Source organism: Canis lupus, chromosome 36, assembly GCF_011100685.1.
Source record: "Canis lupus familiaris isolate Mischka breed German Shepherd chromosome 36, alternate assembly UU_Cfam_GSD_1.0, whole genome shotgun sequence".
Classification (NCBI taxonomy): domain Eukaryota; kingdom Metazoa; phylum Chordata; class Mammalia; order Carnivora; family Canidae; genus Canis; species Canis lupus.
Window position 1 is genome coordinate 26,444,572 of NC_049257.1, and position 144,179 is coordinate 26,588,750.

General features: G+C 41.1%; 2 protein-coding genes and 2 long non-coding RNA genes across 6 annotated transcripts; 3 read left to right on the forward strand and 1 right to left on the reverse strand.

The window, feature by feature from the left end:
• Nucleotides 1-3,989: 3,989 nt before the first annotated feature.
• DUSP19 (dual specificity phosphatase 19) lies at nucleotides 3,990-19,782 on the forward strand. The gene is made up of 4 exons (XM_038585049.1): nucleotides 3,990-4,274; nucleotides 8,762-8,808; nucleotides 13,580-13,732; nucleotides 19,365-19,782. Exons 1-4 carry the CDS (start codon nucleotides 4,049-4,051, stop codon nucleotides 19,635-19,637), a joined length of 699 nt encoding a protein of 232 aa, XP_038440977.1. The 5' UTR covers nucleotides 3,990-4,048; the 3' UTR covers nucleotides 19,638-19,782.
• Nucleotides 19,783-21,713: 1,931 nt separating this feature from the next.
• Nucleotides 21,714-25,575, forward strand: LOC106558298. Its single transcript, XR_005384853.1, has 2 exons — nucleotides 21,714-23,482; nucleotides 23,573-25,575. It is a non-coding gene; the product is annotated as an uncharacterized LOC106558298 (long non-coding RNA).
• Nucleotides 25,576-37,424: 11,849 nt separating this feature from the next.
• On the forward strand, nucleotides 37,425-77,239 carry NUP35 (nucleoporin 35). 3 transcript variants are annotated; one of them, XM_038585051.1, is made up of 9 exons: nucleotides 37,425-37,529; nucleotides 46,323-46,493; nucleotides 49,876-50,003; nucleotides 52,691-52,757; nucleotides 69,290-69,431; nucleotides 72,546-72,615; nucleotides 73,853-73,981; nucleotides 75,014-75,178; nucleotides 76,591-77,239. In XM_038585051.1, exons 2-9 carry the CDS (start codon nucleotides 46,334-46,336, stop codon nucleotides 76,666-76,668), a joined length of 939 nt encoding a protein of 312 aa, XP_038440979.1. In that variant the 5' UTR covers nucleotides 37,425-37,529; nucleotides 46,323-46,333; the 3' UTR covers nucleotides 76,669-77,239. The 3 variants fall into 3 exon arrangements, with proteins under 3 accessions (XP_038440979.1, XP_038440978.1, XP_038440980.1); XM_038585050.1 differs by lacking the exon at nucleotides 37,425-37,529 and adding an exon at nucleotides 42,979-43,111; XM_038585052.1 differs by lacking the exon at nucleotides 37,425-37,529 and adding an exon at nucleotides 45,410-45,621.
• Nucleotides 77,240-78,548: 1,309 nt separating this feature from the next.
• LOC119867855 lies at nucleotides 78,549-89,942 on the reverse strand. Its single transcript, XR_005384854.1, has 3 exons — nucleotides 89,256-89,942; nucleotides 87,906-88,047; nucleotides 78,549-79,068 (listed from the first exon to the last, which is right to left on the reverse strand). It is a non-coding gene; the product is annotated as an uncharacterized LOC119867855 (long non-coding RNA).
• Nucleotides 89,943-144,179: the final 54,237 nt, after the last annotated feature.

Genomic DNA, 144,179 nt, shown 5'->3' on the forward strand with positions numbered 1-144,179 from the left:
CCAAAAATCCTCGTAATTATCCTAATCTCCACATTAATCTGCTAACAAATCCCCTTGGCTTGGTTCCCATATATATGCATCTAGGATCTGCCTACCTGTTACCTCTGCCTCTGCTGCCGTTCTAGCCCAAGCCACTGTCTTCTCCCACGTGGACCACTGCAGGAGCCTCCTAACAAATCTCCCTGCCTCCATTCTGCAACCCCCCCCCCACACACACACACACACAGCAGCCGGAAAGATCCTTCAGCAGAAGGATGATGCCACATCACTTGTCACGGATTGCGTTTCCCCAGAAGCAGACGAAGGTTGAGTTCGGACATGCAGGACTTTTTTTAAGGATTGGCCTTGGTATCAGCAATTGTGGAAGTGAAGGGAAGGATCAGGCCTGGGCAGACCGAGGAGCCAAGAGGTTTTCATGCCCAGTGACAGACTCGGCCAACCACATGCTGGACTTTAAACCCACGGTGCCCTGCAGAGTCATTCAAATTGGGCTAAGATGGCCAGGCCTTTGTGCTTCCTCATCCATCAGTTGTGGATGTGGTCTGTCTTGTGAGGGGCACAACCGAAGGCACACCTGCTCTCTGCAGGTGAGGTGGTCCCTAAGGGGAGTGTCAAAAGCACCCCCGGGCAATAGGCATTCACTGAAGGGGGATCCACCACCTGGCTTCCCATCTCCCTCCAGTGGCTCAGTGTAAAACCCGAAGTCTTTACCATTTTCCTCTTGACCTCCTCTCTTACCACTCTTCCCTTCACTCTCCCAAACTCCATGTTAGCCACCCGTTAAGTTTCCTGAATGTCTCCATCTCTTTCCTCCCACCAGTACACTTCTGTGTCACTTGCTATTTCTTCCATCTGCAAAGCTCTTCTCCCAGATGGCGAGGAGGGTCTGGCTCTTGAACTTTATTCAAAATTCTGCTCAAAATTCACTTTTTCAGAGGGCCTTTCTCTCACTGACCCATGACAAATAGCACATTGTGCCTTCACTCTGTTCCCTTATCTCACTTAATTTTTCTTTTTAGCACTTAAATCATGACCTAACGTGGTTATATATTGATTGTCTATCCATCTGCTCCCTCCACTTAGATACAAGCTCCACGAAAGAGGGGACTTTGTTTTTTATTCAGTGCTACATCCCCAGTGACTGTGATAGTGCCTGGCACATAGCAGATACTGGATAAGTATTTGTTAGCTGTAATTTTGGGGGGAGTGAGGCACTATTTCAAAGAAAATAAGAGCTAAGGCATTGGATTAAAACAAACGTAGGTTTTTTTTTTTAATTTTTATTTATTTATGAAAGTCACAGAGAGAGAAAGAGAGGCAGAGACACAGGCAGAGAGAAGCAGGCTCCATGCACCGGGAGCCCGACGTGGGAATCGATCCTGGGTCTCCAGGATCGTGCCCTAGGCCAAAGGCAGGCGCCAAACCGCTGCGCCACCCAGGGATCCCCAAACGTAGGTTTTATTTGTAGTTATAAACTTAGGAGCTGTGAAGTGTAGGATATGTTATTTGCTTTCTCCGTGTCTGAGTTCACTCAGTTGTAAAATGCAGATGATTATACTACTATGTCCCTAATAGGCTTGTGGTGAGATCAGATGGGATGATGTGTATAAACCACCATTAAGCACCTGATGGATAGCCCTGAGAATCTAAAAACTGCTTGCTTGCAAGCACCCTTCCTAGCAAGTAGGGAATGCTCAATATTTAATAGGGCTCCCCCCCCTTTTTTTTTATCATTGTATGATAAACATATAGAATAATGTGTGCTTAGAGTTGATTTTGATGAACCTGTGATCGTGGAGATGGTGCAAAGCATTTTTTCCAGCTCTTTATGTTGGAGGGCCCTGTGGATAGCCGGGTGTTGGAGCTCGTTCTTCAACAGGGAGAAACTTGGTTTATTTCAGTTCCACATCAGAAAACTTCAAAACGAGGAAAAGCTGGGTATGTCGTGTGGGGGAGTTTTCGTTAGGTGAAACTTCTTCACTGTATGCAAGTGCAAATACACGCCTTAGTAAGAGCATTTAATAAGCGGGGTAAGGAACATTTGTATTTAATCTTGTGATTTCTTTTTTAAAGATTTTATTTATTCACTCATATGAGAGAGAGAGCGAGAGCGAGAGAGGCAGGCCCCACGCAGGGAGCCCGACGCGGGCCTCGATCCGGGGTCTCCAGGGTCACGCCCTGGGCCGAAGGCGGCGCTAACCGCTGCGCCACCCGGCTGCGCTAACCTCGTGATTTCGTTTGCAAAACGCGGCGTCCCTTTGTCAGCAGAACCCTGTCCCGGAGTCGAGGCGCTGGGTACCGAGTGCTCGCGTCCCCGCGTCCCCGCAACCGTGTAAGGGAGCCTTAAAGCGCGCATTCGCTGCCAAGAAGGGCTCCAACGGTGGCGGTCAATGTGGGGGGGCGGGGGCGGGGGGCGAGACCCGAGCTCCTCTCAACCGCACGGAGAACGGCGTGATTTCTGCGGCTTTGCCTCCCCAATCTACCCCCGGTGTTCCGGCAGCAAACGCCCGGGAGCGCGGCGCCGGCGGAGGGGGCTCCGCGGGGGGGGGTCCGAGGACGGGGGGGGGAGCTCCGTGGGGGAAGGGGGCTCCGCGGGGGGGGTGCTCCACGGGGGGGAGAGGGGGCTCCGTGGGGGGGCTCCGTGGACGGAGGGGGCTCCGAGGACGAGGGGGTTGCTCCATGCTGGGGAGACGGCTACGCGGGGGGGGGCTCCGTGGAGGGAGGGGGCTCCCAGGATGAGGGGAGGGGGCTCCGCGGACTGGGGGGGAGGGGGCTCCGCGCACGGGCCCCTGGAGGGAGGGGGGAGGGGGCTGGGGGGGCTCCGAGGACGGGGGGGTTGCTCCATGCTGGGGAGACGGCTACGCGGGGGGGCTCCGTGGAGGGAGGGGGCTCCCAGGATGAGGGGAGGGGGCTCCGCGGACTGGGGGGTAGGGGGCTCCGCGCACGGGCCCCTGGAGGGAGGGGGGAGGGGGCTGGGGGGGCTCCGAGGACGGGGGGGTTGCTCCATGCTGGGGAGACGGCTACGCGGGGGGGGCTCCGTGGAGGGAGGGGGCTCCCAGGATGAGGGGAGGGGGCTCCGAGGACTGGGGGGTAGGGGGCTCCGAGCACGGGCCCCTGGAGGGAGGGGGGAGGGGGCTGGGGGGGCTCCGAGGACGGGGGGGTTGCTCCATGCTGGGGAGACGGCTACGCGGGGGGGCTCCGTGGAGGGAGGGGGCTCCCAGGATGAGGGGAGGGGGCTCCGCGGACTAGGGGGGTAGGGGGCTCCGAGGACGGGCCCCTGGAGGGAGGGGGGAGGGGGCTGGGGGGGGCTCCGAGGACGGGGGAGGAGGGATCTCCGTGGAGGGAGGGGTCCCCGCGGCCAGGGGTGTGCTCCGCGGGGGGAGGCGCTCCGCGGAGGGGCGGATCCGCGCCCGGGTGGGGGCTCCGAGGACGGGGGCGTCTCCGCGGGGGGAGGGGCTCCGCAGACAGGGTGTCCCGCGGGGGTCTCCGCGGAGGAGCCCGGGCGCCCTGGCCCCGTCCCGCGCCTGCCGCCGTGGCCCCTGCGCGGGGTCCGAGCGACGCGGAGCGGCTCCGCCGGCAGTGCCCGCCCGGAGGGCCCGGAGCTCCCGCGGGGGTCACCGACCGACCTGGGGGCGCCTGGGGCTCGGCGGGGGGGGGGGGCTCCGCCTTCGGCCCAGGGCGTGCCCCGGGGTCCCGCACCGAGCCCCGCATCACATCACCGGCCCGCAGGGCGCCTGCGCTCCCTCTGCCCGCGCCCCGGCGTCCCTCACGAACCAATAAGTAGAATCTTACAAAAAAAGTAAAAAGAGAGCCAGAGCCAACAGCAGCCGGAAGGAGCCCGGCGGCCGGCCCAGCGCGGACAGCGGGGCAGGGGCGGGCGCCGGAAGTAGCCAGCCCCGAGGCGCGGCGGCGGCCAATCAGGTGCCGCCTTACTGCGACGGCGACGCCCCCGCCCCTGCGCAGGCGCACTCCGCGCTCCTCCCCCGGCCGTTTCCGGTTCCGCCCGGGCTGGCCGGCAGCGGGTGGCGGGGCGCCGGGGGCGCGGGGGATGCACGCCCTCAGCCAGGAAATTCGCGCCTTCTCCCGGAAGGGCCTGCGGAAGCAATGCACCAGGGTGACCTCGCTGACCGGGAGGACCACCGTAGAAACATGGGACGGCGCGCGGCGTGTCGTGGTGGAGGCCGGGCCGCCGGGCCGCGGGGGCAGCTGCGGATTCGTGCCGGACCTCAGCCTCGACCTGCGGGTCGCCGTCCTGAAGCCCTGGTTGCTGCTGGGTGAGTCCGCGCACCTGCCGCTGCCTCCGCCCCCCCCTGCGGGCCCTGAATCTTCCTCGGGTCCCCCCCAACCCCCGGATGCGCGGTGCTCTAGTCTCATCACGCATCTTCCCGAAAAGCCGAAATGTCTCGTTATTTCTCAGATTCGGGACTTGGCGAGGGCCGGCCGGTGGTGTCTGCCCCACAGCATAACCCGCAGGCAGCCCAGGTGCTGGGAGCGCACCGCACCTGCTGCTTGGATCTTGGATTCGAGAACAGCTTACGGCCTGGTGCTTTTTTTTTTTCTCTGCAGGATAGCATGTCCACGTTGCATTTTCTCGGATTATACACGGGTATAGGCTCCCAAATCATCAAGTTAAAGGGAATGCTTTCATTAGGTAGGACTGTGAAGAGGCAAGGGTTGAGGTCACAGAAACGAACCAGCCAAGTGCCTGTTGCCTCCTGGGCTGCTGGGAACCCGGTGGAAGGCCAGCCTCCCGCGGCCCATCCAAGGGCCTGCTTTCGGAGTCTTACGGAGGGATGCAAGACTTGAAGGAATAGGAGACTTTACTTTGTAGCTGTGGATTTGATAGTTTTATGATTTCCTTTTTTTTAAAGGATATTTTATTTTTTTATTTATTCATAGAGACAAGAGAGAGAGAGGGGCAGAGACACAGGCAGAGGGAGAAGCAGGCTCCCTGCAGGGAGCCAGATGCGGGACTCGATCCTGGGACCCCAGGGTCACACCCTGGGCTGCAGGTGGTGCTAAACCGCTGAGCCACCGGGGCTGCCCATGATTTCCCTTTTTTAAAAAAATATTTTATTTATTTATTCATGAGACACAGAGAAAGGCAGAGACACAGAGGGAGAAACAGGCTCCATGCAGGGACCCCGATGTGGGACTGGATTCCAGGACCCCCAGGGTCATGCCCTGGGGCCCAAGGCAGACGCTCAACCCCTGAGCCATCCAGGCATCCCAGCTTTATGATTTCTTGTATGGTGGAGAATATTGTTTCCCTATACAGTGCGTGGTCCACAGATAGTAAATGAAGCACAGGTATGAAAAGCACACACACCTGTTGGCTTGGCAAGAGTTTGTTACGGTAGTCTTTTTTTTTTTTTTTAAGATTATTTATTAACTTATTTATTCATAAGAGACAGAGAGAGGGAGATAGAGAGAGAGGCAGAGAAGCAGGTCCCATGCAGGGAGCCCGACGTGAGACTCGATCCTGGGTCTCCAGGGTCAGACCCTGGGCTGAAAACAGGTGCTAAACTGCCGGGCCACCCAGGGATCCCCTACACTAGTCCTTTTAAAAAAAAAAAAAAAAAAAGACAGCAATGTGTTAAGTCGATTTGGATTCTTTTTCATTTGTGAATAGAGAAATTATGACTTGGAAAGACCAGTGATTTGTCCATATATATGCATTCTTGAGTAGAACAAACCCTGAGCTGGTGGGCGTCAGAAATAGCCACATCCTGTTGTGCAGCACACACAGCATCTCCTTTAAAAACAAAACAAAAAACACCACCTTTCTTTATAGAGTAGGGATGATCGGGGCAGCCGGGGTGGCTCAGTGGTTTGGCACCGCCTTCAGCTCAGGGCCTGATCCTGGAGTCCCAGGATCGAGTCCCGTGTCAAGCTCCCGGCATGGAGCCTGCTTCTCCCTCCGCCTGTGTCTATGCCTCTTTCTCTGTCTCTCATGAATAAATAAATAAATATTAAAAAAAAAAGTAGGGATGATCAGCTCCGTTTCACAGATGGGAACTGGATTTAACAAGGGTTAGGTAGTTTGCACAAGCTAACACGCATAGTACATGACAGAGCTGGGCATCTAGCCCGAGTCTGATCCACTCCTGGTCTACACTGTGGTTTAGGATGCCCCAGGGAGTCAGGTTTTCAGTCTTCCTCGGCCTCTTGGTAGATGAACTAGCACAAGTCCTTCATTCTCTGTGGTTCCCCAAGAAACCTGCCTGTAAAACTAAGGCCAAGGTATCTGTTTCTCTCACAGGGTTATCCTGAGGTGGTGAAAAGTCTTTGAAACAAATTAATCACAGCTCACACCGGATTTGTTACTGTGTTATGCAGTGCACTAATCGCTCCATGAGCTATCTTGCATTTCAGATAAATGTCCCCAGCTAGTTTCTGAAGCCCAGTGAAAAATTAAGGGGTCATTTAGCTAGTCTGAAAGGTTTACCCAGGACTTGCACACCACTCTTCCTAGGAAGGAAAACACGCCCAGGCACCTTTTTTGGTTATTCAGCTTCCATTGTAGCAATAATGGTTTAAAATACTATGGTAGAATTTTATTTTATTTTATTTTTTAAGATTTTATTTATTTATTCATGAGAGACCCAGAGAGAGAGCCAGAGACACAGGCAGAGGGAGAGGCAGGCTCCATGCAGGGAGCCCAACATGGAACTCGATCCCGGGGCTCTGGGATCACACCCCAGGCCGAAGGCGGCACGAAACCGCTGAGCCACCCTGGGCTGCCCCAGTATGGTATAATGTTTTTTTTTTTTTTTTAAGATTTTATTTATTCAAGAAACAGATAAAGAGGCAGAGACACAGGCAGAGGGAGCAGCAGGCTCCATGCAGGGAGCCCGATGTGAGACTCGATCCCGCGTCTCCAGGATCACAACCTGGGCTGAAGGCGGCGCTAAACCGCTGAGCCACCAAGGCTGCCCAATGAGGTATCTTCCCAATAAAAATTTAACACAGGACTGTAACACAAAGCAACCACTTAAAAAAGGAGAAAAGCTGATGTTTATATCTAGAATTTAGAGAAAATTAACTTGAACTCTAATGCTACCAAATATTAGATGACACATACAAGCCAATTACCTGAAATCCATTTATGCTGACTAAATTGTTGCCCCACCTATTAACACACTCATATGATTTTCTTATTGCTTGAAAAGGCAGAGCATACAAGTTGCATTTTTTTGGTCTCAAGAATAATAGCATTGAATTTATTGGAAGCCATTTTTTTCCCCCAGAGATGATTTAGAACTTCCTGCAGGAAACTAAAATTATTTTTTAATTGCGAAGTATCTCAAATGTATAGAAAATTACAAGCCGTAATAGTACAGAAAGCTACGTATCCACCATCCAGCTTTAACAGATGTTGATATTTTGATAGACTAATTTTTAGGAATAGAGTTAAGTGTAGGCTCGGTAAGAAACCAGTGTGTTTCAGATTACTAGGAGAATATCGGCCCACCAGTGTACTTGCTGGCTTCTCAGCTATCTAAAAATCACATAATAGAAGCTGGCAGGTTCCCCAGGTAGGTATGGTGAGAAAAACATTGTGCATAGAAATGGATCCTAATTTAGGAAAGTAAAATATTTGAAATCTTTAAATAATAAATGCCCTGTGTTTTCAAATGTTTTAACTCACTTTGTTTTAACCAGTTATCTCCTGTTTGATCTTGCTTATTAGCCAGAGTCATTTTCCAAGTTTGGTAGATCTGGAGAGCCAGCTCTGACAGGAAGAACTGGTACAAGGGGATGGCCCTGTTGGTACACGGAATGTGGGTGGAATTCAGGGACCAGCAGTGTTTGCTCTAAGCTATTGGGTATTCCATAGCCAAATGGCACCAAGTCATTCTATGGGTGGTTTTTTAATACCCTTTTTCAAGTTACAAAAGAAATAGGTATGTATTGTAAAAAACACAAACGAGCATGACAAAGAAAAATCACCGATAAACCCACTGTAAATATTTTGTTCAAAGTACTTCCTTTTCATTTTTAGGCATATACATTTTTTTTTATATATAAAAATGGATGATGGTGTTTTGTAACCTAATGGTATCATCACCTAATATATCGAGAATATATTTCCTTGCCTTCTGTATTCTCGTTGGGTTGTTTTTTGTTTGTTTGTTTTTAAGTAAATTATCCCGAACGTGGGACCTCAAATTCATGACTCTGAGATCAAGGGTCACATACTCTATGCACTGGGCCAGCCAGGTGCCTGTGCAGTCTCATTTTAATGGTTGTATATATATATTTCACTACATCAGTGTACCCTATCTTATTTAACCCAACCCTTATTATTAGGCTTTTGGTTGAAAATTTTTATTTGTTTTGGAGTTTTTGTTTGTTTTTTGTATTATAAACAATACTATAATGAACATCCTGATAGCTAATCTTTGCAATACCAGGGACTTTTAAGACAAATTGCTGGAAGTGGGATTTTAGAAGACAAGATATATACAAAATGAATATTTTTTAATCAATGTTTCTATTTATTTGGTTGACAGCGCACAAGCAGGGGGAGTGGGAGCAGGAGAAGCAGGTTCCCTGAGCCAAAGGCATGTGCTTAACCAACTGAGCCACCCAGGCACCCCTTAATGAATATTTCTAAATTGTCTTTTAGAGTGCTGCGTTGAAGTCCTCCCAAGTTGTATTTTTAAAATAAATGAATAACTAATAGGATTATTGTAAAAATTAGATTAAAAAGGATGATTGTTTTTATGATCATGGTGATATGATTTATTTCTTATAGGGTCACAAGATGCTGCTCATGATCTGGATACTCTGAAAAAGCACAAGGTAAAAAAATGCTTCAGGTCTGGCACCGTGTATAGGAAGTATTTTAATTATTACAGTTATTTAGGAAGTTATTAGTCCATTTCAGAGTTTTTGGTGGTGGGGTTTTTTAAATTTATTTTTAGAGAGAGAGAATGAGCAAGCACTGGGAGGGACAGAGGAAGAGGGAGAGAAAATTTTAGCAAATTTCTTGCTGAGCTTGGAGCCCGATGCAGGGCTTGATCTCAAGGTCAAGACCTGAGCTGAAACCAAGAGTCGGACACTTAGCTGACTGCACCACCAAGGGGCCCCTCCCCATTTCAGAGTTTAATTTTTTAGTTGTCATTTTAATAAAGTTGCAAAAATTATTGTACCTAATTAGAATGTGTGGATTTGTAACCCAACTTTCCAGTTTTATATTGTCTCCCTTCATGTATTCTCATGAACCTGACTTTGAATTGCTTTTTCTTGCCTCTGCTTACGTAGTTCCTATGTGTGGGATAGACTTTCCTCTCTTCTTGTCCAAGATCTACCCATGTCCAAGTCCCCACCTCACATACCACTTCTTCCCCAGTGCCATCTCTCACCCTCAACGGATGTGATTTATTACTTATTTCAGTATTTCCTAAAAGAATTTCAGCCATCTGCTTTGTCAAGCAATATTTCAGCATCATGGAATTGCTATGGTTTGAGGAATGCAAGAGGTTTTTATTCACGTGATGCTTATAATCCAAGGGACATGGAGGGGAGAAAGACAGATAAGCACCTTCAGGACAGAGTACTATGTACTTTGATGGGAAAATGCAGGTGCGATTGGAGAGTGTATGAGATGATGCCCTTCAGCCATGTTTGTTTGGATTGGGTTGGGTTAGGGATTGTAAGGTCAGGGAAATCTTCCTGGAGGCAATGATACTGAAGTGTGCTCTGAATGGGATGAGGAGGGAACAGGCAGAAATGATTTGTGTAGAGGCCTAGAAGTAAGAGAAAGGCTAATGCTTTCAGAGAGAGAGGAAAAAAAAAAAAGTTCAGTAGCCCAGGAATAGAGAGTGAGAAAGAGGATACCAAGAAATAGGGCCAGAGATATAAGCAAGAGTCAGATCCCAAAAGTCCATGTAAGCCAGAGTAAACGCTTTGGACTTGACGCCAAAGTCTTTGAAGGTCTTTACCCAGAGAAAAGACCAGATTTCTAAATTGGCAGTTTAGGAAAATTGTTTGTCAGAGGAAGTATAGAAAATAAATTGGAGTGTTGCACAAACTAAAGGTGGGGAGACTAGTTGGCAGGTAGTTGCAGTAACAGTTATAATAATAACTGCATGACAATAAGAGATCATGGCCTGGAATCACATAAGGATATGAGAGTTACTGTTATTTCCTAATAGGATCCATCTTAGGTCAATTTTTTTTTTAAAAAGATTGTATTTATTTGACACAAAGTCAGATAAATAAGAGGCTGAGCAGGGAGCCTGACTTGGGGCTCAATCCCAGGACCGTGGGATCATGACCCAAGCTGAAGGTAGACATTTAACTGACTGAGCCACCCAGGCGCTTCTTAGATTAATATTTTAACATAAGTAGAACAAGTTTCAAAGTCTTGCTTACATTAATAAGTTAGTTTTTCTTGGGGAAATAATGCAAAATAGAAAAACTGATAAGTTCATTCATTGGCAAGTGTTTCATTATCTAGCCCCCCTTACAATACGCTAGTTCAAATTCACGTTCATCCTGGCTATGTGAACCCAGCAAGTTTAAAAGGTCCCTCTGTCTCTGTACATGTGACCCTGTTAGATGCCTAAAAGAAGCAAAGGTAAACTAGGCAGCTGAATAAGAGGGTTTAGTGAAAAGTTTCACAATTTGGCAAAATTTAGATTATTCATTTAAATGCATGGCATGTTTCAAAGGGCTATTCTAGGACTTAAATGCTATAATGAATAGAAATTCTCTTGTGGAGGATCATTTCAGAAATTTCAATAGGAATTTCATTTTAATGTTTAGGTACAGTAATAATAGTTGCTTTATATTAATAAGATATCTGAGTGCCTGGTGTGTGCCCTATAAAGCTCTATGGAAAATAGAAAACAGACTATAACATAAAATGTTCCAAGTTACTTACTGCCATATTGTTCATAATAGCAAATCATTGAAAACAACCCACATGTTCATTGATAGGGAGGGAACTGGCTAAATAAATAATAGTACATTCACACCATAGAATACTGTATAGCTATAAAAAAAAAAAAAAAAAAAAAAACACCAAGAAAAGGGTCTGTAAATACTGATGTGAGAAAATCTCCAGGACATATTTAAGTGAGAGAGGAACCCAAGGTGTTCCCTTTGTGTAAGAAAGGGGATAAATGATTTGCCTAAAGATGCTCTAGAAGAATGTACAGGAAACCAACAAAAGTAGTTACCATGTAGGTGGGAGATAATGGAGTGGATAGGGACAGGGTGAGAGCAAGGCTTCTTACTGCTTCTTTTTTATAATGTTACGATTTTTGAACCAGTTTCAAAATATGAAAGTTTATTAAAATTGGAAATCATAATACCTAAACGTGAGGATTAAGTGAGATAACTTATATGCCTGGCACGTACTAAGTTCTCAGTAAAGGGGCTATTATTATCCCTGTTACAAAGGGCATCCCAAGGGCAACCACTCTAGTCAGGACCTCCATAACTACATTTTGGAAGTAGGTTTAATTACTGGAAAGGGTTTTAGACTGGGTCCCCATCCCCAACACCACCTGTAACTCAGTACAATTTTTTTTTTTTTTTATCAGAACCAATCAGTACACACGTAAATTGTATTTCCCAACAACTAAATTCCCCAGGCATTGGTAACCCACCATATTCATAAAGCACTTTTACCTTTCAGCAGGTTTTCCCAAGATTCGCATTTGGTGTTCTCCATAATGCTGTGAAGATATATAGATAGTGAGATATATATACATGCATGAGTACATCTGTATATAAGAGACCTCTTTCCTGGTCTTTTGGGAATGTAGAATATAGTCGTAAAGACAAGGGAGACACATCAATAATGTGAAACATTGGATGATGTTATATAATTAAGGGCAAAATCATAATCCCAGTCACGAGTATACTGGTGTTGAGTGACTTGACATAGATAAGACTTCACTGGGGAAAGCAGGAGGACACTTCAGACTTTATCTTCTAAAAAATGTTCTTATCTTTCTTTCTAGTTCTCCCATCTCCTCTGTATTCGAGAGTCTTTCTTAGGGCCCAGGGTGTGATCAGTAGTTGAGCATCTACCTTTGGCCAGGTTGTGATCTCAGGGTCCTGGGATGGAGTCCCACGTTGGGCTCCTTGCAGGGAGCCTCCTTCTCCCTCTGCCTGTGTCTCTGCCTCTCTCTCTCTGTCTCTCATGAATAAATTAAAAAAATATTTTTTTAAAAGTCTTTTTTTAGTAGACATTTGAGGGTTTTTCTGTTGTCTTCTACAAGGCAGTTAGGTAATGGCCTGTGGCTTTCTCTTCATAAGGCCTAACTCCTGTAGTGTCTTAACCAGTGTTCTTTGTGTTGGGAAGCACAAACACCAGAGGAAGGAAGGAGAATGTGTATAATGATTCAGGGGGATCTCTGGGGGCAGAGAGTGGCTGTGCTAGAGAATCGATTGCCATCCAAGAGGGTCCCTCTCTCCCACTGGTGTCACGGCCTCTCTCTACACATCTACTCTATTCTTAGGAGCAGAATTTTTTTCAACTTATTTGAGCACTAATAGAAAGTGGCTGTCTTAAAGCTCTGAAGTTTGTGGACCACTCTAGCTGTCTTATACACCTGTTTTTTAAATTTCTAAAAATAATTTGATCAGTCTTGTTTAAGTCCAGTGTCTGCCTGAATCTAGTCAGCTGTGCTAGGAGGAGTAGGGCACTGCTGGAGTTGCAACTATGAGGGCAGTGGGGCAAGAGAGGCACAGCTGGACAGATATTCTAAGATATGCGTGAAATACGTGAAAATACAGAAATAGGCAAAACCTAACACCCATGTGAAGAAAAAGAAGAGTACAGAGAGGCATGTCACGACAAGAAACAGGGCCTTATTTTTCTGATCCATTTAGCTTTCAGATTCTTCTAATTGACTTTCCACTTGGCTCCTTCCATATGCTTGGTAGACTGTAGGAAAGGAATTCAAATGCATAGATGGAGTAGAAAGTTGCTTCTGTGTACCATTTGAAAGAAAATCTTTTGTGACTGTCCTTTCAACACGACTAATTCATGGGAATCTCTGGGTTTGAGGCCTGGTGGCTTTGACATATTTTACAAACTCATCGAGTGATTCTAATGTGCAGCACACTTAAGAACCATCATATGTATAAAGAATATGAAGGAAAACTGGGAAATAATTATTGAAAGGGAAGGTTGTGTTACTGATGCACTTTCCTTATTCCTGTTTTTTATGTGGATAATCATTGATTTTTTTGTTCCCCGACAAGTATTTTAAGTACTTTCTGTGCCAAAGTCACTGCTTACTCAACAGTACTTACTTATAATAATAATAAACCAAACATGGTTTGTACCCTCATGGAGTTTCTAGTACCACAAGGGAGACAAATAATCTCTAAATGCCTAATTAAGGCAAGTAGAGGGTGCCATGGGAATGTAGAATTAGCACTTCTGGCGAGGGATGGGCAGTCGGAGAAGGCTTCCTGCAAGAATTATTCAAGTGAGTGATGCCTAAATTGTTTATTCTTGTTACAGATCTCAACATGCCATTCTCTTTTTGATCAACCTAGTATTAATTCATTAAAGAATGTTAAAAACCATCCTCTTTTTTTCTTTAAGGTGACCCACATTCTCAATGTTGCATATGGAGTTGAAAATGCTTTCCTCGGTGACTTTATATATAAGAGCATTTCTATATTGGATCTTCCTGAAACCAATATCCTGTCTTATTTTCCAGAATGTTTTGAATTTATTGAACAAGCAAAAGCAAAGGTAAGTTTTATTGTGATCCACAGGTTCTTCAAAGGCAGAAATTTTAAGAGACCATCTGTTATCCAATCTTAATTCTTTTTGAAATGAATACAGAGAGAACCACTATGAAATTTCCCCTCCAACAATCTTTCATGAACATCTACAACTATTTAGTTCTCCAAATTTTTTTTCTTAGTGAGATTTTTTTTTTTTTAAAGTAATCTCTCTGCCCAGCGTGGGGCTCGCACTCATGACCCTGAGATCACAAGTTGCATGTGGTATTGGCTGGGCCAGCCAGGCGCCCTTCAATGAGATATTTACTCTTAACATTAATTTCTCATCTTCCTGGGCTTCCTGAGAAGTGTTAGGAGATAAAATTCTCCACTTACTGAACTTCCCTGTGTTTATATATGCTTAGATTTCTTTTGATGATTTATTTTTTTATTTTATTTTATTGATTTATTTTTTAAATTTTTTATTTATTTATGATAGTCACAGAGAGAGAGAGGCGCAGAGACACAGGCAGAGGGAGAAGCAGGCTCCATGCACCGGGAGCCCGATGTGGGATTCGATCCCGGGTCTCCAGGATCGCGCCCTGGGCCAAAGGCAGGCGCCAAACCGCTGTGCCACCCAGGGATCCCTCTTTTGATGATTTATAACCACCTGCCCTCTGACCAATTTACAAGATAAGGTGGAGTAAGGGATAGATGCTGCTGTAGGCCTCTTAATGTATTTACAAAGGTTAATATGCATTTTTGTGGCTGTGGTAAGGCTAGTAGTGAATTTATGCATTGTCAACAGTAGAAAATTATAGGCCGCTCTAAGGACTATATGTGTATTGCTTTACTGATATTGTATGAAAACGTTGTTCAGAAGCTGTCCATTGGTTTTCTGACCTCAAAAGACCAACAGATAATATAATGCTTCAACTTTGGTAATAGAGTCAAGTCAACATTGGGCTTCTAGGTTGGCTGTTACCAGTAATTGTACCTTGAAATGACATCATTTTTAGTTAGTATATAATTTCTTACAAAATTCATGTGAGATAAATAGATAGAAGCACTTAAAGAGGAAAGTTAACTCCCCTGGGGCACCTCTAACAATCAGAATCCAGCTTAGCTGAGTTCTGGCTAATGATTTCCTTTCTACCTTTTCTCCTTCCCTTTTTTACTCCCTCTCCCTTCCTTCCTTTTATTTAGTAATATTTATTGAATGCCTTACATCCCCAGCACTGTTCTAGGTGCTTTCCATTAGGTCATCTGCAAAATGACTGCCATTCAGCTTTATTTAATAGCAGATATTTAGATAAAAGAAGAGGAAGAGAGTTTCTGATTCAAGGCCTAATACTGCCCAGTGTTTTCTCTCATGAAAAATTTTATAGGGTCTAGATCATACCATTCCAATGTGCCGGCTGATAGTGCGAAAATAAGCAAGATAACGTTTCCGTGTTAGCTGCTTCTCTAGGGAGATGTGAGGTAGACCTTACATGGGAAGAGAAAAATGTAGGCATCATCCAAATGATATTCATGTTAGAAGATGTGTCCATGTTGCAAGTGGAAAGGGTAACAGTTAAGTAGAAGTTTCCTTTGCTTGGGTTTCCTAAAACACAGACCCTGAAACCAAGATTAAGAGCTGGTGCTTCAGGTGAGAGGTGGAATCCACGGGCAGTGAGAGTGGGTAGAAAGGGAGGTGACTCAGGACAGGATGCGCAGCCACGTGAGCTGGTGCATTTACTTTGCCAAGCACAGTGCACCGTGAGCTGCGTGTGACACAGTCAGGTGCTCAGCAGGTGTATCTGCTCTGCCACATAAGGCACCTCCCCACAGGGAGCCCAAAGAAATCACTCCTCCACACCGACTTTGGGAGGGAGAGGGGAGAGCACGTATCTGTCTGGCTCTCTGTCAGCTCCTGCGCTAGGCTGGTCAAAGTTTATCCACGGGGAGGGGCAGGGGGTGGTGACTGGTCGCCCAACGCCTGGTGACAGCACTCCACTCCTTCTGCAGCTGCCTTGGAGCCAAGCTCAGTGGCCTGTGGTCTGACTTTTCATCCACGTTCAGAAGTTCAGGGTGTACTTGTTTATGCAGAGACCAGCACAGGGCAAGAGCCAGGCCTTCTTAGGCAAGCAATGCTCATCAGGCCTAAGGGGAGCAGTTGGCCACAGGGGTGGAGGCTGAGGTGCAGCAAGCCCATGAGATGATGGCAGCAAGAGAATCTGAGGAGGTACCTAAGATGTTTCTGCTACAAGATGTGCTGGAATTCCATAATCTATTCTGATTTCTCAAGCAGTTTTATGATGCATTCCTAACCTCAGCCAGTATTTCCTTGCCCTGAAAACTCTTTACTCTTCAGATTAATACATACTTAGTTTGAGCGATGGAATTCTTGAATTTTCTTTTTTTTTTTTCTAGAAGAGATCTTTTTGTAACTTTCTCTGTTGCATATGCAGAGTTTTAATAAATGTGATTACTCAGTGAATTGAGTATTTCAAAACTACCTTTCTAGACCCTACTTGCTTGTTTTATCTTTCTACCTGCAGCTGCCAAATGGGATCTCTTCTGGTTTCCCATGTGTTTTCTCATTGTCCTCTGAACTTGTGAAAACCCTGTTGTTTGGTTTCTCTGCCTTTCCACTATCTCTGTGTCATGCATTATTTGTTAGGTTTATACCTGAAGGGATAGAAATACACATGAGGGTATATATAGTAGGGTAACCTGTATGGTCATAAGAGTTCTTTCATGAAAATTTATTTGACTCCCTTTTTTTTTTTATGTACAAAAGGTTTTGTTAATATCAAAATACGTATTTGATATTCCATGTTTACTTTATTACTCATTTTATGAGATGTGATTTTAAAAACATGATGTAAGTAAATTATGTCATTGTAGAAAAATTGACAAATACAAAGATAAGTAAAAATTCACCCTTCTTACACCATGTGGACATAACTACTGGTAGCGTTTTGATATTTTTTTATTTATCAAAAGATTCATTTAAAAACCTAAACTTGGGCAGCCCAGGTGGCTCAGCGGTTTAGCGCCGCCTTCAGCCCAGGGTGTGATCCCGGAGACCTGGAGTCGAGTCCCGCGTTGGGCTCCCTGCATGGAGCCTGCTTCTCCCTCTGCCTGTGTCTCTGCCTCTCTCTCTCTCTCTCTCTCTCTCTCTCTCTGTGTCTCTCATGAATAAATAAATAAAAAAAAAACTTTAAAAAGAAAAAAAAATAAAAACCTAAACTTGGTTCATTAATCTGTCAATAAATATTAATTACTTATTCTGAGAAGATATGAGGGATACGTACATACTGCTGCCCTCAAAGAGCTTAAGGTCTAGTTGAAAATTTATTCACAACAGCATGAAAACAGGATGCTTGATAAACTGGAAATACTATAACATGATTCCTGTCTGCCCATAGCAAAACAGTGATTCAAATTTGTAGGAGAACACTTTCTTCTTGGAAATGGAGAACAAAATTAATTTACTTGCTTGGCAAACATTTTGGAATATCTACTATGTGCCTCAAATTGCACTAAGGACACAGTACCCAAAGATGGCTGAGCTATTCCCCCGACCCCATCTCACTCAGAGAGAGACAGACTTCTTAGAACAGAAGCCAGTGTTAGCTGGACCAAGAAGAGGAACAAAGGCTTTCCAGGGAGAGGACAACAGCAAGTGCAAAGAAAAAATTATAAGTTTTTATCTATCTATCTATCTATCTATCTATCTATCTATCTATCTATTTTAAAGATTTTATTTATTTATTCATGAGAGACATGGAAAGAGAGAGAGAAAGAGGCAGAGACACAGGCAGAGGGAGAAGCAGGCTCCATGCAGGGAGCCCGACGTGGGACTCGATCCTGGGTCTCCAGGATCATGTGCTGGGCTGAAGGCAGGCACTAAACCGCTGAGCCACCCGGGTGCCCCACTTTATAAGTTTTTAAATTATTACTATTTTGAGTTCTGGAAAGGGGCTATAAAGCCAATAACTTTTCTGAGAATACTTTTTTTTTTTTTCTGTTAAGATTTATTTATTAAGAGAACGAGGTGGGGAGGGGTAGAAGGAGAGCGAGAGAGAATCTCAGGCAGATTCCTCAATGAGTACAGAGTCTGTATGGGGCTCGATCTCCCCATCCTGAGATCATGACCTGAGCGGAAACCAAGAGCCAGACACTTAACAGACTGAGCCACCCAGAAGCCCCTGTGGGAATACTTGCGAGGACATTTTGATACCAGAGTAATAAAAGGTAAATAAGTCATTTCAAAGGCTGTAGAAAAGCAACAGAAAGGTGGCTGTTACATACAAGATATAAGAAAGAAGAAAATACTAACATTAAACATGAGCTGGCACTGAATGTATAGTGTAAAAGACTGAAAATAAAGCTGGTTTCATTTTCAAAGGCATATTATGGCTCAAAACAGATGACTAGTGTGTAGTCAGGAAATACTAAAAATGACATTGACTGTTATCTTTCATTTCGCTTACCACTCTGGGTCTGTTTGGAACATTTGGTTTGTTTTGAGAGAAGTTCCTTACTAGTTTTCATCACTTACTGAAACATGATTTTTTAAATGTCTTTAATCTCATAAAAACGAGCTATTATACACAGAAAAGTTCCATGTATGTAGAGTGAGTATTGGCGTTAGCCCGTCTTGTACAGAAGCAGTTAAAATTTGGAAATAGTCATATATATAAGAAAACAGGGGCGCCTGGGTGGCTCAGTTAGTTGGGTGTCTGTCTTTGGCTCAGGTAATGATCCTGGGGTCCTGGGATCGAGCCCCACGTTGCATCAGGCTCACTGCTCAGCGGGGACCCTGCATCTCTCTCTGCCTCCTCCCACTTGTGCTTGCTCTCTCACACGAGGTCTCTCTCTCTCTCTCAAATAAAGTCTTCAAACTTTTTTTGAAAAAAAAAGTTTCGGGATCCCTGGGTGGCGCAGCGGTTCGGCGCCTGCCTTTGGCCCAGGGCGCGATCCTGGAGACCCGGGATCGAATCCCACGTCGGGCTCCCGGTGCATGGAGCCTGCTTCTCCCTCTGCCTATGTCTCTGCCTCTCTCTCTCTCTGTGTGACTATCATAAATAAATAAAAAAATTTAAAAAAAAAAAAAGAAAAAAGAAAAAAAAAGTTTCCACATACATGACCTGTGACTTTTCTCTTAGTTATAGATATGTATCTACTAAGCTTATTAGGCTCTTACATGTACTTTAGTAGATTATTTCAGTTTGATAAAAAATACTTTTTCAAAATTCCAAATACATTGTCAAAGCATTTCATTTCCGGGGGGAGGAGGGGTAGGAAGAGAAGTTGGTTGGTTGATTGGCGGATTTAAGATTTTATTTATTCATGACAGACACAGAGAGAGAGAGAGAGAGAGAGAGAGAGGCAGAGACATAGGCTGAGGGAGAAGCAGGCTCCATGCAGGGAGCCTGACGTGTGAGTCTCGATCCCGGGTCTTCAGGATCAGGCCCTGGGCTGAAGGCGGCACTAAACCGCTGAGCCACCCGGGCTGCCCAGTGAATTAAATTTTGTTAATTGAATACATTGAATCAAATTAATAAAATGAACCTCCTTTTATAATTTCAAGTAGTGTAAGAGTGTACAAGTGATTTAGTAACCTTTCCAAGTGAATAATGGAGGTTTTTTCATTGATTTTGTTACAGGATGGAGTGGTTCTGGTTCATTGTAATGCAGGAGTTTCCAGGGCTGCTGCAATTGTAATAGGATTCCTGATGAATTCTGAAGAACTCTCATTTACCAGTGCTTTTTCTTTGGTGAAGAATGCAAGGCCTTCCATATGTCCAAATGCTGGCTTCATGGAGCAGCTTCGTACATATCAACAGGGCAAAGAAAGCACTAAGTGTGACAACATACAGGAGTCAGAAAGGGGTGACCAGTCTGTGAGTCACATTCCAGCAGATAAAGGACAACTGTAATTTCTGCATTGGCCCCTACAGCTACCCGTCCTTGTTTTTGAAAAGTAGACCAGTAAAAACTTACTTCTGTCTTGGCGTTTTTCAAGTAGAAATGGAGGTGAATGGATTGTCTTGAGCTAGAGTATAAATACATTTTTAAGTTATATGATGTTTTCTTTGGTATTATAATGTGTGATCGAATGCTGCTTTGATTTGCTAAGAAAAAATAATGTATTACCAATGCTTGATTTCTGTAGAAGAAAAAGAATTACATTCAAAATCTTTATTCGAGCATGGAAAGGTTAAATCAGTTGATTAAGACTTTTGGTATTTTTCTATTCCAGCAATATTTTCATGAAGGAAAAAACTTGAAGTGCTACTTCACTTACTATTTCAGAGGGTGGTCAATTTCTGTGTAAAGAATTTGAGATGAAAAACTAATACTTTAAACCTCCCAAAAAGATATAACCAAAATCTGAAGGTTGACACAATGCAGGCGCACTTTACTTGATTGTGCTTTGCAGATGTTATATGTGCTACAGATTGAAAGTGGCAGCCCTGCATTGAGGAAGTGTATTGGCACCATTTTTTCCAAAAGCATTTGCTCACTTTGTGTCTTGGTGTCACATTTTGGTAATTCTCACAGTCTTTCAAACTTGTTCATTGAAATTGTATTTGTTCTGGTGGTCTGTGATCGGTGATCTTTGATGTTGCTACTGTAATCGTTTTGGGGTGCCACGAACCAGACCCATGTAATATGGTGAACTTAACTGATAAATACTGCTTATGTGGTGACTATTCAGTTGGCCCTTTCCCCATCTCTCCTTCCTTGTCGGGCCTCCCTACTCCCTGAGACACAACAATACTGAAATTAGGCCAGTTATTTACCCTACGATGGCCTCTAAGTGTTCAACTGAACGGAAGAGTCGCATGTCTCTCACTTTAAATCAAAAGCTAGAAATGATTAAGCTTAGTGAGGAAGGCATGTCGAAAGCAGAGATAGGTCGGAAGCTAGGCCTCTTGCGCCAAACAGTTAGCCAAGTTGTGAATGCAAAGGATAAGTTCTTGAAGGAAATTAAAAGTGGTACTCCAGTGAACACACGAATGATAAGAAAGCGAAACAGCCTTATTGCTGATATGGAGAAAGTCTTAGTGGTCTGGATAGAAGATCAAACCAGCCACAACATTCCCTTGAGCCAAAGCCTAATCCAGAGCAAGGCCCTGACTCTCTTCAATTCTATGAAGGCTGAGAGAGGTGAGGAGGCTGCAGAAGAGAAGTTTGAAGCTAGCAGAGGTTGGTTCATGAGGTTTAAGGAAAGAAGCCGTCTCTGTAACATCAAAGTGCAAGGTGAAGCAGCAAGTGCTGATGTAGAAGCTGCAGCAAGTTATCCAGATGATCTAGCTAGGATCATTAATGAAGGTGGCTACACTAAACAGCAGATTTTTAATGTAGATGAAACAGCCTTATATTGGAAGAAGATGCCATCTAGGACTTTCATAGCTAGAGAGGAGAAGTCAATGCCTGGCTTCAAAGCTTCAAAGGACAGGCTGACACTCTTGCTAGGAGCTAATGCAGCTGGTGACTTTAAGTTGAAGCCAATGCTCATATACCATTCTGAAAATCCTAGGGCCCTTAAGAATTATGCTAAATCTACTCTGCCCGTGCTCTACAAATGGAACAACAAAGCCTGCATGACAGCACATCTGTTTACAACGTGGTTTACTGAATATTTTAAGCCCACGGTTGAGACCTACTGCTCAGAAAAAAAGATTCCTTTCAAAATACTACTGCTCGTTGACAATGCACCTGGTCACCCACGAGCTCTGATGGAGATGTACAGTGAGATTAATGTTGTTTTCATGCCTGCTAACTCAACATCCGTTCTACAGCCCATGGACCAAGGAGTCATTTCCGCTTTCAAGTCTTATTATTTAAGAAATACATTTCGTAAGGCTATAGCTGCCACAGACAGTGATTCCTCTGATGGATCTGGGCAAAGTAAATTGAAAACCTTCTGGAGAGGATTCACCATTCTAGATGCCATTAAGAACATTCGTGATTCATGGGAAGAGGTCAAAATGTCAACACTAACAGGAGTTTGGAAGACATTCATTCCAGGCCTCATGGATGACTTTGACGGGTTCAAGACTTCAGTGGAGGAAGTAACTGCAGATGTGGTAAAAATAGCAAAAGAATTAGAACTAGAAGTAGAGCCTGAAGATGTGACTGAATTGCTTCAATCTCATGATAAAACTGTAATGGATGAGGAGTTGCTTCCTATGGATGAGCAAAGGAAGTGGTTTCTTGAGATGGAATCTACTCCTGGTGAGGATGATGTAAAGATTGTCGAAATGACAACAAAGGATTTAGAATACTACATAAGCTTAGTTGATAAAGCAGCAGCGGGGTTTGAGAGGATTGACTCCAATTTTGAAAGAAGTTCCACTGTGGGTAAAATGCTATCAAACAGTATCTCGTGCTACAGAGAAATTGTTCGTGAAAGGAAGAGTCCATCAATGCGGCAGATTTCATTATTGTCTTATTTTAAGAAATTGCCACAGTCCCCCCAACCTTCAGCAACCACCACCCTGATCACTCAGCAACCATCAACATCACGGCATGACCCTCCATCAGCAAAAAAATTACGGATTGCTGAAAGCTCAGATGATGGTTAGCATTTTTTAGCAATAAAGTATTTTTAAATTAAGATATGTACATTGTTTCTTTAGATATAATGCTATTGCACACTTAGTAGACTATAGTGTAAACATAATTTTTATATGCACTGGGAAGCCACACAGTTCATTTGACTCACAATATTTACTTTGTTGTAGTCTGGAACTGAACCCGCAATATCTCTGGGGTATGCCTGTATTTATATAGTGGTTACAGTATTCACAAAGTTTTTTACGTCCTTTTGTGAAAATGAACTTTCTTTTTATTTTTAACTTAATTCTATTGCCTGTATTTATTTATTTTTTAATTTTTAAAACTTTTGTACAGATGTTGTCATGTGATTGTGAGCTTATGGTTCTTTTGGTGATCTGGTCTCATGCTGTTTTTCATATCCTAGGTCCCTAGCTTTCTGTTTTTGGGTTACATGTCATAATTTTTTATCTCCTTGGATCTGTGGGAATATATTTTATGGTGAAGGATCATGCTTTGGGTGTGATTTGTTCAAGTCTGTCTTCTAATTTGGTATTCTACTAGAGAATGTATTTTTCAAGAAAGAAGAGCTATGGTTTTGTGAGAAATTTTAAGTCCTTTGTTAGAAAGCCTAAAATCATTTGCAATTTTATCTCTGGCAAGAGGCTTTGAATAGTTTTCTTTCTTTTTCTTTTTTTTTTTTTAAATTAAGTCTCCATATTGGCAAGGCTGAACTCTGTACATTATAAATTTGTTTAAAGATACTACTTGAATCATTCAGAATAAAGTGTATTTAAAATTAATCACAGTAATTGGGATAGAATTTATTTAATAGCTTTCGAATAGCCTTTCATGACTTAGAAAATTTCATTCGCCATCTAGATTTTATTAAGAAAGTCTCGAGCCCTTCTTAAATACACATTATAGAGAACAAGCGTATTCCTATGTGTAAGTTGGAAAGTGCACATTGAGTACCTCCGTGTATTTGAGAACGCATATTCCTTACGCTGTCAAGATCGAAAAGTGGAACTGATAAATGCAACTGATGTTTTGAGATTGCTTATACCCTGACAGGATGCCATCACATGCACAGCTATGAACTCTGCTTCTGTTGAGAAGTAACAAATGTGGGTGACCTACCTACAGTGAACTCTTGGAAGCAGACCAAGGAGGCGGAATCTTCTCAAGCATGAGACTGATATATAATGTTGTCTTTATGGTCAGTATTGCTGAGGGTTTGCTAAGTGAACCTATTCGATTTGCACGAAAGCATTTATTTAAATATCTTTTTTTTTTTTTTTTTTACTAGGTGCTCTTTAGTCTTCAGCCACTAGATGTTGTGACATGGAGCCTTGACTAGAACTTGTTCATAGCAGATAGTATATTATTTGTCTCTGGTTTGTGTGCTTAGTTGTCAGTTATCTGGTTATGGTGCAAACACATACCTTCTGTATCAGCTACAGAAGTGCTTTGAACATCAATATTGTTTTATCTAAATGATAGTAGTTTGCTATATCTAACATAGGTAAATAAATCAGTGAATGTAATTCAGTTTTTTAAGTTAGGGATACTGTATAAGGCAATGGTGTATCTCCTATATATGTTACGCACAGCATGTTTCTTGTGTGCCCCATGGATATGTCACTGTGTCAGACCTAGTTATTTATAAAAAGAAAATTGTTTATAATGATCATCTGTCTCCCATATTAAAAAGTCTTAAAAATGCATACCAAGTATAGGTTTGTTTCGAGGAGAGGAAAAGTGTTTCAAGGACTTTTTGCCTCTATTTTAAAATGGATTTTTTCTACCATTTTTAGAGAGAGGAGGAAATTAAAATATCATTTGCTTTTAAACATTTAAAAGAAATATACAGCCTTCCTATCAAGCTGAAAAAGATAAGTAGAACAAAGATACTGGAACATATGATAAAAATTATATTTATTTGAGGTTAATGTTTTTTAAATCTTTTGCTAACTTTGTGCTTTAATATACGTTAGTGATCATATATAATTTGAATGGAAAATACAGGAACTATTTAAATTTTTGGAAAACTGAAGAAATATTTTTCTTGGTTCTGGGTAAAATTTAGACCATTAGACTAAGAGAAAGATTTCAGGGAAAATGGAGTACAATATTTAAAATTGTTACTGCAGCTTTACTTCTGTATCCCTTCTTCCCTTTGGACCCTGATTGAAATGTATGGACATAGAATTAGAAATTTTTTTTGCGTTTGACACAGGGAACCTGCTTTGATTCTGGTGGATAATTTCAGTGGTGGTGGGGAACTTTCCTGAATTTGTCAGTGTGATTATTAGTAACTCAAATGAGGTTCAAATGCACAAAGCCCCCCTCAAAAGTAATTCCTCCAGGGGCGCCTGGGTGGCTCAGTTGGTTGTCCCTGACTTTGGCTCAGGTAATGATCTCAAGTCCTGGGATCAAGCCCCGTATCAGGCCCTCTGCTCAGCGGGGAGTCTGCTTGTCCCTCTCCCTCTCCACTTGCCCGTACTCATGCTCTCTCTCACACTCTGTCTCTCAAATAAAATCTTAAAAAAAAAAAAAAATTTCTTCAAATACTCAAAGTGTAGCAAGTATATAAGTCAGCATTGTTTTAACAATATTACTCAGTTAATGAATTAACACCTTTATAAACAAAACTGCAGTACATTTTAAAACAAAAATACAGCACAATAAATTACAGTTGATCCTTGAACAATGTGGGTTGGGGCATCAACCCCCCACATAGTAAAAAATCCATGTGTAACTTCTGACTCCCCTGAAACAAATACCAACAGCCTACCGTGGACCGGAGGCCTTACTGATAATGTAAAGAGGTGACCAGCACATTTTGTATGTTATATGCATTATATACTATATTCTAACAATTAGAGAAAAAAATTAAAATCACATAATGAAAACACATTTACAGTATTGTACTGCAGAAAAATCTGCACTAAGAGGCCCTGTGTAGTTTCAACACATTTTGTTCAGAGGTCAGCTGTATTTGGTTTGCTAGGTGTCTCTAAGTAATAATTTTTATGCCTAAAGGATCCTTAACATATCTAGTCATGCTGTAGTTATTTAAAAATCTAAACAAGATTTTAAAGGTTTATATTCTTACATACAGTGGCATTTACAGTTAACAAATTATGATTTGTTTCCATTGATATCCTTTTAAAAGTTAACTTATGGTTAAACTTTTCTATTTCAAGTGATCTACTTATTTTGTATTCATATTTATAATGTACCCTTTATTGTTTCTAGGTATTGATACACTTTAATAAAAATAATACATTTACTGTTTTCCCCTATTAATATCTTTGTTTCTCTGAGGCTGTTTGTTCCAAAATATGTACTACTTATTTGTTATCAAATTCTGGGTTAAACCTTCTGTCGGCAAAACACGAAAGTACACGTTTTAGAATATAAGTTAGTTAAAGGTCTATGTGGAGGTTTGTTGCGCCAACCGTTTGAGGATATGAAATGCTAAAGTGAGATCTTATAATTGTCATTGCGGTGGATAAACTGGCAGTGAAATTCCAATAGAACACTCGTATTTTAAACCAAGAGAATATGCTGAATTACTCTTGAACTCCTGAGTGTTCCAACCGTGACAGCACCAAGATGATTTGGGCACAGTCTGGCTCCGGCCTCCCTGATGACTGCTTTCTCCCTCCCTCCTGCAGCCACCCCGGCATCTGCTTGAAAATGCATAATCAAGACTCCACCACGAAACAGCCTTTCTCTCTACCTGTCATACCCCACCCCCGCAACATCAGACCCGAGCCCAAGGGTTAGCCCCTCGTAAAGCCTCCTCTGACCACCCTATTCAAAGTTGCCCCTGTCCCTAACACTTCTATCTCCCTTTCCTCCCTGATTTGCTGCATGCCCGAATCATCACCAACATTCTCTATATTTTACTTTTCTACTTTGTTGGTTTTTTCCGTTAAAGCTTGGGCTCCCAAAGAGGACAGAGACTTTGTTTTTTTTTTTTTTTACCATGTTGTTTACGTACATCAGTGTGTATCTCTTTGTAAGTCTTTTCAAAAATCGCTTGTTAGAAGGAAGGGAGGGAGGAAGGAAGGGGCAAAAGTTGACGCAGGTCGTCGTGGCGGTTTAATACCAGCCACTGCAGAGGACAGTTCAGCCCTGGCAGAGTCCACAGTGTCCTTCGGCAGCCTGTCTGATGGGGCCTGAAGGTGACAGTGGGAATGACAGGTCTGGAACAGGACCCACATAGGGACTCTAAGCAGCAGCAAATACAAGTGCCTTTTACCTCAGGTAAAGTCTTCTACCAAAATTACTTAGAAATCAGATCATTAGCGAGAGTGTTCTGTGTGATATTTTGCATCACTCATAATAGGAAGGAACAGGGGTGATGTGGCTGTTTTAGTGTCCCTCAGCTCCAACCCCACCCTCACTGCTTCCGCAAGGAGGAGGCCAGGGCTGGAGAACTTCCCTGTGACAACTGGCAAGATGTAGTGTTCTGGAGAGACCTGGAGGGGGGGGCTTTCTGTGGGGTTCTGGTACCCCAAGGTGGCCCGGCTCCTGTGGAGCTGCAGCTTCTCCACCACCTGGCTCAGATCCCGAGGCCCACCAGCCGGCAGGTTCCCCAGGTAGGCCTTCGGGTGGTTGGTTGTGTGGTAGCATCCTGGGGGGGCTTCCAGCAAGTTCCATCACTCAGCGTCGCAGTGCTACCTCGGCCATCCAGTGGGCCATGGCTCCACTGCAACAGCAATCAGGTGCCAACCTGGGAATGCTCTTCCTTGAATTCTCAGCCCCTGGGGGGGGGGGGGGGCTGCCCTTTACATCACTTATTCCCATGTTGTTTAAACTTCTTTCTTTCTTTTATTTAAGATTTTATTTATTCATGAGAGACACAGAGAGAGGCAGAGGGAGAAGCAGGCTCTCTGTGGGGAGCTCAGTGTGGGACTCGATCCCAGGACCCCTGGGATCATGCCCTGAACCAAAGGCAGATGATGCTCAACTGCTGAGCCACCCAGGTGCCCCTTACCAGCATCTTCTTACAATGGTAATATTAATTAACAACAGCAAAAAGTTTAAAGAAAGCAATTACCTGTTTATCATCACCAGGAAAAAATGTGTCTACAGATACCAATGGTGTATTCTTTTCATTGTAAGAAAATATGCCTAAAAATCATAGTTTTCATTTGTTTCAAGTTTTAATTGAAATTCTAGTTAGTTAACATAGAGTGTAATATTAATTGGAGTAGAATTTAGTGATTCATCACTTACATGTAACACCCAGTGATGATCACAAATGCCCTCCTTGATCCCCATCACCCCCACCCACCTCCCTCCATCAACCCTGTTTGTTCTCTACGAAGTGTGTCTCATAGTTTCTCTCTCTCTTTTCCCCTATATTCATCTGGTTTGTTTCTTAAATTCCATATGAGTGAAATCGTATGGTATTTGTCTTTCTCCGACTTATATTGCTTAGCATAATACTTTCTAGTCCCATCCATGTCATTGCAAATGGCAAGATTTCATTCCTTTTCATGGCTGAGTAGTATTTCAGAGTGTGTGTGTACACTACCTCTTCTTTATCCATTCATCAGTCGATGGACATTTGGGCTCCTTCCGTAGTTTGACTGTTGTTGATAATGCTGCTATGAACATCAGGGTGCACGTGTCCCTTTGAGTCAGTATTTTTGTATCCTTTGCGTAAATACCTAGTAGTGCAATTGCTGGATCATAGGGTGGCTCTATTTTTAACTTTTTGAGGAGCCTCTAATACTGTTTCCCAGAGTGCCTGCACCAGTTTGCTTTGCATTGCCTGCCTACCAACAGTCCAAGAGGGTTCCCCTTTCTCCACAGCCTTGCCAACACCTGTTGTTAGTTTTAGCCATTCTGACAGGTGTAATGTGATAGCTTATTGTAGTTTTGTTTTCCCCTAATGATGAGTGATGTTGTCTTGTCATGTGTCGGCTGGCCATCTATACATCTATCTTCTTTGGAAAAATATCTACTCATGTCTTCTGCCCATTTCTTACTGGGTATTTGTTTTTGGGGTGTGGAGTTTGATAAATTCTTTACAGATTTTGGATGCTGACCCTTTTTCACACATGTCATTTGCAAATACCTTCTCCCATTTTGAAGGTTGCTTTTTAGTTTTGTTGATTGTTTCCTTCACTGTGTAGAAGCTTTTTATCTTGAAGAAGTCCCAATAGTTCATTTTTGCTTTTGTTTCCCTTGCCTCCAGAGACATGTCTCAGAAGTTGCTATGGCTGATATCAAAGAGGTTGCTGCAAAAAAATCACAATTTTAAAATTTCCTTCCTCAATGTGCAGTTAAAAAATTTTTTTTTTTTTAAGATTTTCATTTATTCACGAAAAACACAGAGAGAGGCAGAGACATAAGCAGAGGAAAACCAGGCTCCCTGTTCTACCTTTTGCAATACTTTGGTCAGAGGAACTTGGAACAAATTAGGCATCAAGCCATTCTCTTTTGTTATATGTTAACTTGATAATTGTCTATCCTAATCAATGTCTATCCTTAAATAATGTGAAAAATATTTTTTAAACTATAAAGCACTATACTGATGTTATTTTCTTACTCTGAATTGGTCAGGAAAAATCTATTAGTCATTTTGGACTTTTTTTTTTTTTTTCAGAAACTTCACTTGTTTTCTGCTTTTGTAAAATGTTTGTTCACATCACAGGATAACACAATCTGATACGCTTCTAACACAGAGTGTACCAGCCTTCCTTTATTCTGTAGCACCGAGTATACTAGTCTTCCCCAAGTTCCTAGCACAGAGGATGCCAGTCCTCTCCCAGCCAATAGCATGGGGTATGCCAGTCGTCCCCAGTCTGAAGATAGTCCCTTCAATTATTTTTACTTTAAATAATAAAACGTCAGCTGCACAATATAATTCATTAGTTAATGAGTGCACAGATATTCTAAACAAGAAAGTTTCTTGTTATTAGTGTTAGAACTTTATTTTCTCTTGTAATTTATAAAATCTCATTGGGGCACCTGGGTGGCTCAGTTGGTTAAGCATCCAACTCTTGATTTTGGCTCAGGTCATGATCTCAGGGTTGTGAGACTGAGTCCTGCGTAGGGCTCCGCACTTAGTGCAGAGTTGGCTTGGAATTCTCTCTCTTCCTCTCTCTCTGCCCCTGCCCTGTGCTTGCTCTATTGCTCTCCCTCTCTCCCTAAGTAAATAAAATCATAGGGGCACTTGGGTGGCTTAGTCGGCTGAGCGTCTGGCTTCAGCTCAGGTCATGATCCTGACCTGAGGATCTGGGATTGAGCCCCGATTGGGCTCCCTGCTCAGCAAGGAGTCTGCTTCTCCCTCCCCCTCTGCCTCTCTCCCTACTCCTTTTCTCTCTCTTGCTCACACTCTCACTCAAATAAATAAGTAAAATCTTAAAAAAATAAGTAAAATCTTTTTAAAAATGAATCATATATTGTAACCTATGTAGACATAAAACTAATGCTCTCAACAAACACTCTTTTTTTAAAAAATATTATTTATTTATTTATTCATGAGAGACACAGAGAGAGAGGCAGAGACACAGGCAGAGGGAGAAGCAGGCTCCATGCAGGGAGCCCAAAGTGGGACACAATCCCGGGTCTCCAGGATCACACCCTGGGCTGAAGGTGGCACTAAACCTCTGAGCCACCTGGGCTGCCCTCAACAAATACTCTTAATAAATATTGGGTTTCTGAGTACTACTGGGTTATGCTTAGAACTACATATATAAATACTGTTCAAAGCTCAGAACACATCTAAAGACATTTCTCATGTTTGTAAGTGAATTTTGTGGAGAAAGAGGTCAATATAACTGTAGGCAATATATTAAAAATAATGAAAAGACTTAGAAGCTGTTGGGAAGTTGTTGCATAAGAGACAGGTTTAGGAATGAAGTCAGAATGACAGATGACAGACAATAGAAGCCACTGAGGAAGAGCAAAGTTACCACATGTTCCAGTGATGGTGCAGGTTGCAAGAAACTGAAAAACTGTTTGTATCAAGGAAAGTCTATGTAATGGGAGAAATGTTAATATTCTCTTCTAAAATCTATCAATAATTATGATCCTGAAGATAATATTAACTATGGAACATGTGACATAGGTTTTATTTATTTATTTTTTTTCTATTTTTTTTTTTTTTTTTTGTGACATAGGTTTTAAAGCAGTCATGATAAAAATGTTTCAGTGAGCCATTATAAACAGAGTTGAAACAAATGAAAAAAGAAAGCCTCAGGAAAAAAAAAAAAAGGAAGTGTCATCAGAGAAATAGAAGCTATAAATCATAACTAAATGGAAATTTTAGAACCAAAAGGTATGCAGGTATGCACAATAAAAATCTCAGGAGATGGGCTTAACAGTAGGATGGAAGGAACAGAAGAAAGACTCAGTGAGCTGGAAGACAGAAGAAAAGAAATCACTCAGTCTGAGCACAGAAGTAATAAAAAAAAAAAAAGAAAAAAAAAAAGGAGAGCCTCAAGTAGCTATACAATAACAAAAGATGTGATACTGTTATTAGAGTCCTAGAAGACAGGTGGAAAAGCAAGGCTGAACAAAGTACTTGAAAAAAGAATGGCTGAACATGCTGCAAATCTGGATAAAGAAATAAAGTGATGGAATAATCAGACCAACAAGACACAGCACTCCTACACGTGTCCATACCAACCAATACGGATGCAAACGTGCAAACCAAAAACCTACAGAATTGAAAGAATAGACAAATCTACAATCATACTTGGACACTTCACTCCTTTCTTACCAATTACTTGATAGGATAAATGTTCAAAAAATCAGCAGGGATATAGAAGAACTCCATGCCATCAACCAGCAGGATCCAGCTGACATTTATTGAATACTCCACCCAACCACAGCAGAATTGTTCATTTTTTTCAAGTGCCCGTGGAACATGTATCAAGAAAGAACATACCCTGGGCTAGAAACCAAACTCTAACAAATGTAAAGGAATTTGAATCATATAAAATGTATTTCTTGGCCACGCTGGAATTATTTTATAAACCAGTAATATGAGACACCAAGAAAATCTTCAAACACTTGGAAATTAAGCAGTGCACTACAAAATAATCCATAGGGCAAATAAGGCAAGTGTTTCAGAGTAACAAAAAATACGCTGAACTGAATGAATATAAAAATAATAGAAAAATGTGTGGGACACACCTAGCTAAAACAGCTCTGAAAGGGAAACTTATAGGAGAAATGAAATGCATACCTTAGAAAAAAGGGAAAGCCTCAAGTCATTAATCTAAGTCTTACTTCAAGAACCTCAAAAAGAAAAGCAAAATAAGTGCAAAGAAAACAGAAGGATGAAAGAAAAGAAATCAATGAAATTGAACACAGAAAAGTAACAGGAAAATCAATGATACAAGAGCTGGTTCTTTGAAAACACCAATAAAATTAACAAACCTCTTGTAAGATTGACAAAGGAAAAAGAGAAGAAACAGATTACCAATATCAGGAATTAAATGGACTATGAGACTGCAGACATCAAAAGGACAATAAAGAGATAGATACTATGAATAACTCTACATATAACCTTGGCAATTTAGACAAAATAATGGATCACTTCCTTGGAAAGCACAAACTAACATAACTCCCTCAACATGATTAGATAATTTGAATAGTTCTATAAACTATTAGGTAAATTGAATTAGCAATTTAAAAGCTGCTAAAAAGAGACATCTCCAATATCATTTTTTAAAAAAGATTTTATTTATTTATTCATGAGAGACACAGAGAGAGAGAGGCAGAGACCCAGGCAAAGGGAGAAGCAGGCTCCATCCAGGGAGCCCGATGCGGAACTCGATCCCGGGACCCCGGGGTCATGCCCTAAGGTAAAGGCAGACGCCCAACCACTGAGCCACCCAGGCCCCAAGATCAGATTTTCTTATAAAATTTCATTAGAGAATTCTAACTCTAATTCTCTAATTTCATTAGAGAAGTGTTTAAAAGAGATTAACAATAACTTCACAATTTCTTACTGAAAATACAAGAGAGAATATTTCCCAATTCATTTTATGGAGGTAGTATTAGTTTCATACCAAAACCTGACAAGGACAGTGGGAGAAAAGAAAAGAAAGAAGAAAAGAAAAATGAAACTACAGCCAATATCACTCCTGAAGTACAGATGGAAAAATCTTTGACAAAATATTAGAAATAGAATTCAGCTATATAAAAAATGAATTACATACCATGACAGAATGGGGTTTTCAAGTATACAAAGCCGGTTCAACATTTGAGAGTCGATTTGTATAATCCACCAGATTACCAGGCAAAGAAGAAAGATCACATGCTCATGTCAATCAGTGCAGAAAAAGCATTTGACAAACTTCAACACTTGTTCAGCATCCTCCCAGAAAAATAAGAAAAACAGAGAATTCTGCCAACTTGATAAAGAGGAGCTACAAAAAACAAAAAACAAAAAACAAAAAACAAAACCCTATAGCTGACATATGTAAGAGTGAAAGACTGCATGCTGCTGTTCTTTATTTTTTAAATTGGGAGCAAGGCAAGGATGTGCATTCTCACCACTCTTTTTCAATATATTGCTTCAATTTCTAGCCAGTGCAATAAATCATGAGAAGGAAATAAAAGGTATACAGATCAGAGAAAAAGAAACAAGTCTTCGTTTTGCAGACGGCACTGTTGTCTGCATAAAAAATTCCAAAGAATCTACAAAAAGACTAGAACAAGTTAAAGTTCAGCAAGGTTGTAGTGTACCAGATAAATATCTAAAATTAATTGTTTTTCTATATACTAGCAATGAACGCTAGGTCACCGAAATTTAAAAGGCAATACCATTCATAATCACTCAGAGAGAGAGACAGAGACAGAAATACTTAGACATAAATCTAACAAAATATGAATAGGACTTCTATGCTCCAAATCTCAGAATGCTGATGAAAGAAATTGAAGATGTAAATAAATGGACTGGAAGTTCATGGACTGGAAGATTCACCATAGTAAAGATGTCAATTTTCCCCAGGTTGATATACAGGTTTAATGCAATTCTTATCAGAATCTCAGCAAGCGGGATCCCTGGGTGGTTGCAGCGGTTTGGTGCCTGCCTTTGGCCCAGGGCGCGATCCTGGAGACCCGGGATCGAATCCCACGTCGGGCTCCCGGTGCATGGAGCCTGCTTCTCCCTCTGCCTGTGTCTGCCTCTCTCTCTCTCTCTCTCTCTGTGACTATCATAAATAAATAAAAATTTAAAAAAAAGAATCTCAGCAAGGATTTTTATAGCTATAAATAAGATTATTCTAAAATCTATATGGAAAGGCAAGGAACAAGAATAGCTACAACAATTCAGAAAAAAGAAAAAGAAAGTGTACTTATTATTTTTTTTAAATTTTTATTTATTTATGATAGTCACAGAGAGAGAGAGAGAGAGAGGCAGAGACACAGGCAGAGGGAGAAGCAGGCTCCATGCACCGGGAGCCCGACGTGGGATTCGATCCCGGGTTCTCCAGGATCGCGCCCTGGGCCAAAGGCAGGCGCCAAACCTGCTGCGCCACCCAGGGATCCCTAGTGTACTTATTATATAGCCATGGCAGTACTTCTCATACAGCTGTAAGACTTACTATACAGCTACGGTAATCAAGATTGTGTGGCACACCCAAGACAGATAGTCACTTCGATCAATGGAACCAAAAAGAACAGAGAACCCTGAAAATAGACCCACACAAACACTCAACTGACTTTTGACAAAAGCCATTCAAAGAATGAAAGAGGAAAAAAAAAAAAAAGAATGAAAGAGAGCCTTTCAACAAATGATGTTGGAGCAATTGGATATCTGGTTTTTCATAGTTAAAAAGATGAGTTTTGACGTAGTCTAATACCTTCTACAAAAATCAATTCAAAATGGAGCAGAAACTTAATTGTTAAACTATGAAAAATTCTAGAAAAGAATAGAAGAGAATCTTTGAGATCTAGAGCTAGGCAAAAAGTTCTTTTACTTGACGCCAAACTTATGATCCATAAGAGGCAAAATTTATAAGCTGGACTTAATCAGTATTCAAGATTTTACTCTGTTGAAAGACCTTATGACGAGGTTGAAAACAGAAGCTACAGAATGGAAGAAAATATTTGCAAACCATGTATCCAACAAAAGGCTGGCGTATAGAATATATAAAGAACCCTCAAAACTTGATGTAAAAAAAAAATCCATCAAATTAGAAGTCGGACAAAGGCATGAAGAGACGTTTGACTGAAGAGGACACACACGTGGTGAGTAAGCACACGAGGAGATGCCCAGCACCACTGGCCACCAGGCAGGTGCAGGTCAGAGCCGCGAGGAGCCATCCCTGCGTCCCCATCAGGACGTTACAGTGAGACCCGGGGGCAACAGGAATTCCGGCAGGGACGAGGAGAAACTGGCTCACCTGGGACGAGGAGAAACTGGGGATCACCTGGGACGAGGAGAAACCTGATCACTTGCAGGTCATGCTGCTGGTGGAACCCTAGTGCAGAGCTGCTGTCTGGAAACCAGTTTGGCAGGTTCTCAAAAAGCTAAACATGCAACCACCCTAAGCCCTGGCAACTGTGAACCTGGTCGTTGTCTTCAGAGAAAAGACGATGTACAGTAATACAAAAGCCTGCACCTGAGCATGGAGAGCAGCTTCCTTTACAGCCCAAAGCACCTGGGGGTCCTTGGGTGACACACGGTTAGCCGCACTCACTGAGCCGAAGGCAGGTGCTCAACCTCTGAGCCACCCAGGCGTCCAGGATTTTGGTCTTTTAAACCAGTGGGAACAACTCAAAGATTTTAAGCAGGAGAGCAATATGCTCAGAATGTTATTTTTCTTTTTCTTTTTCTTTTTTTTAAAAAATTATTTATTAGAGAGAGAGAGATAGCAAGAGAGAGCACAAGTGGGAGGAGAGGGAGAAGCAGGCTCCACGCTGAGCAGGGAGCTCGATCCCAGGACCCTGGGATCATGATCTGAGCCCTGAACCAAAGGCAGTCACTTAACCAACTGAGCCACCCAGGCGCCCCCAGAATGTTATTTCTTAAAAGATCACTCGCACTGCATTGTGGAGAATGGGTTAGGGAGAAAAAGTAAGAGCATTCAGGAAGCTAAGTCCAGGTATCAGACGAGAAAGCTGGGATTTGGTTACAGCAGTAAAAACAGGAAGAAGTGGATATTTTTGAAAGGTATTTAAAAGCAGAATTCCTAGGGCCTGACACTGGACTGGTATTGGGAAGAAATTTTCAAGGCCATCCCACGGTTTAAGGCTTTTCCACCTAGATGGCCTAGATGGCTGGTGGTTCCTTTCTCTGCGATAAATATTCATGTTTTACAGAAAAGAGCTTAAGTTTGGGTTTTTATATTTGGTTTTGGGGGCACCTTTGAAATATCTAAGTGGAGATGTCATAGGATACAATTGGATACATAAGTTTGGAGCTCAGAGAATGATCTGGGCTGGAGGCATGAATTGAGACGCACTGAGGGCAACGGACACGAATGACATCACAGGGAAAGAGCTTTGAGTGAGACCAGACCGTAAGACTGAGCCTTGGGGAGTATTGTTTAAAGGCTGGCGGGGAAGGATGAGTCAAGAAAAGAAACCTGACCATGTGATCAGAGAGGTGGGAGGAAAACCAAGAGGGTATAATGTCAAAGAAACTAAGGAGAATTTCAAAGAGCATTTAGTGTGAACTAATGCTGTTGAGATTTATTTAGGATAAGGACTGACAATGTCTTGGATTTAGTTTCGTGGAGGTCTTTGGTGACCCTGGCAAGAACTGCTTGGTGGGTTAATGGGGAAAGAAGTTTGTTAAAAACTATGTGATATGCCGAATACAGATAAGAACATTAGGATAAATTTCAGTCATTGAATATATATTTCATATATTTATCACTAGGTGAATAAGTCAATGTATTATATATGACGTAGTTACTATTATTTCCAGTACTCAGATGAAAGAGCTAACTTCTAGAGATTTTAATGTCAAACAACTATTATTTAAAATCAAGTTTTGCTCCTGTCCTCAAGAAAATGCTGCTTCTCTAAATGAAGACATTGTCAAGTAGGAAAAGATTTATTTTTCCATTAAATTTTTTTTTTTTGGTCACAATTTAGTTTAGTTTTTTTTTTTTTTTTTTACATAAACTGGGCAAAATGTATGACCTTTGAACACCTTAGAATTTAGTCTTATTAAATAAAAAAAAGAATTTAGTTAGGAAAAATGTCATACACAAAGTTATAATAATTAATGCCTCCTCAGTAATTATCACCCCACGGCTTTTCTTCTTTAAAGAATACCTTTAACCATTATGCTCCTTCCCTGCTCCTGCCCTCCTCACCACAACAGATTATTTCAAAGCAAATCCCAGACAAAGCTCTTTCTAAAATCAATCCTATTTTTTATTCTCAAAGCAGTCTATTTTGCCTGCTTAAACTTCCACAGGGTTTTCAAATATCTGATTAAATCTATACGATAGTTCCAATATAAAAGCAGGAAATAAAATTAAGCCTGAAAGTCATATGAGTTTTTAAAAAATATACCTTATTTTTTAGAGCAGTTTTAAATTCACAGCAGATGTCCCGTGTGCCTTGTGCCCATGCCCCTCCTCCCTCATCTCCTACCGGGATGGTACACTTGTTACGCTGACACATCATTCTCATCCAAAATCCATCACTTATATCAGGGTTCACTCTTCCTGTTGTACATTCTGTGGTTTGAACAAATTTGTAATGACACGTATCCACTATTATGTATCATGCAGAGTAGTTTTACTGCCCTAAAGGTCCTCTGTGTTGCACCTATTCATCCCTCACTCTCAAAGTTTGTAAATTTTGATGTTACCTTTTCACTTCCAACAGACGCAAAGAACCATTTAATTTTTTAACAACAACAGGTGAATCAGCTAAACTGATGTTTCCTGATATTTGGCTGCCCCTTTCTGCCAGTTGTTTCCTGTAATAAGATGATGAGACAAAACTCACACATTTCCAAATGTAATAGTTCATTTTTGATTTATAAGACATGGCTTTGGTGATTATTTATGGAAGTCAGATGATGCGAATAGGAACTAATGGATTTGTATTTTTCTGGACATGTTCCCTACATCTTAAACATCACAAAACTCTCTTGGAGATCACTTGTCCTTGGGGCCTACAGAGTCATGGTTCCTCTGTGTGCTGTATGTGACATCACAGTCTCAATGTCTGGCAGCCCCTCTACACCAACTGCCAGAGGCTGCGATGCTGAGAACCTGAATGATCTGAGGCTTCCTCTCCTTGCTTTCTTTCTGAAGGTGACAAACTGTTCGGATATCTTTTTTCTTCAATTTAATTAAAAAAAACTATTTGTTTTTATTTTTAGAATGGGCTAGGAGTGGGCTTTTAGGAGAATGAATTTATGCTTATATACAAATACTGCATATTAATAAACATAAATAGGTACCGAGTATCGAGTATATATGATATATACACAAGCAGCTCGGCTCTGTGAATATATCAAATATGTTGAACATAAGTAAATCTTGAGATTTCACACATTTCTGACTTTTAAGAAATTTGTTTTGACTTTAGAAGAAAGTTGAAATATACATAAAGCCCAGATCTAATTTTCAAGTTGGGCTCTGTGTAGCCCCAGGTACTCCACCCAAAGGTTTCCGGGGTCACCTGGAGGTGTGATATCAATCTACAGTTTAGGGCACAAGAACCTGAGTTAGTGGGCCTCAGAGTCTTCCCATTTTTTCCCCCAACCAGAGCAGTTCTCTTGTATGTAGTAAGTATCTGCACAATACTTTGTTAAAGAAAGGGTTCCTCATCTAAATTTGAATATCCGTAGTCTACAAAAATGGTGCCTTGATGAAATCTTATGTCATCAGAGGGCAGACTTCAGGGAACCATGAATCCAGAATAGAAATAGGGAATAGATGTTCCATTTAAAAATTTTTTTAATTTTTAATTTATTTATTTTTTAGATGTTCCATTTTATGTGAAATTTTACTTAATATGTTCAGAGGGGAAAGTACAAAAACAAGTATATTGTAATTAAGATATTAATATTCATGTGCAGAGGAATATGGTAAACATGCAATATTGTTAAAGATTCTAGTTTAATAAATATAAAAAAGTAAAATCATGCCACGAGTTTTTCATTCAAGATAATCCAAGTTATGATAATTTCACTTTATCAAAGAAGGATAATTAGAACTATAAACTTCATTTTATAAATAATAAGCACTTACAATAGAGTTAGTATACAAAATTATGATCTTAAAAAATCTGAAAACATACAAAATTGATTCAAAATGTCAGACAATTAACCTTTATTTAATGTTTACTTATTTGGAGCTCATTCACTCATTTACTTTTTCAATATATTACTTACTTTTCTAATATGTATTTACTGAAGATTGATGGAAATATAGAAAAGTTTACAGTCCCTGTCCTTGAGAAAACCCATCTAGTGAGAAAAAACTTAAGAAACAAATGTCTTATAGCAAATGAGTTGCAGAAATAACGTGTTGGACATTCTGAAATGGAATGATGACTGAGGGCTGGCACAGGGGGAGCAAGCTTCATGGTAGCAGAGAGGCTTGAGCTGCCACCCGTAGGAAGCGCAGGGCTTAGTCATTGGGGTGGAAAGCAAAGAGGGATCTTTGTGACCAAGGCGAAGAGTGTGAATACCTTTCACAAGAGGTTGAAGGTTTGCCCAGGGAAATGATGGGGAGAATTGATTGAAGAAGGTTGGGGTAAAGGGACCTGATGTTTGAGGCCAGAGTTCTCAACCACATTACGGTGATATTAGGACGACAATGCGTATTCCCATTAAGGGGGCCTCTTGCAATCTCTGAAAGAGATGCTCCCCTCCTGTCTCAGTATGTTTGGCCTGTTAGAACAGAATACTATGGGCTGGGTGAGTTATAAAAGAGACATTTATTTCTCACAGTTCTGGGAGCTGAGAAGTCTGAGATCAAGGCACTAGCAGATTTGGTGTCTGGTGAGAGGCTGTTTCATGGTTCACACATGGCATATCCTCACACAGCAGAGGTTGGGAGGCATGGAGAGTTCAGTGGGGTCTCTTTTATAAGACTAGAAGTCTCATGCATGAGGGCTCCGCCCCATGACCTAATCACTTCCCAATGGCTCATTTCTGAAAACCATCAGATTGAGGGTTAGGATATCAACATTTGGATCTGGGGGACCCACACATATAGTACCTTACACCCTGAGCTTCTGGTTTTCCCTTTCCCTGTTTGCCCAGGTGAGAATATATGTACCGGCTGGTAAGTGTTACACACGTGAATCTTAGGGGTTTGAGGATAAGGGGGATGCTCTAGGGAACAGGAAGTCCATGAGGGCTTTTGAACAGCTGGGTAATAGGAGCAAAGAAGAGAGAACTGGCTGGTGGAATGTTAGATTTTATGGGAGAGGCTGGAGGCCAGGAAATGTCAAGTGTTGACTGCAATTGTCTAAGAATTGAGGAGGCAGAAAAAAATAAGACTTGGTACCTGAATGCTTGATGGCAGGGAAGGTGGAAGCCAGAAAAAAGTAGAGTGGACCGGGCGCCTGTATTAAGCGTTACTCCGTTTTTAAGGTATTGTTTCTATTTTACAGAAAGTAAAATCTGGAGATATTTAATACAAATCCAAGTAATATAGGATTTAGGTGGGCAGGTTAGGCTCTGAATTCAAGTCTGTTTGACCTTAAATTCTGTTTTAACATGTTGCGATTTTAATTTTGGGTTTCCAAGAGACTAAAAGAGAAAGGTATGAATGGAATGGGGCTAGTTTTAGGGATAATATTAGTTTGTTTTTGAGGTTTCCTATGCTAGGTTGTTCAGGAACCATCTAGAAAAGTAGCATTTGGCCTTAGAGAGTGGTGGGGCATACACTGGACAGAAGAGAGAGAGGACCAAGTTTTTACTAACAACAATATTTCCAGGTTAGAATGAAATGGATCAGGAACGGAAAAAGTTAGGGAAAGAGGAGAAAGTTGTAAGGAGAAACAGGAAGTGTAGTGTCACCAAAACGGGAAAAACAAACAAACAAACAAACAAACAAACAAACAAAAAACACTTGTATGGAGGAAAAGACTGTCAAAGCAGTCGAGTACTGCAGATGTCAGAGAGGCAGGCCTGGACTTGGCAATTAGGAGAAAGGGTTGGGGTCAGCGGTTTCAGAAGAGGATTTACACAGGGGCCAGTGTGCAATGAATTAGAAAACAAGAAGGAAACGTTAGGGAAAGAGATCACCTACTAAAGTCTGTAGAGCCTCCATTTGAGGTCTTGAGTGAAATTAGTGCATGGTATCTAGAAGAAGGAGCAAGGTCTAGAGAAGGTTTTTTTATAGGGCAAACTGGGGGCATCTTTATAACTTGATAAGGAAAGGAAGAAAGGGTCGAAAGGGTAGAAGAATTGAAATGCAAGTGAAGGAAGGAAAATGACTTTCTTTAAAAAAAATCAAGTTTTTAATTGGAAGATTCTCAGCCTTTTGGCTAAGATCAAGTGAAGTTTTTAATGTGAAGAACAATTACAATAGTAAATGACATGTATAATCAACCACTAAAAAGTTATATAGAATAAGTTAAAGGTCCTGCTGAAACCCTCAAATCTACAAACCTGTCTCCTACTCTACCTTCCTGTTAATAGTTTGGCACAAATGTTTTCCAACTTTTTAATTAATTAATTAATTCATAGAAACACACACACACACACACACACACACACAGAGGCAGAGACACAGGCAGAGGGAGAAGCAGGCTCCACGCAGGGAGCCTGATGTGGGACTTGATCCAGGGTCTCCAGAATCACACCCTGGGCTGCAGACGGCATTAAACCGCTGCGCCACCGGGGCTGCCCTTTTTCTTTTATTTAAATAAGCATTCTTTCCACTCCTTTGCACATGGATCCAATTTCTTTAAAAAATAAGATAAAATGATGTCATATATATTTTTTCAAATTGCTTCTTTTTAACAAAGATTTTATTTATTTATTTGAGATAGAATGAGAGAGTGAGCACGAGCAGGGGGCAGAGGGAGACCGAGAAGCAGGCTCCCTGATGAGCAAGCAGCCCGACATGGGGCTTGATCCCAGGACCCCAGGACCCCAGGACCCCAGGACCCCAGGACCCCAGGGATCATGACCTGATCCAAAGGCAGACACTTAACCACCAAGCCACCTAGTCGCCCCTAAATTGCTTCTTTCAGTATATGGATCATGAAGATTTTCCTAAGTCAATTCACACACATCAAATATATCTCATGATTTTTAACAGGTGCATAGTGTTCTTTGGTTTGGCCAGATCAAAATTTACATAGAAATTCCTTCATTTATGCATCCTACTTGGTACCTTCATTCTAAAAAGGAGAATGGTGGGTGTGTTGGGCAGAATGATAGCCCCTGAAGGTCTCTTCACTCTCACCTCTGGAACCTAAGAATGTTACCGGACATGGCACAAGGTGCTTTGCAGATATGACTATTGACTTAGTATAACTGGATATTGAAGTGAGAAGATTATCCTGGATTATCTCAGGGGGCGCTAAATATAATCACAAATGTCCTTATAAAGAGGAAGGGACAGGGAGAGTTTACGACAGAAGAAGGGCGTGTGATGACAGAAGCAGAGAGATAGAGGATGCTATGCCGCTGGCTTTGAAGGGCCAAGAAGGAGCTATGAGCCCAAGAAAACAGATTTTCCCCTGAAGCCTGCAGAAGAAACCAGTCTTGCTGAAACCTTAATTTTGGCCCCATAAGACTAATTTCAAATTTCTGGCCTCGGAACTATAAAAGATAAATTTTTTGTTGGTTTAAGCTGCCAAATCTGTCCTGATGTAGTATGACCTCCTCTGACCTTGGTGACATCTGCAAAGACCTTATTTCCAAATGAGGTCACATAAATAAATATGTACTGGAGGTCAGACCTTGAACATGACCTCTTTGAGGTCATGACCTCTTTGAGGGACACCATTCAACCCAGACACCCGGTTTTTTGTTTTTTTTTTTAAGTCAACCGGTTTTAGGTTTGGTTTCTGGGAACTTGCCAGAAATTAGGCAATGCTGGAATTGTCATTGCCTCACTCAGAACATTCTTGCTGGACTTGGGATTTCAGGAAAGTCCAGAGGCAGGTGGGAGGGAGCATGGGTGGGTGTTTCAGAGGGTAAGGAATATGCACATGCAATGTGTCACTTTTATAGTCATGAGCAGCAGGAAACACGTTTTTTGCACATGCAGATATACACGATGAGTGCTGCCTATCATCCTGGAAGACCCTGTCAAGGAAAGTAGCAAAGCAGGGGGGAGGCCGGCGGGGGGGGGGGGGGGCGGCTACTGCAAAGCTCTTGTAGGTATTCAGGTGTAATAAGCCGTCACATGCATGATGCCTGGCGTACACCTGTGGCCCTGCAGCGGCAGGGAGACGGTGGGCGCTAGGCCTCGGGATGGGGCTCCTCCCCCGAGCCCACAGCGCTGCAGAGCCGCAGCAACGGCTTCAGGAAGGTCCTTTGTCCCAGGTGTCACTTGCAAAAGCTGGCCGACGGCAGGTCCTGGGTAAACTCAACGCTAATTAGAAAACAGTGGGTGAAAGGGCTCGTGCATCCGTGAGATCCCAGCAGCAGCAACATCAGTCCCGGGACCTCGTTCCCGCCGCACCCCTGCCGGAAAGGCGGAGCCTGCGCAAACACGTTTGCCCGATTCCAAAATGGCGGCCGCGGCGCCCACAGCGCGCGTACGGCGCAGGTCCGGAAGTGACGCAACCTCGCGCGGCAGCGCGCCCTTACCCGTGGGGAGAGTTTCCGCCATTTTTGAAAATCGGGAAGGCCAGGGGCCCGGCGGAGTGGCCGCTGCTATGGCGGCCTTTGCGGTGGAAGCCCAGGCGCCCGCGCCGGGTGAGTGTGGGCGGCTGCTCTTCGCCGGCGGCCCCGCGGCCCGCGCCCGAGCCCCCGGAGCCGTCAGGCCCTGCGCTAGTTCGCGTGGCGGCGACGAGCCCCTGTCGGCCCCCAAGCTCCCAGCTGTCCCCGAGCTCCGCGCCGGGTAGGGCGGCCCCGGGCCGGGGATGGGCGCTGGCGGCGGGGCGGCGGGGCGGCGGGACGGCTGGCGGCGGCGGACCCGCGCTCCGGCCGCGCCTCCCTGAGCCTCCCCCGGGGCCGGCGGGGGCGCGGGGAGGCTCGGGGGTGCAGGGGCGCGGGGGGCAGGGGCGCGGGGAGTGCGGGGGGCGAGGGGCGCGTCCACGTGGGTGGGCGGTGCCTGGAGCGTCTGACTGTCTCCCCCTCCCCTCCCCCTGGCTCCTCCTCTCCCGCTTTCCCCCTTCCCGCTCCCCCCTCCCGGCTCCCCCCCTCCGCGCTTCCCCCTCCCCGCTTCCCCCTCCCGGCTCACCCCCCCTCGCGGCTCCCCCCCTTCCCGACTCCCCCCCCTTCCCCCTCCCCTCTCCAGGCTCTCCCCTCTCCCTGTCCCCCCTCCCCCCACCCCTCCAGGCTCCCTCCTCCCCGCTCCCCTCTCCAGAGGGCTCCAGGCTCCCCCCCCACCCCCCACTTGGCTTTTAGTTCCTGCAGGATGGGAGGTCTGCCTTCTCCCCAGGCTTTTTCGCAAAAGGAAGCTGTTATTGATGGGAACTGGAGCTGCGCGACCTTTGACCTTTAACCCATTGTTGGTAGCCACGGAGATGCTGGCTTTTGCATTTTGTCCCTGTCCAGCCCCGTTTTCCCGCCTTCATCTTAGGGAAGTGACTTACTTTTCGTCGGAGGTCTCTATCTCGCATCAGCCACAGCCCTGGTGAAAGTGTTTTGTCGTTGGGAAAAACAGAAAAACAAAACAAAAAAGTAAACAAACAACAACAAAAATACGGACTTATCAAGTGACCAGGATGTCCACTTCCTTGACATCCTTTTTCGTTGGTGCCTTTTGGCGCTTGGGAGAACCGTGCGTGCGTTTAGAGCAGAGGGCTGTCTGCTGTCCTAGAGAGCCTTGGAAAACGAGGCTAGACATTCTGAAAGAGCAAGCACCATGTGTGTTTGTACAGTGTTTTGTTTTTTAGAACTTAAAAAGTGTTTAGTGCTTGCCATGCTTTGTGCAAAATGCTTCTTTCAAGGAATAACTTGCAGTGTATTCGTCCGTGCATGACGTTGGGCCGCTGCTCTGCTGCCTGTACACTTACTACACAGACGTTGGTCTAGGGACTTCTGTATGTTTTCGAGAACGGAAGACCGTCCCTTTCCAGTTCCAAAGTTTTCGACTTAGCAGAACATTTTGGAGTCCATGCCTCTTGGGCCTGCGAATGTGAATGAACTTGTTCCTGTTTATCGCCTGCTTAGCAATCTGACATTGGCTGATACTGATTGCTCAGGTCCACCTAGTGCAGGGATCCCAGGTGAAGAGTAAATGACTTTCCCAGCACCAATACAGGCCTTAAAACTTAAGGGTTTCTTCGGCAAATGGTGCCAGCTGAGTAGGACGGAGGACTCAGCATCTTAGGTGTACAGACCACGAAATGGAGTTTTAGACCCGCAGGAACCGTTGTTCCAGCTCCCCGAGTGGAATGTAGGCTGAAGGGTGGTTGGTAGCAGGCGCATTAAGACCCTTTGTGCCCTCCACTCCTGGTGCTTTCTGTGTGTCACAATGTAGATCAGAACTTTTATGGACTTGATTCTTACAATTGCCATATGGTCTTTGGTTTGGTTTGTGTTTTGTGGGGACGAGAGAATGAGGTAGTTGGTCAGTCGTACCTAAAACTTTGTGTTTACTGCCACAGGTCTCTCAGGGTCTGTTCAGAATATTCTTTTTAGACTTTTGGTGCCTGTGATCTTTGGAAATATGTAATAGTAACATAGTAAGTAATATGGCACTTTAAAATAACCACAATGTAGTTATAGTTTTTCACACATTATTTCAGCATTTGCTTTATTTTTTTCCTGGATTGCTTTGCCTTTTTCCTCTTTTATACACTTGCATTGGCAACGCTAATATCTGTGTCTCCGTTAATGAGGAAGGATAAATAATAGCATTTGGATAGCAAGAAACAGATTTTTGAGGCTGCGTAGAGGTCAAGGATAGTTAACCATTATAGATGATGCCCTTTCTGAGTGCCCTGAGTTACATTCAGCCTTCTCACAAAGTTGAAAATTTAAATTATCTTAAGCAGAAATTGCAAGCTCTACATTTACATTTTAGTGACTCAGTTTTTGCTATTCTAGGATACCCTTAGAATAATGATAATAACTAATGTTTGTTGAGCACTTACTGTCTATTAGGTACTGGGTCAGTGCTTTCTTGGCTGCAATCCTAAGCAAAGCTCTGTGACTGGGCGCTTTGATTGTGCCCATTTTGCCGAGAGACTTGAACCCAGGTCTCTAACTCCAGGACCCATGTTTTCCTTACTGTGCTGTTGTGCTGTGAAATTAGGGTACGTTATAGCCTCCTTATCTTCATAATGGGAATAATGCCCTGTAAATTGTGAAAATTAATTTTGAATTCATGATTGTGAAGTATGTTGGGGAGACTTTTGTTGAGTAGTCCTAACTTTAAAATGATTTTAAAAAATGATACAAAAAATAAACTTTCCAAATTTTTCAATATATTTCTTAGTTTCGGATGCTAATCATTACTGTTATTTCATATACATGCAATGATGAGTGTGCATGATTTTACTCTTATTACAAAAATTTTTACGGTTTTTGTTTATGGGAAAGAAAAAAATGGTACATATGGCAAGCTGAACCTATTATGTTTGATATGCTAAGACTTTGTGTCAAGCAGGTTGCACTTGTTTTGGTTGTTGCATAGTAGAAGCTGACCCAGAAATGGAAAGATGATATTCTGTATATAGTAAGAATTTTTTTAAGATCCAAAATTTTTCCATTTAAACATAAATGTTGATTCTTAAATCTGTGAAATAATGTAAACCGAACAACTGTCAGATTAATATTATTAAAAATGCTTTCACATTTTTATAGAAATTTTTATTGTTTTTTTTTTAAGTAATAAATTCAACTATGCTTCTGTAATATGTAAGTTTTGATTAAATTCTCAAAATTATTTATGCTAGATTCCTACATCTTTTAGATATTGTAACGTTAAAGTCCTTTTATCCTTTGATTCATTTAGGATCTGAACCAATGATGCTAGGGTCACCGACATCTCCGAAGCCAGGGGTTAATGCCCAGTTCTTACCTGGATTTTTAATGGGGGATTTGCCAGCTCCAGTAACTCCACAACCTCGATCAATCAGTGGCCCATCGGTAGGAGTAATGGAAATGAGATCACCTTTACTTGCAGGTAGGTAAACTGCTTAAAATAATTTCATAGTACTATTAATTAATATGTGTATTAGAGTTTTAAAAAAGAGTAATTCACTAGTTCACCCTTTTCAACACATTATCAATTAAAAAAAAAAGCAGTGCCTCTATTTTTAATTTTTAGAGTCTTGGAGTACAGGTATATGTCATATATGCTATTTTAATTCCAAGAACCATACATTAAAACTATGTTTATTGCATTCCATCCAATTTAGGATGCCCTTGATTATAAACTCACTGTTATCTTAAGTAGCACCAAGAAAGAAAAGCACTAAACATGATACAGTGTCAAGATACCATATTTTATAAATTGTCCATATCAGAGATGTTAAAGTGTGGAGGACTGGGGAAGAAATATTGTCATATAATTTCAACTGAATAACTTAATGCATTTAAATAACATAAATATAATAGCAAACATTCAGTCAAAATAACTGTGACTTGTTTTTTTTTTTTATTGAAATATAATCAACCTACAGTGCTATATTATTTTCAGTGTACAATGTATTGACTTGACAATTCTGTGTGTTACTCAGTGCTCATTATGGAAGGTATAGTCCCCAGCTGTCACCATACATTATTACAGTACTATTGACTATATTCCCTAGGCTGTGCTTTTCATCTCCATGGCTTGCTTATTTTATAACTAGCACCTTGTACCTCATAATCCCCTTTATTTTGCCATTCTCCCACTTATCTTCCCTCTGGCCATCACCAGTTCATTCTGTATATCCGAGAGTCTGGTTTGTTTTGTTATTTTAGTTGGTTTTCTAGATTCCACATACATGTAAAATCATGGTATTTGTCTTTCTCTGTCTGACTTCTTTCACTTAGCACAGTACCTTCTAGGACTTTATAGATGAATGAATAAAGAATGTGTAGGACATGTACACAATGGACTGTTACCTATAAAAAAGATGAGACCTTGCCATTTGTAACAATCAGAAGTGTAATTTGAAATTTGTAGATATGAGTTCTACTTCTAGCCATAGTAAGAGTTTCACCTTGTTTAATGAAAGGACTTACTCTACAAACTGTGGGGCAGTTTTTTACAGAGTTTGCAGTGATCAGCACAAAATATTAAAGATAAGTGAAGTTTTGACTATGAGAAGTAAAAATTAGCTGCAAAAATGATTGAATTCCAAATGTGAGCTAAAATCCTTTTAAGGGATTAAATGGAAAACTTCTTAATTTGATTGTTCTTAAAGTATTACTTGGTTTAAAGTGGTTTATTATTTTAAGATTGATCAGGGAAGGTAAAATTATATTTGATATAATTGACTTAACATTATTCTGGATAGCTTTTGTTTTCTATACAGTTGACCTTCAGACAATGCAGGGGTTAGAAGTACTGACCCCCTGGACACTTGAAAAATATATAATTTTGACTCCCCCAAAACTTAACTACGAATAGCCTACTATTGACTGGAAGCCTTACTGGTAACATAAATTAGTTGTCTGACACACACTTTGTATGTTATATATGTTATAAACTATCCTTGGGATCCCTGGGTGGCACAGCGGTTTGGCGCCTGCCTTTGGCCCGGGGCGCGATCCTAGAGACCCGGGATCGAGTCCCACATCGGGCTCCTGGTGCATGGAGCCTGCTTCTCCCTCTGCCTGTGTCTCTGCCTCTCTCTCTCTCTGTGACTATCATAAAATAAAAAATTAAAATAAAAAATTAAAACAACAACAAAAAAACCAAAAAAAACTATCCTTACGGTAAAGTAAAGCTAAAGAGAAGAAAATGTTATTAAGAAAATAAGGAGCACCTGGGTGGCTCAGTGGTTGAGCATCTGCCTTCAGCTCAGGGCGTGATCCTGGAGTCCTGGGATCAAGTCCCACATCCGGCTCCCCATGGGGAGCCTGCTTCTCCCTCTGCCTGTGTCTCTGCCTCTCTCTCTGTGTCTCTCATGAATAAATAAGTAAAACCTTTTTAAAAAAAAAATCATAAGAAAGATGGGGCACCTGTGTGGCTCAGTTGGCCGCTGACTCTTACTTTCTGCTCAGTCATGATCTCACGGTCCTAGGATTGAGCGCCACATTGGGCTCCGTGCTCAGTGGGGAGTCTGCTTGAAGATTCGCTCTCCCTTCTGCCCCTTGTCCTGCTTGTACGCTCTTTCACTCTCTATCTCTAAAATAAATTAATCTTTAAAAAATATAAGGATGGGGCGCCTTTGTGGTTCAGTCGGTTAAGCGTCTGCCTTTGGCTCAGGTCATGATCCTGGGGTCCTGGGATCGAGTCCTGCATCAGGCTCCCTGCTCACTGGGGAGTCTGCTTCTTCCTCTCCCTTTGCCCCTCGCCCTCTGCTCCTGCTCTGTTCTTGCTTTCTCGCTCTCAAAATTTTTTTTAAAAAAATCATAAAATAGATTTAAAGTACTGTACTGTAAAAAATCTGTGTATAGGTGGACCTGTACAGTTCATACTTGTGTCATTCAAGGGTCAAATGTATATTTCAAGTGTGTTTTTATTGTAGTTACTATATATTGAGTACATATGAGCCAGGCAATATGCTAAGCATTTTACGTTACTTTAATTCTTTTGTCAATCATAAGGGATAGATAGTAGTATCCCTGATTTTCAAAATAGGAAACTGAGACTAAATGCAATAAAGAATTGCTTAAGTCTACTTGTTAATAAGTGACAGAGCAGATCAGTCTTGTTTTACAGCCTACGCTCCAAATAGCCTAGGCTATACTATTTAAGTTCAGAGGATAAGTCATAACAGAGAATCTGGACTGTTTTACTATTTGGCATTGCTGGTTCTCTGACTTATAAAGACATCTTTATGTCCCCAAGAGTTGATTCTTTTCTTATATGTTTATAATGTACTTAAATATGCTTCTGTTGTGTGAAACATGAATGATACCTGTTTAATTTTGACAGTCAATTTCCACATTAGGGGATTATATTGATTCAAGTTTTCTACAAGCTGTAACTGTTTACCTACTATCAAGTGAAAAATAGGATTAAGTTTTGTATTGAAATGTTAAGGATTTTGTAGAGAAAGCAAAAACTACATGTATTTGTTAAAAACTAAAATTTCTGTTTTCTTATTCTGAAACCTTTCATTTACATGGAGTCTGAATCACCAGCATTGGCATAACTGGGAGTTTGTTAGAAATTCACAATCTCAGGCTTCACTTCACAAGTTCTGAATCAGAATCTGAATTTTTGACAGGATTCCCAGGTGATTTTTAAGTGTATTGAAATTTGAGAAGCCCTAGTAAACAAGAGTTTAAATCAACATATTAAAAATATAAATGAGAAAGAATCTTATCAGGAAGGTGGAAGAAAAGAAAAAAGAAAGGTAGAAAATTTCTTTGTTTTCTCATCTGACTGTATTTTTTGTACATTGTAGGTGGATCACCACCACAACCAGTTGTACCAGCTCATAAAGATAAAAGTGGAGCTCCACCGGTTAGAAGTATATATGATGATATTTCCAGCCCAGGACTTGGATCAACACCTTTAACTTCAAGAAGACAGGTGACATACACATTCATGTATATGACCCACAATAATTTCTTGTTTTTTTTATGTGGATGCACAGTGAAGATCAATGTTTTACTGAGGTTTGCTTTAGTGGAACTGTGTTGTACAGGATAAGCATTAAGGACATTTATCATAGGATCTACTTCGATTATGTTTATTTATTTTATTTTATTTTATTTTTTTTAAAGATTTTATTTATTCATCAGAGACAGAGAGAGAGAGACAGAGAGAGAGAGAGAGGGACAGAGAGAGAGAGAGAGGGGGGCAGAGAGAGAGAAGCAGGCTCCATGCAGGGAGCCTGACGTGGGACTCGATCCTGGGTCTCCAGGATCAGGCCCTGGGCTGAAGGCGGCGCTAAACCGCTGAGCCACCCGGGCTGCCCCTCGATTTTGTTTATCATGAAATGTATTTAATGTAATAGAACAACAGATTATTTTCTCAGATCAGTAATTCTGTGGTTTTATAGGTTCTGGTTTTATTTCAGTTGCTCCTCATGGTGAATTTTCAAAGTAGCTCTTATGAGCTTCATTTTATCATTGAGGAAACTAGGACACAGAAAGCTTAGGTAATTTTTAAGATTAATGCAACTAGTGTAGTGGAGCTATGGTTTAAACCCAGGCAGTCTTCAGTCTAGAGCCAGCGTTTGTAACCGCCATGCCGCACTACTGTGGTTAGTTGAAAGGTAGTATGGGTTTTTCTTTATAGGCAACGAAGTTTAGTTGCCTATATAGTTGCAAGTTTTCTGTCACTTTTGTGCTTAGCAGGACTTAAAACTGTGTGTCAGTTAAACTGATAAGTTCTTTGAATAAAGACATTTTTTCTGTTTGGTTTGGGAAAATGTAGCATACTAGGTCTACCTTTTTTTTTTTTTTTTTTTTTTTTAAACCTACTTGTTTTAAAGCAAAAGTAATACATTGGGTTGAACACATTACCTCTCTTTCCAACGCTTTTATAACTGCTATACTCTCCAGCACAGTAGCCACTGGCCAACTGTGGCTATTGACATTTGAAATGTGGCTCTTCCTGTACTAAACTGAGATATACTTAAGTGTTAAATACACACCCAGGACGCCTGGGTGGCTCAGCAGTTGGGCGTCTGCCTTCGGCTCAGGGCGTGATCCCAGAGTCTGGGATCGAGTCCCACATTGGGCTCCCTGCATCGTTTCTCCCTCTGCCTGTGTCTCTGCCCCTTTCTCTGTGTCTCTGGTGAATAAATAAATAAAAACTTAAAAAATACACACCAGATTTTGAAGACTAGAAAGAAAGTGAACTACCTCATTTGCTTTTTTTGTTAATTACATATTGAAAATGATAATAATTTGTTTGTACTAGATTAAATAAACTACTTGTTTTTATTTTCTTAATGTGTCTATGAAATTTAAAATTACTTATATTGTTTGTGTTATATTTGGACAGTGGCATTCTAACAAATCAGAATATTCTGGCCTGGGATATTTTTCTAAAGACTGACAAGTAAATCTGTTGTTTAGTTTGGTATGAGAACCACTGGCTTATAAATTCATGCTAGTTTTCATTACTTCTCTGATGATCAATGAAAACAAAGGTAGTTTACAGTTACTGGTGTGTTCAAAATATTTAAAAGTCTTCTGTCATAATTTGTAGAGAATGTTTTTGACTTAAAAGTTGGTAAGAATATTAGTAAAGCCTAAACTAGTTTTGCCCCCTGAGGCCTCTTTCTAATCATGAAAGAAACTGGCATTAAGAATTGAACAATAAAAAAAAAAAAAAAAAAGAATTGAACAATATAATGTATTTTGTATCTCTCTTAATATAATTTCAGCATTTTGTTCTGGTTGCTAGATGATAGCCAAATTTTAGATTTCCTTAATTGAGGACGTTGCAGAAAAAAATCTATATATTTATTTCTAGAGAAAGAGTCTGTTCTTATTTTTGATTAGATAATGTTGTCTTTGTTTATAGAAGGACTTCTAACTGTTTAATCTTTAGTTTTCTCACATTTAAAGGGATTTGTATGGATAATTTTCTTGCTCTATAACTTTCTACTTGTAGAGGCAGAGATACGCTGTCTTTTATTATGTAGATTGATTTGACTATTTTTTCATGGTTTGTAAATGTCTGTTTACAAATAGGTCTGTCATCTTTCTATTTTTCTGTGTGAGCTTGGTGATCTGAAGAACCACGTGCTCTCCGTTATTTCAAATACTGTGTACGTTAGGGATTAAAACCTAATAGCAAGTTACTTTCTACTAAAAATAGTGTCTTTCTCTGATGTGTCTTATTTTATTTATTTTTTTAAAGATTTTATTTATTCATGAGAGACACAGAGAGAGAGAGGCGAGACACAGGCAGAGTGAGAAGCAGGCTCCATGCAGGGAGCCCAATGTGGGACTTGATCCCAGGACTCTAGGATCACGCCCTTGGCTGAAGGCGGCGCTAAACCGCTGAGCCACCCGGGCTGCCCCATGATGTGTCTTATTTTAAAGAATATGCTAAAGGGTTCAGCATATTTTAGATTAATACTGCTCAGTGGGAAAAGTTGGAGTACTCTTAGATTGTGAACTAATTAGAGGCCTCTGTAGTACCTCCTGGCATGCAATTGTCTAATGAATGAAACCTTCCAACACTCACTGCATTTACATTATGGTTAGAAGTTAGAACTTTGTGTTTTTACTTTAACATTCTATTCTGTTTTCATGTAGCCAAACATTTCAGTGATGCAGAGTCCTCTTGTTGGAGTTATGACAACTACTCCTACTCCTGGAGCAGGTAAATAATGCCATTTAACATTAAAGACTAATCTCCTTGATAATTGCCAAAATTTTTTCTTTTACGTTTCAAACTTGGAGACTTACTCAAATGTTAGTAATTTCATTTGGGCAGGAAATACTTTGTAAATTGAGGTTTTTCCCTGATTTTATAGGTAGGATGTGATATTCTCAAAACATTAAGAGTTTTTGAAAAAATACATACTTTAAAAAAATTATTGGAAAGTGCACATGTGAGTGGCGGAGAGGGACAGAGGAAAAGGGAGAGAGAGAATCTCAAGCAGACTCCTTGCTGAGTGTGTAGCCTGTCCCAGGTCTCAGTACCACGACCCTGAGATCATGACCTAAACCAAAATCAAGAGTCGGCCACCCAGGCGCCCCCCAAAAATACATACTTAATACATACAGAATAGTACATACACTATTAAGTTACTCTCCTGAGTAACTAAAACCTGTGATTTAAAAAGGGGGTGTTGCAATTGGGAAGAAAAGGAATTACAGAGACCGAGCAATAAAGGTGTTTTGAAAGAAGTTAATGCATACCTATAGATCTAAATGTTATTAACTACAAACATTCACTGATTATATGTAGTTTTTCTTTATTTTTTAATTTAATTTTATTATTTTTAAAATATTTTCTTTATTTATTCATGATAGACACAGAGAGAGAGAGAGAGGCAGAGACACACACAGGCAGCTGGAGAAGCAGGCTCCATGCCGGGAGCCTGACATGGGACTCGATCCCGGGTCTCCAGGATTGTGCCCTGGGCCAAAGGCGGATGCTAAACCGCCGAGCCACCCAGGGATCCCCTGTAGTTTTTCTTTAATGGTATTTTTATCACCATTAGCTTCATCATTAGCACACTCTTCCTACATATTCATATCGCCTGTCACATGTTCGCTCAACAAATACATGAACACATAACCATGTACCAGACCCTGGGAAACTGAACAAAATAGATAACCCTTACCTCTGTGGAGCTTGCATTTATTTACAGAATTTACATTTATAAATAAAATAATTAAATTACAAAGTTTGTTAGAAAATAATGCATTTTATGGAGAAAAACTAAGCAAAGAGGGTAAGTAGTGGGTGTCAGGGCTTAGGATTTTAAGTAAGGTAGTATATTAGTTTTCTGTTGTTGCCATAATAAATTACCACGATTTTAAAAATGGCTTAAAAAGCAGATCTAGAGGTGAGAAGTCTGAAATGGATCTCAGTGGGCTGAAATCAAGGCATTGGTAGAGAGCTGTGTTTAGTTTTTGGAGGCTTTGGGGGACAATCTGTTCACTTGCCTTTTCCATCTTCTAGAGGCCTCGCACGTTTCTTTGCTTGTGATCGCCTTCCTCATCTTCAAAACTGGCAGCTTTGCGTCTCTGGTCATTTCTTCTGTAACCACATCTCTGTCCCCCTCTTAAATTCCCTTGTGAGTACATTGGACTCTACTGGATAATCTGGGATAATCTCCTTATTTTAAGGTCAGCTGATTAGCAGCCTTAACTCCATCTGCAATCTTAATTCTCCTTTCCCATGTAACATGACTTCTTCCCAGGTTCTGGGACTAAGAACATGAACATCTCTGGGGACAATTACTCTGCTTCCTATAGAAGGGTAGAGGAAAAGTAACATTTGTTCAGAAACCTGAACTAAGTAAGGGAAGTAGGGAAAGTGTTCTAAAAAGAGGAAATAGCAAGTACAAAGGCACTGAAGTGGGAGTGTATCTGGGGTGTTCAAGGAGGCTAGTGTGAAATGGTGCGAGTGAGGGGTAAAACAGGAAATGAGGTCAGAATGATAACGGGGACCCTTAGTTCGGGGACTTGTATGTCATTATATCAACTGATCTTTACCCAGAAAAGGTGGAAAACAAATAGGATGAAACTGCTGCTGTAGTGATTGTAGACTTTGGGGTGAGGGGTGGGGTAGAAGCAGGGAGACCAGGCTACTACTGCGTTAATCCAAATGAGGGACAAAGCAGAGTAGGAAAGGAGAAAACGAGGAATAGCAACAAGATGGAACCAAAGAAGCAATAGCAAGACAATAGATTTAAAATGAACCAAATCGGGCACCTGGGTGGCTCAGTGGTTGAGTATCTGCCTTTGGCTCAGGAAGTGATCCTGGAGTCCCGGGATCAAATCCCACGTCCGGCTCCCCATGGGGAGCCTGCTTCTCCCTCTGCCCGTGTCTCTGCCTCTGTCTCTGTGTCTCTCATGAATAAGTAAAAGTCTTAAAAATAAGGATGTAAATAAATAAATAAAATGAACCAAATCTACAATTGTTATAAAATGAAATGTACTGAACATTCCAGCAAAAGGCAGAGATGATCAGAATGGGTAATAAAAGCAATATCCAATGACTAGTTAGATCTTTTGATCTTCCAGGCAGTTTCAAGCAGTCTGAATTTTCATTAGGCAGTGTCCTCATAGTCTCTCTGACCTCCTCCTTCTGTTGTATTTCTGACATATCTGGCCTTTGCTATTAAGGGCTCATTTGATTACTCTGGGTTCCCTGGAATAACCCAGGGTAATTCCTTATTTTAAGGTCTAGCTAATTAATAACCTTAATTCTTTTGCAAAGTCCCATCTCAGCAGTACCTGGATTAGTGTTTGAATTACCAGTCAAATCAGGGGACAGAAACTTTGAGGAGGTATCTTTAGATTTCTGTTTGCCATCTTAATCATAGTGAAAATTCTAGATTTGTTACTTCCGTTTCAGTTACATATGTTTGGTGGAATGTGCTGGGGGAATTAGTTCAGGGTTTAATCTTAATCTGATCATAGAAATAGGTAGATGACAGTGCTGTTATTTGAGTAGTTGCTGAGTCAGTTATTGAGTTAGTAAATGATCCCAGGGACATTGAAAATGCAAAAACACATAATGTTAAGTAGTGTATTTTATTCTTTAAAGGGTCTTTTAATGTTTGAAGAGCAAACATAGTATTCTTACTGTTGTCAAGTGAAAGAGCATATAATTAAAGTTAATTAGACATCCTTTGTAATTTTTTTCTAATAGTTTAACTTCTAGGAGCTTCTTGTATTTTTAGAAATTATATGTGAAAATATAAGAACCATGGTAGGAGGAAAATACATGTATCATAAATTGGCCACTGGGAGCCACTGCTGCTTCTACTTTGAGGTTAAGGAATTTATGTGTACAAAGTCTAAATGGAGTAGAAGTGGAAAAAAAGTGTTTTTGAAAATATGTGATGAGCCTGAGGATCTATCATACATGGTCAGTAATAGGCAAGAATTGGGAAAAGGAGTTGACTTGAGAAAATTGAAGGGAAACATAAATTTCTTACTTAGAGCTATTTTTTTAAGCTCCTATAGTGTTAAATAAATGGAAACTTCTGTATATAATTTGTAATTTTTAGCTTCTGAGATTGGCAGCTTTTATAAAGCGATGTCATGGGACTTGATGATGTGACTTATTTTATGCTTAGGTCTTTGTTTCCAATAAGGAGTTTGTTTTTATTTCATAGCTGATGTTAAAATCTTTTGAAAAATCTTATTTCTGATGCAGGGAAATCTTGACAAAGTGGAAACTCTAGAGAATTTCAGAAACACTTTTCAACCATGGGATATTATTGCCCTGAATATATGTTTGCCCTATTTCCCCATCCTTACTCTTCAGTTTTCTTCTGCTACTATTTAAATGTTCCTCTGCTTTTTACACTCTTTTAAATTTTTTCTTAAATTTTTTTTGGGAAGTTCTTTCCCATATCTATCAGTTGTCTTCTCAGATGGTTACCAGTTTTATCTATCTACAATTTGAATGTGAGAGCCCTTATTTTAGCATATGGCTAACAGAGTAAGTATGATATGCAGACTATAGCACTTCTGACTGCTTTTGTTGATGCTAGGGACTCCGAGTTCTGATAGTGTTCCCAGAAGGGAAAGGAAAGGGCTAGTTTCTCTGTGAGGGACCTTTTACTGAAAAGGGTTATGGGGTTAGTAGCTCCTTGTATGTGCTCCTGTATGGCTCCTTCTGCTCAGCTCCTGTCTTTCTCCATTACTGGATTATGAACTCATTCAGGACATTAATTCCCCCCCCCCCCCCTTTTTTCACCCATTATTTACCCATCACAGAGCTGGTTATAAAGGGACCTCAGTAAATATTTGTTGACTGAATGGATTGATGTAAGTTGTAGTGAGTTGAATGGTGGCCACAAAATGACATGTCTGTGTCCTAATCCCCAGAACCCCTGTGGTTAAAACAAGTAGTTAAGATCATGAGAGGAGGAGCTCCCAAGGAAAGCTAGGGAGTTAAGGAGAGAGAAAGATGGGGAGAAGATAATCCTGGTAATTACCTTGCTAGTCCTGAATCCAGTTATTAGTGTCCTGAACATTCAGGAGAGAGATTTGACACAGACCTGAGAGACCTGCAGAGGATAAGATGATGTGAAGACTGAGGCAAAGATTAGAGTATTGGCACTAAGAGCCAGTCAACACCAAACATGCCAGCAGTAACCAGAAGGTAAGAGAGGCAAGCAGTGGGTTTTCTCTTCGTGCCTTTGGCATACATTTAACCCTTTTGAAAATTTGATTTATCTTGGACTTCTGGCCTCCAGAATGGTGAAAGAATAAATTTCTGTTGTTTTAAGCCACCCAGTATGTGGTAATTTGTTACAGGAGACACAGAAAGCCAATATATATGTTATGTTTTGAGGCAGTGACATCCCAGTGCCAAAAAACATATTGGAATATTTGTGTGCAACTTGGCATGACATAGTGTTTTTAAAAAAAATAATTTTAGTAAACAATAACCTTATTCTAGATTGCATTAATTTCAGATGCTGCTAAAACAAATTATTGCAGATTTATGGTGTGAAACAACTCAAATTTATTAAGATTCTAGAAGTCAGAAGTATAAAATGTGTCTAAAATCAAGGCATTTTTTAGGCCTATATTCTTTTCTGGGGGTTCTAGGGCTAAATCTTTTTTTTTTCTCTCTCTCTTCCGGCTTCTAGAGTTGTCCATATTCCTTGGTTCATGGTTCCCTACCATCTGTGAAGCCTGTACTAGCCACTTGGGCCTTTCTTATATCACTCTTTTCCTTCCCCATGTATGGAACCTTGTGATTATGTGGACCTACTAGGTTAATCCATAACAGTCTTCTCATTTAAAATCAGATGATTAGCAGTCTTAATTTCATCTACATCCCTTATTTCTTTTTATCATGTAATATTATGTACTCAGTTTCTGGATATTAGGACCTGGCATCTTTGGGAGACCATTTTCTCCCTACCATATTTTTAAAAAAGTAGTCACCAAAATTTATATAATCTCATGCCGGACTAACCATAGGATCATGGGGTGGTATCTAGTTTTGGTGGGGATAATATTTTACATTTTTTAGTCAAAACCATAAAAGGAGATAGTTTTAGAAAATCAATGAAATGTAGCATTCTTTAGCTTTATTTCTCCAGAACCAAAATGTAGCATTCTTTAGCTTTATTCCTCCAGAACCAATCAGTCCAGATCTTAGAGCTATTCCTTTTGGAATTTAACTCCATTTATCTAATTGAGATGGTGTATTAGCTTTCTATTGGTGCTGTACCAAATAACCACAAATTTAGTGGCTTAACATAACTCAGATTTATTTTCAAACAGTTCTAGAAGTCAGAAGTCCAGAAAGGCTAGAGTCAAAGTGTTCATAGGGCGGGTTTCTTCTGGAAGTTCTAGGGAGAAAGAATCCTTTTTTTTTCCCCCTGGTTTCTAGCTGTATTCTTTGGTTTGTGGCCTCTTTCATCTTCAAAGTGTATCTCTCCAATCTGTTTCCATCATCACATCCCCTCTGTAGTTAAAATCTCCCTCCTTCTTCCTTTTGTAAGGGCACTAGTGGATATATTGGGGGCCTATCTGAATAATCTTGGATAATCTCCCCATTTCAAGATTGTTAATCACATCTGCAGAAGAGTCCCTTTTGCCATATTAGGTAAATATTCACAGGCTGCAGGTATTGAGATGTAGTCATGTTGGAGGTCCATTACTCAACCATATATGATTATGTATGTTAACTGATTTTCAGTTTTCAGTATTGGTAATTTATCTTAAGGCAATTGGAGATAATCTGTCTTACATCCCATCCCCCACATTATCTGAATATAAGTATGTCAGACTTTACTCCTTTTGTCAGTGTTTCTGACTATATAAACACTTTTTTATGCTGAACCAAATAGTATAATTATCCTTTCTCTAAAATTTGTATTTCTCATTAAGTTAATAATTGTTTTTTTTCTATTTGATTTTCTCTGTGCCATCTGCTACCTTTATTTTAAGCAAATGTTGTTGCTAAGATACTTATCTGTCTTTTAAAAAATGCTCAAAGACCGTTTCAAATACTGTTTTGTTTTGCTTTAAACTGAGACCTTCTCTCTCTTAGCCTCTCTTTTGGCGGTTTGCTGTTTCAGCATGGTATACAGCTATCATCCTAGAACTTGCCTTAGCAAGTTTCTAGACTTGAGCTATTTTTCCTACATGATATGCTTTCTTCTTTCTTAGTTTATTTGCTCATTTTGGTGAGGAACATATTTGTTTGAGTGGCGTTCTAAGAAAGCTTGTGAAGGAAATGAAATTAAAAAAAAAAAAAAAAGGAAATGAAATTTAAGACCTCATATCTGAAATGCTTTTTTTTTTTTTTTTCCCCCGTCTTCACATTGGATGCTGATTTGGCTGGGTATAGTATTTTAGTTCAGAATTTTGGAGGCATCATTCCATTGTCTACAAGCTTCTAGTGTTTCGTGGAAGTCACTTGTGATGATTTCTTAGGCTTTTGTATGTTTCGAAAAATTTAAGATCGCTCTATGGTTAGTATACTCAATTTCACAACTGTGCTTTGATGTGGGACTTTTTCATTTGTTTTCCTGGGGAATTGATTTATAGATCCTTTAAATCAAAGCACTTAACCTACAGTTCTGGGAAATTTCCCTGTATTTGTTTGGTAATTATTCTTCTGTTTGTTTGTTTGTTTGTTTGTTTGTTTCCTGTTTCTGGAATTCCTTTTGTTTGTGAGCACTGAAGAGATTTCTAATGTTCTACTTTTTCTCTCTTATGGGGTCTTTTATGTATGTATTCTACTTGGTGGGACATGTCTTCAGTCTCAGTTTCCAACTCTTGTAATAATTTTTTATTTTCCCTGTTTTTAATTTTTATTCTCTAAATGTACTTTAAAACATAGTATCCTTTTCTTGTTTTATGGATAAGATATCTTACAAGTGAGATTAATGTTAGCGTGTTATTCCTGTTCATACTATTTCCTTCTGGTTCTTACCTTTTTCCTCCTTTCTCTTTTTTAAGTGTTCTTTCTTTCTTGGTGGGGGCATATTTAGTTCAATGAGACACTAAAACTACTTAGAATCTATGTATGTGGATCAACATTGGCTGGAAAGTGGAAATTGATGTTTTGTCTCTTACTGGGCTTTACTGTAAGAGGAATGGACAATCAGCTAGATTTTTGTTGGGAAAATCTCTGATTTCAGTTTATGTAGGTCTCTTTTTCTTTGAATTAAAATTTTCCCAAAGAAGAGTTCTTTACATTCAGCCTTTATGTCTAAGCAGGTATTCTGAATATAGAAAAGGGAGCAGTCTCCTTTTCAATATGCAAGACTTTCACTTTATCCGTTTCTGTATAGTTCTCTACTGTGGTTGGACTCACTGGATCCTGAGCCAGTTAGGTTCCTTTTTCCTCGGATACTAACTAAATTCTTGGTCTCTTAGGGGTGGAGTGGCTGAAGGGTGGTCATCTGGTTACTTAAGATGAAGAAAGGCCTGCCATCTCATTCCTTATTATATATACCTTAAAAGAATTTTTCCTTGATTTCAGCCAGCATCCTCTTTCACACCTTCCACAGTTCCCATGTTCTCAAAACCTGAGACTTCCTAGAATGACTATCATTGGGGTGTCTGAGAGGGCTTAGAGATGAATACAGGTATTCGCTATGTTTGGGTATTATATCCATTGTTCAATGTACTCTTGGAGTACAATGAGTTTATTAATCAGAAAAGTCTGAAGAAACATTCAGATTAATATGCCAGGATTTAGATGCCAGTTGCAAATTTGGAGGTCCCCAAAGTTGCCTGCAACTTCAGACCAAGTGGCTACAAACACAGGGATTTCCCAAACCTACTCTTAAGGTTTGATAATTCACTAGAAAGATTCAGAACCCCCTGAAAGTGCTTAAAGTTATAGTTTTATTATAGCAAAACAGTATAAATTAGAGCCAAAGATGCATAGGGTAACGTCTAAGAGAGTTCCAAACACGAAGCTTCCATGATGTGTTACCCTCCCAGCGTTGATATATGGTGCTTATACATGCAATATTGCCAATCAGGGAAGCTCACTGAAGTCTTCATGTCCATAGTTTTTTATTGGAGTCTCTTTACATAAAGATGGTGACCTAGTGGCTAAAATCAGTTTCCAGTCCCTTCCTCTGCTGAGAGGTGGGATGACAGCATGTGGCTCAAAGCTCCAACCAGAATCACATGGTTGGTCTTTATGTTGTGACCTGTCCCCCTGTGAGCCACCTTGTTAGCATAAACTATCAAGTGCACTTGTGGGACAAGCCATGAATAACACAAATACTCCTGTCTCCCCCGGAATTCCTAGGGTTTTGAGGTTACCTCCTGAGAACCTGAACAAAGGCCAGACCTTTCTTTGGGCTGAGGCTAAATTCTTTACTATACCTTGTGCTACATTGTTTCATGGTAAGAAGGGAACAACAGTACCAGGAACCTCTCTTTCCCACCTTTCTTATGCCATGCATCTGTTTAAAATTTACCACTCTTTTTTTTTTTTCATTTATGTTAGTGGCCTATTTTGAAATAATTGAATCTGTTCTTTAATTGAAGACATTTCATAAAGAGTAATAAGGTCTTTTGCCCTCTGCTTTAATTTGATCTTATGAAGAGTGTTTGAATAGTGATTTACCAAGGGAGACACATTACAGTCCAATTTGATGTGGTTTGATAGGTGTACTTTATTTTCATTTTACAGAGCTTAGCATGTGGGTACCAGAAGTCTGATTGAAAGGAAGTAAAATCAGTGGAGCAATTAAACATTAACAAGGTGGGGGGCAATTATGCTAAAGTTATGTAAATAGTTTTAGATTATGTATAAGTAATTATGTTTTTCAGAGTAGTTGACGGGGCAAAAATTAGATTGCTTATTCGTTTGAGACTTAATTTTGATTTGTTTTATTTTTAAAGGTCATAATGGTTGTCTCATTTTGAGCCTTCATTTAATTTCTTGCTTGAAGGTTATTACATGATGTAGCATAAGTAAATTGAACCTTTTTTAATGGCAATATACAACATAAAAAATTGGAATTGGCTTCAGATTTTATACTAAAATACCATTTACTAACTTTTCTATGTTAAAGGCGTGTCTTTGTAGTAAAAACTAAATTTATTTAAAGGTATCTTTTGTGTGCTTTTGCTTATTTCCTAAAGGGGATAGTTGATAAGTTAGCTGGTAAGCCGACAGTTGTCAAAGTAGCATGTTCATTTTAAATCATCCTGATTTTAAAAATGTGTTGTACTTATTAAATGCATCTGTGATGTTGAAAAGAAGAATGATTGTTAAATGTATTATATATCATGTATATAGTTTGATTTTTTTTTCCCCAATAAATTGTACTGTCTTTTTTGTAAGGATGAATTTGGGTTTAAAAGATAAGTCTATGAGACTGACCCATGTAATATATACTGAGATTCCATTTCCTTCTTGTATGCTTTTTTGTTTTCTCTAGAGTTAATAATGATTGCATATCTTCACTTGCTTGATTGCTTTTTTAAAAAATATTTGAATATTTTTCAAGCTTTCTGGCTGCTGAGCTGTTTCTTATTAACCTGGTGACTTGACGACTGAACATAAGCAGTCTTGAGCATCTTTCCTTGTTTTCTAGTAGTGTCTAAGATAGTGTTCTGAATTAAATAGGTACTTTAATGAGCCTTATAGATCTGAGGTGATCTGAAACAGTTTTTTTTCTGAAGGAAAGGCTGCATTACTTTAATGGCTAAATTAGGTTAAATTAGATTAATTGTAGGTTTCTAAACTTGAGTCCAAGTGAAGTGTGTGGATTCAAGTTGTATGGTGTACTAAAGAGTTAAGAATTTTCAGATCTTTAAGTGACCATATTTTTTCCTCTGTGGTTAGAATATAGTTACACTATAGTTTTTAATTAATTGATACCTTTAACTTTTGATCCTGTTGAGGGTATAGTTTTGGTTTGGTGCCATTTGGAAGCAAGAGTTAGACATCATTCCTGGAAGTCTTTTTTTAGACTTGACTCTGAGTATATTTTTTCCTTCAGTGTAAAAGAATAATTGTACCAAGTACATCATTTATATTGAAGTTCTGTATTGTTTAAACAGTTAACTTTTGTTCTTATCTACCACTGTTCCTTTTGATTATTGGAGTAACCAATTGGAGTAAGTCTTATGGATATAGTAACTAAGGGAAACATGTATTATAAGTTCAAGATATAGTTGACATAAAACATTGTGTAAGTTTAAGGTATGCACTGTGTTTATTTGGCACACATATTACAAAGTGATCATGGAGTTAACTTTCTTCCAAGTATATAATACAGTATCATTAATAATAACCACTGTGGTGTTCTTTACCTCCCAAGATCTTACTAGTATTAGGACTAGAAGTTTGTATCCTTTGACTAACATCTCTCCATATTCTACAGCCCCCAGGCCATAGTAACCTTTACTCTTTCTTTCTCTGAGTTGGGCTTTTTTTACATTCCACATAAAGGTGAGATCATGGAGTATTTGTCTTTTCTTTGTCTGACTTCTTTTTCTTAACATTATGTCCTCAGGATCTATCCTTGTTTTGCAAATAGTGGGATTTCCCCCTTCTCATGCCTGAAAAACATCCATATATGTGCCACCCCTTCTTTATCCATTCATCCAATGAGGGACACTTTGATTGTTTCCATATCTTGGCTGTTGTGAGTAATGCTGCCAGGAACATGGGAGTGCAATTTCAAGATCCTGTTTGCATTTTCTTTGGATATATACCCAGAAGTGGGGATTGCTGGATCATATGATAGTGCTATTTGTAATTTTTGAGAAGCCTCCATACAGTTTTCCATAGTGGCTGTACCAATTTATATTTGTACCATTTATATTTGAAAAGGAATACAAGGTTTTCCTTTTCTTCAAATCCTAGCTCTTATCTTTCTGAAGATAGCCTTTCTAAAAGGTATGAGATGATATCTCTGTGGTTTTGATTTGCATTTCCCCGATGGTTAGTGATTTTAAGCACCATTTTTGGTCTCTGTTGACTATATGTCTTCCTTGGAAAAATGTTATTCGGTTCCTCTGCTTAAAATTTTTTTTTTTTTTCTGTTGAGTTGTAGGAGTTCCTTATATATTTTGGAGAGTAGCCTCTATCAGATACATGGTTTGTGAATATTTTCTCCCATTCCATGTGTTGCCTTTTTCATCTTGCTGATGATTTTGTAGATGGCTTTGATAAGTATGGATTTTAACAATATTAATTCTTCCTATTTATGACCCTGGGATTCTTTCCATTTGTGTCTGTACAGTTTATTTCATCAAAGTATTGTGGTTTACAGTATAAAAATCTTTCACCTCCTTAGTTAAATTTATTCCTATGTATTGTTCTTGAATGATATTTTAAAGAAGATTGTCTTACATATTTTTAATTTTGTTATTAGTGTGTAGAAATGCAACTGATTTCTGTGTGATTATGTATCCTGCAACTTTACTGAATCCATTAATTACTTCTAAAAGTTTTTTAGTGGCGTCTTGAAGATTTTCCATGTATGAGATCATTTTATATGCAAAAACAGTTTTGCAGCCTTCTTTCCAATTTAGATGTGTTTTATTTTTTATTTTTTTCTTGCTTGGTTGCTCTGGCTAGGACTTGCAGTAGTATGTCAAAAGGAGTGATAGATAAGTGGGCACACTTCTTTCTTCCTTATTTTAGAGGAAAAACTTTCTACCTTTCACCACTGAATATGTGAAATGTAGACTTGACAAATATGGCCTTTATTATGTTGAAGTATCCATTTGAGCATTTTTATCATGAGAAGACGTTACATTTTTGTCAAAAGCTTTTTCTACTTCTGTTGATGATCATCTGATTTTAATCCAGCTTTTGCATCAGAATAATACTGGCCTCATAAAATGGAAACTAATATTTATTGAATCTATTAAACATGCTCTTTCAGTTAATCTTCAACTATGTTGGATAGGTGTTTTATATACAGTTGTGTTTTGTGTTCCTCATATGTAAAATGTGGAAGGTAGGTTCTATCTCATAGAATTCCTTTTAGGATTAAATATGAATGCATGCAAAAGAACCTGTAACAGCACCTTGAATATATAGGATATATATTTGCTAGCAATTATCATTATACTGTTACTGTTTTTATTTTTGTTGTTGTAATATTTAGGAAGTGAGGTTCAGTAATTCCCTCTAGTTGTGACAATAAATAATAGAACTACAGTGTGAACTAACTACAAACCCATTTACTGTCTTCCATCTCATCTTCCCATGATGCTCTCTACCAAGATCAATGATTGGTCCAGGGGTAGCAACACTAGCCTTCTGCTATTCAGTCCAGTCTTGTTCTGGGCTCCTGCCAGGATCACATGATGCCTTCCTAAAAGCAAGATGCTGTACTTCCTTCTCTCCCCGTACATTAAAGATATTTTCATATTTTTTTGTAATTCACTAGCAATTGGAACATGAGGATCTAAAATAAAATAATAATATCCCCAAATAAATTTTGGGGGGATGTTTAGGATTTTTCTTTTTAAAATTTAGTTTGACCTTTTGAGTGGTATATCTGGAGAATAACTTAACTCCAGTACTACTTTGTTATGGATTAACAGTGTGTCACTGTGACTGGTCATTGAATATGTTTTTTTTTTTTTTTTTATGATAGTCAGAGAGAGAGAGAGAGAGAGAGAGAGAGAGAGGTATAGGCAGAGGGAGAAGCAGGCTCCATGCACCGGGAGCCTGATGTGGGATTCGATCCTGGGTCTCCAGGATCGCGCCCTGGGCCAAAGGCAGGCGCCAAACCGCTGCGCCACCCAGGGATCCCGAATATGTTTGTTAAGAGAACTTTCTGTGTGGTTCGGAGAAAATCATTCTGTATTTATAAATAGGAAAACTCAGTTACCCTTTTTGTATCTCAGCTTTGGATTGGAATAGCTTTATTACTCATTTCCTAATAACATTTCGTGTAAGTTCTCCCATTAATCAACTCACGATATCATTTAGGATATACTCAACTCACGATCACCATTTACCAAAGTATGTGTTTTATGAAGGTAAAATGTCATTAAAGTATAGGAGATATTGGGTTGAATAAAGTTACAAATAAATCTTTCTTTATTGAATAATCTTTGAGAATTTTTTATTTGCATTGTAAAACTCCGATCAGGATAATAGAGTATATGGCCTTTTATGAAACTTAACACAGTAACTTTGTCCCTCCTCTTTTATGTGTTTTAAGAGCATACCTTGAGGGGGTCCCTGTGGCTCAGCGGTTTAGCGCCTGCCTTCCGCCCAGGGTGTGATCCTGGAGACCCGGGATTGAGTTCCCACATTGGGCTCCCTGCATGGAGCCTGCTTCTCCCTCTGCCTGTGTCTCTGCCTCTCTCTCTCTGTCTCTCTCTATGTCTCTCATGAATAAATAAATAAAATCTTAAAAAAAAAAAGAGCATACTTTGAAAGCTCCATTTGACTACAAACACTTTGAAATGATTTTAGGTTGATTTCCAACTCCGTTGGGCATTCAGGACAAATGACCAGGCAGTGGATACACAGTTAGAATGTACTGAGCAGAGAGCCTCTAGAAGTTAGCACATGGATTGTGAATCATGTACAAGGCCCTGTAGAACACTTGTTCTCAGACTTCTTAGTTTCAGGGTCCTTTATACCCCTATTAAATAAGATTTACTTATTTCTACTATCAGAGAGGGTGTGGGGGGAGAGGAGGAAGGAGAGAACCCTCAAGCCCACTCCTGCCAAGCTCAGAGCCTGACTCAGGACTGCATCCCACCACCCTGAGATCGTGACCTGAGCTGATATCAAGAGTAGGATGCTCAACTGACAGCCACTCAGGGGCCCCTTGGGTCCTTAATATACTTAGAAATTAAAGCCCAAAGAGCTTTTGGATTATAGCTATTGATGTTTATTTACTGCATTAGAAATTAAAACTATTTTGCAGTATGTATTAATTCATCTAAAAGTAATTTGTTTCATATAAACCTAAGTAACCTTTTTTTTAAAAATAAAATATTTTTCTACAAGAAAAGATTCTTATGAGAAGAGTGACATTGCTTTGTGCTTTTCAGATTTTGATGTTTGGCCTAAAATAATAGCTGAAATCTCCTATCTGCTTCTGTATTCAATCTCAGTTGATTGTATCACACCAGGTATCCTCTGGAAAGGTTCACCGTACACTCATGAGAGAGTGAGAGTGTAAAGGCAAATGAAACCTTAAATGACTATGAAAATAATTACGACTTGGCTGATCTTGTGAGAGGGATCATAGGGAGCTCTTGGTCTCTAGTGCACACTTTTACAAACCGCTGCTGGAGTAAATACAAGTGTTAACTAGGCTACTTCCTAAGAGCTTATACTTTGAATTTGGATCATGTAGATTGGAATTCCAGCTGCCCTTCTAGACATTAACATTCCCTGTTTCCTAATTTGTTAAGTGGAGTTACTAATAGGACCTATCTTATAAGATTGTTAGAATTAAATAAAATTGGGGCACTTGGGTGGCTCAGTGGTTGAGCGTCTAGACGCCTTTGGCTCAGGTCGTGATCCTGGGGTCCTGGGATCGAGTCCCACATTGGGCTCCCTGCATGGAGCCTGCTGCTCCCTCTGCCTGTGTTTCTGCCTGTCTCTGTCTCTCATGAATAAATAAATAAAATATTAAAAAAAAATAAAATTGTACATGTAAAAATGGTATAATAAGTACTCCAAATAAATTGCTGCTGTTCATTATTTCAAAATTTTTCTCCTGTTGTGTCACTTTTGCTCACAATTTTCCTTTGGCTTCCCAACTCATTTGAGGTGAAAGCCAGAGGCTTTATTTACAGTGGTTCACAAAGGTTTTTTTCATGATCTGCTTCTAGTTACCTCTGTGCTAATATACTTGTTTTCACCTCAAATGCCCCTCCTTACCATGCAAATACTGATTTTCTTACTGTTCATCAAACACCAGTCATATCCTTTCTTAGGGCCTTTGTACAAGATTTTTTTCCCCGGTTAACATTTACTTCTTCAGATATTGGCATGTTCTGACTTCTATTTCTATCAGGGTTTTGTTTTAATGGCACCTCAGTGAAATATTTTTTTTCATTTAGCCCTTCTATATACACACACACACACACACACACACACACACACACTTCTGTCTCCCTTCTCTGCTTTATCTGTTTATTTTTCTGTAGGAGCTTCTGTTTTCTAATATACTTTATTCACTTGTTTGCCTGTCTTCCATTAGAATCTAAGTTGTATTAGAGATAGGTGGGGTTTTTGTTTATTTTAGCCTAACTTGTTCACTACTGTCTCTTCAATAACCTAGAATATGCTTAGTGTGTTTTGGTAGGGCAGAGGCATAAGCTAGTGTGGGGAGGGACAGAGGGAGAGGGAAGGAGCGAATCCCAAGCAGGTTCTGTGCCTAGCATGGAGCCCGATGAGGGGCTCAATCTCATGACTCTAAGATCATAACCTGAGTTGAAATTAAAAGTCTGATGCTTAACCAACTGAGCCACCCAGGCAACCTCTGCTTGGTGCATAGTTAAGTGCTGTAAAAATATTTTTGTTTGACTCATTATTACTACTCCAAAGATGAAGGAATAATCTCTGCTTCTCAGAAATGTGTGGTCTTAGTATAATGGTGCCTCTGAAATAAAATGAACATGTTGTAAAGCATTTAGCTTGGCCTTTTGGCGATGTAGCAGTACTCATTAATTGGTAGTTGTTGTTGAAGGATAAGCAGAAAACAGTGTTAGAAATTTCAGAAAGAAATGACCTGAATAAAAGAAAACAAAACTGCATTTATATCTCAGGAACTAGGGTAGATACTCTTTAGGGGAATATTGAAAAAGTAAGGTTGGAACTATTTTGTGGAGGCCAAGGCATTTAGGTTTTTCTGTAGGTAGTGAGTTATTGCATATTTTTAAGGCAAAGGTTTTGTGATGAAAGTGGTACTTTGGAATATGAATCTAGTAGAAGTCCTTGAGGTTGATTGGAGATCCTTCTGGTGTAGGCTTAACTGAAAATTAAAACATTAGTAAATTTATAATAAATAATAAAACTTTTGCAAGATTATAAGTTATACTCAATTATTAATGAGCTCTGAAATTGTACGGTAGTATAAAATTATCATTTGATTACAGTTGTATATTTTGAAATATTTATGCAATTGCCAACTTTTAATGTGTATTTTTTCATTTTAAACTGAGAGCTTTGATTTAAAATAAACCAAGATGTTTATATTTGTAACTAACTTACTAAATATACTAATATAGGGCAAAGTATGTTTAGTCCAGCAAACATTGGTCAACCACGAAAGACAACATTATCTCCTGCACAGCTGGATCCTTTTTATACTCAAGGAGATTCTCTGACTTCTGAAGATCACCTTGATGACACTTGGGTGACTGTGTTTGGGTAAGGTTTCTGAATAATTTACTCTTCCAGAAAAAAAAAAAAAGAAAAGAAAAAAAACCTTCTCCAACATTTATAATAAACATTATATCAAACATATCAAAAAAAATTGCACAGCAGATGGTTGTATACCCACCACCTGGCTTTTACAGTTAATTTTTTACTTACATTCATTTTATCTTCCATTAGCTCATCTTTTTTGTTGGTACATTTCAGAGTAAGTTGCACACATCACTACCAATCATTTATCCTGACACTTCAGCATGCATATTGTTTTTTAAAATTTTTGTTTATTTATTTAAAGAGGGAGGGGAAGGGCAGAGGGAGAGGGGGAAAGAGAATCTTAAGCAGGCTCCGTGCTGAGCATGGAGCCTGAAGTAGGGCTCGATCTCACAACCCTGAGGTCATGATCTGAGCTGAAATCAGGAGTCAGACACTTAACTGAGTTACCCAGGTACCCCTCTGAACAAGCGTTCAGTATTTGTGTTTATCTGTTTGCCAGTTCTCATATTCTTTTCTCTTAAGCCTATTTGTTGGATAATGGAATAGTATTGCATCTTTAGACTTTAGGAGTTCCTTTCTTTGTAGTGGTTATTTCTCTGCTTATATTGGACTTAACCAGTTTGGAACTAAAATCGAATTTCATATGTGTGTGTATACGTATACATACATATACATACATACTGTATCCCAAGGTTGGTACTTAATAGTCACAAGATATTGAGTATTAATAGAAATTGTACATGACAGCCCTAGATGCATTTTGAATAGATTATTAGATTAAAAAAAAGTACTGTATAGCTTTTGGAGATCACATTGCATTATTTACATATGAGAAAACCAAAGTAGTAGGTTAAATGACTTATTCAGAGGTTTACATCTAGTTCTAAGTAAAGTGTCCGCAAAAAACCTTAGGTCTTTGATTTTTAAGCTGTTACTGTTCATACCGTACTACCATACTACGTAAGGTTGCTTTTGAAAGTGTGATGTGTCATACTGATACTGGATCTTACTATATTTAGTTTTGGGATAAGAAGTATAAAAATAACACATGAGCTTCTTGAACAATACACAGTAAATGTTGGTGGACTTTATATGTTCAATTTATTTAAAATTTAAAAATTCAAAGGAATTATAAGAATCTACAGTGAAAACTTGTCCTTCCCACTTTTGTCCTTTTTTTTCCACTTCCCAGCTGCAATTTTTCTTCTAAGGCAATACTTGACACCTGTTCTGTGTGTAACCTACCACAGATTCTTTGTTACTGATCCTGTTTAGGTGACAAATTAGGATCATTGCTTTCTCTTATTCTCCAGAAAGATCATGCTTAGCCCACAGCAATTGGATGGCCTCTTGATTTTTTTTTCTTTATTTAAATTTTCATATTCTTTCATGGCATGGCTGTGTTTTTGAACTTGGACGTCCACCCTTAAGTCTGTTTTTGAGGCTCAGTATTAATGGTGTCTCTTTTAGATTTCTCAGTAAGTGGATAAATTACTTGAAGTTCTTCTGCTAGTCTTTTTCTTCATTTTTAAGATCAACACTTTCATACCTCTTAATTTTCTGTTGGTTTTATGTTTAGTAACCATATGAGTTTGCAAGAACTGAAACATTTTTTTTTTTTTTACCCTTTAACAGTATGTGTTTATTTTTTATTTTTTTATTTTTTTTAATAAATTAATTTTTTATTGGTGTTCAATTTACCAACATACAGAATAACACCCAGTGCTCATCCCGTCAAGTGTCCCCCTCAGTGCCCGTCACCCACTCAACCCCACCCTGAAACATTTAATAATTTGATCATTTATAGGGTAGTATATCTAAAATATGTATGTTCTTTCTTTGATAATTTAACTTTTTCCTGTTGACTCAGGGTCATCATTCATTCATTCATTGTTTTAGGGTACTTCTTTTACAGAATATTGGAATGTTTCCATTCAGAGTGGTCCTAGGGTCTTAGAACTACATTTTATTTTTCAAATACCTCCTACTGCAACCATTAGTTTTCTTTCATTTTTATTTTCTTCAGCTCTGGTTTATAGGCACTTGTTGCTTTACTTTAAGGTTAGGAATCTTAAAAAAAAAAAAGGTTAGAAATCTTATAAAATTTGAGTCTTGAATGCAGTGAGTATTTTACTCACATTTTAATATGTACACGTCTCATTTATTTTTGTGACTCCGTTTTTTCCTTAGGTTTTTTTCCTTCTTTATTTTAAATTTTTAAATTTTTTATTTACATTCAGTTAATTAACATATAATATATTACTAGTTTCAAAGGTAGAGGTCAGTGATTCATCAGTCTTATATAATACCTAGTGCTCTTTACATCATGTGCTCTCCTTAATGTCCATCACCCAGTTACTCCATTCCCCCACCCACTTCACTTCCAGCAACCCTCAGTTTGTTTGCTTGATTAAGGGTCTCTTATGGTTTGTCTCAAGTCCTCCCTAACTGAAGCTGTTGGTTAAGAGAACTCCAGATTTTCAACTTAAAATAACTTTATTGTTTGGATTATAATAGTAATTCTGATAAAATATTTAAACCATACAGAATTTTATAAAGGAGAAAATGAAAATCACAATTTTCTCAGATTTTGGCTATTAAAATCTTGGTAACCATCCTTTTAAATGTTTCTATACCATTGATACTTGGTACTGACTTTCATTTTTGTTTGAGAACTAAATTTCTGAATTTTCAATTGGTGCTCAATGTGTAATAAGGACTATATAATTTAAAATTCGTTTCCTTTTAATAACCATAGTATACCTCAGTATTTCACACATACTCCTATATACATGCTCACACACTCTTGCAAAATATATACAGAGCTGCAAGTTCTTAGTTCTTTGGGCATGGTAAGGCAGTGGCAGTGGAATTTTAGAGATTTCATAGATGGAATATAGGGATGGAGAAGAATGGCTGAGTCAAAACTAATTTTAACATATTTGTTTTTGGGTGACAGGCAATGATAGATTTAGCTGACATGGGGGAAACAGCAATCAGGGGTTTCCTTAATATTTTAGTCTCTTGGGACCGTATCTTAAAACACTTACAAGTATGTTAATTTGCATTTGTATTTGTTATGGAAGTTGACTATTTGGACAATTCTTTTTTCAGGTTTCCTCAAGCATCTGCTTCCTATATATTATTACAATTTGCACAATATGGGAATATCTTAAAACATGTGGTAAGGCTTCTTTTCAGTTCAAGATTTAGTATGAAAAAAAAACCAACTGTGAATTGAGGGAAACTTTGCTGCTGAATACTGTCTACTTTTTCCAAACTAAAGTTTTTCTTTCTTAAATTTTCATTTAATATATCTGTTGGAGTGTAGAAGGGTAGAAGTTGCATAGTAGTTGATAAAAAGGGATAGAGAAGATAAACAAGAGAATGAGAATTTCAGACTCCCACCCTTAAATAGTTCACAGTCTCTTTTAACAAAAATTATGGGAAATATTTATATTACTGTCTTCCAGTATGAGCTTGTTTTATTGGAGATAAAGGAAAAGAGAGAAGTTCCTGATGTACAGAGTTCTTAGGGTTTTTTTTAACCTTATGTTGAACATTTTTGAAAAAGTATCTTACCTTGCCTTACCTATAACAAGTTATGAATAACAAATCTTTTTTCTGTTAGCAGGGATTGACTAACTCCTACAGAAAATTAGATTGATGAGTATAATTTTTATAAACTTAATAGTGTTAATAAAGCCTATTTATAAGAAACAAGTATCTTTTTGGGAATTAGTTTACTTTCAGAGAATATTTGCCTCCTATCCTATCCTATCCTATCCTATCCTATCCTATTCTATTCTATTCTATTCTATTTTCTATTCTATTTATTTATTTGAGAGAGAGAGAGTGCGCGTGTGCACGAGATGGGGAAGGAGCAGAGGGAGAGGGACAAGCAGACTCCTCGCTGAGTGTAGAGCCCCATATGGGGCTTGATCCCAGGACCCTGAGGTCATGACCTGAGCCAAAATTAAGAGTCATATGCTTATTAATGACTGAGCTAGGAACTCCAATATTTGCCAGATATTTTTGATAGAGAATTGAGGGTTAGGTAGAAATTATTGAAATTGTTTAATAGGATTTTTTTTCAATCCTAGCATACGGCTTATAATGGGGCATTAAATAAAAAGTAGAAGCAGAGGCTCCTGGGTGGCTCAGTGGTTGAGCATCTGCCTTTGGCTTAGGTCCTGATCCCGGGGTCCTGGGATGGAGCCCCACAGCAGGTTCCCTGCAGGGAGCCTGCTTCTCCCTCTGCCTGTGTCTCTGCCTTTCTCACTGTGTCTGTCATGAATAAATAAAATCTTAAAAAAAAAAGTGGAAGCAGATATATCTTTATATATTTGTATTTTCTAACAGAATTCATTTCTTAGATTTTATATTTCTTATGTTTTAAAAAACAACTTCATTCTTTGCAGATGTCTAACACAGGAAATTGGATGCATATTCGTTATCAATCTAAACTGCAGGCCCGGAAAGCCTTAAGCAAAGATGGGAGGATTTTTGGAGAGTCCATCATGATCGGTGTAAAACCATGTATAGATAAAGTAAGTTATTGCTGATGTAAGGAAAGTGGCTTAATCTATACGGAGAGCATGGGTCTAAGCATTGACATTGACGGTTATGCCACTTGGCTGCACTATGCCCCTTTTTCTTGCTTTGTAAAATGTGATGGTGTTACAGTACTGTTTTCATGGGAAGCCAAAAATGTAGTCACAAGACTTTAGAATTTAGAAATAATCCATACTGGCCCCTTAATTTTACAGATAAAGAGGCCAAGAGGATTTAAGTAACTTATCCAGAGTGTGTTTTTAAAGGTGAGACCTAGATTTTAGGTTTCTTAACTTCTCATTCTGTTGTGCAAAGCAACATCAAATTCCTTAAATACTTTAAAAGAATGCTGCTATTTCAGTAGAACGAAAGATTTCACTGGAATGGTTAAAAGGATTAACTATTAAATGGCTGAAGCTTTTTTAGTTATGTAATTATTATATTGTGTTGTAACGGATGCTTATAGAGGAGAATCTGGGGTTCCTAGCTACTAAGTAACACTGGACTTTATTCCTCTCCTCACCCCAGGATTTCCCCAAGATTCTGCTTTTTCTTCCTTGTGTTTTTTCATAGTAGTTTGTTAGATTTTTGCTGTTGTGAGTCTCTAGTTTTGATCAAGTATTGAAGTGGATTTTCTGGCCGAGCATTGTGTATCAAAAACTAGCTAAAAAGCATACATTGCTTTATCAAGGCTAAAATTATTTGAAAGGTTAATTAGATCAAAGAAAAGATGCCCCTTTTATTAAAGTTTTCTTTTTGGACAGCCCAGGTGGCTCAGTGGTTTAGCACCGCCTTCAGCCCAGGGCGTGATCCTGGACACCGAGGATCCAGTCCCATGTCGGGCTCCCTGTATGGAGCCTGCTTCTCCCTCTGCCTGTGTCTCTGCCTCTCGCTCTCTGTGTGTCTCTCATGAATTAATAAAATCTTAAAAAAAAATAAAGTTTTCTTTTTAAGTAGGATGTAATAGTGGATGATAGATAACATGTTATGTTTATAAACAGAGAAGTTCTTTATCTTTATTTCTCCAGAGTGTTATGGAAAACAATGACAGATGTGCTTTATCATCTCCATCTCTAGCCTTTACACCACCAATCAAAACCTTAGGTACACCAACCCAACCTGGAAGTACTCCTAGGATTTCTACTATGAGACCTCTTGCTACAGCATACAAAGCTTCTACTAGTGACTATCAGGTATTTTAAGAATTGGATAAAAAAAGATATACTTTATGTATTTATTTATTAAAAGATATACTTTTAAAAGGTGAAATGCATAGCATGTTTAACTTTTTCGTTGGATTGATGGTTAATTCTTACTGACGTGATTGCCTTGAAATACCTATAAACTTTGCATTCTTAAATTTCCTATTTTAAAAATTAGAATTATGGCCAATTGAAAACTTACATTGAAACTTTGCCATTTTTTTAAAACATTTTGAGAGTTTATTTTAATTTTTTCTAAGTTATATTTGCATATATTAAAAGTTTCTCTTGTGAATATCTCTGGCATGAGGGAATATTAAAAACTGTGTTAAAACTGATGACTAGGGATCCCTGGGTGGCTCAGCGGTTTAGCTCCCGCCTTCGGCCCAGGGTGTGATCCCAGAGTGCCGGGATTGAGTCCCATGTTGGGCTCCCTGTATGGAGCCTGCTTCTCCCTCTGTGTATGTCTCTGCCTTTCTCTCTGTCTCTCATGAATAAATAAATAAAATCTTAAAAAAAATTGATGACTAAATCTGATGGCATCACAAATAACCTCAGGTTAGAGTTATCAGAAAAACCACTGACCAGCTCGCATTTCAAAATTGCTCATTTCAAAGAATTTTAAGGGAAAGTTCATGTATACATTGAAGAATGATAAAAGTATTGTGACTCTCATTCAGGATGTGATATTATACCCTACTTAATTAACCAGGTTCTGAACTTGCCTAGCCACAGACATGGTTCTTGAAACAGCAAATAAAAGTTTTTACCCTATGCTTTAATAAGACAGTGACGATTTAATCTTTGGATTTCCCTTGATATTTGGAGATTAGGACTGTTTTTTTTTTTTTTTTTTTTTTCTTAAGGTTTTTCTTTTAAGCCAGTATTTTATTTTATTTTTTTATTTTCCAAGTAGGCTCCATACCCAGTGTGGGGCTTGAACTCACAACTGAGATCAAGAGTCACAAGTTCTACTGACTGAGCCAACCAGGCGCCCCTAAACCAGTATTTTAAAATCCTCATCTCCGGGAGTGCCTGGATGACTCAGTTGGATAAGCATCCAACTCTTGATCTCAGCTTAGGGTCATGAGTTCAAGCTCCACATTGGGCTCCGTGCTGGGTGTATAGGCTATTAAAAAGAAAATCTTGTAGCTTTTGTGTGTTTGTTCAGTTTCCTGATATAAGGAGCAGATATAATTTGTCTTGCCAAAGGAATAAGATTTTGTCCTTCCTTTAAAGCAAAGGATGTTCTGACTAAATCCAGATATTAATAATTAAATATACAATTCAGTACTACAAATGGATTTAACTGTTCGATTCTTTTAAATTAGCTTTTAAGTCAAGAATTGATTATGATACTGAGGAAACTATAACCTAACAATTGTGTATGTTTTTTTGAATAGGTTATTTCTGACAGACAAACGCCAAAAAAAGATGAAAGTCTTGTATCCAAAGCAATGGAGTACATGTTCGGCTGGTAGTATAGTAAGAACCGAGAACTCACCTACCGTGGAGGAGGCTGCTACACTAAAACAGAGTCAGCAGAGTACCGCCAACTTCCTGTGGTTAGTTATATAACCACTCTTGGCGGTATTGGAAAGCTGGCTCATACTTTCCTTAGAAGCCTTTTTCTTTAAGGATACAGCATATTTGTAGCTCGCACTTTAAAAGATGCTTGAGACACGTTTTAAAGAAAAAAAAATCCCTGTAAATAGGATTTGGTGCTTTCTGTGATAATTGCATGCTTAAGCACAAAAAACTCAGCATTGATTACTGTAAAATATCTAATTGAATTTGTCGTGAGGCTTTGTAGTCTTCAGGAGTTAATGGGCTGAATTTCATGAAGGGTAACTTGTACAGCTCCTTCTGACAAGACACAAAGATTATACTTAACAATTTGAATTATGATCTTTTAATTTAATATTTTAATTATCTTGTTTATATATGTCCTATTGTGGATTGTCATCCTTCAGTATTCTAAAACCAAAACAGTCTTTTTAAAAACCCACTAAAGTTTCTTGATAATAAACTTTGTCAATTATATATATTGAACCATTTTTGTAAGTGACTTATTAACTATTTAAAAAAAGTTGAAGTGTTGAAGGGAGACCAGCAGGACTCCTTGCTGAGTGGGGAGCCGGATGAGGGGCTCAGTCCCAGGACCCTGAGGTCATGACCTGAGGTAAATCAAGAGTACTTGTTTGCTATATCTGAGTAGCTTACTTGGCTTTGTATCCGTTACATCATTTACTTAAAAAGAGCCAGGAAAGATGTAAATATATCCAATGAACACATTGTATGACTTAAACTTACAGGGTGTTACATGTCAATTACATCTCAATTAAAAAAAAAAAAAAACACTACAAAAACCAAAATGAACGAAAAGAGCCAGGAAAATCTGAGAAAGCAAAGTGCCGTATTTTTCAATACTACAGAATACTACAGAAGTGGAAACTGAGAAAGCTAGAAAAGTTACTCTGCAATTTCAGAGAAGCTGATTTCATACAAAAATAAGTAACATAAAACTGTAGTCATGCAAAGTTGTTTTAAAAAATGGATGTTAAGAAAAAGGAGCAAAATATCCTAAAGACATTGAACACCAGACATTCCCATAGTAGATCTGAACTATGACCTATTATTTAAAAATGACTTCTAAGATGTTTTGAAAGTGATACAGAGTATGAATATCAATCAGAATTTCAAAAACTTAGGAAAGTACTAAAAATAAAAGGAAAAATAATTTAGAAATGAAGACTAAACTAGGATAAACACAAAAGCAGATAAACAGCAGATAATGTCTTACAGGAAATAGAATGTCAAAGTAGGATGGCTTTAGAAATCTGGAAAGGGGATCCCCGGGTGGCTCAGTGGTTGAGCGTCTGCCTTCAGCCCAGGCCGTGACTCTGGGGTCCTGGGATTGAGTCCACGTCGGGCTCCCTGCATGGAGCCTGCTTCTCCCTCTGCCTGTGTCCCTGCTTCTCTCTCTCTCTGTCTCTCATGAATAATTAAATAAAATCTTAAAAGACAAATCAGGAAAGATGTAAAAAGGTTCATGAGAAAATGACAAACTTTAGAGCCTAAATAGAATGAATTATATGAGGAGTACTTTTTTTTTTTTTAAGATTTTATTTGACAGAAAACACAAGCATGGGGGTGCGGAGGTGTGTGGCAGGTGGAGAGATAGGGAAAAGCAGGCTCCCCGCTAAGCAGAAGGCTGGAGGTGGGGCTCGATCCCAGGACCCTGGGATCAGGACCTGAGCCCAAGGCAGATGCTGAACTTGGGCTCTCCTAGGGAGGTGTACTTTGCTAAAAAAAATAATTTTAAAAAACTTGGAGCTACGTATTGAAAGAACACTCTGCCTACCTGAGAATGTTCTCTCATATAAAGACTTCAGGTTTGGGTATCTAGATAAAAACAGCAAGTGACTTAGAAACAGCACTGTGCCAGGTAAAAATAATACATTTAAGATACTTGGGGAAAATGTGAACAAAATATTTTATTTCTAACAAAAGTGATTTTGAAGCATAAAAATTACTTCTCAGGCGTCAGCTTGCAGGAGTTCAGGAAACATGTTTTCCTTGAGCGCTTCCTGGGAAATGGACCAGAGAATGTGCTCAGACGAGCTGAATTACTGGGAAGCTGTTGACACAAAGTCTACGGTGAGCATTGAATTTGACATCACGTCGCCACCAGAGTGCTGACCAGCGTCATTGCTTGAAGCTCAGCTCACTGGGTGGATCTTCCCTCGCTGCCGTCTTTCTCGTCCACTCGAACACGGCAGCAGTCCATGTTCGGCGTACAGAAACTCATCCCTCCGTGAATGAAACTTGTATTTTTTCTCCCGTTAGCTGATGGTAGTGAACTCCGGCTAAGTCGTAGACTGTGAACAGAGGGAGAGGTGTCAGTATCTTGGGGGTACGTGATGTAGGGTTCTGGGCCACCATTTCATGAGACTTCAGAGCCTGTGGGCCTGCTTGGCCCCCGTGCTGCATGTGTTGGGGGTTATTGCCACGCTGGCCGGGCTGGGGGCCAGCAGATCTGACCACACTGAGCTGATGGGCCACCCTGGTCACGCGGCTGTGCTGTGTGATTGATGCTTTGGCGCTAAGACGTGTCGGGTGTCCACTCCCCGTGGCTCCACTAAAATCTTCCGGGTCCCCTATGGGATAGGTTGAAGTGTTTTCCCATCTATTTTGTGTAGTCTCAAAAATCCAGCAGCCTACCACATGCTTCATCTCTTGTAGTGGTGGGAGGAACGAGGTACAACAATTTGTCCTTGGGAGAGAGATGTCTCAGGATGTCCCGCTGTAGGGCTTCAGAACCGCACCCATGTGGTAAAGCTGGACTTCTGTGCTTTACCTCCCACCCCCGGCACCCACCTGCCTTTCCAGGATTGCCTGAGTATGTGCCACTTACTTTTTAATGAACCTGAGGCCATCAATGCACATTATTTGAATGATCGAGTTTCCCTGGTTACATACCGTGATTTGCCCACTGACGGGCCATTTTTCAGGAGCCGTGAGAACATTGGGGTTCATCAGGTCACCTATGACCTTGTATCTAACAGGCCTTAAAATTCCTGGGGGATTCTCTTCAGGAGAAGAGCAATGAGGAAGCCTTGGGGGAACTGCTACTGGATGTCCTCGCTGGGGCCCTGAAAATTCTCTCCACAATTGTAAGTCGTTTCCTGTTTCTTCTGGGTCTAAGAATTGACTCCTATTGGGAAAGTAGGGCTGAGGGCAGCTGGCCTCAGGCTTGGTGCGTATCTGCTTGTGATCTTTTTAAATTGTCTGTAAAGCAAAACCTTTTTAGTTTCCCTTCTTTTTAAAAAGCATTTTAATCACCAAATAAGACATGAATACAGAAAATGAAAATGCAGCTGAATGGAATATGAGGTGAGTAACCATGTGACCACCACTCGTGAAGGAACAGTTGCACCTGCAGTTTCCCTGTGCCCCAGTCCAACCTCCACCCTCGCCCTCCCCACAAAATTAAACACTATTCTAACTAAATTGTTCGGTGGTCCAGGTAGGCTTTCCAAGAGTTGGGATTTCTCCTTGGATGTAGTAAGCTGCTGGAAGTTAAAATTCTTAAGTTGGGAGATTTCTGAATGCTAAAGCAGCCAAAGCTTGAGTGCTGTAACTCAGAGACCCAGTTTTGGAAATTAACTGCAGGTCAGGAAATGAATCCGTATTTTAACTTAAACATTTAAGTAGGTCATGATTTAATGTGAAAATAATCCATCTGACATCATTTTCAATAGCTGACGAAATGGACCTAGTACTTACTTTCCTGACTCGGGGTGTTTACTTACCGTCCGTGAACGTTGATAGTGTGTGCGGCCCACGTTCCTGTGCTGCTAACTGGTTAGTGAGAAAATAGTGGCTAAGTTACTGGAATTTTAGAATTTGCTTTTGACAATAATTAAGAGCGTGGATTTTGGAGTGAGACTTAAAATCCTGTGTCTACTAAGCTACAGGACCTTGGACAAGTTACATCTCTGTGCCTCCGCATCCTCATCAGCAAAATGGTAATAACGTCAGTGTCTTTCTCACGGGGTCGTTCGGACTAAATGAACGGGTACGGTGTGAGTCGTTTAGGTCGACGCCTGTCGTGTAGTAAGGACCCGTTGATCGTTAACCATCATGGAGTAGTTAGCAAGTCAGTCAATCCGCCTGCTAACTAGTCTCAAAAAAAAAAAAATGAGTATGTGGAAGATTAAGGATGCCTTCAGATTTGACATTCCCCCCCGCGCCCCCGAGAGGCAGGGTCTGTGTCTCCTGTGCAGGTGTTGGGTTCACAGGGTAGGGGGTGATGTCCACTGGCCCCCAGACTGGCCTGTGCAGGACCAGCTTGTACCTGGGGCTCTGAGGCCCTGATTTGCCACAAGGGGAGGGGAGGCCGCCGCACGTCTCCCAGCAGCCCCCTGCCGGCACCGCGTTGGGAGAGCCGCTTGCACCCCATGGGCCTAGCCTCTTCCTTCCTGAGCTCACAACCTTGGGAGACACAGTGACGTGGGTGCTGTAAACCCAATTTTAGGGAGACAGGTTACACAGCAACTGGAACAGGGTGAGCCCGCAGAGCGCATGTCCTACCCCGGTGGCTCGGCAAGCTCTGGGCTCACGTCAGGCTCTCAGGGTCACGGGAGGGCGCCCTCCACGGTCCCACATGGTGGGGCTCTGGGCTCAGCGGGGGTCTGCTGCAGATCCCCCTCCCTTCCCCCCCGCCCCTGCCCTCCTGTTGTGTGTGCCTGCGCTTGTCCGCTCACACACACACACACACGTGTGAAATCTTGAAAAAATAATAATAAACATCTCCCTAAGATCACGTGGATCCATACTTCGAGGAATAGGACAGCAACCGGATGCTTCACGGGGCAGTGCCGTGGAGGCCTAGTGCGGTTTCTTTTTTTTTTTTTTTTTAAATTTATTTATTTACGATAGTCACACTCAGAGAGAGAGAGAGAGAGAGGCAGAGACACAGGCAGAGAGAGAAGCAGGCTCCATGCACCGGGAGCCCGACGTGGGATTCGATCCTGGGTCTCCAGGATCGCGCCCTGAGCCAAAGGCAGGCGCCAAACCGCTGCGCCACCCAGGGATCCCCCTAGTGCGGTTTCTTTCGTATTTAGGTCATTTGGCTTCAGTTGCTTGGGACGCACTGTGGAGGTGTTTTAAATGAGTCTCCTGGGTTCCCAGTGCAGCCCGAGAATCAACTACCTGGTAAAAGACTATTTGAAAAGAAAGTATTAAAAACAACGTAAGACCAAGGAAGTGAATGACTTGGATGTTTAAAGTCCTCTCCACATTTGCAACACATGAACACCTCAGGATAGGTGGCTGCGTGCGGTTGTTAGGGCGAATGTTCGAGCCTCACGCTCTGCCCAGCTCCTCCTGGGTCTTGTGCCAGCGAGCACTTAGCTAGGCCTTGTTAGCGCAGGAAGTTCTGGCAACTCAAAGGCCCAGGCTTCTGCAGCCCGGGGCGCCCGGGCCCTTGTGCTGGGCTGGAAGGGGCCTCTCCAGTCACAAGTGACCTACCGGGTTATTTCTTGGCCAATCTGGAAGACCTTTTCTTTTTTTTTTTTTTTTTTTTTTTCATGAATTCAGTCTGTCTCTCTCACATTTCTTTTATAAGCACCTGCTAATTCTTGCAGAAACAGGTTTTGAAGTGGAACTTCAATAGATTTTCTATTGTTGACAATAATGTTCTGTTCCAAGTGTCTTAGACACATTTAACTCAAACTACAGAGGTAGCTCCATCTTGTGGAGACGGGCAGAAGTGCCCGAAGTGAAGTTGTACAGTAAAAACAAGCTGGAAAGTCTGAGATGAAAAGTAATTGCTAAATTTACGCTTTTCGAAATATTGACAACTTTCTTTGTTCCTATCTGCCCTTTATTGAGCCTTTGGTGTCTTCTTGCATGTATTTACTATTATCATTAAAGATCAAAAATATGTTTTGGAGGGAATGAATAGGTATAAATAGGTTGTTTCTCAGAGTTTTCTTTTGAGCCAGAATAAAAGGAATATTGATGAATCGAAACATAGAAACACTGAGTTAGGTCATTGATTTAAAAAGGAGAAGTCAGTATCAAGGAGATCTAACTCCGTATTTCAAGCAGCTAAACTACGGTTTGTATGACCTGCAAGAGTACACAGTACCTGTAATCCTAGCAGTATTTGGAAAAGTTCTTTCAACAACCAATTGAAGTAAATATAGTTGAGCTCTTAACACGCGCTAGAGCCTTGGGGTTACATCAGAGGAGTACAGGTGGGTATCCGCTCCCGTGGAGCTTACATTCCAGCAGGAAGACCACAGGGTATAATCATGGTGAGTAAGTCACAGGGCACGTTCAAGGGTCGTAGCTGCTCTGGGGACAAAGTGATCAGAAGTACTGGGGTGTTAAATAGCCCTCCTAGTAGGTAGGCCTCCTCGACAAGCTGAGATCTGGGCAGATGTGAAGGGGATGAGGTTGTGAGGGTGGAGTTTGTGGAAGAACGATCCAGGCAGAGGGAACAGCAAGAACAAAGGCAGGAGTGTGCCTGGCACCTCAAGGAACAGCACAGAGGAAGCTGGAGTGGAGTGAGCAAGGGGAGGAGTGGTAGGAAAACAGATGAGGTGATGTGGCTCAGGTCACATCGGGTCTTCTAGACCTTAATAAAGATCTTGAACTTTCGTTCTTGGTGATGGGTTGCTGTAATGGCCCCAAAAGATGCCAGTATCCTGATCCCCAGGACATGTGAATATGTTGTAGGACATGGCAAAGGGAGCTGAGCAGATATGATTAAGGGCGTGGCCCTTGGCAGCAGGTGCATGAAAAGGTGCTCACTGCCCCTCCCCAGAAAAATGCAAATCAAAACCAATGAGATACCACCTCACACCTGCTGGATAACTATTATCAAAACCACAAGAAATAGCAAGTGTTGGCGAGGAATGTGGAGAAGAAAGAAACCCTTAAGTACTGTTGGTGGGAATATAAGTGGAGGCAGCTGCTGTGGAAAAGAGTGGAGTTCCCTTATAAAGTCAAAAGTACAACCTTCTCGTGATCCAGTAATACTATTTCTGGGTATTTATGCAAAGAAAACAAAGACACTAACTCAAAGAGATGTGCGCACTCCCATGTTCACTGCTGCCTGATTTACCATAGCCAAGATTTGGAAACGACGGTAAGCATCCACCACTGGATCAGTGGGTCCAAAAAATGTAGTGTGTGTACACAACAGAGTATCACCGAGCCGTGATAGAATGCAGCAACACGGATGGACCTTGTGGGCGTTGTGCTCCGTGACGTGAGTCCCGCAGAGAAAGACTAATACCGTAGGATCTCCTATTTGGAACCTAAGCAAAGACCAACAGAGGAACAACAAAACCACCACAAATCCATCTTCGTAGATAACGGAGAAGGGACTGGTGGTTGCTAGAGGAGGAGAGGTGTGTGGGGGGTGGTAGGATGGGTGAAGGGGGTCAAAGTACTAACTTCCAGTCTTAAATAAGGCGTGGGATGGGACGTACACCACGGGGCCCGTAGCTAATGACACTGATACGCATTTGAAAGTTGCTGAGAGTAGATCTTAAACATTCTCCTAAGGAAACTGGGGGGCGTCCGGGCGGCTCAGTCGGCTCAACACTGGACTCTTGATTTCAGCTCAGGCCGTGGTCTCAGGGTCGTGGGATTGAGCCCTGGGGAGGGCTCCACGCTCCGCGCCGAGTCTGCGTGAGGTTCTCGTTCTAACCTGTCCCTCTGGCCCTCCCCCCGCTCGCACACGCACTCTCTCTAAACAAATAAAAATCATATAGAAAAATTCGTGACTATTGATCATTTCTTAATACACTCAAACATCGAATCCTGTTGGGAACTTAAAACTAGGATGTTAATTGCACCTCAATTTAAACAGAAAAGCTCAAAACAAGCAAACGTCAAAAGGGTATGGCCTCCAGGTGGGCAGGGCATCGGGTTATCTAGGTGGGGCCTAATCCTAGGAGCCCTTGAGCTTGGAGGAGGCTTTCCACCCCCTGAACCATGGACAGTGTCTTGGATGAAGGGAGCCCTCAGTGGACAGCGGGGAGGGGGAGGATGGGGACCTCGAGGGGACATCGAGGAAGCAGCCTCTCCCAAGCAGCCTCCCTGTTGACCTCTTCATTTTGGGGAGACTCTAAGTGGGGGCTCTTCTCAGCTCTCCAGACTTCAGGCCTCCAGGAGTTGCAAGATAATAAACGTTGCCCTGTTTGAAGCCGTTTGGGGTCATTGGATTGAAGCAGTGATAAGCCCCTGAACCACCCCCCCCCCCCCCCCCCCCGAGTGAAACGGGAAGGGAAGGGATGCTTTGTGGTGGAGGAGTCTCAGGAGGAGTGTGTGTGGCCCGTTCACTAATCCTGTCCCTGGGGCCTCCTGACTGCGGGTGGGGGACGCTCAGGCTCTCCCTCGGGTCCCTGCCTTCCGCCCTTGGAGGCTGAAAGCCCAGTGACTTGACCCCTGATGTAACTTGGGGAGTTTGCAAAGGCTTTGACGCTTTCCGAACTTCAGCATTACTTGATGTTTTCTTCCTCCCCAGGAAATCCAGGTTAATATGATCTGGAACGATTACGTGAATTTAAAGTCATTTTCACTCATTTAGAGGAAAGCGGTGCCTCTCGTCTGTAGCACAGCCAACCCGAATTCTCTCTGAAGTCAATTTTAATCCTTGACTGCCTTTTGTCGTCCTATTTCTTTTTTGGCATTTTCTTCCCACGAGCTAAGTCCTTGTTATAACCAAAATGCTAAGGATTAAGTGAGAGAGAAAAGATCCTAAGATTGTCTTTAAGCTCCTTGTTTCAGTGTCCCCTAGTATTGGGATGTGTTTTCCACGCCCTTCCATTCTGGCGGCCTCGAGCACATGCAGCAAAGTTCAGTGAGTCAGGCCCGTCACAGCTCCTGGTCCCCTCCTGATCGTACACAGTAGTGGCTCAACAGGACGGGTCCCATCGAGGCAGCCCAGCCCGCGGGCGGGGAGCTGTGGCTCAGGGGGGCCACGAGCAGGACCACGAGTGGCCCGGCCGTGGGAATCCTCCCGAGAAGAGCTTTTCTCCAAGCTCTGTGCTCGGCGTCATGTGTGCGACGACCGAGGCTGACCCTCTGGGTGCCCTTGTGGTCTCCGTCACCCCAGCTGACCCTGTCACCCACGAGAGGCCACGAGCTTTGAAGCAGTAGGTCAAGTGCCCAGAGCTCCAGAATGCTCCTCCAGAGTCCCCGAGTCCCTGGGGGGGAGGGTCTCATTGGCAGGCTCTCCCCCTGAGCCCAACGCTGGGCATGGGTGCACACTGCTGTGACGACTCTTTCCTGACGGTGACAAGTCTCTCCGGGGACCCAGCTGCCTCGTGCCCAGCTGGTTGTCCCAGCGCCGGAAGCCCGCTCACCGGAGCGCGATGCACACCCTCAAGGCAGCAAGCTCCTGCTCCCACCGAACCCCGATCCCCATGTCACATTGTCGGGCTCGACGTAAAGCTCTTGCAAGATCAACGACTGATGCTGTGACCAATGTGGGAAAGAAAATTAGTCCTGTGAGTTTTGAGATGCTCGTGGTTAGGGTGACGACTGATTAGTCGCTAAGGCCCAGGGACATCGGGGGCCTGTGACGTTGCACGGGGGCTCGCTCGCTCCTCACCCGGGAAGTCTGCTGGGTGCCCCACGGTCTTTCCTGTCGTGAGTCAGCTCACACCTAGTCCACGGAGACAGGTCCCACCCACAGGACACTGAGGTCACGGGCTGGGACTAAAGGAGAAAAATAAAAGGCAGCGTCGGGGGCCCTGTGACTTACCTGCGCCGGAGACCACGCGTGTCACCTGTTCTGACGACTGCGTGGTGTTGGCACCAGAGGGCAGGCGCGTGGCCTTGCGGGTCGCAGTCCAGAGCCCAGCGCGGTGGCCGGAGCCACCCCCCCCATCCTCCAGCTAGACGCCCCTGGCCTCCGGGCTCCCCAAGTCTGGTGTCTGCCCCCCGCTCCCGAGAGTGCCGCCTGGGGACCAGCCTCGCTGGAGCCCTTCGGGGGTCCCTGGGCCCACAGCTCGGCTGCTCCGGGCTGGCAGGGAGGCGCCGCGGGGTGTCCGGAGGCTCCGGCCGTGGCGGGTGGAGTCGTAGCTGTGCACTCCTGGGTCTCGACGTCTTTGGGGGGCTCTCCGATCTGCTGGGGTTTGCTTTGTCACCTTGAATCTGGTCCAGGCTGCTGCCTGCGCTGCAGAGAGCGAGGCGCCGGGTAGTGGGGCCAGCCATGGCCTGGGGCCTGGAGGACGGGCCGCCAGACGCCCCGTTGTGTACTTCATGCCCGTATCCCTTGCAACATGACTCGGCAGTTCCTTGCATTGCAAAGTGGGGTCCCTTTCCCTGCCCCCCCGAGCCTGGGGCAGCTCGGGGAGTTGCTCTGACCAACGGAATACGGGGCGGCGACGGTGTGCAAAGGCCCCCACTTGAGGCCTGACGGGGCCCGCAGCGTCCCCAGGGCCCCGGGAAAGCAGGCCGGGCTGGGCGGGCTGGAGGACAAAGCCACGCCAGGTCGGGGATTGTGAGTGGCTTTAGCTCGCACTACTGGGAAGGCCTATAGGCGGCGTCCCAGTGGCCGCCGACAACGGACAGCGCGGCAGGCCCAGGTGTGGCCGCTCCAAGTGGGTCGACGGGGGGCACATGTAGACACTCAAAAAATAGAGACTTATAAACACTTTCAGGTCATGAAGTTCAAGGTATCACAAATCTTGTAGTGGCACCAGGTCGCTTTTCCTCCCAGGGGCGCACCTCTCTCCCATCTTACCTCTGATCACCTCCGTCCACTAAAAAAAAAAAGCATCCTATTCCGTGACGCCTCTAAAATAGTCTAGGCTTCCCAAACAGAGACAAAGGAAAGACACGTCACGACGGAGAGCGTGGGCCTCGGGGGCAGATGCCGCCCCCCGCGGGCCGTCCCATCTCGGGAGATGGTATTCGTGTCTATCATCTGGGGCTGGTGAAAGAATTAAATGGGTTGATGTCTAAAAGTGCTTAAGACAGCACCTGGGGAGCAGTAACTATTAGATGAGTAAATGTTAGGGGAGCTCGGAGCATGAGGTGCAGCCTTCCCGTCGGTGGGAAATTGCAGCTCTTCCATACTTTAAAAAATCCTAAAGAGGCCAGTCTTCAAGAAATAGTTGGATAAATCTCATGTGCTGGAAATATTTTATTCCTTTTCTAATCTCTTCAAACTGCTACGCAGACTTACCTGTCGGTAGAGAGTTGTGGGCGGGCGGGAGACGCGATAGCACGAGTGGCTCCATTCAAGGTGCAAAGGTGCGTTCAGCTAAATGGCCTCAAACAACGGCCCCGAGTGATTTTAGAGCTACCGGAGTTTGACGTTGGCAATTCTGTGAGTGTGCAAAAGAAATACGAAGCCATCCTGCTTTAAAAACCTCCTCGTACACTTACCGTGATGAAATAGATTACAATGAAATAAAACGATTAAAAAAATTAAAAACATCCTTAAAGTTTAACTCTGGCCCTTTGCTGGGCATGATGCAAATTATCTTGCCAATCAGCTGTGAGGCCCTTTCCATCCTGCTAACGATAGTGATTTTTAGAATCACTCCTAGAATAGTTATATTTATATTAAGTTTGATAGAGACTGTGTTAACCTTCAAGAAAAAAATAAAATCTATGTTAGATATTTTGCCAGAGTGGGGAAAAATATCCTAACAGGGATCAGAATGGGAAGTGTCAGAAGAAAATATAACTATATTATGTAAGTATGTGTGTCTATATTTGCACTCTGATCTTTTTCAAAAAAGCATTGGAAGGAGCTTCTAAAAATATATACGGTATAATAGGATAAGAATCATTTAAAGGGAACATCAGTTGAACATAAGCAGGAAGTCATTTCTGTCTTAATCTGTTCCCCCTTTTTCGGTTTTTCTGTTTGAGAGTTATTTGCACAGAAGAGAAAATCAGGTGTTATGTGAAAGCTGATATCATTAGTAAGAAGGAGACTATATGCTAATTCTGATAAGTGGCAGCTGACCTATTTGGAGGTTGAACTATTTAAGAAAGAAAGCAGAATTTTCAGGACTAGAAAATCATGTAGAGATATTGATATGGATATTATATTATCTATCCATCTATTTACCTATGTAGTTTCCAGTTAACTCCAATCCACTGATTACTCTTTGGGAACAAATTAAATGAAGTCAAAGGGTTGGGGAATTCTGGGATCTCTTTAATGTAGATCTCTATAGGATGTGTGTTTCTAGTGACCATGCTCAGTCATGTCTTCCAAATACAAAGTCCCTTTTGGGCGGTGCTGGACGGAAACTCTAATGAATCTCATACTGCCTAGTAACAGAGGCATAAAAGGCTTGTAGTTAATTAGAGTCAAGTCATAAAAAGATTTTATTATTTTTACTTTTTTTCATAAAAAGATTTTATTTTTTTTTCTTTCAGTAGGAAGTAGAAATGATTCCACAGTAAAGAGTATCTTAGAAAATTTGAAAATGGATATTTAAACGGTTTCACAGTTAAGAGATAAAAAGCAAATGAAAAAGTCACAGGAAAGGAGATTTGGAAGTGGTTGCTTCCTAACCTGTTTAATGTGGTTGGTGTCCGGAGAAGTGAAGGTCCATCTTGGAAGGAAGGATTTGGTAGATGGTAGAATTGGGTCAAGGGTTCATGGAAGGAGTGCTCTTGAAAAAGGTGAAATCGAGCCTTAAAAAAACATACGCAATTAGACTCTCCTGATAACTGTAACGGCTCAGATATCACACAGTAGCTCAGGTTTAGGAGCTTCCAGTCTGGCTCATGACTTGCAAGGATGTAAGTGTTAAGGCTGTTGAGACGCAGCAGGGCCCAGAGCATCTCAGTGAGGTGGTCTCGAAGACAAGACCAAAGCAGGGAGCAACTGGGATAGATGATTAATAAACCTTGGTGGGCTGGTCTCTCAAAAAAAGTGGTTGTCCTGGAGTACAAAACCCTTATCCTAAGGGACTGGTAAGGTCTGTGATTATAAACACACGGGGACTGTGAAGAAAGCTTAATAATGGCCATGTATCGGGAAGAGGGAGAGATGTCAAGAGGAATTTTAGGCAACTCTGTGTGATGTGCTATGTAACACTTACACTGTTCCTTTCAGGAAAGCAGTGGTAAATATGTGATTTTTTGAGGCTTCTGGCAATTTTTTTTCTTTTCTGTTTTTTCTACTTTTTTTATTTTTTTGGGGTTGATAAGCTGATATCAGCTTCACGGAAGCCCACCTATATTTAGTTTATGTGCATATCTCCCCCAACCTAGGGTTATCCAGTATGTTTCCTTTTAAAGGAATTACCCTTCCCTCTAAAAACTCAACATATACATCAAAATTCTCTAGGACATAGAAAACTATGTCCTTAAATTTAGAGATAGGAATAAAATATCAATTCGTGTTTTTAAAAAGGGAGTAAAGCATTCTCCCTCTACAGACACCTACTGCCTAACATTCTGTGTAGGGTCACACTGTTTATCTTGTTGGGGGAAAAAAAGGTCACTTTTTACACACACTGAATTCCCGTAGTTAGAACTGGTATCATAACACGTCCCTATTTTTCAAAATGGGGCTCTATTTTGTTATTACCCTTTTACTAGTATAATAAAATACATTTGTTTAGTGTTTCCTCCACAGTCCACAAGTGCAGATTGAATAGTGTTAGAGAAAGTCCCTGGGGTCTGGTAGAGGGACTCGTTGTGGGCCGTTAGACATGGAATAAAACCACGCTCTACGCAGCCACCTAAAGTGCTTGTGGTATAAAAGTGGCATGTGAAATCTTCATAGCTATTTGGTGACTATAGTAAGGAATATTTGTGATTTTCAAAGGCTACGTAAAATCAAGGCCAAAGTGTAGATAGATCGACGCTAGGCGTAAGCTCTAGAAATCCAGCACATTCCTAAAGGCTCCCTTAAATAACAGGTGTTTTGTTTTGCCTCTTTTACTCTCGGAGCCAGGAATTCATAGACACTGTAACCTGCACGCACACACAAATTTAGGGGGGGAAATGCCGTAATTGTAAGACAAAGAGAAGAATAAAATAATATATAATACACATGTATTGTGGTATGTAAATCCGTGAGCGCAATTACACCGGAAGACATAGTGATGTCGTGAGAGACTTGTGTGTCGACACAGAAGCACACTGGCCGCAGTAGCTGACGATGCAGATCGGATTGCACTAGAAGGTCGAGGAAGCATGACTAGTGATGGTAGGATTTTCCAAAATAATAAGCGACTCTTGGTTAAGTTCTGAATAGAAAATACATCTTGTCCTTGATTACACCGAACCACATATATGGTCACTGCATAACAAAACGCAAAAAATACTTTGGATTCATGTGTAAAATGGAATTAGGTTCTAGGCCCAAGTTATTTTATTTTTTTATAATGATTATTTTTTTATTTAAATCCAATCAGCCAACATATAGCACATCCTTAGTTTCAGAGGTAGTGTTCAGTGATTCATCAGTTGCATATAACACCCGGTGCGCACCCCATCACGCGGCCTCCTCAGTGCCCACCACCCAGTCACCCCATCCCCCCACCCGGCTCCCCTCCAGCGACCCTCAGTGTGTTTCCTAGAGTTAAGAGTCTCTCATGGTCTGTCTCCCTCTCTGATTTCTTCCCATTCAGTTTTCCCTCCCTTCCCCCATGATCCTCTGTGCTATCTCTTATATTCTATATATGAGTGAAACCATATGATTGTCTTTCCCTTATTGACTTACCTCACTCAGCCCCTCCAGTTCCATCCATGTCGCTGTAAATGGCAAGATTCATCCTTTTTGATGGCTTGGTATCATTCATATATATATACATATATACATATACACACACACAGATACATCTACCTCACATCTTCTTGCCCAAGCAATCTTAAACAGGTTCTCACCTACACAAGCCATGTGGTTGCCATTTCCTACTGAATCTGTGTAGTCCTCGTCCCCGTGTTGCAGTGTATCCGGCATGTCTGTCCCCACCTGCTGAATGCCACTAGGGTCCCTCCCCATCGTTGTGACAACCAAGAACATTCCACGAACAGCAACTAGCTACCTGGCATATTCACTAACTTCCCAGTAACTACTGACGAGCAGTTTCATCTCTGTTGAAAATGTTGCTTTAGCACTTTTTCTTGATGTTTACCTGTTCCGGTGTTAGTAGGAAGGGAGTAAATAAATACATCAGTCATTTGTAGCTATAAAGTCCACAAACAGTCTCCTCTTGGCTGTTGTAACCTGCCAGTTTTCTCTTTTTGACTCTCTCCTATGCTAGGAACTTGCAGCCTTTAGGTTTTTAGATACCACCCTCCTGTGTATGTAGCCAAGTTTGGGAACTTTTTTTTTTTTTTTTAAGCCTTTTCTTTTTTCTTTTCTTTCTTTTCTTTTTTCTTTCTTTTCTTTTCTTTTTCTTTTCTTTTCTTCTTTTTCTTTCTTTTTCTTTTCTTTTCTTTCTTTTCTTTTCTTTTCTTTACTTCTTTTTCCTTTCCTTTCCTTTCCTTTCCTTTCCTTTCCTTTCCTTTCCTTTCCTTTCCTTTCCTTTCCTTTCCTTTCCTTTCCTTTCTTTTCTTTTCTTTCTTTCTTTTTTTAAGTAATCTCTACACCCAACATGGGGATTGAACTCACTACCCTGAGATCAAGAGTTGCACGCTCTACCAACCAAACCAGCCAGGTGCCCCCAAGCTTGGAAACTTCAGACACCATCCTGGAGGTGTTTGTGAAGAGAGTTTATGGACAACTGATTATAAAATTAAACCTCAGTGCGGTAGGAAGAGTAGTGGCACCCCACAATGTCCACATCCTGATCCCCCAGAACCTTGGCGAAAGAGATTTTGTCACCGTCCTTGGCGAAAGAGATTTTGTGAATCGATCAGATTAGGGATCTTGACCATCCTGGATGATCCGGTTTGCCCCAGTGGGATCACATGGGTCGTAATATGTGAAAGAGGGAGGCTGGAGTGTGAAGGGTCAGAGTCACCGAGAGATTTGAAAATGCTACAGGGCTGGCTTCACAAAACGACCCTATATGATCAGCGTATCAAACTTTGAAGAGGAACAATCAATGGAATCAATATTTTCGATCCCTTAGGTAGAGCGCTGGCTCTCAAGCAAGCCTCTTTAGTGAAGCTATATTTCCATGTATTTTCAGTGTGTTGGCGGGAAGAAAAGTTCTCAGTGAGGTTGTGCTACCTAAGTGTTAATACGCACTGAATTCCTTACAGCCCTGGCTGTCAAACCTGGGTGAATTAATGAGGTTTTCTGCTCCCAGGAGGAAAATAGGTTGTTACAGGTTAAACAATGATGAGCAAAACACAGGCAATGTCAGTTTGATAGAAAGCCTTCAATTTAGAGAAGTGACCTTTAAAAGGGAATGCATAAATAATCTCAACATAATCACTTGGTATAATATTTTGGGTTTACAGTTTAGATAGCCATGGAGCGTATTTATTTATTGATTGGGTTCTTAAAAATTGTGCCCTTTGGGAAATCACCTCAGTGCAGAATTAAGGCAAAATGGCAGTGATGACAACAAACACGAACGACTAAAACAATCATGGAATGAAAAATGGTTTGAAAAAGCCCCCCGCCCCCCCCCCTTTGCATGACTCACTAGTGCGGAGAGTCAGGGGGTTTCAATAGTCCCAGATCACCCGGAGCAAGTAGAGAGTGGTTGTTGGTGTGGAGGGGGCCCCAATACCTCAGGGCCTCTCCACCTACTGCTCCCCCGTCAGTTCCAAGTTCATCCAGGGCTTCCCTCGTCTAGAGCCCTGTCCAGAGGACTCGGATCACGTCCTTTGTTCTGTGACAGTAAAGATGACCCTTGTCCCATTCAGACGGAGCCGTAGGGGTTAGGACCCAAAAGGAGGAGGACGTTGCGCTCAGGGGACTCGGCCAGCAGGAAGGGAGCAAGTCTTGTTTGTAACCGTCTCAGAATATGAGGGAAGGAGGTTGAGTGGGGCCCGGGTGCTGCTCAGTCCACGAGGCAGCCCCGCGTAGACCTGCTCTCCATCCCTTCTCCTTGGGAGCGTGGCTGTGGGGCCGCCAGCTGGGGTGGGAGGCGGTGGGGGTGGCCAACTGGGGTGGCTGCAGAGGCGAGACGGAGCAGCGTCCGGGCTCCCACGGGCCGGCTGCTGCCCCAGTGGGCCACTGCGGCCTGGGTGAGGTGGGCCACCCCGTGGGGCCGTCCCGGGCCTCCTGGGGACACCCGCAGTGCAGGCAGCATCAGGCTGGGGGTCCCCTCACTGCCCCGATGTCACCAGCCTAGGACCCAGCAAAGCAAGCAGGCCTCCCTCATCAGGCATGCGGGTTGGTGGCCTCCAGGGTCCCACCGCCACCCCGACCCCGGGGTCGCACGGGCACGGCCGGCCCCATGGGAGGGACGACGCCCTGGCTTCTGGAAGCTTGTGGCCCGGGAGCCAGCGGGGTCGGGGACCCGGAGCAGAGCAGCTGCGACCGGGGGTTAAACTGGAGTGGACGGAACCCGGTGCGGCACAGCCCGTTTGCCCAGGAACCGCTCCCCGCGCCTCTGGGACGACCGCGGCCTGCCCTTTCCCTCCAAGCGGGTGGACTGTTGAGGGCAGCGCTGCCGGGTCAGGAAGGCGAGACGTCGCTCCTCCAGGAGCAGAGTCGCCTGGGACTGGCCGGCCCGGCCTGCGCGGCTCCCCTCCAGGCCGCCGCCCTCGTGCTGGCCTCCCGCCTCGCTTTCTCCTCACGGCCACGGAGGGGTCTGCGGGGAACTTCCACAAGCCTCCGTCGCCTGCGCGCCTGTGACCATTTCCACACACTCTCCCCTCCACACCCGGAGAGGAGAGGACCGGCCGGCCAAGGCCCTGCTGGGCCACCGGCTCTGCGGCCTCTCGCCTCCGCGAGCTTCTCCCTTCTGCCCCGAGTCGTCGCCTCTGTCCTCGCCGTGAATCGGTCCGTCAGAAGGCCGCGGGGGCCCGGCCGCCTCTGGGTTCAGCGCGGACCGTCCCAGGCCGGGCCCTCGGCCACGAGCACGCGTTTCTCACAGCGGCGGACGCCGGCAAGGCCCAGGCGAGGCGCTTGGGGCCGCGGCCGGGGACGGCTCACGGGCTGGCCCGCGACGGCCGTGGCCGAGACCCGACGACCCGGGCAAGCCGCAGCCCGCTCCTCGACGGCGGGCCTCACGTGCCCCAGGTCCTCCGGCCCAGCTCCCCTCGAGCTCCCGGCCGTCTTCTCACCTCAGACTTTCCGCTGAAACTGCCCTGACGGAGGCCGACCAACCACTTCCGTGTGGCCGAACGCAGCAGCTCGTTCCCCGTCCCTGTCGGCTCGGCCCCTCCAGCGCTTGGCACAACCGGCACCTCTTCCTCCCTCCCTTACCCCACTGGCCGGCCTGGATCGGCCTCTTCGGTTGGCACCTCCTCATCTTTCCAACTCCTCGATGTCGGCGGAGGTAAGGGCTCAGCCCTTGCATTTCTTCCCTTTTCTGTCCACACTTACTCGTTTTGTGATCACATCCAGTCTCACGATTTTTTTTTTCAATTTTTTAAATTTATTTATGATAGTCACAGAGAGAGAGGGAGAGAGAGAGAGAGAGAGAGGCAGAGACACAGGCAGAGGGAGAAGCAGGCTCCATGCACCGGGAGCCCGATGTGGGATTCGATCCCGGGTCTCCAGGATCGCGCCCTGGGCCAAAGGCAGGCGCCAAACCGCTGCGCCACCCAGGGATCCCAGTCTCACGATTTTTTAACATCACTCCCATGTTGGTATTTCCCGGTCCTTGTACCCGGCGTGAAACTCTCTCCTGAACTCTCGCGTCCTATGACACGTTGCCTCTTCATCAGCTCCCCTGGGTGTCTAACACGCGCCCCCGACTTAACGTGTCCACATGGAACCAACTCCTCAGTTGATGATGACTCCATCCTGTGGTTGTTCAGGCCAAAGAGCCATGGACTCATCCTGGACGACTCTTTTCTCTCACCATCTGTTATCAAAGCCACCGGCAAACCTGAGCATCCTGCTCTTTCTCACGACCTTTACTATCCCCACTGCCATCACTGTTTTCGCCTTTGTGCCCCTGGAGTGTGTATATATATTTATATATTTTTATATATTTTTGTATATATATATTTTATATATTTTTATGTATAGATGTATATATACATATTATTTATTTATACATATATATTATATATATACATATATTTATTAATACATATATATTATGTATATATACATATATTATTTATTTTTATATATACAAAATATATATTATATTTTAAGATTTCTGTATTAATTTATTTTCAAGGGGGAGGGGCAGAGGGAGAGAGAGGGAGAGTCTCCAGCAGACTCCCTTCTGAGCATGGACCCTGATGCAGGCCTTAGTCTCATCACCCTGAGATCATGACCTGAGCTGAAATCAGATGCTTAATGGACTGAGCCCCCCAGGTGCCCCTAGAATCTATTCTTTTTTTTTTTTTTTTTTAAAGATTTTATTTATTTATTCATGATAGTCACACACACAGAGAGAGAGGCAGAGACACAGGCAGAGGGAGAAGCAGGCTCCATGCAGGGAGCCCAATGTGGGATTCGATCCCGGGTCTCCAGGATCATGCCCTGGGCCAAAGGCAGGCGCCAAACCGCTGCGCCACCCAGGGATCCCTAGAATCTATTCTTAACCAGAGAGATGCTTTTGAGTGTGAGGTCAGGATACTCCTCTGCTCAAAACCCTCCAGGGGCCCCTTGTACCCTTCAGAGCAAATGTTAAGGTTCTAACTCTGGTTCGCAAGCGGCTCTACGGTTTTCCTGTCCTTACTTCCTCACCTCTTTACCTCACTCACCACCGTTTGCCTCATTTACTCTGCTTAACCACCCTGGTCTCCCGTGTATTTGAGAGAGAGAAAGAGAGAGAGAGAGAGAAGAGAGCATGAGTAGGGGGAGGAGCAGAAGGAGAGGGACAAGCCGACTCCACGCTGACTGAGGAGCACCACTCGGGGCTCCGTCTCATGACTCTGGGATCGTGACCTGAGCCAAAAGCAAGAGTCGGATGCTCAAAAGACTGAGCCTCCCAGGCGCCCCTATTTATTTTAATAGAGCTTGTGTGAATGTGTCCAAGAAGTAGAGGTTGACTGTAGTTTGCTAAGGACAGAACACTCAGGTCACAGCTAGACAAGGGCAGGGTTGGGTACATTTTAAAGGGAACTCTGTTATTTGGGGCAGTGTGAAGAAACATCAGATTTGTTTCGTGGGCAGTTTTTAGAGCAAATTCTCCAGGGGATCTGAGGAATACCATTGGTTCATATAGATGTAAAACGAAAAGTGAGAGACCTCGTGCAGAAACTTAGGCCGTCCTCATTCTTTCTAGGTTAATTAAATTTATATTTACTGCAAATTTAAGTTTATTGTGCTGTTCTGTTCTCTGCCTCTCTGTGTCTCTCATGAATAAATAAATAAAATCTTAAAAAAAAATCTGAAAGGCATGTCTAGAGAATTTTATGCTGTTGTAGGACATTGAAGGATTTAGGGATCCAGACGGCATTCTTCTTTCTTCTTTCTGTTGATGACGATTATTTATTTGTTTATTTACTCTTGTAAGGAGATGAGCCAATTTACTAGATGAAGACATCCTTGATGTCAGGGACCTGGACTTCCCTTCCTGTATCACTGTTTATAAAAATACTGTGATGGAATCCTAGCAAGGGAGTGGGGCTTTTCACTAACACCAAAAAAATGTGTTTGACTGGAAAACTAGCCCTTGATCAAAGTCAGTATTTGTGACAGAGGGAGAAACTTCCTGAGACGACTGTGAAGTTGGACATTATGTAGTTTAAGAGAATTATGGCGTGTAATAGCTGCATATTGTGAAATGCTGTATTTGTGAAATGAGACATTACGCTTTTTTGGGGCCTGAATTATTTATAACAAACACGCATTACTTTCATAAGTAAAATATTTAAACAAATACATGGATAACTAAGAAAATGGGCGCTGATCGAGTAGATCATTTTCAGAGACCAGACAGTTATCTAAGTTTTGAGTTGTACCCTAGGCATGTGTGGCTCCATCCCGGGCCCGGAAATTTATTTCAACACACCATTCCCCAGATTCCTTCAGCTTAAAATATTTAATATACCAAGGTTCCATATTTTGGGGTAGCATGTCCTGAGCACCGTCAGAGACATTTCAAATACGGAGGCTTCCTATCCCATCCAACCAGCCACGGAAGCACATTTCTTATCCAACTAACTAGCTGATGGACCTTAGCAGGTCACTCTGTTTCCTCTCTGGACCTCTGCTTGTTCACCCATGAAAGCACAGACGTGGATTACATAATCTGTATAAATCTCATACCTTAAAAACAAATCTATGAAATTGAAATATGCGTCTTTAAAATTAATTAGCTCAGGGACATAGTGCATTTCTGTTGACAATCAACTTTTAAAAAAATATGAATTTCATTAAAATGAGACTGTTGGATCTAAACATTCCACTGTATTTTTTATTTAAGATTTATTTATTCATGAGAGAGACAGACACACAGAGAGAGGCAGAGACACAGGCAGAGGGAGAAGCAGGCTCCATGCAGGGAGCCCGACGTGGGACTCGATCCCAGGTCCTCGGGATCACGCCCTGGGCCGAAGGCAGGCGCCCAACCGCTGAGCCACCCAGGCGTCCCCCATTGTCTTTTTAAAAGAGAATCTACATATTTTGCTGAGATAATTTTTCCTCCATAGGATGTTAACTTGTTGGTTTTGAATTTTCTATTACGCTTTTCAACACTACTCAATTGTACGTATATCCTTTGTATCTCATAAAATTAAGCTAAATGTATGTCAGTTCTCACGTAGGAATGCACAAGCAAATAAACAGTATATAGCCACATATTTCAGTACATTAAACTGAACTGAAATTATCCCTCATGCTGGCACTGTAATAGGCTATTGATCTCAGATCACATTTTTCTGTTTCTTTATAATTGAATTTTGTTCCCAAATGAAAGAGCATGTTCATTTTCAGATTGCATTTAGTGAAATAAAAACTGCATCTGGGATCAGTTTTATCATCGCTCAATGGAGGACTAAACCTTTCATAAAATTAAGTATAGAACACAGTGGCTATTAAAAAAAAAAGTATATCACCTTCTTAGAAGCGATTATTTTCCAAAAAACCTAAATTTTGGATGTCAACTATTTAAAAAATTCTGCATGATTCCATCCAAAAGTTAGAATATACACAAAACTATAGAATTTCTCCCTATGGATGACTGTTTATGGAAGATATGTTGCAATTACATAAATTAACGCATTTATAGCAACTAAAATAAATTAAGACTAAAGGAAACAGGACAGAACATTTAAAAATAAAATAATAAAAAGATCTTTATGTATGGGCGCCTGGGTGGCTGAGTCAGTTAAGTGTCTGAGTCTTGATTTCAGCTCAGGTCATGGTCTCAGGGTTGTGAGATCGAGCCCCACATCCGGTTCTGTGCTGGGCATGGCTCCTGCTTGGGTTCTCGCTCTGCCTCTCCCCTTGCCCCTCCACTCCCTTAAAAAAAGAGCTTTAATGAGAAAATAGCTGACTGCCAAAAGTAGAGATGACTTTCCACCTTGGTCTAGACCTTACTTTGAGTTTTGAAATAGCAATGAAATGGAAATTTCAGAAAGCTAAGATCATTCAAAGGCTTCTTCCTGCCCCTTATTCTCTGTCCAATGCAAGTGTCCCTGATAATATTCTGATTTTGGTCACACTGCTCTCAGCCTCTACCTGGAGGTGAGCATCTTCAACTATCCAAAAAGCCCCGGGTGCCCAAGCTCTTAGTTGACTCACTGGTGATTGTGTGATTTTCATTTACCAGCCTGTAGCGGGTATGAGGTTGCTCTGGAAACCAAATGGGGCATTTCTGACCCTCTCCCTCCTCTCTGTGGTCGGGGAGGGTGAGAGCGCAGCTGGGGGACTTCAGTTAGGAAGCGTTCGCTCTCAGGACTCGCACTGGTTAGGTGCAGGGGAAACATCCCTCCTTCTCTTGCCCAAGGTCCTTGAGCCTGAACGCTGTGAAGGGCGTGTACTGTGCTGGTGTCCACACTGGGAAGGACCCAGCTTCAAGGCCTGGGGAGGCTGTGAGCCCAGGAAACACATCAGTGAGACGAAAGACAGGTTCACTTACCAAGCCTTCCTGGGAGATGGCACCAATGCAGTGGACCCCCTGCGGCCTGGTGTCCTCTCCTCGTCTCCCTTCATGTTCCAACGTGTGGGTCGGAGGCACTCACCAGTTAGTGAAGTCTTCTCAGTGGTTGCACATGGCTACTGAGGCAGGTTTGGCGACGATAATCTGTTTTGTTCTTAAACACAATCCTTGTGTATTTATGCTTAGATTCACTATGTATTAAGTATGATACCACGTTGACAGGTAGATGGCTATTCCAGGTGAGAATTGGGAATGGTTTTACTTGTCCAAAGTATTGAATTCCCAAAGTAATGAATAATATTAATTCATATTAACTTAATATTAATTGAATAATTACTATTAAGTAAATTTTAAAAATGAAACTAAACTACAGACTTTAAATAATTCTGATGTGAAAATTTGAAACTGGTAGCTCTGCGACTTTTCATTTTAAAAAATAATTTTGAATATTTTAGGAGAAAAATAAACTATCTGAAGATATATGAGGAATAATTTTTTCAATTTTCAACATTTGCTTTAACTCATATTTTTGATACAAATACACATTTGAACACTTTGAAAAAGTTATATTTACTTCTTGTTTTTTTTTTTTTTGAATTTTATTTATTTATTTTAGAGAAACAGAGAGAGCACAAGCAGGGGGAAGGGTGGAGGGAGAGGAAGAAACAGACCCCTGCTGAGCAGGGAGCCCGATGTGGGGCTCCGTCCTGGGACCCTGAGATCATGACGTGAGCTGAACGCAGATGCTTAACTGGCTGAGACCCCCAGGTGCCCCCATTTGGTTTTTAATTCTTTAAGTTATTGGGAATGCATATGTCACCATGGTGATAAAAAGAATAAAAATAGAAAAAAATGGAGTCTTAGTTTTTAAGTACTTTCCTCAAAAGTAAGGCTCAAGAAGGAAGAAAATTAGAAGGGAAAAAAAAGGAATAAAAGGAATAGAAAACTTACAAAAAAGGCAATCTGCTTACATTTTTAAAAGCTAGAAATAAAGCACAAAGTTCTTTTTGAGGATGACTCACATAAAAATCATGAGTAGAACATGATAAATTAATAATTTTAATAAACTAATGATGACTTAACTATTGATCAAAATAAGGAAAACGAGCAAGAAAGTTATTCTCATCAAACCCACAGCTTGAATAGGTCAATAGGTCACGTGAAATCCCTGAAACATGCTATTATTATTCACTAACTAAAGGTGGAATCACTGGTTAAAAGATGAGAATGTGTGTTAGCTTCCACTTGCCCTTGTGCCCAGCTCCTCAAACCTTGAGGGTAGATCCTTCTTCCTCTTCCATCTTCCCTGAGCTCACTCACCCCTTCCAGGCTTCTCTCTCCACACCCCCGAGATGGCATCACATGAGGTTCCTGATGTCCTGTGCTGTCCTAATGCCCTGGTCAGTTCTAGTCCTCCTCTTACTTGACCATCAGTCGCTGCCTTCCCCTTGATACCCATTTTTGCTTTCTCCAGGGCTGGCAGACTTGGTTCCCTTCCCGTCTTGTTGGTTACTCCCTCTGGGTCTCACTTCAGTTGTCCAAAATTGAACTGCTCGTACTCATCCCCAAAGTTTTATCTGTTAGGGATGACCCTGTCCTTCTGTTGCTCAGGCCAAGCAACTTGTAGCCACTTCTTGACTTCCCTCATCCTCTTTTACTCCTCATCTTGCTTGTCCCTCAGTAAATCCTGCTAGCTCAATTTTCAATTTATATCAAGATTCCAATCCATTCTTCTTCTTCCTTTTTTGAATATAGTTCACGCACAATGTTACATTAGTTTCAGGGATACAACTTCGTGATTTGATGAGTTTATACATGACGTTCAGCACAAGTGTAGCTACCAGCTGTCCCATCACATTGCTCTTAGAATATCATTGACTGTACTCCTTACGCTGTGCCTTTTATTCTTAGAGTCACCCATTCCATAACTGGAGGCCTGTACCTCCCTCTCTCCTTCCCCTGTTTTGCCCAACTTCTCACCCTCTTGCCTCTGGCAACCATCCAATCAGTTCCTAATATCTCCATTGCTACCACCCTGTCCCTACCCACCCTACTATCACCTTTTCCTGTGCTAGCACCTCCTAACTAGTCCTCTGTTTCTACCCTTGCCCTCTGTGGAGGTTGAAAGTCTATTTACAAACTCTGAGTCTTCAACAGGTAGAGCCTAACTCCCTTCTCCTTCGGTGTGAGCTGGACTTAAAGATTTGCTTCTAGTGCATAGATTGAGGCACAAAGGGCAGGTGCATCTCTGAGAGTTGGGTCATAGAAGACATTGTGATGTTAGCCTCTTTCACTTGGATCGCTTCCCTGGGGGAAATCAGCGGGCGTGACATGCGTACACTCAGGCAATCCTATGAAGAAACCCGATGATGGGGAACCGAAAACTCTTGCTAATAGCCAACAGGAAACTGAGACTTCTTGACAGCAACTGCATAGGTCAGTCATCTTGGAAAGGAATCCTCGGGCCCCAGTTGAGCCTTGGAGTTACAGCCCCAGCTGACATCTCGTCGAAAACTTCATGAGAGACCCTGAGCTAGAATGACCTCTCCTAGCTGCTTCCAAATTATGGACCCTTAGAAACTGAGAAACTGTAAATGCTTATGGTTTTAAGTTGCTACGTCTTTTGGAAATTCATGTACAAACAGATAACTAATATACCCTCCATCAATCTGCTTTTATTTTTTTTTATTTTTTATTTTTTTTGAGTACCATCAATCTGCTTTTAAATGGCAAGCCCAGCAGTCCAATGGCTCCCCATTTCCCTCAGGGTAAAACCCAAAGTCTTCAATAGCAGTTGTGGACTGAATGTTTGTGTCCTCCCAGAATTCACGTGTTGCTTGGTCCTGGTGATGCAAGCGTAAATAAAACATAATTTAAAGTGAATTACAGTTTAATAGGAGGGAAAATCAGCAAACAGTCAATTATAGGAGATAGGATAGGGTGAGAATGGTAGTTACAATTATATGTGTTAAATTAAAGGTGCTTTTGGGATATCCAAGTGGAGGTAAATGGGTCTTGAGTTTATAAGAGAATTTGGGGCAAGACATGTCGATTTAGTGTTATTGTCACGTGGGAAGTAAATAAGTTTATTCAGGAAGAATGTACACAGTGGAAAAAGGAACTTAAGAATCTAATTTTGTGAAATATTTAGGGTGGGAGGGAGAGGATAGAGTTTTAGGGACTGTTTACAAATATTCCTGTGCTCTTCCTTCTGGGCATAGAGAAGTATTCCATTTCCCTGGCCTTTGTGAAGTGACAGCCATGCTACTTGATTAGGTCAATGGAATGTGAGCAGAAGTGATGCATGTCACTCCTCACAGGAGCTTTAGGCCACAACGCGTGAGCCTGCTGGCTCCCTCCTTCCTGCCTTGATGATCATGAAATGTGTTGAGATGGAGTCTCTGTCACCCTGTCTTGAGTGATCATCCATACTGAAGCCCCTCACGACCCAGCTGGGGCTTGTAGTGTGAGTGAGGGCTGCGCTTTTTTCAGGATATGCCATGGGGCGGGGTGGGGGTGGGGGATGCTGTTACCTCATGATGACCCTGGCAGCCCTACTGGTTCCGGGAAGGCTTTTAGGAAAGGAGACATTCAGGAAGATGAAAAGAGGTTGGTGAGAGGTTTTGAGATGATGAAGATGGGAAGGATTCACTGCGAGACAGAGACTGAGAAGTCTTCATTTGCTCTGGCATTTGAGGATCATTCGTGATTGTAGGAAATCATACAATGTGCAGCAAACACAGTCCCTTTCAAAGGGTTAACAACTCAAGAGAAAAATGACAAGTCTGGGCAGTAGGAGAAGGGAGAGAGGCTCTTGCTGTTGCCATTCTCTTGCTTCTCATTTAATTGGCCAACATCAACCATTGGCCTCTGATCCCACTGATTTCTCCCTTCCCTTTTCCCTACTCACTTTGAAGTTCCGTCCCTCCAATACTCTTTCCTTCCTCCCCTCCTTCCCACCTCTGTGGGCTTCCTGGAGATTGTGTCGCAGCTTCCTCCATCCTTTCTCCCTGGAACTTCTTAAAAGAGAAGCATGTAATTGCAATTTGCACTTCTTCACCTTCTCAGCCTACTACAAATTGACTTTTGACCTCATCAATCTACTGAAATGGCTCATGCCAAGGAGATTTTTCATGAAAACCAACTATAATTAGCTTTTCTGTGTTTTACTTTCTGCATAAATCTCTTTAATTTTATATTGTGACACAGTGCACGGATTATTTGCTGAGTAGTTCATTTTGTATTAGCCAAAGAGAAAATTGAACCTGTCACTCAAACTGCATGGAATAAGAAATAATATATTTTTGTTAGCAGTAAACAGAAACTTGTACAATAAAAATGTTTTGTGTCGCTTGAAGCGGTACCATTGGTTGCAAGTTTGGAAGGTATGCAAAGTGATTCCCTATCCTTATTTATTTCAGTAGGGACTTTGATTGCAGGCTGTGTAGTGTCTATTTTTTTTTTTTTCTCTTTTGGCTGACGGTCACAATACTTGAACACAAATATAATGAAGGCTTGTTCAATTTGAGACTTCCCTATAGTAATACAATAATATTACAGGGATTTTTCACAGACATTTCCTCATTTACTCCCCAAAGGACTTCTTGAAGGGTATTTAATTTTCACCCTACTTACAAATGACGGAACTGAAACTCAGAGAAGGAGATAAATGGCCACAATTCACCTTGCCACAGGTTGTGAGGATGGGTTTGCCCAACGCTAGCTCTTCTAGTCCCAATTTAGAGCTGTTTCCATTAGGACCTGGCTACTTGGATGCAGCACATGAACATAAGGAAAAACAGAGGTACTGTGACTCTTCAAAGTAAATCTACTTTTTTTTTTAAAGATTTTATTTATTCATGAGAGACACAGAGAGAGGCAGAGACACAGGCCGAGGGAGAAGCAGGCTCCATGCAGGGAGCCCAACGTGGGACTCAATCCTGGGTCTCCAGAGTCATACCTTGGGCTGAACGTGGTGCTAAACCGCTGAGCCACCCGGGCTGCCCAGTAAATCTACTTTTTATTTATTTATCTTTTTTTTATGTACTATTTTTTTTAAACTTTTTTTTATTTATTTAAGATAGTCACAGAGAGAGAGAGAGAGGCAGAGACACAGGCAGAGGGAGAAGCAGGCTCCATGCACCGGGAGCCCGATGTGGGATTCGATCCCAGGTCTCCAGGATCGCGCCCTGGGCCAAAGGCAGGCGCCGAACCGCTGCGCCACCCAGGGATCCCTAAATCTACTTTTTAAACCATCATTTTTGTTAAAACATTCCAGGACCATTCATGTCCCATAATTTAATGCTATTTTGATGCCCTATTAAAATTACATATTGAGAGCTTTTAGATGTCAAATGAGCTTAGGCTGCTACTAAGGAACCGCCAGACACTTTGAGAGATGCTCTTTCCACCACTCTGCTCCGAACATGTAAGTGGACCTTGTCCTTAACACAGAGAGAGGTGTTTAATAGTCTTTGGCAATGAGAAGAGGGTAAAGACGTTTGGGCAGAAATGGTGAGAAAACTAATTGGATACAATTGTTATCCTAAGCATAGCCACAGGCTGTTGATTTAAGTTTCAATCTGTCCTAAAGTAGTCATAACAAAATTTGCTGGGCACCTTCGCTGGTTTATCCGTGTCTGGGAGTCTACAGAACACCACTCGATGTGTAAGGCTGATCCGTATGCAGTAAACTAAAGCGTGGCTCCCTAAAAGGTTCTTTTCAATATTAAAGTGTACCAGAGGGGTGAACACTTAGAACCAAAAGTCTGGCTTTGCCTTTCCCAATTCAAATTCATGTTAATAAAATCCTTCTCAAAGTCAGCCTCCTTGAGAATATGCACAGACTCCTGGGAATAGTCAAGACAAAAGATTAAGAAGATTAACTGGCTGACTCAGCAAGAAAAGAAATTGAGGGAATCTGGCTCTAGAAGGGAACTAGAGCAAATGAACAGGATGAGCAACCCCTTATAGGAATGCATAGAATTTTTAAATTTCAGGCATATTTAAACTGGGGAAAGAATGAGGTGGTTCATTTTGTTTTGTTTTGTTTCCAGAGATTAAGAGCATAATCAGAGCTGGAGCTGGAAGGACAGGGTACGTGGGAGTGAGGGAGGCCACCTAGCTCACTAGTCCACATGGGCAGGCTCTTCTTGAGAACTAACATAGAGTTGTCAAATATTTGTTTTGCTAAGGAAGGATGTTAAGAAAAAAAAAAACACACACACACCAAAAAAAAAAAAAAAAAAAAAAAAAGTAATGACTGCATGTTATCTCCACTATTTCATAAAGGAATCGAATTTTAACACCAAATTAGTAGGAAGGACGCTCTCCCAGAGCAAAGGACAGAACATTAGAACGAATCCACTTGGTGTCATTAAAGACTTACTGCATTGTCCTTATTTTCTCATCTTCTCTTGTACCAGTAAAGCTGTGTCCTGTGCCTGCCCGCCTCCTCAGACGGATGTCTGAGAGTCAGTGAGCTAAGGGAATGTCATCAATATTCAGGCGTAAGATGATGAGAATCTAGGAAAGGAGGAGAAAGAACAGTGAAGGCCGGAAGATGATGTTGGAGGAAGGACAGTGCCTGGTGACAGATTGAATATAGACGACAAAGGGAGAGGGTGAAGGATACCTTCAGAAACTAGACTGCGACCTGCTATCGTTTTTAGTAGTTGGTATCACACGTAGCCTTGCCCTAATTCATCTCATAATTATGACGCAAAAATATAACATCTTTGGAATGTCCTAGCAACAGATGGGTCTCTTGCTATCTTCTTTATCTGCAACCAGAAACGCATGCGAGGTACCAACCATACGAAGATCATGTTTTTATTAGTGATCAGTGGGTTAAAAATAGTTTTCCATCTAAAGCCAAACTGATCTTGGGTGGGGCTTTAAAGGAGGCAAGAAAGTTGATTTTAGAGGAGATGCAAAAGCACCTCCATCCCATAGTCCTCTCAAGCTTTCCAAAAATTCTTAAACAATTACCAGGATTCTTAGAGCCCGTTCATGATGTTCTGTTCCTGACTCCCCCGAATCGCCATTTAGCAGTTGCCAGGTTCCACTGTTGTAGAGTCCCCGATTCTTGTTCTTTTGCAGTAGGATGACGGCACGCTCTAAGTGGAGGTATTAGAGTTGTTCTATTTGCAGAAAAAGGGCAAAGGTGCTTTGTGGCTTTGGAAATTGTATTTCAAGGCTACTCACAAGGGAATACCTTGTTTAGGAAAGATAGGGAATTCTTTTCTCTCAAGCAGGAGGTTTCTTCAAAAATAGTTAATGGCAAATGTGTTCTTTGCCGGATGTTAACCTACAGCATTAATTTAAGATGTTCTTAATCTATGTTTCCGGACTTCTTTTAAATGTCAAACTTTCGAAAGGCTAAACTGGCTCACCCCTCTGCTAGGTAATAGCTAGTATTGTCTTCGCTTCAGGGCATTTCAAATGAAATTTTGAGGTTTATTGAAAAATGTTACCAGTTCACTACCTATACAAGAGCTTGGAATGTGAATATCTGAACGAGGAAAAATTCAATAAATGGCGGTGGAGTTATTTGCTGAATTCACACCATAATAGCAAGAAAAGGTTTGCCGCCTTGGTCATAAAGGAAATGAGGCATTTAATTTTACTCTTAGTGTGGGCACCTAGTTTCAGCACTCGGTAAGAAGTCTGCATGCATTTAAAGAACTTAAACAATTATTAAAGGAAAGTCGCGAGAAGCAAATGGCATTTATTTTAAAATGGGTTCAGACTTCTAGTGCTTTAAAATTTCCATAAGAGCAAATTCAAGCTTGGAATAGGATTTAGTAACAATTAAAGGGATTTCAGTCCCTTAATCCCTCTGTGAGAGAAAAGAATAAAAATGTTAATGTTGATTCCTATCAGCACTTGTAACTGAAAAATTTATTATATATTGTAAATACTTATGACCCCAACAGCTATTTGATTTGCAAGTTAGGTATTGAAATGTAATGAAATATTTTCCCCTGATTTGTAATCACTGAAAGAGCAATATGAATCATCCTTCAAATAAAAGTACTTCTTTTCTTGACCTTTCCCCAAAATGTTTCAAAGTAAAAGGATGCCTCTCTGTTTTGTCTGATGTCTCAAGACCTTTACTCATCATCTTGAAGGTGATTATTTTCCAGGTTGATCCTAGCCTTGCAAGATAGAACTTTGGTCTATCTAGAGACTTAAATATTTTTCATTAAGTCAGAAAATAAATTTCAAACTATTCAATACTGTTTTACCTAGAATTATTACATTATTAAGAGTAAATATCTTATTAAACTCAAGAGGGAGCCACAAAACGAATAAGCAAGATTTCTAAAGGAGGTACTGGGTGTATATAAAATAACTAATAAAAAAAATAAAAGTTAATAAGATGGGGCGGCTAAACCATGTAAGTCAACAAAATTTATATTAAAATGACCTTGTAAATATTACCTTAAATTTTCCTGGATGGCCATATGGAATTGCTGTTTTTGGAAGTCAGAACAAAACTCGAGGGGTATCTGACATTTTTACTTAAATGTACTTCAACAAGGTTTGTACGTGTTCTGAACTGGTTTTTGAGATACTGTTCCCAGTGCTCCTATTTATTAGCTGTTTGATCGTCACCGCCCCACCAGGATCTAGAAACCCGTCCCCTGCCCATCCTACCGATGAGGAAAGTAGGACGTAGAGCTGCACATGGACACATGCTGCTGAGCAGCTGTGTGGTCTTGGGACTGAGTCTCATCACCTTGGAGAATTGCGTTTCATGATTCCGTCTTGGCTCCGGTAGTCCCTCTGTCACCACGTGCTGTCATTTCATATGTCTTTGGATCGTTCCTTCTTCTCATTTTTTGGGTTCTCATCACCTATGCCTGATCCTGCTACTGTAGTCTCTCAGTTGCATCAATCTCAGGCCTCAGCCTCAGGATTAAGCTGATTTGTGATGAAATTTCAGGACCCAGCCTCCTAACCTACTGATATAGTTCTGGGTTTCAAAAAAAAATGGTTCACGTGGGACAGTGATTATTTATAGACTGCTGTGGGAATATTTGCAGTCATTCAGTGAGCACTTACAAGGGCACTTTATAATCTCCAGAACGTTCTCCCTGCATCCATTCTTGTTCCCTCTATTTTGTTCTCTATTATGCAGCAGCCAGAACTACTCTTTTAGAATGTAAATCGGATCATATCATTTTCTTTCCAAAATGCTTCCAAGCTTTCTGCTGCACTTAGAATAAAATCCCAACACCTGCTCAGGACTACAGGACCCTGAATAAAGGCATTCCTGCCTGCTTCTGTCCTCTTCTCCTGAGCACCTCTGTCCTTTTGTTCCCTCAAATGCACCTTCCCACAGTCCTGCTTTTTTGCCCTTTCTAATATTTCCGTCTTTGGCTCCTTTGTGTGCTGCTCGGCTCACATTTCCAGGGAGGTTTCCTTAACTCCCCTGGCTTGAGTATGCCCCCCGCCCCCAACCACTCTGCTATTCTCTCTTGGGCCACCCAGTTCTTTTCCTGCAGAGCCTCACTCCAGTTCAAAAAAAGGTTGTTTACTTTTTTTCATATCTGATGCATCAAACTGTAAGCTCACTGAGGACCGGGAGGGAGTCAGTGTGTGTTGTTCACCAGTACATTTCCAGTACTTAGCACAGTCTTATGTACCTGGTGGATTCTGACTACATACGCGTGCGATATGATTACCATCTGATGTATTTTGATGGGTTACAATGATGTCAGCAGAAAAAGGAGCCTTATAAAGATTCATAGGGTCCAAATTTGAAGTGGATTAGAGACCAGGAAAGCAAAAATCTCAGAAACGGTTGGGGTGAGCCCGTAACTTTGAGAAGGTGGACCTGTATAGTCCTGTCCCATTGTATTTCCACACACATTTCTTTTAAAGAGGGAAGATATTGAAACGAAAATCATCTTAGAAAACAGAGGACTTTAGCTTGTGCAGAAGTTGGTAGTGATAGCGAAGGCGATCGGAGCGCGCCTCAGCCAAATATGCCACTCTTGCAGGAGAACTGTATTGAGCTGAAGGCAATTAAGACGCAGTAAAGGCAGAAAGAGGTGTCTGTCTTCTTCATCGGCCTAATAGCAGGACATGATTTCCCTTTGTGGAGATCTTCCCTGTTGCATCTCCTATATCCGGATTTGGGGGCGGGGAACAGATATTATTACTGGAGATAAAAAGTCAGCACTGAGTTGGATCTACACTAACAGCCCTTCCTAAAATTACCTTTATCTTCCATTAGTTCCCCCATATATCTACCTTCACACCACTGACCAGCCCGAGAAGCCCCTCTCTTTTTGTCACTTCTCTACCAGTTCATCAGTCTTTGTTAAAATGGCATATAAGCCCTTGGGTATAACTACTTCTTTGGGTCTTCATTTCTTTTCTATGAAGATTCCTATGCAGAAAAGCAATAAACTATTCAGATCAAATAACACTTGTATGCCTTTTCTTCTGTAATCTCTCTTTTGTCAGTTTAATTCACAGATCTCAGGTACTAAACTCAAGAGGGTAGAGAATACAGTTTTTTTCCTCTTCTACAATAGCAAGTCTTAGATAAGCTCCAGCGGTGTGCACAGAGTTGTGGCTCTTCCTTTCTTGCTGTGGAGATCAAGGCCTCTTGCTTGAGAGCCATAACTCTGACTTCTGTTTGCATTGTGCTAACAACATCCCAACTACATTTCTTTACTATGCTACATGGGCTCCTTTGCCAAGACCTTCCAGACTTTCACTTTTTGTCCTTTTCCTTTGCCTAACAGGCATATGCAGCTATTCAAACTCAAATTAACAGAAATTGGCTAGTGGCTACCCTATGGCACAGTGCAGTTCTTGAAAATAACCATTATTGCAGAAATTTATTGGCTAGCACTGCCTTTATGTTGTTCTAAAAAGACTTGAGGTGTAAATAGAACAGCTTTTCAGACTTGAGTTCAGATGGCTATTGCTTTTTTGACATCTAAATGGCAGTCTAGGGTGCTTGGCTGGCTGTTGGTAGAGTGTGTGACTCTTGATCTCGGGGTTATGGGTTTGAGCCCTACGCTGGGTGTAGAGATTCCCTAAAAATTAAATGTTTGAAAAAATAAATAAATGACATCACACAGGATCAGCCAATGGGGGAATAATCCATATGTGATTGTCATATACTTTTGAAAGATAATGAAAATGGTAAAATATTAACTCTCTGTGCAAAACATTAAGGAACAGGAATTGTTTCAGGGTAGAGTTTAAGACAGAGGGGATGACATGAAGGTAATGTTCAGAGGAAAGGGAAATGAGCTACAAATCTGTCAAGCCAGGGTTGAGTTTGCTGATTCCCAGCTGGCCAGGCAGGGGTTCATCTCCTCCCACGCCATTTGTCACCTCCCGAGTCAGAGCGCTTTTAGAATACAGTTGTTTTGACTAAGATCTACAAGTAGTAATAGGTTTTCAGTCTACAAGATTGATCTAGGTATCCTGTGGCTGATAACGCCAGGGCCAATTATTCTGTTTTAAGAAATCAGGCTAAATGGTACCAGAATGACATATCTTTTGTTTTGCAGAGTTTTGCTAAAGGAAAGCTACCTTGAGGTTGAACAGGTTTAGCCTGTGGCATTTCCTCCAGCAAAATCTCAACAAGGGTAAACAGAGTAGTTCAACCCATCTAAGGGTTAGGTTCTGCAAGCAGTCCAATTTGCTTTGGACAGGCATTTAAAAAATTCTTATTGAATAACTAATCTGTCTTCCATTTGTAATTCTATTCAGATTTATCCCCATAATGACTGTTCAGTGAAGGAACTTTTCACTGTGATGACTGGAAAAGTGATACCATTTTGGACAATGACTCTTTTTATTTATTCTTTTCCTTAAATAACTTGTTCCCCCCCAAAGTACACTAAAGGAATACACCATAAAAATGACATTTCAATGTTATGATTTCAGGCAAAGACATATTTGACAATTTCCTTGATGTAAAAATTTCCATTCAGAGCTTTCCACATGGAACACATTTGAATTGCCTGCCATGTACAAATGAATCCAAACCATTTTGCTTTGTGTGTGTAGGGGAAGGAAAGGTAAACTTTTTCTCTCCTGTCCCAGGTCCTCTGGCTGGGGCCCTGTAAATTAGATTGACAAAAGATAGATTAACAAGAGAAAAGCATACAAGTTTTTTTTTTTATTATTTTTTTTTAACATGAGTTTTATGGGACACAGGAATCTTTTTGTAAGGAAGATCCAAACAAATGGTGGAATCTGAGTTTTTTTTCAAGGTTTGATGAAGAGTGGAAGACTCTGGGAAAATATGATAGGACGGAGGGTATGAGCTAAGACTTGTAAACTGGGGGAAGCTTATGAATCCTGTTTGGATTCCTCTCCACTTGCATCTTTGGAAATAAGGATGATCCTTTCCTCTGGGAATGGGGAGGGCACCTCTCACAGGAGGGTTATATTACCTGCTTCACGGGGAGTGGGGGGGAGGGAAGGAAGGAGGGAGGGTCAGAGAGCACTGCCTGCTTCTGCTGTTTCTCAAATTCCTTCCATTTAAAACATGTGCTGGCGCTTGTGGTTTAGGTAAACTAAACTAACTAAACTAAACTAAACTTCCTTGTGTGTGTACTCTAAAGAGAGAGATGAAGATTTAGTATCTTCTGTGAATCTTCAATCTGTTATGTCCTCCCTTACTTAGCCTATATTTTGCCCAAAAGGTATTTTTCTGGGATATGATTTTATTTTAAGGACAAAATGATCACGAACCTTCAAATCTGAAAGATTGGTCAAGAAAAATGTTTCAAATATCAGAGAGGGTGACAGAGCCTGAGAGACTCCTAACTGAGAAACGGACAAGAGGTAGTGGAAGGGGAGGTGGGCAGGGGGTTGGGGTGACTGGGTGACAGGCACTGAGGGGGCCACTTGGCAGAATGAGCACTGGGAGTTATGCTATGTATTGGCAAATCGAACTCCAATAAAAAAATATACCAAAAGAAAAAAGAAAAAAGAAAAAAAAAAAGAAAAATGTCTCACAAATAAGGAAAACAGTTAACTACAATAACAGTGGCTTTTATGTACAAGCCATATTTGTTTACTTTCAAATTGCTGTTTATTACTAATATAAACATGTTTTCATTCAACTGATATATTTTTCTAGCTGTGAAAATGATTTGAGAATTTTGTGTTGAGATCAAACACATCACAATTTCCTTATTAAACTTAATGGAAACACTTTGTTTTTTATTTTTATTTTTTCATTTAAAAGCTCTTTACTTAACCACAGGGTTTTCAAGCACTAATGAAAATCATTAAGCGAGGGATCCCTGTACTTGAAAAACAACACTTTGATTGGGACACTTAATGACTAGAAGACCCTGCAGTTTGAGAGTCATCACTGTAAATGAGAAGTCTTGACAATTTTGTTGTTTCTGCCTAGTATTTATCGGAGTTGAATTCTTTTGCCATGAAGCTGTCACATTTCCCGTTCTGTTTCCCTACCTGCTACTTCTCATGGGCTCCGACAAGAGGAAGAAGTTAGCAACATCCCTCACCTTTGCTACCGTTACATTGTTCTCCCTCCAATTCCTGAGCGTTTATGAAGCAATTCAGATGGCTGAGAGTCTCCTATTATTCCCCACTTTTAAGTTTTTTATTTTATTTTTAAAAGATTTTATTTATTTATTTGAGAAAGAGCGAGAGTGTGTGTGAGCGGGGAGGAGAGGGAGAAGCAAGCTCCCTGCTGAGCAGGGAGCCCCATGGGGACTTGATTAGCACCCTGGGGTCACCACCTGAGCCGAAGGCAGGCACTTAAGCCACCGAGCCACTCAGGAGTCCTTATTTTCTGTGGGTTTAATCAGGAACGAGTCTTGTCTGGAAGCTATTTTCTTTCTCAAGGAGTCTTTGATAAAGGACGGAAGGGCTCCTGAAGAATCCTTTGCTATTTCTCAACTCACTCTTAACATTTTATTTCTAAAAATGATACAGGGACAACCTAGGTACCATAAAGCTACATATAACTATACATAAATATGGCTACAATGATATGTATGTATGTTTATAGTTTTCTTTTCTTTTTGAAATATTTTATTTATTCATAAGAGACACACAGAGAGAGGCAGAGACATAGGCAAAGGTAGAAGCAGGAAACCCAAGGGGAGTCCAATGCGGGACTCGATCCCAGGACCCTGGGATCACGACCTGAGCCAAAGGCAGATGCTCAACTGCTGAGCCACCTGGGTGTCCCTGTTCGTAGTTTTCCTTTCTAAAATTTTTATGCCATATTTTTTTTTTAAGATTTTATTTTTTTAAGTAATTTCTACACCTAACCTGGGTCTCAAACTTACAAACCCAGGAGAGGGTCCCATGCTTTACCGACTGAGGCAGCCTAGTGCTCCTAGGCCAGATTTTTAATATCGCATTTAAGAAATCCTGTCTAGTACTACTAATATATGCAAATATGTCTCTGTAAATCTCGTTTACTGAGCCGGATTTGGAGGGCTGCATAACTTTAATGAGCTTTTATTGTAGGTGGATATGAAACGTGCTTTGCTTCTTCATATGTAACTCTTCTTATAGGCACAAGAAGAGATTTTTATCAGTCAGGAGTAGTCATTTTGTAGTGGTCATTGATTTGCACTCTCTAATATAGCATTCAGGGAGAGGAAGACAGAGAAAATCTCAGTTACTTATTTGACGGAGAAAGGTAAAGTTAATGACTAATAAGGTATGCAGCGGCTTCCTGGTCATAGATGGTTTTTTTTTTTTTTTTTGGTCATAGATTGTTGAATAGCATTTTTTTTCGTTTCAAATGTAGGACATCATTAATTTTATCAAAAATGATTTTAATCAATGATTGCATTACATTGCCTTGTGCAAAATAAGCCTTCAATAAATAATGATTTATACATATTTTATCTACATTAACAGGCATTTAATTTATTTACATAGTGATGTGAAGGACATTAGTGAGTATTAAAATTAGTTTGTGAACACCTTTTATCATAGTACCATAAATACATATTTAGGCTTAGGTTTCAATAATGTTATCTTTAGGATTTTTTTTCCCTTCTCTCTTTTTTTTAGGTTTTTATTTAAATTCCAATTAGTTCACATACAGTGTAATATTAGTTCTGAGTGTACAATATAGTATCCATACAGCACCTGGTGCTCATCACAAGGGCCCTCCTTAATCCCCACCGCCTGTTTCACCCATCCCCCCACTTGCCTCCCTTCTGGTCACCATTAGAATGTTCTCTATAGGTAAGAGTCTAAAAAAAATGTGTCTTTAAATAATTTCAGCTGATTTACTTCTTTGGAAGAGCTTGGATTATACTTATTTGGGCTGTGACTAACTAAAAAATAAAGGTATAGAATCCTTTGGCTTTAATGAGTAGACTTTAGACTAGAACATGTCTATTATTAGGAAAAAATGTTTCAACCTAAGCTTTGATGATTTATGTTGACTGAATTATCTAATTTCTATAATCTTTCATTCATTGTCATCTGATTGTTATGTTCAGAAAACAGTATTAACTGGCTGATTAATCCTATGTAAAGTTTCTAGTATTTCCTGTATTTGTAGTTATAATTTTTCAGAACTAGCTCTCTTAAAAATTGAAACTCATTCAATAATAACTCTTTAAAAATATTATATCATTAATTCCAATGCAGTTTTATACTAAAGAAAATATTTGACTAAAAAACGTATGCATGATGAATTATTTATAATAAAACATAAAATAGATTATTATCCAAACAAATAAAAAACCCCACAGCTGTTTATTGAACACTTGACATGATACAGGCTTACATTTTAAAAATAAAAGTTATTTCCATTGCTCTTTTCTAAAGATACTTGAACTGCCATAATTTTTCATCAAGAGTTTTATAGAATATGAACATCTTCTTTAGGGATTAAAAAAAAAAGAGTCAGGACTCTATTGCCTGTCCTCTACAGGATAAGGGAAAAGTAGGAGGAGGGATTTAACTTTGAGTTAAGACCAATTGGGTGTTAGTCATATACTTTCAATAGTAAATCTCATCTAATTTTTTTAACAGCCCTTTGAAGTTATTATTAACTCCATTTTACACTGGAGAAAACTGAAGTTCAGTGTGGTTAAATAATTTATTCCAGGTCACAGAGTGAGTAAATGATGGAGTCAGCATTTGAACGTAGTGTTGTTTAACACCATGTTTTTAACCTTAACATGTTAGCTTCATTCCTTTATTATTGAAAGAGGGTCTTTAAATTATCTTTTGACAAAACATAATGTCATTTTAGTTTCACATAATAAAAAAATTCACTTTTTGAGCATTAATCTAAAACTGCAGCCTCAAGAGACTTGCCCACAGTTTGTTATATTACTCTCCTATGTGTGGGCATATATTTTGCAACTACAAACAAACCTGGAAAGGATAACCTTTTGCAGTTGCATTTCTGTTTCTTAATCTTTTTAGAGAAAAAAAGTCCAGTTTCTAGTATTTACTTACATTTTTATAATGTTACATAAATATATATAAACGTAATATTAGACTCTTTTCACTCTTGTAGCTCTAATAGAACCATAAAATCATAACAAGTTATACACTATATATCAAACCATAAAAACAAATAAAACTCAAATTAACAATAATTTAATATGATAGAGGGTAGTGTTTGTCTGAAACTAAATCATATTTTATAATAAGAATTTTGGTCATAATGGCCCTAGTGTCATATCTAACTGATAACTCACATCAACAATTTTTAAAAAAAGATTTTGAGTGATCTCTACACCCAACAGGGGGCTTGAATTTACAACCCTAAGATTAAAAATCACATGTTCTACTGATGTTCTACTGACTGAGCCAGCCAAGTGCCCCTTAATTCTACTTTTTGTCCACTGAGAAATTCTATTCATATAACTCCATGATTCTATTTGGTTTCACCTGGAATCATTTTGGTGTTAAGTCCCCTATGTCCCTTACTTTTTTGGTCTATAATAACTAAAGCTATACATTTTCTCTAGTATGTATTTTTTTCACATCTTTTTTCAAGTCTCATCTTAAAGTATCTTAGAAACTAAACTCTTACTCTATGAAGTCCTTTCACTTGCGAATTATCATTATAAGATGAAAATTTGACTTTATAAGCAGTAAAACAATTCAACATGCATACAGAGTTAAAAGCAAAAGAATTGTCCTTAGTTTCATGTGAAGACATCCCAACGTTATGACAGCCAGGCCAGCTTAGCAGCTTGTTAAATGTTAGTATTGCTATTTCTGCTTCCCGAAAGTTAATAGAAATTTTCCCACCTTGAGAAAACAAGCAAAATATTTTTTATAATAAGCATAGATGAACTTAACAGAGTATGAAAGAAATTCTCAGGTGCTTGAGCAAATAGGAACACGAACACTGGATAGGTACAAACGGGACATTGTGACAGCCTGGAAGAGGAATTGGACCAGAGAGCAGCTAGGGGCTTAGATTTGATCACCTACACAAAGATGTGAGAGTGGACCTGGGGCTCTTGAGACGGAGAGTTGGAGGCTGGACCCATGCATAGAGCCCAGAATATACTCTAAGAGAAGGGACTGAAAACATCACCCATTAGAGTGGACGGTGAAAGAGAGAAAAAGGAAAATTACCTCTTTTTTGGGTGGGAGATATTTAAACTTTGGTCTATCCTTCAAATGGATTTGGAGTTAAGTTACAGTATCCTGATGGTTTAGGAAATTCTAAAATGAGAAATTAACATAAAAATGTATCTGAAGCTGTAACATGTTGGGTCACCTGACGGAAGGGAAATAAAACTGCTCAGGAGAAATGTGTCAATGATGCACAATGCACCATATTTTCTTGGGATTGGGATAAGGACGGAGAGTCTTGCTTAAGAACAAGATTAGAAAGAAAGCTGTAGAGGGCAGGGATTATTATCTCTTGTTCACTATTATTATCTCTTGTTCACTTCTACTGGCCAGCAGGTAGAACTGTGCCTGGCACTTAGGTGCCCAATATATATTTTCTAAACGAGTGAACACACAGGCGCATGCGTGTGTACAGACACAATCACACACACATGCAAGAAAATGAGTGAGTCAGACTGATTCAGCAAACAAGATTATCTAAGAACTTGAGATGATAGTGAATAATCTGTAAGAAATTGTAAAGTAAATATGTTTATAATAATCAAAAGGCAAGAAAATAGAAGCTATTGGTAAATAAGATATTTATAAAGAGGTAAAATTTTAAAATAGGATTTTTAGAGATGAAAAAATGTAGTCGCTAGATTTAAAATTTGAAGAGTAAGTTGAACAATAGGTTAGCTGGAGAGAAAATTAGCAAATGGAAGACATATTTGAATAAATAAACCAAATAATTGCAGAGAAACAGGAAAATAGAAAATAGGAAGGTGATAGTGGCAGACATTGAAAAATCATGTTCAACATACATTTAATTGCATACCCAGAAGGAGAGCAAAAGAGATGTACTAGAAAAAATTGAAGGCATGAACTAGAAATATTTGAAGGCATGATGACTGAGAATTTAGCAGAATTGATGAAAGACACAAAGTCTTGTTTTTTATTTATTTTATTTATTTATTTTTATTTTTTACAAAGTCTTGTTTGTAAGAAGCACAATTAGTTTCAAACAGGAAAAGTAAAAATAAAATGCCAGACCACCAAAGAGGAAACTATTTTTTTTAAATTTTTTATTTATTTAATCATGAGAGACACACACACACACACAGAGGCAGAGACACAGGCAGAGGGAGAAGCAGGCTCCATGCAGGGAGCCCGATGTGGGACTCGATCCTAGGACTCCGGTATCACGCCCTGGGCTGAAGGCGGCGCTACACCGCTGAGCCACCTGGGCTGCCTAAGAGGAAATTATGTTAAAATCAACCAGTAAAAAAGGGCAGATTTATCCCATTAATGAAAGGTGCCACATATGAATGCATGGATGTAGGACAGCTTACATAATTAGCACATTTTCAGTAGCCACGTATTTTTAAAAGTGCTTTGGTAATATTATTTGTCCTAAGAGAAACATTTTCAAACAAATTACCTAATGAAGCTCTGATTAATGAGTATTAAAAATTATTATAAAAACTTTCAAATATGAGGGGCCCCTGAGTGGCTTAGTCAGTTAAACGACCCACTCTTGATTTCACCCACTCAGGTCATGATCTCAGGGTCATGAGACTAGCCCCGCATGGGCTCTGTGCTGGGCATGGGGCCTGCTTGGGATTCTCTCTCTCCCTCTGCCCTCCCCTCCCCTTGTGTGCTCTCTCTCTCTAAAAAAAAAACTTTTAAATGTGAAAAAAAATAGGAAAAATCGTTCAATAAACTCTCTATTCCCTTCACTCAGATTATCAGGATTTTGACATATTTGCTTCATCTACTCTCCCCTCTCCCTACTTTGCTGATTTAGTGTAAGGTACAATCTACACATAGCATCACTTCACCTCAATGAACTTTGGTATTCATTTCTCAAAGAAAAAAAGCTATATTCTCACAGTGTCATTCTCACAATAAACTTTGAAAATAATTCTTTGGTATCATCTAATAAGCAATTCATAATTACATTTCTCTGGTTTAAAAAAACTCTTTACCTGTTTTTTTTGTTTGTTTTTTTTTTTAGAATAAAGATTCAAACAAGTTTATGCATTTGTTGGTTGTCTCCCTTAAAACTCTTTTCACTTGAAGTCATCTCCTCAGTAGCTTTCTCCCCATGTCATTGACTCATGGCAAGTGCCCTGTAGGTTGCCCAAGTTCTGGATTTGTCTATTTGCTTTCTTTCAATGTTAAAATTGTTCCTCATTCCTACATACTTCCTGTAAATGAAAGTTAGTGCTACGGATATGATTTGATCCACATTCAAATTTTTGAAACAGATTATTTTCCAGGTCATCCTTTGTGTTTCCTGTTGTATCACATGTGGAGGCACAATGTCAGGTTGGCCCACTTGTTATAAAAACAGATCAGGGACACCTGGGTGGCTCAGATCATGATCTTAGGCTTCTGGGATCCAGCCCTGCTTCGAGTTCCCTGCTCAGTGGGGAGTCTGCTTCTCCCTCCCCCCAGCCTCAACTCATGCTTGTTTGCTCACTCTCTCTCTCTCTCTCTCTCTCAAATAAATAAATACAATTTTTTAAAAAAAGCTCCAAGATTGACCAGTGGTTTCTGGTGGTGAAGCCTGTTGCCTCCCATTGAAAAGTCCACCATCAAATTGTTAACTAATGGTTTCATTCATTAATGAGTAGTGCTTGAATCAGTGATTTCATTTGGGTTGCAAAATGGTGATATTCTAATGTTATCAATTCTTTGACGTTGATTAGCTGGACTACTTGAAGAAATTACTTTCTCTTGTATTGAATAAGACTTTCATAAATATTTCAATATGATGAAATATAATCTGATGTATTTCATTTCTATGAATGTATCTCTCTGTTTATCTTCAGAGTCAATATTTAGACTTATAATGGAGTCTTGGAGGCTTATCATAAGTTCAACTACATATTAATACTAGAGCTTCAAGTAGACTTTAACAGAACCCTAGTCTTGCCACTTGGTGTAGTGTTTTCCTCTGATTCCATCTTTAGAATTGTTCTAAATTTTGCAAATCCATCACTTTCCCTACTGAGATGCAAGGTGAAAAGCAATCATCCTTAGCTTATTGCCATAATGCTTATACAAAGGGATATGGAAACCAGATTAATTGGTTAGATTAGGGTCTATCATTTTTCTCTTTTACCTACCAGCTGTCTCCTCATAGAAGGAAATATCCAGCATCTTTGCACCACTGGTTCTGAAATAGCTCTGCAAACAGATGGTGACTTGAAGGAATCCCATAGTTCATCATTAATGTGGATGTCAAAATTTCTGAATATGTTGTGAGGAAATTGTTTAATTTTTTCCATTCTTAGGTGCTAACTCATTTAAAAAAATGCTGTAGGTTAGTGTTAGAAGCATCTTAGGGAAAGAAGTATGAAAAATATGGCAGACCTCTATTCAGAGAACTGATTTATTTTATGGTCTCAGCAAGTGCTGTTATGCATCGCTTGGATGTCTAAAGACAAACTTCGAAGAAACTCCACCATTCTTTGGTATCATCAATGTCCTTTAAAAACAGGTGAATGGATGGGAGTTTCAAATGGTTCCAATGATGTCATGGAGAGTTGAGATAGGATAATGTTCTACAAAAAGTTTTTAGTGCATGGCAGGGAATTACCAAAAGTCAAGGGAATGGCTTTTTTTTTTTTTTAAAGAAATTAAATGCTCCCAGATAAATACGAGGCTTTAAAATCAAAGTTCATGGATATTAAAACTGCATTGCTTACTTTTGTGGCAGTGTCTGCTCTTCCTTCCACTGGGCTTCCATCATACTGGTCATTTGTGAATCCTTAAATACGTCAGGAATTTTCTTGTCTCATGGCTTTTGCGTATACTGTTTTTTAGTTTAAAACGATTTTCCTCCAAAGCATGGTTTTGTCCCACATGTTATTTAGGTCAAATGTCACCTCCTTCGAGAAACTTTCTGTGGACATATCCTGTCACACTCTACCTTGCCCTGCTTTATTTAGTTCTTTACTGTACTCAAAATTCTTTACTTGCTTGTTTGTTTATGTCATTTTCATGAGAATGTGAGTTCTGCGAATATGTTTGCTGTATCAAGACGACTTAGGAAAGTGCGTGCAACGTGGCTAGCGCATACCTGAGTTAGAATGGTTTTTTGGTTCTGCGTTACAGAAAATGCAGCCAAGAGAGCCTTGAACTATAAGGACATTTATCTACACTTTAAAAGACTCCTAAAATGCTGACTGTCATGGGATTGGAGTGGAGTCTTAAGACTTTCACTCTCCATCTGAATTGCCCTGTTTTCAGTGTTGTTCTTGGGTCCTTATGTTTTTTACTCTCAAACACAAGATGACTGCCTCAGTTCCAGGCATTAAGTTTATAATCTTGGCAGATAGAGAAAGAAAGAGGTCATCCCAGGAACCTTTGTTACTTTTTTATCAGGCAGTGGAGATATTTCCACAAACTCCCAGGTGACTTTTGCTTGCATGTCATTGAATAGAATTGTGTCATGTAGCCACTCCTAGCTGAAAAGGAGTCTGGAAGATGACTGTTCAAAACGTCCAAATGCTTTAGCAGAGGCAGGCAAAGGGGAAGAGAGTCTTGGGAATGGCCAATAGCATCTACCAAAGCAGTCAACACAAAGTCATTGAGTGAATGTTGACCAAAACGACAAGAGTTGCTTTAGCTCAGGAGTATAGTAAATGGCTAAATTCCTGTTTATCAATATTAACTTCTGTAAGGAATTTGAGTTTTTTGGACAGTTAACTAAACCTAAGGAGAGTGTAAGGACCTAGAATCAAATACAATGAAAAATAACAAATGAAATAAAATGATAAAAATGATAAAAGCAGGTAGTCATTGTGTGTGTGTGTTTAAGATTTTATTTAGTTATTTGAGAGAGAGATAGAAAGAGAAAGTGCAGTGGAGGTGGGGGAGAAGAGGGAGAGAGAATCTTAAGCAGACTCCTTGCTGAGCACAGAGCCCAACATGGGGCCTCCCTCCCAGGACTCTGAGATCCTGACATGAGCCAAAATCAAGAGTCGGACGTGTAACCTCCTGAACCACCTAGGCACTCCACGTAGGTATTGTTTACTAAGGACAAAACGTCCTGGGGGGGCCATACAGTCGAGTGATTAAATGAATCAGCGAACGTCAGTTTGGATTTTAGCTCATCTGAGTAAGTTACTTAATTCTTCCAAGCCTAGTTTTTCCAAGCCCTATTTTTCCATCATTAAAATGAAGATATTGAAGTCTTTATTTCATTCATGACAGTAAGTCTTCAGTGAAAAGACATGTGAGATAGGATAGACTAGCACTTGGCACTTTACTGGGAAAAAGTCCAAAATCTACATGTAAAAAACTAAGTAAAAAAATAAATACAATTACTCTGATTTACTTTTCTTGATCTTAACTCTTCTTGAGAAAATAGTATTGTTTGGTGTAGTACTCAGCCTTTTTTAACCTCTCAAATATCGTCTGATTATGTCTCCGCGTTCCTCCTACGCTTACTTTCAAAATGGCAGAAAATACTCTAGTAGATTGTTGGACAGTGTCTTAAGGTAATTCTGCTTAAAAGAACAAATGGCTTGAATAGTTTAAATTATGAAATTTTATGAGACTAATATAAAACCGTGGTCTGTCATTAGTTTTTTGTGGTTCATTAGTTACAGTGCTTAGGAGTTGAATGCCACCTGGATAAGGACGCATTAGATTATTTTCTGCAGGCATGTCTATCTTGATATAGTGCTGACTCTGTTATTCTTGCATCTAATATATTCAAGTTGGCGTAGAAATGAAAGACATAATTCTCATTACATGTGCTAAGCCAGGCAGCAAGGGAAACAAGCCTGACTAAATGCTTGGATTTCACCCAGTGGTGCAGCAAACTAATGTTGTTTCTGAAAATGAAAACTGTGTCTGTATTTGTCAGCTGGAAATGTCCAGGGCTTTAGAGAAAGTATGCAATAAATGGAGGACACTGTTCACTAAGTTAAACCCCTTTAACTCAAAGGCATGGAAATGAAGTTCTCTATGAATAATAAAAGGTGCTTGTGTTAATAACATAGAACACTTTGGTGATTTTATGCTGAAGGACACATTGTATGACATTTTTATTTTAACACGATGCATTCCTTGGCAGCAGCAGCTGACAAAATTAGATGGATATTTTTTTTTTTTAAGTTTCAGAAACTGTTCAAATAGCTCCTGTGGGTCAATTGTGTTGTCTATAGTTTAGAAATTGGCATCACTCAGAGTTTTAGTTGTCTGTCTTTCATTATCATGAACTTTGAACTTGATCTATTTTTTTCTGTGATCAAAAACATTAACCCAATGTATTTTATTTGGTTAGAATTATTCTTATTTTAAGTACTAACCCGACTTTGAAATAATCACAATTATCCATTTCTATTTCCTGTTCTGCTTAAAAGCTTTCCCATCTTGTTTCTCACTGTCTGGTTCCCCATTTAGTAAGCTTGTAAAATGCATGATTATTTATTAGAATACGTGGTGGCTCAAATGCCTGTTATTGATTACCTGTTAGAAAACTAGCAGATTTTATGACGTCACAATGAAAATTGGTTTCCATAAAAATTCCTAATGTTTCCCTCAAGTACAGAACAATGTCACAAATGACTATTGTATGAGAATAATTAATTGTGCATTAGTAGCTCACACAGTCAATAGGATTAAGACTTCAACTATTTCCTCAGGCAATTTTCATCTCATATTAATTTAATAAATATTTTCTCTTAATGTACCTAAAATCTTTTTTCCTAAATAGTCTGGGGTTTCGTGCAAAATTACTGACACAAGGAACATTTCTAACCAGAATACGGAAAAGCACAAATGTTTTTTGACATCTGTAGAAAGAGTTCCAAATTTTACCTGTCATGGAATATCATAAGGCACTCATGGACTTATCGTTACTGGTTGCCCATTCAGTCTGGAAGCTTCAGAGTAAGTATATGGAGTAAATGATTAATGTGGCTCATCTCCAGGGCTTTGGAGCTTATCGCAAGTTAAGATCAATATAATTACAGTGTGTCTGACTTTCAGTTGCGGCCTTTGGTGTGAAGGATTGTGGGGATTAATATGACTTTGGTAGTAGTGTCTCTATACACTTAGAATTTAGCAGGATTCACCAAAAACTATAGTGTATGGTGAGGCTAAGGAGTGGTTGTCGTAAGGACTCAGTCTGGGCACATATTTAGTCACCTGTCTTCAATCAGCAAACGTTAGTTGAGCATCTACAGTCACGTATGAACTCACTGACCCTGGCACTCTCCTAGGACTCCTCTAGAAGTCCTTTCTCATGATGAATTCACGAAGTGTTTATTTGGGAACTTGTGGTGAATTGTGTCTGAGTCAGATGCTTTAGTCTTTTCCCCTTTACTCTAGTTGATAGGAAAGTCACAGGAAGAAGTAACAGTGGGGCACCTGGGTGGGCCAGTTGGTTGTGTCTGCCTGCAGCTCAGGTCATGATCCCGGGGTCCTGGGATGGAGCCCCACACTGGGCTCCCAGCTCTGCGGGGTGCCTGTTTCCCACCCCCCAGCTCCCACCCCTGCTCTCTTTCTCCCCCTGCTTGTGCTCTTTCTCTCAAATAAATAAATAAATAAAATTAAAAAGAAAAGAAATAGGTAAAAATTATTGTATATGGTATGAACATGAGTTTTGAGATCAAATACTTTTGCAGATTTGAAGATTTGGGAGTTGCATTTCAATTCTCCTTTAACATTTCAAGAAATATGCATGGGCATAGAATCAACTACATTTTAAGTCCTTAAGAAAAAAATAAAGATTAAAAAAATCAGAATGCCAATGTCCTTCCCAATCTTTTTCTTGTCAATGGGCTGTTTGCAGCAGCTACTACAAAGCCCCGTTCCGACACATCTTACCTCTCGCAGCTCATTACCTTAGAGAATATTCTAGGCTCTGCCAAAGGGACCCAATCATCTTTTGAGGTCCTTGGCTGACACTTTACTTTGGATGCAGTTGTCCCTTTCTACAACCCAAAATGATCTTTTCTTTCCTGAGCTCAGATTTCTATTTTTCTGGCAACCCTGCTCTGAGACAAAGACCTGGGCCTCCTCCTTGTCCTTGTGGGTCTATACGAGCCCCCGAAGAAGCCAACGTTGATGAACATAAATTTGAAAATGTATTTATTACGTACTCTTCATGACTAAGAAAAAACCTGATGAGTTCAGATATTCTTTCAATAATTGACATTAACTCTCTGGTGAGGTATTTTGGTTTCACCAGCTTTTTTTTTTCTTCTTTTTTTTTTGTTTTAGTACTTATTTATCTTAGAGTTTTGAAGATCTTACAGAGAAAATTTAATCTTTTAAAAAAATCTTATCTGAGATTTTATTTTATTTTATTTTTTTATCTGAGATTTTAAATATCTCCACGTCAACTCTGAAAAGAGAATCTTTTTAGAAAATGGCCTACCTGTTTTTTGCCTATGCGCGCCAGAAGTCCATTAAAATGATATCAGGAATGAACACGAAGAGCCAAGTTTCCAGGGGCTTGCTGTTGTGCCACAGGAGCCAAAACATAGCATTTTAAAATGAAACAGATTTATTTAGTAATAAGATAAACAGAACAATAGGAGTCTCAGCAGGAGATAAGCAGGTGGCACTGAACTGTGCGATCGCTGCGGGAGATGAAGGTGATGATGCTGCTAAATCACAAATATCATCAGTGTGGAGCTATGACAACGCATCACACTCCCGGAGAGGGCAGAGCGAGTTAAGATGTCCTAGAAAGTGGTGTCGCTTGCTTGCCGCACATCCTTGGCCACAAAGTATTGGCTGCAATCGTGGGTTGGGAAGTACGGTCGGTACCTTTTAGGTTTACTTTTTTTTATAACAGGTTATTCAGCTGTAATTTCCACGCCATACATTTTACCCATTTAAAGTTCACAGTTTAACCGTTTTATTATATTCGCAGAGTTGGGCACAATTTTTAGGACCTTAGCATCAGCCCATATAGCAACCCTGTGCCACTCTGGCACCCCAGTCATTCCCAGTTCCTCCCACCTTCCCGGCCCCAGACGATGGCTGAGCCACTTCTTGTCTCTATGGATTTGCCCCTTGGGAGCTTCCTTATCACCGACCCACACAGCTTGCGGCCTTCTGGAACTGGCTTCCTTCACCTGAGGTTTCCAAGGCTCAGGGAGGAGCTAGAAGGGAGCATGGGGGGGGGGGGGCGTGCCTCCGGGCAGAGCCCCAAGTCCTCCAAGGGAAGCGGTGGACGCGTGACCCTGATACACAAGCCGCACGCTAGAAGCCTGGGGACACAGCACCCGGGCCTGGGGGCTTCCGAGCCCTGCGGCTGACGCTCCCGGCTCCAGCTCTGCTCCAGGGCAGCCCCCGGCTTCAGGCAGGTGCAGCCCCCGGGTTCGGGCAGGTGCAGCTCCAGGGTTCGGGCAGGTGCAGCCCCCGAGTTCGGGCAGGTGCAGCTCCAGGGTTCGGGCAGGTGCAGCTCCCAGAGTTCGGGCAGGTGCAGCCCCCGAGTTCGAGCAGGTGCAGCTCCAGGGTTCGGGCAGGTGCAGCTCCAGGGTTCGAGCAGGTGCAGCTCCAGGGTTCGGGCAGGTGCAGCCACCGGGTTCTGAGCAGGTGCAGCCCCCGGGTTCTGGCAGGTGCAGCCACCGGGTTTGGGCAGGTGCAGCCCCGGGGTTCGGGCAGGTGCAGCCCCCCCGCCCCCCCCCCCCCAAGACTGCCGTGGCGCTGCTCCCTGCCCACCTGTGCCAGGCGCGGCCCGACTGGAAGCAGCGTCCCGGAGAGACCCGCTGAGGTCACGGCTCACCCGGGGGGCACCTAAGTATACCGGGTTCCAGAATCACTTGGGGGCCGGTTCACCTTCGCGGAGCCTGGGGACTCTCCCACCTTTGGCCTGAATGCTGCCCTCCGTGCTCGTCCCTCCCTAAAGTGGGGAGACCCGGGCGAGTTCTCGTCGTGGGGAGTCGAGGCCCCAGGCCTCCGCTCCCACCGTGCAGACTCCCGTCCCTGACTGAGGCCCCTGTAGCATAAGCTAGCACTGTATTCCTTTGTGCGGCCAAAGAATATTCTGTGTGGCCACGTCTCGTTCACCACCTTCTTTCTTGTTTAGAGTGGATGATCTTGCTTGGCTTTGAGCATCCAAAGGCCTGGGTTTGGTTTAGGAAAAGCATGAATAAGTGCGAGGAGAACAAAGATCATATTTGACTGTTCACGTTCAAAAATAAGATTTTGCAGATTTGGAAACTGAGCTATTATCTTCAGAAAGGGTTGTCCGAGTTCACTTCTCTTTCTTTCCGCCTTATCAAGATCTAGGCCTGCTGGGCCGGGAGGTGGGCCCCCGAGGTGGGCAGGCCCGCCCTCTCCCGCCCTGGGCAGAGAAGCACAGGGAGGCCCGGGAGGGGGCACCTTCCCTATGCCGGGCAACGTCCAGGGCAGGGGGGTGGGGTGGGGGGTGGGGGTGGGGTGGGGTGGTGGTGGTGGTGGTGGTGGTGGCTGCTAGAGCTGCGCCACCTTCCCCGCTCGTTGTTAGGCCCCTAGAAAGAGGCTGTCTCTCGAGTTCTTCCTCCTTAAACCTGGGGCACAGCCACAGGAACGTAAACTTGATAACAAAACGGGTTGAGGTCGTGTAGGGATCTGAAGTTCGGAGCCCTCCTGTGCAGTGGGTCCTGGAGCTCTAGCCAGCTCGCCCAAAGATCCTCCCGGTGGAGGGGCCCCATGGGCTAGGAACCCCATGGAAGGTGAAGCCGAGGGTCTGGGGCCTGCAGCAGCCAGAGCTGAATGAGCACAAGCCGGGCAGAGGGATCTGGACCCACGAGTGCCAGTCACCTGCCGCTGTGCGAAGCACCACGCTGATACACTCATATGGACTGGTTCTCACGGAACTGCTTTAACTACTGGATGAGGCTAAACTTTATACACCATTGGACATTTATCCTAATATCCATCCATCCATCCATCCATCCATCCATCCATCTGTCTATCTATCATCTAACAGTACCCATGCGCATACTTTTGCTTACCCCCTGGGTAGAAACCTAGACTGGAGGCATCACAGATGAAATAAAGAAATTATTTATTTCTTTATAATAATAATTATTTTTATCTGCATATTGGATATATGGTGATATTTAACGTTTGTGACTCATCTACACGCTTACAGCTATCATCTCTTACTAGGATACAGCATAGTTCTGGTACTAATCAAAGTTCCCTTACCAGGTATTCTGAAACTTTGTGGGGATGTAGCCCACGAAAACCCGCGCACTCTGTTCTTTCTGTCTTTATATTTTCCCCGTTCATTTACTAATCGTTGTCCCTAGCTGTCTAGAGCCTAAAGAAACAGGTGGCTGGCAGTGCTGGTGGCCTGGGTATGAGAAGGGGATTTCAAATGAGATAGCTCTCCATTCGGAGGCTGGCTCTTCATGTCCATAACACTCTGAGGATACTATTTAGATTTTTATTTTTATTTTTTTTAGTTTTTAATTTTTTTTTAGATTTTTTTTTTTTAGACTGCATTTCTGTCTTGTATTATTTCTCATCCATCCAGGTTAAGTTTCTCCATCTTATTCAGTTTCCATTAGATATTTGTTGGGTTTTGGTTGAGCAATCATCTTTTTGAAACGGGGAGTATATTGATTCATCTAAATACCCGGTATGGCATCTCCTCGGCACAAGGTCTTTCTTGAATGGGATACAAGACTGACTATGGACTTTCGGCTCCATCGGTGGAGATTGATGGTCTAGCTTGGGACCCTCACAGTTTTCAAAGCAGTGGAGATTCACTGGGACCAATAGGGTGGTGATTGTATTAGTTTGTTACAGCCGCCGTAACAAAGGACCACAGACTGGTTGACTTAAACAACAGAAATCTACTTTTTCACAGTCCTGGAGGCTTCAAGTGTGAAATCAAAGTGTCGGCATGGTTGGTTTCTTCCAAGGCCTCTCTCTCCTTTTCATTAACATGGTTTTTTTCCTCTATGTCTGTGTTCTTTCTCCTCTTCTTATAAGAACGCTAGTCCTCATGGATTAGGGCCCCCCCATAATCTTAAGCTAATCACATCTTTAAAGACTCTGTCTCCAAATACATTGCATTCTGAGGTACTAGCGCTGGGATTTCAACATACGGATTTGGGAAGGACACGATTCAGCCCGTAGCAGAGGCCTTCACTGAGTTTTACCCCTGGGGATAACTGCCATCCTTGTTTTACTCTCTGGGTACACTAAGTTATTTTGGGATTCTTGCAGGCTTTGCTCTGCCTATGTCTCCAGCCCAAACGCTCTAAGTGATAATCCTTCCCAAACAAATCTTACACTGTTTTTAGTGGAAAGTTCTTGCAGCTCCAGCTGGAAATGAATGCCACAGCCCTCCTGAATGTGTATCTGTTTCAAGAGAAAGCCAGCATCCCCTTTTATAGCCTCCTCACGTATGTAAGCTGGACTGTTTTGGTTTTGAAAGACTGGATTTATAAACGTAAGTCCTTTCTCCTTCCATCTTCCAGAAATTTGTGAAAATATCAGACTTCCAAATCCTTAGAAAGCATCCCTTCTGACTCCACCGTGCCATGGGTTTTGTTCTCCTCTTCTTTTGTCTGTTTACCTTTGTAATCTCGAAGGGAGTTGGGAGGGAGAAGAGGAATATGTGTGCTTTGTATGGCACGTTGAACTACAAGTTAACTATAAAATTTTATATACACAGTTGAGAGTTAACAATAACCTGGCTTGATCTCTTGGAGTCCTGGAGGTTGTCATTGACACGTTCAAGGTGATGATCATGATGAGAGCTTTTAGGAGGCAAAGAGGTTGGGTATGTGATTTAGATATGGTGCCTGGCTCATAGCAGACTCTGAAAATGTTAGTTTATTTGTCCAGAGCTAAGTCCTATAGTATTTTTAAGCTCCAGGCAACTGTGGCCACAGCATAATTATGCCATCCAGCAAACTGCAATGTCCATTCATTCTCCTTCCCAAAGTGCTTTTGTGTATAGTTCTGTCTGCTGCGGGCTTATTTTCAGGTTACTAGTATACAGAAGTCCTCTCCTAAGGATCCACTTATATTAAAAATATTAATTATATTATATTATCATGTATTTATGTTATATATTAAAAGTAATAAAAGTTCTGAGATGGGGTCTTGCAAGACACTGTTAAGTAGAATATGTCCAATTGCTTTTTCCTTATACAACTATATCCCTTTCAGTTGATTAAATATATTATTTGTGGCAATTGAACATAAGGACAAATGCCCCATTTAGTAATGTTTCATAGGCTGGTCATACTTACTTCATATTGTTTCAACGTTCAGGGATTTTGCAAAATTGAGAATTGTGGACTCGTGGTATAATAAAACCCTTCCAATGCTCTTGTGCCATGTTTGTTTCATTTGCCTCTTTTGCTTTTTTTTCTCTGTTACCCTTTACTTTCTGATGTGTCTCGTGGGCTTGAACTACAAATCTGAATACAGAGGGTGGATTTGGTACATCAGATATTTTTATGTGCCCTCATCACTGATCTGCTGCGATATGTGGCTCCTCTTTCCACACCAGTTCATAATCCTAGGTGAGGGAGAGAGCTGTGTTCAGGGTCATCGAATTTCACAAGAAGGGAGAGTTGGATGAAAGCTCAAAGCACATTATCTGTTAGTTTTTAAAACCCTGAGCATTTCAAGGGAAACATAATCCATATGTATCTCATCTGTTTACAACTTTCCTTATCAAAATGTTATGCTGTTGAGCCCAGAGGTGCCCGGGATGTCAGTTAAGCCTTTTGAAGACTCCTCATTTAATTGCGTAACAGGATATCATGCTTTGGCAAGGAAAAGTAACTCTGTCCCTCCTAAATTCTGTATCTCTCAAGATTTAGTTGTCTTTATCATCCCCAAATCAAGAGATTTAAGACGTAGATTTATTTTAAATTATTATTAAAAATGAGCTAATGCCACTATAGGTCTATAAATAAGAAAGGGGGGGGGAGAGAGAGAGAAAGAAGAGAGAGAGAGAGAGAGAGAGAGAGAGACTCTCACTACTGTGTTGACTTGGAAGTCTTAAGGGGAAAGGAGAAGACTGTAGAAAAATAACTTTTTTTTTAACAAAGAAATTAACTCTTCAATTTCTAGGGATGCAGATCTTATTGAAGTTGGAGGGTCCTGTTTAATAAGTGGAAATAGTGCTAGAAGGACCTTAAAAAAATCATGGTAAATGATTTTACTGGTGGCTCAGAGGTTTAACGCCGTCTTCAGCCCAGGGCGTGATCCTGGAGACCTGGGATCAAATCCCACATTGGGGTCCCTGCATGGAGCCTGCTTCTCCTTCTGCCTGTGTCTCTGCCTTTCTCTCTGTATCTCTCATGAATAAATAAATACAATCTTTAAAAAAAATCATGGTAAAATCAACAAGATTTGCCTGTGTTATAATTCAAAACTGATTTGTAATAGTTTGAATACCCACCCACTTTGTGTTTTCTGATGTTAAGTAAGACATGAGCTGTAGATGAAAGATATCCTGTGGTCATTGGGATTGCTTCCAAAAGGATTCTCTCATATTGGCTGCGTTTTACTGCCAATGCAATAAAAAAAAAAAAAAAAAAGATTTAGAATTCTAGGAAACTAGTGGTCAGCTTTCAAATTTCTGTAATTAAACTGTAAATTTAGTCCACTCTTGATACTTTTCTTAGGCATAAATAACATAAAATCTTTCAAATCGTAATGATAACATATGTGAATGAGATATATGGAACACAGATTGTTTTACATAGATTAAATCAGGGTAAAAAAGATGTTATCTAAAATTTTAAATATTAAAATAAAATTCCCAATAGTGGTGATAACTAGTTATCAGGCGACGTTTATAAAACTTTAATTTTATTGTTTTAGCCACTAGAATAGTTCCTGCGTATGAATAGTTCCTGTATGTGTACAGTTTACAAAAATGGGATTTCAACTAAGTGAGATCTTTTTTTAAGTCTGTTCTTTCTGGACAAATCTTCAAGATTTGAATGATGCAGAGTCCAACACAGAATTCATTTGCCTGACTTTCTTCTTGCATTCAGGCTTTCCCAGTTCTGCACGAGTATTCATTTCAGCCCTACCATGTGACGTGGGGGCATTAAGCCTGGTTCTTAACATATAAAAAAGGAGGGTAAGAACTACATGCCTCACAGAATGTTGGGGAGATGAAATATGATTTCCAGTGTATACTGCCTGGATCATTGATGCAATTACTCATAATGATGGCAACAAGATTCCTCACTCAGAATAATTTCTTTATTTTTGTTTAAGTATAGTTGACATGCAGTGTTACATTACTTTCAAGTGCATGAAGTAGTGATTCAACTTTTTTATATATTATGCTATGCTCACCACAAGTGTAGCTGCCACCTGTCATCGCATGCTATTCCAATACCATTGACTATATTCCCTATGCTGTACCTTTTATCCCCTTGACTTATTCCGCCCATGACTGGAAACCTCTATCTCCCACTCCCCCTCACCCCAGAATGATTTCAATAGTTATATTTGTTCTATCGCTGCACATACTTTGTTATCTGAAAGTCATACCATTTATCTGAGAGCGGAGTATCATTTTTGTATTCCTTTCCAGAGATTTTTTTTAAGTACCTGTTGATTGTTTTTACTTTATCAGTGATTTTTAAAAAAATAGCTTCTGTGATAGAATCAAACCGAATTTATCATCATGATGAATAGATTCCAATATAGACTGGAAGGCAATACCATTTTTAAGAGTATCATTTCCATATCCCTGGGTTGTAGCACAAAGAGATGAGCCTCGGCGTTCCCTGTCAACGTTGCATGAGTTCCAAGAAGTGAAGGCCCTTTCCTCCTCTCATAACCAAAGGACCATTTAAAAGGAAGTGTTAAAGTGAGAATTTTTCTTTTTATAAAAGTAAAGGAAGAGAAAAAATCAAATAAAAAATTGCTGCCAAGGGAGAAAGAGAATTGGAGAACTGTGACAAATCCCTCTGGGGTCCAGATTGTTGGCGCAATGAGGAGAGGTTAGAGTGAATGGAACAATAGGAAATCAGTCATGAGCCTGAAGCTAATCATTTGGCTTCTGAACAAAACGGGGGGAAGAACCAATATTTTAGAAAGGGTAGAAAGCCCAGGGAGCTGGTGCAGAAGTAAGTACCTTTATTCAAGAACAAAAAGTCAAAGAGAATTAATAGATGATTTACTGGAACCTGTCTGGCATCTGAGAAAGACTTAACATGTTATAAAGAGGTTTCCTTTCCCAGATAGTTGAAACAATGTTAAAAAAGTACTGCCTTTAAGAAAATATTTGATAATATATTTTCAGCCTTTTGAACATATTGTTCCGTTTCCTTCACAATTATAAACACAGGGTTCTTTCTCAATCCAATGAGTATCTGACTGTGTAGTTTTCAGTATACTTCGAGTTCGCCATTTTCCCCCTCAAATGAATTGCATTAATTGTAGTAGAGCTGGGTGTGCGCTTTTATTTTCCATTTCCTATACCACGTGACAGGAAATGTAATAAAATTTTTAAATGATTGCCTAATAATAAATAAACATAACTGGTGTTTAAAAGGCTGCACTGCTATCAGCTAATGTGAAATGTGTTATGAATCTGGGTTCTATGTGGGCAGGTGTCTTGGAGGGGTCGGCATGGGATGTAGGGAAGGGTGGGTTGAATGAAAGTTGAAGAATCCCTTTAAGTGGGTCCCTAATGTAGTATAAAGCTCCTTTCCTACAAAATAATTGAGAGAATTTCTTGCTGGATTTGGAAATCAACATTTTTCAGCTGCCCATTAAGTGAGATTTTTCATTATACTAGTAAATAAAATAATTGGGAAAAGGCAGGTAGAGAGGATATTTAAGTATCTGACTAGGAAAACGTAGGGAAAGTCAGTGCTGAAAATATCAGATTTATGAAAAAGTGGTCTTTTTCTTGTTGCTCAAGATGGAGCGCCCAAACACACATACGTAATACAAAAAATACCTCTCTAATAAAAAAGTCTTAGGTAAATGGGAATCAAAGGTTAAAGTAAAAAGAAATTTTATTTTTGATATCAAAAAAGATAGAATCTCATCGAATGAAACAACACAAAAATTACAAGTAAGGAAATAAAACTCACGTGTAATTCCAATATGCAGAGTTAATTACTGTTAATACTTTGAGGTCTTGGTGTACTTCCTTCTAATCTTTATTTTATGCATAAATATACATATATTTGTATAATTATGCTCCCATCGTACACATTATTTCATTACCTATTTCAGATCTTAATATATCACACAAGATTGTTCCCGCCTGGCTCCTTTCTGGGAAAATTTAATTCTGGGCTCCTCAGTCTGCTTTGTCAGGAATCAGTTTTGTCCTTAATGATACTCTAACCAGTCTCAGGAGAAAAGTGCATGTTAAAATTCCGTCATAACAGGAATATTTATTAAGATGGGGTGAATATTTTTTCCCCCAAAAATCCATTCATTCAGCATTACATTCTCGATTCGCGGAGGGCAAGGATGAGACTCTGGGACCCTCAGGGCACAGGATTGGACTTGACATGGAGTAAGAAGAGCTCATGTTTGCTGAACTACCTACATGGTATATAAATGGTTCTTTTAGAGGAAGGACAAATGCAGAATGTCTTTCCTTTTGGAAGCTAGAGAAAACTTTTGTGCATTTGGCAATTCCTGAACAAAAAGCGTCATTGCCTTACTTGCCCGATATTTTCCTAAGTACAGAATTTACAGTACGTATATAGCATAATGCATATCTCGTTTCTAGGATCTATACCTATATATACACTGTAAAAGTATGTACAGGAAAAAGCTAAATTTGACTTAAAGAAAAATGTTAAGTAAATGATGGGACACAAGAGTGATGAGGATATGACAAAAACTATGATGGTTGAACCTGAATGACAAATGTTTAGAAACACAGATTTCCACTAGATTTCTTGGACCAAGCAAAGGGTGTGAGTGCTTTTCCTACTTACTTTGTTCCTTTATGTAGGAGGAGTTACTTAGTGTATGTAGGTATATTATTCCAGATGGAAAATATTCTTTGCATTCCGGGTTATGCTCATATTACCGTTCAGCAGATCCCAAGGGCCATTTTCAATCTCCTCTGAGGATTCAACAAGTTATTGTCAACATCTTTTCAAGCACCATTTGCTGTTCCCTTGTTTTTTATTTGTTAATTATGATGCTGTAATTGCGTTTGCCTTTTCATCAAGAATTGCCATGTAAGTGTTCTATGGGAAAGCTGCGATGGTTTTAGGAGTTTATTTTTTTTTTATTTATTTTTTAAATTTTTTTGGTTCTAGGAGTTTAAAATATTTAGCCACGTATTACAGGGTCATACGTTCTAATTTGTGTTTTGCATTTAACAAGCTATTAGAGGAGTGTCTGGGTGGCTCAGATGGTTGAAATGCCCCAACTCTTGGTTCCCACTCATGTTGTGATCTCATGGGTCATGCTCTGCTTGAACAATTCTCTCCCTCTGCCCCTCTCCCATTTGCACACACACACTCTCTTGCTCTAAAAGAAAGAAAGAAATCTTAAAAAAAAAAAAACCCAAGCTATTAGATTGAAGATAGATAGCTCTGCTGTTGATAAAGTGAAATAGATAATCTCTCTAGGGTTACTTACAGTTCTAAAAATTTTTCTTTGTTCATGGATGTCTGATTCCTGTGTTTAAATAGATTATGAGGTTAGGGCACTTGGGTGGTTCAGTGGTTGAGCGTCTGCCTTTGGCTCAGGTGGTGATCCTGGGGCCCTGGGATCAAGTCCCGCATTGGGCTCCCCACAGGGACCTGCTTCTCCCTCTGCCTGTGTCTCTGCCTCTCTCTCTGTGTCTCTCATGAGTAAAGACATTAAATCTTAAAAAAAAAAAAGAGAGAGAGATTATGAAGTTAAAGTTGTCCTCCTTTGTACTCTATGGTCAGCCACACTGAGCTCCTTAGAGTTCTCAGATTGTCACTATGATCTGTGTGATTTCCAGTGTGCTCCATTTGCCCTGATCTGTGAATATTAGAGTGAAACTCCACTATCTAGAGCATAGTTTTAGATGTGAGACATTAAACAAGAAATGCACAATGACCCTGACCTTCCATTCCCTGCTATGGAAGGTTCATTCTTAGACTCTGAGATAGCAATCAGGGTTATAATTAACCCTAAAGATTTTAATTCCCTGGCAGGGGAAGGGGTCTCTTCCAATTTCCACACTCAAATCTGAAGCGTTGATGTGAAACTTTTGGTGTTATTCAGTGTAATTGTTGTGTGCACAGAAGATTATTCACAAGTTTGCTTTGGGTTTACAAAATTCATAATACCTAGTTCTTTGTTCGGCTTTTAAGTTTAGCTTACGTATCCTCTCAGTTAGTTTATATGTCTAGAAAATGTTACTCACATTCAAAGATTCTTGAATAACATTTGGTCTATAATCGAAACATTCAGATATTATAAAGTGCCTTTATATATTTGATTACTTTCTTTATACATGTTCCTTCGACTTAATGATACTTCCCAAACACTATTTTTTATGACTCTAGTAAGTTAAACTTAGAGATATGGTGAACCTAGATTCTCAATGCTTTGTATAAACTTAGTAATATACCAACCTAAAATCATAAGCCTAAATCAGTCATTCAGCTATATATTTTAAGTTGGAATCACAACACTGGCACTCTAGTAGGCCTAATTCTTTTCAACATTAAAAGTACAGAAAATACCAAATATGGACAGACTCCTTCCTAACACAAAATATTAATATCATGGTTTTGATTTTCTGAAACATTTCCATACTTAGTTTCAAGTCCTTGAGTTTGAAAAACATGAATTCCCTAAGTCAGACCATCCCAGTTAACTATGTGTAGACATTTGCATTGACTCACTGGTCAGAGTCAGTGGGAGACCTTGAGGGGACACACTGAGCCACATGTGTAGTTGCTAAACCAGTAACTCAGTGACCCACAGGATGATCATACAGCCCATGGCCCTGGGTTCGAGTTTCACAGATTGCTTAATTCTTTGATGTGTTCAGAGAAGTCTACAAGCTCTAATCACGATAATAATTTGATGTTACATTTCTTTGTCTTCTGAGATACGAACACGTCTTTCCCTTCTGACTTGCTTTTGAACTTAATGAGTTACTGAGGCATAAAATGTCTCCTCGAAACAAATTTAAAGATTTAAATTTGACAAAAGCTTAGAATCCTTAGTTTTGCTATCTTTAGCTCCTCACAAATATTAAAATAGATATCTGGTTGGCATTGGATATTTATCATGTTTTTGTTGGACTTGCAGTGCCAACTTAAGAGATCTGTGACTAGGAAGGAAAGCCCCAGTCTGAGTTTTATGGACTTTCCTCAACATAGTGAAATAGCCTTTAGAATGCTCCTACTTAGGGTCAGATATGATTAACTCTGGATATTGTGTTCATCCTAATCACTTAGACCTTTACTTCTTGGGGTAGTATAGGGTTCAGACCGGGGCTAGGACCAATCCTGGGAGTAAGAAAAAAAAATAGGATTAAACTGAGGCTACGTAGAAGCACACTGTGTAGCTGAGTTACTGGTCCTACATCAGGGCAACATGACACTCCCTTTCCCCTTGTTTCTTTTTTTCTTTCTTTCTTTTTTTTTTTTTTTTTGATACCCATTGTTTCTTTAGAATGAACTAATCAGAAAAAAAAATAAAGATGTCAAAATAATAGAAAATGTAATTTCCTAGACTCCTCTTGATGCTCAGTAAATCTTAGTAGGATTATGAAGCCTTATTTTGCTTTAACAGTAATTAGCTGATTTACACATTAAGATGTTGCTTTGGGGTGTGGATGGGAGCTAATTTTTTTTTTAAGGTTTATTTATTTTATCGAGAGAGAGAGTGTGTGTGGGAGTGAGGGGAGGGGGAGAGGAGAAGAGAGACTCTCAAGCAGACTCCCTGCTAAGCATGGAGCCCAACTCAGGGCTTGATCTCAAGACGCATGAGATCATGATCTGAGTCAAAACCGGGAGTTGGATGCTTGAGCGATTAAGCCACCCAGGAGCCCCTAAGTTTAATTATTTTTTGATGATGGCGTTGGATTTTCCTCTATGTGTTTGGAAGATGGTTAGTATGGGTTGGATTTAGTCTGAGGATGTGGAGGGAACAGCTGACCTGAGGCAGAGACATCCAGCCTTGGTTGTCCAAGCATCAGGCCACTCAGCCAGACTCTGTAATGAAACCATCCAGTCCATCAGAACACAACTCTTTGTCTAGCATGATTGTTCTTCCTTCTTATAGTTTTCTATTTACTTTATGCTTCTGCCTTCTTTGATTTTTTTTTGTTATTGTTGTTGACTGATAAGATGTCATTTTTAGATATCAACTTGCAAAATTTGTCTTTTCTAATTTGGTACAAATTCACAGCCATTACATGCCATCCCCTATGCTTAAGAGAAAATATTTTCTATTTTATTCAACAGTTTTGATGTCTTTGGATTCACAATTCATAAATATAGGAAAAATAGGACGTGTAAGTACAGCCTCCACTGCAGTGTACAAATCTAAGACTTTCTTCTTAATGTGGAAAACATTTTGTTCTAATAGAAGGTAAGGCTTCATTTCAAGGGCACTCTCTGGGTGATGCAGATTCTTGGATTCCTCTGTGTTTTGTTGAAATTCATTATGTGCCTGAATGACTAAAGGGAGAATGGATGTTTTTATATTCCTCAATGGATGTCAGTTGTAATCAAGTTCAAGTAGCAAACAAAGCTCAGAGTGAATGAACACAAGGGTGTCTTCTATCAGTGGCATCTTCATTTTTGAGCTATTGTGCCATTCACAATAAAAGCAACAGACAGACTCTGTTGTAAGCAAACACTGAATATCTCAGTTTGGTTCATTCACATTATTGTGGATGTATCATTAACATAGGAGTGACCTGGAAGGGAGCCAGTTTCTCTGTTCTGTATCTAGAAATGGATGACTGTAGTGCTGAGAATACTGTGAAACCCATGTGGAAAATCATTTATTTTGGAAGGAGACAGTGTAAAAGGCTGAAAATTCTCAATCTAGATATTAGACAGAAAATGATTGAGGACTTGTTTGCAAAGCCTCTTTGATTTACGGACTAGTTTTCTTTCCCTGGTCTTTTCAAACGAATGATATTTTGCTCATTTTTTTGGTGGGTACATTATCACTGATATCAATAAGCATCAAAAGCAAACATGAACTTTATACCATTTTCTTTCCCAGAGAAGACTCTTTGTAAGAAAATTAACCTGCTGTGTGAAAAGGGAAATAGTGTTCCCTGAAAAATATTAAGACATTATGGAATCTGGGAAGAGTAAATAAGTAAGGTTGAGATTCTAAACCTGAGGTCAGGACCTGAGCTTCCTTGTTCCGTCTCTCTTTCTCTGTGTGTGTTTTCTCCATTATTCTATCTCTGAGTCAGCTTCCTGGGCTTATTCATCCCGAAGGTGGACCTATCTGGCCACCTCATGTTGACCTTACATGATCTTTTATGCTAATGTCTACATCCAAGGGGCTCAGGCTCCCAGGACCTCAAATCCAAAAGCCTTATAGGTAAATCTGATTGATTATTAGTAAACCACTGGCTGGACTTAGTTCAGAGTCCCATTCCTGACTAACCAGACAGGTTCAAGGATTGTGGAGCAAGCTCACGTAGCCTAGGATGTGGTAGGCTCTAATGAAGCAGCTGTGGTTGGAGCAGCCGGTGGTAAGCGTGTCTCTCATAGTCTCATGGTGTGTTTAAATCAATGGCCTTAAGGCTTTTTCCACCGTGTTCCAGAGGAAGAAATAATTTGTTTTCCATTCTGTCCCAGCATTCATCTATGTGTTAATTCCTTTGTTTTCCATGTTCAAAGTCTGGGACAGTCTTTATTGGAGCTTGAAATCTCACTGTGCTGCACCTTAATCGGAAGTGGACTGTGTGCAAATGGGCAGCAAGAGTGGAGGACACCTAGCAGGTGCCATCCGAGCTGCACTGGGAACCCTGCTCGCCTGCTCCCAGTGCGCAGGCACACGCGCACGCACGTGCACACATATGTACTAATTCTTGTACCTCCTCTTCCTACACCGGGTACAATCTAGCATTCCGTTTTCTATTTCTTTCTATTCCAATTCATTCCATTAAGTGAAGGCTCGCTGCTCTTGTCTCACTCAATTGATTTCATGCTCCTCTAATGAGTTGCAACTTTAGTTTCAAAGGCGCCGGTCTATACTTTTCTTTATATTATTTTCATTTGTAGCACTTATTATAATCATAATTGGCTCCCCTGCTAAATTCCGTAGTGTCCTTTGTAGGAGACACCACGATTAAATCGCCTCCCTTGTAAAGCTGTAATCCACGGTAAGGCCGAGACTGCGTCCGTCTTGTTTGCTACTGCATTCCCGGCACCTCCCAGAGTTCCTGGCACCTAGTAGATGCTCAATTGAGTAAATATTGATGAATGAATAAATGAAGACCCAAACAGATGGTCCCCTTAATGGGCTCACCTGGTTCTTCGCGAGAAGGAGATTCAGACACACATAAAACTGGCTAATCTGGTGTAGCCCCGCTGATAGAAAAAGCAGATGGAAAGGCCCAGCAGGAGACTCAGCGGAGCAAGGAGGGCAGGCCCAAGCGGGGTTCCATACAGACCCCGACACCTGCCTGAAATTCTTCCAGCAGGGAAAATTTCCCGTGAGAGGGGGAGAGTCAGGGTCGGCTCAGAGCTCGGCTTCCCTGGTTCTTCACCCAACCTGCACTCTACCTTTTACGCCTCGTTGGTCACATTCTCACAACTTCGGTTTTGGTATTTTCACTTTTATCTTTATAGCTCATCGCAGGGAAAGGCAGGGAAAGAACCACACTGAATCTTAACACAAGATACCGGTGGGGCGCAGGCCTCTGCTTGGGGGTGCAGGGCACGCGGGGCCCTGCTCCCTCTCTTCCTGCAGGCCTCCCCATACACCAAGCTTCCTTCCACTCACTTCTGCGATTTATGGCTCCTCCTGGTCTCCAGCAGTGGTTTCCAAAGCTACTTCGCACACGTGGCCGTTGGTAACGGGGTCACGGGCTTTGGCCTCCCGTGGGCCAAGATTCTGAATCTACAGGGCAATTTAGCAAACAGTCACCCGGTTTCATCTGTAGACCTAATGGACGACCTGGGGGTACGAGGCTGCCTTTAGATGCAAAGCGATTCCCAGACTGACCAGCTTCCCATCACCGCTCTCCGGTGTCCGCAAACCAGGGCCGAGAGGACTATTACTGTAACCCTCTGCCAGTTCCATACGCTCCAAAATATCAATGTACGAGATGAGAACACCATGCCTTTCACAATAGTCCATTGAATACTGAGTTAAAATTACAAAGTCCGATTCAATTCATTACACGTGCGACCTGATGTATGAATTTGTCACCCAGAAATAGTTCCCATCCTTGGGAGGGAGAGTTTATGACTTAGCCCAGGGTTCCTGCACTGTTTCCATAGGCTGTGTGGACTTGCAGGGCGTCGGGGAGGGAGGGGGGCTTTCCTCCTGCCATCTACACCCCCTCCAGCTTTGATCAAATGAACACGGAAGCCCATGCGGCAGGTGCGAGTTTTGTCCACGGTGCTGGAGTTCAAGGCTTTTGAGGACCAGTCCTCCGGGTCAGCTCAATCCCACTTGGCTCCCTGCTGAGAGCGGCTCTGCACTCTGGGGGCTCGCTGGCAGCGCTGATGTTTGCTGGGCCCAGAATTCTCAGCCTCTGCCTCCGGCCCCCCCGCAGCATCCCGGAGCAGCCTTCATCCCAGGCTCTCCCAGTTCTCCCCGCGCTCTCTGGGCCTGCGGTTCTGGTTTGTGCTGCACGGTCGTAGACAAAACTGCCAAGGTGGCCTAAGGCCTGTTTGGGAAACAAACATGTTACTCTTTGCTACTCAGAAAATATTCTAAGTGAAGAGGTAACGACTGCATATGGAATGACGACCCCACACATATGCCAACACACGCACACGCGTGTACTTCACCGTGTCCTTTCACTCCTGTGTGATCCCTACGTGCTCTACAGAGACTGTGTCACTGAAGGTCTGTTTTGCTGGTGAGTTCCTTCCAATTCTTGGAAGAAAACAAAACAAAATGCCAAGATATGTTTCTGAGAATTATTTGCTGATTATATACAGCACAGATATGCGAATCATGTAGAAATACCTAATGTGTCGAAACGCTATTTTGAGAAGATTATAGTTCGTTTTAAAAACAGCGAATTTGAGAGACAGGCTAAAATGTTTATGGAGAAAATGACCTGATGTATATGATTTGCTTCAGAAATGATCTTGAGCAGGAGAGTAATGAACGGGGTGGGGTTATAGATGAAACGAACTTGTCCCCATGGCTAATCATCTCTTTTTTCCGTATGAGTTTGAAAATTTCCTAATAAAAAAGTAAAATGCATATATATATTTGAAAAACATATACTTCTACCCTTCATCCTGCACTCATAGGGAAAATTGGTGGAAATTCAACGCAGGTTTCATGGCCATGGAATGCTGCCAATATATGTCATGCAGTGTCAACGTGGGGGCCCTTGTGCCCTGAGTTGTCAAACCTTCCAATCACTCAGTGGCACTAAAGTGCATGCATTTATTTCCAGGAGCGTTTAGCCCGTGTTTCTATTTATTTCCTCATCATTAAATCGCAATTGGAATTGCACAAGGTGCTACAAGCTGAGAAACAGGTGAAACTTCCTATGAAAATAAATGCACAAATTCCCAATCGTGTCTATCCTAATAAAAGCAAAAGGAACACCTAATTACCTATTTTCTTTTAGGAAATAAAGTCATCAACAGGGTTACAGCCCGGCTATCCACCCTGCCTACCTGATTACTTTGGGTACAAAGCAAAGCTGTCTTTTCTTTCCCGCCAGCCACCTCCATAAGAATTTGTCTATTCTGCTCTTTTTGATGTTGTTTTGATCACTTGAAGTTTTAACCCGTGGTACCTAATTTTTCTTTCAGAGACTCCCTCCCCCCGCCCCACTGAACGACCAGGAGTAATAAACTACAGATATTTGTAAAATGCAGTCAAATACGTATACATATTTTTGAGTCATAAAAATATAGTATTTGAAGATGTGTTTACTAAAATGTATTTCATTTGCAAAGGTTTAAACTTAGTTGAGCAGGAAGCTTGTTTTACATCTAATATTATTAGCAAATCAGTTTTCTATGTGGAACTTTTCATCTGAAATGTTACGGGGGCTGAGAATTGTGAAAAGGAAACTTTTCCTACTCTTGAAGTTTTCACTTACTTTCTCTTTGTCTGAATCCCTGTCTTCATCTCTGCTTTGCCAGGGGGTGAATTCCTGTCCATCCTTTATTTATTTATTTTTATTTATATTTTTTAAAGATTTTATTTATTCATTCATGAGAGACACAGAGAGAGAGGCAGAGACACAGGTAGAGGGAGAAGCAGGCTCCATGCAGGGAGCCTGATGTGGGACTCGATCCCAGGACCCTGGGGTCATGACCTGAGCCAAAGGCAGATGCTCAACCATTGAACCACCCAGGTGTCCCCTTGTCCATCCTTTAAAGGTTGGTTCATCTCCAGTCACCTGTCTTCTGATGTCATTCCCAGACACTAAAAGGCCTTTGCACTCAGGATATCTTCCTGTTATGCTTCGCTCGTTGTGTTGTCATTACTGTTTTTGCATTTTTCCTCTCCAGTAGATTATAAGCCCCTGGAAGGCAGAGATTTAGTAACATTTATTAAATTGCTCGGTTGAATTGTGTGTTCAACAAGTTGGTGAAATAATGTGGAGATTTCGAATAATAAACACACAAAAAAATAAGACTATGTCAGGGTTGATGGAAATG

Coding starts and splice junctions, on each gene's coding strand:
- NUP35 (XM_038585050.1), top strand. CDS start 43,072: ATGGCGGCCTTTGCGGTGGAAGCCCAGGCGCCCGCGCCGG. Junction 73,982..75,013: donor TAAAACCATGTATAGATAAA/GTAAGTTATTGC, acceptor TTATTTCTCCAG/AGTGTTATGGAAAACAATGA. Junction 75,179..76,590: donor CTTCTACTAGTGACTATCAG/GTATTTTAAGAA, acceptor TTTTTTGAATAG/GTTATTTCTGACAGACAAAC.
- DUSP19 (XM_038585049.1), top strand. CDS start 4,049: ATGCACGCCCTCAGCCAGGAAATTCGCGCCTTCTCCCGGAAGGGCCTG. Junction 8,809..13,579: donor ATACTCTGAAAAAGCACAAG/GTAAAAAAATGC, acceptor TTTTTCTTTAAG/GTGACCCACATTCTCAATGT. Junction 13,733..19,364: donor TTGAACAAGCAAAAGCAAAG/GTAAGTTTTATT, acceptor ATTTTGTTACAG/GATGGAGTGGTTCTGGTTCA.